The sequence below is a fragment of the Danio rerio genome, chromosome 9 (assembly GCF_049306965.1).
Source record: "Danio rerio strain Tuebingen ecotype United States chromosome 9, GRCz12tu, whole genome shotgun sequence".
In the NCBI taxonomy this organism is placed as follows: domain Eukaryota; kingdom Metazoa; phylum Chordata; class Actinopteri; order Cypriniformes; family Danionidae; genus Danio; species Danio rerio.
The window spans coordinates 20,615,897-20,760,075 of record NC_133184.1 but is presented as its reverse complement, the minus strand read 5'-3'; the positions used below and the strand labels follow the sequence as shown (position 1 = coordinate 20,760,075).

The following is a 144,179-nucleotide window of genomic DNA, read 5'->3' as shown; positions in this document are numbered from 1 at the left end:
ATTATATAATGAATAGCAGGAAATAATAATAATAAATAATAATATTAATAATTTTATAGACAGACAGACAGACAGACAGACAGACAGACAGACAGACAGACAGACAGATAGATAGATAGATAGATAGATAGATAGATAGATAGATAGATAGATAGATAGATAGATAGATTAATTCACTTATGATCAGTTTAATTCAATAATTCATTATTTATTGTTTTAATTGGTTATTTCTTTAAATTAAAAATATGATTATGCTTAATAGGATTATTAAGCATAATCCTATTAAAAACTGACATGGACTAAGGTGGACAGTTTGAAAGTCTTTTATAGATGAATCTCCACTCTGAGAAGCCAGCTCTGCTCCGCCGGGAATTCTTTCCATAGAAATTTTTTTTTATGAAAAACACGGAACAAGAACAAGGTGATGAGAGAGCGAGAGAGACTGGACTATGAGGATGTCCTTTTTCGACCTAGTCTATATGACCTCAAAGTTCACATATTATTTGGTATTATCTTCAGTCATCTCTGCTGCCATCACTCACCATCTGTCTGATTCACACTCCGAGGAAATGACCTTTCCAGAGATCACATCTCAGTCTCCCTGGGGAAATGTTTTGGGAGGAATATCACAAATCAAAAGCATAATCCATTGAGCAATGTGTGGTTTTATATAGTATTTCAGAAACACTCATATCAGATGAATATGATTTTGCAATGTTTATTTTTAAGGGGGGAAAGTGTATTTTGTTTACCAAGACATACCAAGACATCAAACCTACAGTAATATTGTGAACATTTTTAAAAGTGCATTGTATTCCAGACCATGATGATCTTTCAGAAATTAATTATTATCCTGATTTACTGCTGAAGAAACATTTCCTATGATTTTCAATTCTCGAAACAGTTGTGTTTAGGCCTTTATGTATACACACCAATATGACAAATTTGTGTGTGTGCACCTTATACTGTGCATACCTTATACTTGTAGGGACCAAATGTCCCCACAAGTATAACAATACCAGTCAATTTTGATCTCATGGAGACATTTTTTGGTCCTCATAAGGAAAACGGCTTATAAATACAACATAATTAAGTGCTTTGACCTTTTAAAAATGCAGATTGTTTCCTTTGAGGGTTTAGTTTAGGAGTACTGTGTAGAATATGTAGTATGTCCAGTATAAAAATCATTGCATCTATGGAAATTCCTCATAAAGATAACTCTAAAAATGTGTCTGTGTGTGTGTGTGTGTGTGTGTGTGTGTGTGTGTGTGTGTGTGTGTGTGTGTGTGTGTGTGTGTGTGTGTGTGTGTGTGTGTGTGTGTGTGTGTGTGTGTGCTTGTGGATGTAGGCATTAATGTGTAGCATTTTTCACCACTGTAGTTTTTTTCTTCCATAATAAATGCATTTTAGAGCAGCAGCAAATCGCATTTATATGTAAAAAAAAAAAAAAAAAAAAGATTTATGCATACATTTTATAATGTAAATTTGCATTCGGTGTTCCAACTGAACTAAAGTGTTTTATATGAACTGAAATGTAAAAATGTGCTGCTCTGACAACTTAAGTTTAGCAAAGTGACTTTTAAAGGCAATGTGTACAAGAATTATCCTGTAGAAGTGTTTCAGTCTTATGTTATATTAATGTTCTCATAAAACATAATTAGAGCATTCCATTCACATTATATTAAAGTTTTAAGAGCGCTTTTCTAATGTTCTCCATAAGTTATTTAAACGTTATTGTTGGAAAGGTTTTTATAATGTCAAGATATTGTATAAGATTTATTAAAGGTGTAGTTCATGGTCATCATTTACTCAACTTTCACTTGTCACAAACCTGTTTGACCTGTTTCAGTCTTACAAAGTCAAGTTTAATATATTTAATTTAGGTTTGTTAGAAATTCTTTATCAAAAAGGGCTGCAATATGTATTTAAATTCCATGATCCTCTCTCATATCAGTTATATCCAGCAGACATGCAACGTTATGAGACATTAATATTAGGTTAGATTTAGATCGCCAGCATCTAAGGACAATGTTATTTTGACCACCAACCTGATTTCAGCAAGTAGGACATGTTTCTGGATAAACATCTGAGTTAATCCCGGAACAACATTGCAATCAGCCAATAAAAATGAAGGGATACGTTTCCAGTTTATGTTAAGTTTAGGCTTACAGTTACAGTTTTCCCCTCTCATTTTGCGACTAATTTACAGTTATGGTTGAGTTTAGGGGTAGAAAATAGGTATGGATTATATTTTTGAACAAAAAATGATATTCCAGGATCGCATCGTACTTGTAAAAAGGATGACGTGCTAATTTTGACGTCCAATATCGATGTGAATTGATGTTTATATATCCAACGTCGAGCCAACATCTTAAACCAATGTCATATTGACGTCAAATACGTATTCATCAGGTATGCCAACCAAAATTCAACATCTGATAGAAGTCATATTGCTAATGTCCACACAACAATATTTTGTTGTTTTTAGGTTGCGTTGGAAGGTGACCAAAATCCAACGTCTGTCTGACAGCGGACACTAAGGTTGGGCTCTGACATTTTCATTTCAAATGACCTAGGTGTACAACGTCAATCTAATGTCATGTTAATGTCCTGTGCCTACTGGGCAGTTTTAAACCCTTTGGAATTATTAGATATTAGACAAATACTTGAAGTTTTAGATTTACAAAAACAGTCTAGATTTTTACTATTGTTGTTTGTTGTGGTGGTTTTCTGTTGTTCATTTGAGTATTGTTAATAGCGTTACGGATCATTCATTACCATAATTTCTACCATAATAAACATGACCAAGCCAGACAATGTCATTTAAAACTACAAAATGTCAGTTAAATTCCCTCAAATGCATATTTTCTACACCAAAACATATCAGAGCATATCAGATCAAGATCCCATAAATGCAACTCAAAATAAAAATACATAAAAAGTAAACACCCATGAATCATGAAAAATACAGGATGTAAAATTAAAGTAGTTTTTAGCAGATGATGCTCTTGATCAACTTATATTTAAGTTTGTGACAAGTGAATAACGAGAAAATGATGACAGTGAACTATACCTTTAATAAACCTTTTATTATTAACCATTTATTAAACTTTTAATATCTGGACATTCTAAGAACATTTCCACAATAAAATGTTGATAACTTACTGAGAAAATTACAGAAATACTCTTAGAACATTACCATTTTTAACCATATAAAACTTTTGGTCATTCATTCAGTTTTCTTTGATTTAGCCCGTTTATTTATAAGGGTCACCACAATGGAGTGACCCACCAACTAATCCAGCAAATGTTTTACACAGAGGATGCCCTTCCAGCTGCAACCCAGTACTGGGAAACATCCCTAGACAAATACACTACGGCCAATTTAGTTTATTCAATTCACTTATGTCTTTAGGGGAAACCGAAGCACCCAGAGAAAACCCATGCCAACACGGAGAACATGTGTAACCCCGCCGGTCCTACGCCAAACCAACCCGCTCCAAGCTGGGCTTGAACCGGCAACCTTCCGCATGGGAGTCAGGTGCTCTACCAAGGAGGCTAAAGACTATGACCTATGGTGTCTGTCGCTAGAGCATCTTTAGAGATCAGAGGAGGTTTACCTGCACAGCACTTACTAGCTGGCCTCTGTTACACATGCAAACTCCACATGAAAATGGCAACTGACCCAGCTGGGTCTCGAACTAGCAACCACTGAGCCACGTGTCGCCTGAAACTATTGTTTCCCAACAAAAAGCAAGTGAAAATGTAGAGTGGGTGGTGTATTATTATTTTTTTTTTGTTTGTTTTTAACACTTTTAACACATTTTCTACAGCATGAATTGTGTATTGTTGCATTATAGATGCTTAAAACCACGCTTGCTGAACAAATGTATTAATTAATTCTCTTTTTTTATTTCATTGATACCATTTTTTGAAGCGGTGTCAGATGATTTTGGGCAACTCGGGAGCACAGAAGAGACAGCCAAGACAAACAGTAATTTGTGGAAATAAGTCCAAATTATGTAGACGTGGCTAATCAGCTCAATTTGCACAGCTGTTACTTCTGCGCAGATAATTATCAAGGCAGACATATTATTACATTTGACGTTTTGATGGCTAAATTATCATGTACCTATTTTGTCTCGGGTTTTGTCTCACGCGCGGGAGAGCATTGGTGAAAGTTTTGTCAGAAACTCTGTGAATTGAGTCAAATCCATGCTCATTGTTTGTCATGGTAAATCATAGTTCTTAAGCATAATTACTGAACTGTGCGATTCAGCTCCGGCTCAGAGCCAGAAGATGCAAAACTCCAAATCAAATGTGTTTTTGTCATTTATATTCATGCACATATGGCCTCGGTTAACTCAGATCTGCAGAAAAGTGAAGCCTGGGAGTGTTTTAAGCATATCTGAACACTTATCTTCCGGTGAACGTAAAAAAAAGCAATGGGTGTTTTTCCTAAAGGATCAAAAGGATATCATTTCAATGCTAATCTTGTGCGTGCGCTATTAAAAAGGCCGGCCTACATGAGCAGATCATCATCTTGACACTGGTATTAGAGGAGGTTGGGTTAAAAAAGATGCAGCAGGGCTTGCGGAGTTTGATTACCACCCACAGCTTTACTCTGATCTGAATGAAATTGAATTGAAGGCTCTGTGCAGCTCTGACAGCCGGAGGTCACTGCGCATATTAAGAACTATTATCTGTATTTGCATACCTGCTTTCCTTCATTAAATGAGTGTAATTTTATTTTCAAATGCATTCGATGAAAAAGGGAATTGTACAATCTGGTGTTCGATATTACTGCTGTAAGGAGTTGTTTGATGTAAATGTCACAGTGATGAGACAGTGAGCTTCAGGAAAGGCGGCATTGCTACTTTTACCAGTGTGATGTAAAATGATCAGATGCTCTTTATAGCAGATCTGTTTCAATCAGTGAAACAAAAAAACCTATCATCTATCTATCTATCTATCTATCTATCTATCTATCTATCTATCTATCTATCTATCTGTCTATCTGTCTGTCTGTCTGTCTGTCTGTCTGTCTGTCTGTCTGTTTGTCTGTTTGTCTGTCTGTCTGTCTTTCTGTCTGTCTACCTATATGTCTGTATATTACCCCATCAATCCATCCATACATCCTCCCACCCATCCATCCATCCATCCATCCATCCATCCATCCATCCATCCATCCATCCATCCATTTATCCATCTGTCAGCTAATCCATCCATCCATCTGTCTCTGTCTGTCAGCTCATCAATCTATCCATACATCCATACATCCATCTTTGTATGCATCAATCTGCCAATCCATCCATCCATCCATCCGTCCGTCCGTCCGTCCGTCTGTCTGTCTGTGTGTCCGTCCTGCCACAGCCATATCACCCTGCAGCCCAAGATTGGTTACTCACTGAAGCTAAGCAGGGCTGAGCCTGGTCAGTACCTGGATGGGAGACCACATGGGAAAACTAGGTTGCTTGGTAGTGGTGTGAGTCCGAATGTCCCAGTACAGTGAAGGGGAAACCATACTGTCAGTGAGCGCCATCTTTCGGATGAGATGTTCAACTGAGGTCCTGACTCCCTGTGGTTATAAAATCCCATGGCACTTCTCGCAAAGAGTAGCTGAATTCCCTCCATTGGCTCTTAACCATCATGGCACCCCAATAACTGAATTGTCTCTATCACTGTCTCTCCACTCCACTTATAGCTGGTGCGTGGTGAGCACACTGGTGCCATTGTCCTGTGGCTGCCGTCACAACATCCTAGTGGATGCTCTACACTGCTGCCATATATGATTAATGCACTACATAAAACACACACATTACATATATACCTATCAGCCCATCCATTCACCTGTCTTTCTGTTGATCTATAAATTCTATTCAATTCAAATTGGCACAGCTGTAATAAATGCTGTATTGCAAAAGCTCGGAATTTACAGCATATAGAGAAGTGGAAATAAAGGATAGGCAGGACACGTCACTTATACTGGCATCAGCTTATGGTAAGCTGTTCATGTGCATCAATCAGGTTCAAGCATCTATTACAGAGGGGCATTTATATTCTTAACACCAGTTTCTTGGCTACACTCCTCCACCATCCCCAACTTCAGTAACCCATACTGAATAACTGTTTAAGGTATTTAACCCATGTACATAGTAATTAGCCTCAGGTCTCTGGCATTTACAGTACATTAACCCTTAATTATTGTAATTGTTTATGCATGATTTCTTGATCTGTTCTGTTGACTTGCTCTCCCTGTCACGAACTGGACACATAAGGAACAAAGTAACCAAACCACAATGACCACAATGAAAAGCAAAACACAGACAAAACAAAGAGGCTTAAAAAGACGGAAGCAAGCAAGATAAAAACACACAACTGAAACCAAGGGTCCTTTCTTCGTACCTCGCTTAAAAGATCTAAGTTGATTTGGCAGATCATGGATCTTTTAATCTTAATAACTGATCTCTGGCTGATTTGGTTCTTCAAACAATTTCACGAATCAGATTAAAATGTCTGTATAAACTGATCTGAGCTCGCTGCGTGTCTTGTAAAGTACAGATCTATCAATTCTCGAAGTCATGATCAGCAATGCAACGACTGGCTGACAGCACAGCAGAGTAATGACATCATCTGAATAATATTCAATAATCCATGTGAGCAAAATTACATAAAAAGTTAAATATGAGACCAATAACTTTCCACATTTGTTGTGGGCTACAGGCTCTACGCTTTCATGTGTCAAGAGTATTTATTTAGTTTTACAGTTAGAGTGGATTTTCTTTATTATAGTAGCCAGAGTAGTATTTAGTAGCCGGTTTCTTGATCAGTGTAAAGAATAATTGAATGTTTAAATTAAATTTGCATCACAAAAGCATTTTGCTATTGGAGAAGGTGTCTACTACTTTTGTGAAGCATCAAATCACCATCATATTAACTGTTAAAACATATTCATGACGGCATAAATGTATTATTCCTTTAAAAAAGTCACATATTGTGCATGTCTATTATCATACACACATTGTACTAAAGCGATTGTATGCGTTTGTATCTAAAAAAGTTCAATAATATTAATACATTTTCTCTTTGAACCATGAAATGAGCCTCCCATGCAGGTTTGAGCTACCAGAACTGTTGCTATGACAACAAATCTCAGATCAGTTTTGAAGAACGAAACGATCCTGGATTGTGTCAAATCGTCAATAACCAAATCCAGCTAATTGAATATAATGGGCATTGTAGCCTAGGGTAATGACACTCCACCAACACTATCAGCATGCTTAAAGGGTACCCATGGAAAAAAAAATCTACTTTTCAAGCTGTTTGAACAGACATGTGTGCAGGAATAATGTTTATACCGTCATATTGGGTGATATAAACAGACCCAGTTCTTTTTTTTTTTTTCAATTTAACAACATAAAAACAGTGGACCAATTGGAACGGTTTTGAGACCGACCGCAACTTGATGTAGGAGTGCACTTTACCTGCCCACCGATTGATTGACATCTGCGTATTAATATACGTATAACTATTAGTATAAGTATAACTGCGTCTCTGTAGTAACGTGTATTATCATATCAACAAGACAGAATGTGCGCAAAGCAACCGGCAATCCAATCATCATTAAACGTGATCTAGAGTGAGTTTTACGAGTTTATAATGTTTTTAAAACAGTGCATGTTTGTAATAAATGACAGCCATTTTACCATCTTTACTTTGTCAGCACAGCCGCGTGTCAGTACAATTATAAAAGATGACGATTCAATTCCAGTTTGTTGACATTAAATCAGGTTTATTTTGTACAACCCCTTCCACAGCGCCCCGACGAGGTCGCACTGAGGCGCTGTTTTTCCACATGTCAATGTTTATGAATAGATTACACCAAAAAGGACAAGTGTAATCTTGAAAAACTCTACATCAGTTTAAAGCTACATCCCCTAAGCACCCATTGCAGCTAGTTGTTTTTCAGTGGAAAGCTTATAAAGAATGTATTTGGTAAATTTGTGTAAGTTTTGCAGAAAAAGCTTATTAGATATGGCGTACATTTCATGTAATAACAACACACACATGCATTCATTGCTGTACACCACGATTTATTTTAAAAGGTAAGAGTCCACAGAAAAACATCCCATCAAACACATTTAGTCCACCGACACAATAGTGTTGAATTATGGATGGTTATTAATTTGTTTATGTCACCATTTGTGTCTGATATCTGTACAGCAGTGAATATTAACATGTAAGTTTAACAGTGCAAAGCAAGTGCTCACACCATCTGTGTGTGTGTCCACAGTGCGTGTGTGTGTGTGTGTGTGTGAACTTTGTAACGACATTGTGTGTGACTCGTTGTTGCAACTCCACAACAAAAGCATTACTCATACTCATTGGTAAAGTTCTTACTATTTCTCACAAACGTTATGGGGTCTGCTTCCTTCATGTCTGTCTGTTGTCTGAGGCAGCCAAGGGCGGAGATTGAGCTTCAGTACAACACCTACACTACCAGATGATGAAGATAAAACGAGGGTGGACATTTCAGCAAGACGATGTTCCCAAACACAGCCAAGGAACTCTCCGTTGGTTTCAGAAAATAAAATAAAGCTAACGGTATGGCCCAGCCAATCACCTGACCTGAATCCTGTAGAAAATAAGAACTAAAGATCAGAGTTTCTACACGAAACCCACTAAACCATCAAGATTTGAAGACTCTGTTGAAGTCTCAAAAAAGAGCTCACACCTGAGCAATTAATGCGACTCCATTATTTATACAGGAGACATCTTGAAGTAGACATTATTTAAAAAAAAAACCTTTTATGCAAAGCATAAAATACATTTCAGTAGTTCAATATTCTCTCGTTGTTGTTCCCTTGTTACCATTAATTTTTTTTCTTTTTTTTACTGTTTTTGTTTGTTTCAGCTTATTTGTTTGAGTTTTTACCAAAATGTGGGTCAGTTTCATTAACAGCATATTTTAAAAATATATTTACAAAAAAAAATAATAATAATCATAATGTGTTCAATACTTTACTCACTCTATTTAAAAAGAAAGTAAAACACTGATCAGATCCACACATTCATTTGCTGTTTCTCAGAAAGCATTTAATACTGCTGCGTTTTCTTCACCTAGCAGTGCCTGAAATTGTTTATGTAGAGGTCTGTTATTTTTAAGTCATTTTTAGTATTATTTAAGCTGAATAACTTCACCTGCTGTACAACAGTAAGCACACACTCTTTTTCACTCTGGGTAACCAACTTTCTGAATCTGCCAGTCTCGATGGCTAAGCTGTGCTCACTGAGTCAATATTTGGTCTGGATTTCTTTCTGCCAATCAAGAGATACTCTTCAAATTCACTCACTCACATTGTTTCAGCTTGTTCCCTTTTTCATTAGCAGTCACCACAGTGGATAAAATCGACAACAACTTTGGCATGTTTTACCAGTAGATACCCATGAAATAGCCAGAGAAATAATGTACAGTATAGAATATAAAGTTATGGTGCAGTGACAAAAAACGTAATATTGCGTATGACTTCCATGAGCTTGGAGGACTGCATCCATACATCTCTGCAATGACTCAAATAACGTAATAATAAAGTCATCTGGAATAGCAAAGAAAGCATTCTTGTGGGACTCCCAGAGTTCATAAAGATTATTTGGATTCATCTTCAATGCCTCCTCCTTTATATTACCCCAGACATACTTAATAATGTTCATCTCTGGTGACTGGGCTGGCCAATCCTAGAGCACCTTGACTCTTTGCTCTCAGGAACTGATGTGGAGGCTGGCGTATAAAAAGGAGCGCTATCCTGCTGAAGAATTTGCCCTCTCCTGTGGTTTGTAACGTAATGTGAAGCACAAATGTCTTGATACCTCAGGCTGTTGATGTTGCCATCCACTCTGCAAATCTCCTGCATTTCCCCATAATGAATGTAACCCCGAACCATGATTTTTCCTTCACCAAACTATCTGAATTCTACACCAAACTACACCAAACTAACTGATTTCTGTAAGAATCTTGGGTCTATGTTCTGTCAGAGTCTAGCAATAGAGTATATCAAGCCCAAACTAGTCATTACTACTCACAGATTACAGACTTTACATGTGTAGTCATTTATCTCTGTATCTTTGGTGACTATTCTAGTTTTGGGCAATTCTTTTTGTCTGTTTATCTCTTAAGACTTCTTTTAAACAGGCGCAAAACAAAATGTTTGCTCGGTTTATTGATGCATTTAGACTTCTAGCTGTAAAGCAGGATGGAACCTGTTAGTGATGTTGATTTGGGCTGTGCATCGATGGATCTGCTCTTCAATGTTTGGACTTTACGCAGTGACTGAGGGGATGTTTTTTTGGCTCAGGTTCAGTTCTTGGAATCTGAAGTACTGTAAAATGTAGCAATTCTGTGGGACTTGTTGTTGATTGCATCCAGAATTTGAGATGGAAATGCCAATGGATGTTCTCCTTTGTAGACATAAAATGTGTTTGCAAAATTTTGTGTAGGTCTTCAGTTGGACATCTGTACCCATAAGTAGTTTCCATGCAGCACAATGGGCAAAATTACCAAAGATGCTAAAGATTTTAGGCCAGATTGGAATTGCCAATTCAATATTTTACATTTTTCAATGTTATTCAGAACATTTAATGGTATTTTAAAAGTTTCTGAATCTTGATGTAATCATAAACAATGATGATCAACAGATAACATCTGTCTGTCTGTCTGTCTGTCTGTCCGTCCATCTGTCCAACCGTCCATCCATCCATCCGTCTTAGAGACCTGGATATTGACACACCTCTCGGCAACTGGGCTATGGAATTTCTGACTAACAGAACTCAGAATGTTAGATCAGGCCACATCTGCTCCACCACCGTCACAATCACCACTGGTGTACCACAGGGCTGTGTGCTGAGCCCCTTCCTCTACTCCCTTTTTACCATCCACTGTAGGCCTGTGAATAGATCCAACACCATCATCAAATTTGCAAATGACACCACAGTGATTGGTCTAATCAGCAACAATGATGAGACGGCCTACAGGGAGGAGATACAGCATCTGGCCACTTGGTAAACCCCGAGAATAATTTACTCCTTAACACCGAAAAGACCAAGGAGCTCATTGTGGACTTCAGGAAAGAAAGAACAGGCTCACATGATCCCATCCACATCAATGGGATGGCCATTGAGCCGGTCTCATCTTTCAAGTTCCTGGGGACCCACATCTCAAAGGATCTATCCTGGACCACCAACACCTTCAGCCTGGTCAAGAAGGCTCATCAGCGCCTTCAACTTAACTTAACAAGAACCAGCTTTCATCAGCTGTATTGGTGAACTTCTACCACTGCAAAATAGAAAGCACCTTGACCAACTGCATCACAGTCTGTTATGGAAGCTGCTCTGTTGCTGAGCATACGGCACTGTAGCTGGTGGTGAAAACCTGTCCAACGCATCACAAGCAAGCACTCCGTTAACATTCGCTCATGCTCACCTGTAAACTAATACTGCTCAGATCCCATGGTGACATAAAATTTCTTTAGTAGACTAACTCAAAAAAAATTTTGTTACTAAAAAATCTTTAGATAAAAAAAAAACACTGTTTAAAATTAAAGAACGTCGATAAAAAGTTTCTGTTTCAAAGTGATATTCTTTCTTGTGCTTTTTTCTTTTCCTTTTTTTTTCTTTTTTTTATCTATCTATCTATCTATCTATCTATCTATCTATCTATCTATCTATCTATCTATCTATCTATCTATCTATCTATCTATCTATCTATCTATCTATCTATCTATCTATCTATCTATCTATCTATCTCAAGTATAACTTATATTAGTGTCTTCTTTAGTCCCCTCAGGTCTCCCATTGGTCCAGTCGTCCAAGCGCTCTCATATGCACCTGTCCACTTCTGCTTTGGGCAATGCGTCAGCCAGCCTCCACTACCCGATGCCCCCATGTCACTATAGCAACCAGCAGACCACCTACGGCATGATGGCAGGTACGTCAAGTTGCAACTGCGTCAACCATTGCTCTTTTATGCATAAACATAATAAACACACAAGCATGCAGGCTTAATGTTGTGTGTGTGTGAGTGAAATGACAGTGTGGTGTATGTGTGTGTGCGTGTGTTTGTGTGCATCTCCAGCACAGGAAATGCTCTCTGCCAGCATCTCCCAGACCCGCATCCTGCAGACCTGCAGTGTACCTCATGCAAACATGGTTAATGGCGCCAACTCACTGCAAGGTACAGCCTGTGCTTAAATCTAGACTTTGAACCCCATGGCACCACCATTAAAGCGGACAGTTCACCCAAATATTTTAAATTGACTCATTATTTACTTCCCCTCAAGTGGTTGCAAACCATGAGTCTCTTTTTTTTTTCTTTCTTTTGAACACAAAATAAGGTATTTTGGAAAAAGCTGGAAATCTGTAACCATTAACTTCAATAGTAGGAAAAACTAATTCTATAGAAGTCAATGGTTACAGGTTTCCAACATTTTTCAAAATGTCTTCTCTTGTGTTTAACAGAAGAAAGTCATAAATGTTTAAAACAATGAAGGGTGAGTAAAATATGACAGAATTGTAATTTTTGGGTGAACTATCTGTTTAAGTAGTTAAAAATCAATTAAAATAAATCATTTTTTTCCCAGAATATGGTACTCTTATTGGAACTCTTTCATGTTATTTTCCCCATATGTTTTTGCTTCCATCTAGTGTCTGTAGTAGGAAATAACAAGAGTGTGAAACTTCATTCACTCAACGGCCACTTTATTCTTCCATTCGCAGACCTTGGTTTTATAGAATGGTTGTTTTTCGAGTTATTGTTGCCTTTCTATTAAAATGAATGAGTCTAGGCATTGTCCTCTGACCTTTGGCATCAACAAGACATTTTTTTTAACACAGAACATTGGTTTATTGTATTTGTATTGATTTGTTTTCCTCTGTAAACCCTTGAAATGGTTTGATACAAAAATCATAGCAGTTTCTGAAATACTTTACAATCTAAGTTACTTAAAGGGACCCAGTTTAGTTCACTCAAAACTGTAAATTCTGACATCATTTACACACTGTCACAAAGTTGTTTTATTTACTTTCTTTAAAACATTTTGAAGGAAGCTGGAAACTGGTAAGCATTGATTTAGAATTTTCTACTGTGGAAGTCAATGGTTACCGATTTTCAGTTTTCTTCAAAAATCAATTTGTGTTCAACAGAAGAAATTCATTTATTCATTCATTCATTCATTTTCTTTTCGGCTTAGACCCTTTATTAATCTGGGTTTGCCACAGCGGAATGAACCACCAACTTATCCAGCATGTATGCAGCGGATGCCCATTCAGCTGCAACCCATTTCTGTGAAACATCCATAAACACTCATTCACACTCATACACTAGGGATAATTTAGCCTACCCAATTCACCTGTACCGCATGTCTTTGGACTGTGGGGGAAACCAGAGCACCCAGAAAAAAACCCATGCACGCGAACACGGGGAAAACATGCAAACTCCACACAAAAATGGCAACTGACCCAGCCGAGGCTCGAACCAGCGACCTTTTTACTGTGAGGCTACAGCACTACTGTGCCACCGCGTCGCCAAAAAAGAAATTCATGAATGCTTTCATGTGAATATATTTAAATATATTTTCATTTTGGGGTGAACTATACCTTCAAATAGTCGCTCTTTTTTGTTCAGATGCTCGATTTGAACTACTGTATACAGTACAGCAGATCATCTTGACCAGTTCTAGTTGTTTCCATGTGACCAGTTGGTTAGATATTCACATTAAAAAGATGAGTTATATCCAAAAAAAAAGTGGCCTATGAATGTATTTATTTAGTTTTGTGCTATGTATTCCTATCTAGTTAGGTTAATTTATTAAATTTACCTCTTAAAATTCACATTTTATCCTTTATCTTTGCTTTTACTTGCTTATATCTAGTGTAAACATGAAGAAAGAACATGAAGATTCTACATGCAAAACTATAAATATGTGGAATTTTAATGTAACTGAAGGATTCCAGAATTATAGTCACAAAATTCAACTACCTTAAACATAATTGGTGCTAAAGAGAGTACCATGACAGGAGTACAGTACTATTTTGCACTAAAAATATCCAGCCACAAGAGGGAGATGGAGACCAATACACTTTTACTGTCAAACCCCAAATCAAGCCCCCGATATATATATATATATATATATATATATATATATATATATATATATATATATATATATATATATATATATATATATATATATATATATATATATATATATATATATTAATTAAATCATTATAGCAAGGGAGAAATTAATCCAAACAAGACATTTCTGCCATTATCTGACTTTTTCTAAACAAATCTATTGTTCTGTTGAACACGATAGAAGATATTTTAAAGAATGTTGAAAACCTGTAACCATTGAGTTCCATAGTATCCCCCACTAATATAGAAGTCAGTAATTACAGGTTAACCCTTACAGGTTATCCCTACATGGCTAAATTTCTAATATTCTACAAAATATCTGAATAAACAAGGGAAAAAATCGTATATTTGTGTGAACTGTTCCTTTAAATAAAAGCATGTTATTTAAGTGTAAACAGGGTTACCACTTTTAATACAAAAAGTAAAGGATGCATTCTGTAGCGGGGGCCACATCCCTAATCAAAGGCCCAATGTCAGTGGTCAGGACCGGATTAACCAGTTAAGCAATTCACACCCCTCGTCGTTTGATTGACAGAGACAACATAACTAAAGAGCTCAGCAGACAGCAGCATGAGTGGTGTATCTCGTAAGGTGCATGGCAACATCTATTGACCCAATCAATCGTAAACCCAGTTCAATTCCATCATCTGATGAACACATTCTTCTTTTTTCTCCAACTACATATCAGATTTTCCCTATTCATCACGAAGAAGACAAGTAGGAATCATTAATAAGTGTGTGTAATATGGAAGACTCAGATTCATAGAACTGGATTGGAGAGGTGTTATATCCAAATCATATGCATTATAAGTGTGTAGAAGTTATACATTTAAAATACCCTTAAATTTAAATTTTAGTACTGCTTCAGTGAACTTGAACAAGTATATTAAAATCCATTCATTTTCACTAGTTGTATTAGTATTTTTTTTCAAAGTATGCTTTGAATACTTTAAAAATAAGTTAAATCTTTATAGACTGCAAATATATGTACTGTATATAACTTACATAAAAATGAAGGCAATACATTACAGATTCATTTGATTTAACAAGTATTATATTTATCTTATTTTTTAATTCAACTACAGGGGTGCACACCTTAAAATATGTTGTCAGGAAAGTATGTCTTTCATTGAAATCTGTGTAAACAGATGCAGTCAGTCTTTCTCTTTTACAACTCTGCAGCAATGATATAGCTGATTTTATGTTTAATAGTGTGGTACACCTGCGTTAACTCAGCTGCTGTAACCTAGAGGAGAGGAGAAAATACTAATTAACCTAATTTTAAAGTGTGAAATTGATAACAGATTTTGGCTAAAATGTTTGTCATTATTTGCAGTAACACCTATCCAAACATGGAAACAGCAACATGGAAACGCTTACATAAACTAGCCACAAACATTAGCTAGTAAAGTTTTTAAATAGCATATTTCTAATTTAAAAATATGGAAAGTTGCAATTTACTAGTTTATTTTCTTTACATTGGCATTATGTTGTTTAGTACTGTATTAAATGTAATGTTTCATGTAATAAATTGATGCTTATGTTCCTTACTTAACCTCAACAAACAAATCATAATATTGCATTGGAATGTGATCCACTTACATTGTATTTATAGAATTTTTACAAATTTCAATTTGTGACCTCGTGTGTGAAAACCAGGCCAAATCTAATTTTAAAATAAAGACAATAATTTCACTGTGATTTCAGTTGACATGGTTTTACTCAGTTAATATTAAATACATTTATTTTATTAATTTCACAGACTGTTCTTTATTTCATGTAGAAAACAGTAAAAATAAATAAATAAATTACTCTAGCAAGATATTCACAGACTGGGCCACTGTCATTACCATGTCTGCATCGGGAGAGACTTGGGGTAAGAAGAACTGTCTGACTGTGCTTTGATTTTTGTGAGCTCTGTCATTGCGTTAATGCTGCTCTCCAGTGGCATGTTGTGGCAGGACAGACTCGCATGAGTCATGGCGTACTCACACTATGTACAGTTGCCTTAAACCGGGCCAAAGCACGCTTGTCCCCACTCCTGTCTCGTTATGTTGTTTAAGTCGTTTGATATGTCAAATATTTCGCCGAACAGATCAGTCACTGTTGACGCTCATAAAATTTTTTCCGGCTGCAGGAATTAGGAGCTTTGCTGAAGGTGCGCAGCTGTCATGCAGTGAGGGGTTTGAGTCTTTAATAATCTGCGACAGTTGGCGTTCACTGAACAGTAAGAATGATTAATTAATCCATATAAAACAGTCCAATAAAAGTCAAGTCTCGCTTTCAGTTTCAGGCTTAGGTGCATTTTGCACTCACACACAAGCGTACTGCGACAAAGCCCAAGTGAACTGCCCTCAGGCACACCTCTTCTAACCAGGCCTGGGCCGGCTAAGTAAACCGCTCCTGAGCCCGATTCAGAGCACTCTCACTTCTCAAATGATCCGGGAAACAGGCCTAGGCCTAGGTTCAGATGGCATAGTGTGAGTAGGCATACAGAATGCTCTCCGACAAATCGTGCAGTTGATAACAATTTCTAACACTCTGCAGCCAGGCATCTGTTTCCTCCCGCTCTCTGCGGTACTTTTGCAGTCACTTGCTTTGCCTTTTACAAAATTCAGTTTAATATAGTGCTAGTAGGAATGCTTTTTTTTTTTTTTAGAGAGAGAGAGAGAGAGAGAGAGACAGAGAGAGAAAGTGCTTCAACAGGTGCTTTTGGTATCATTTACCGGGGTTCAGGTGCTCTCTAAATAGACAGGTTTTTAGTAGTCGTTTGAAGGATACCAGTAAATCCGCAGTCCAAGTGGAAATGGGAATGAGATCATTCCTACACAGCATGGGACATTGAATTAAATATCTGATTGAATATTATACACTGCCCATCATCTTCAAAACATCAATCTGGCTTGTTTGATTCTGTTGAAGTTTACACAATGCAAATGTTGGTGCATTCAATAGTATTACAATCTCTTTTATTTAAAAAAAAAAAATGATGGTTTGCTTTCGTGTCTCTGAGATGGGATTATTAGGTATTATTCTCTTGATTTGTGTCCCGCAGGAGCTCTGGCTCCACGTCTCTACAAGTTCCCTGAGCACAGTTTGGCTGGAGGATCCTGTGCTTTGAGCCACGGCTTCGCTCCTCTTCCCCAGACCCTGCTAACAGATGAGCCCATTCTAGGAGACATCAAGCAGGAGCTGCGCAGGAAGAGCCGGACCCTCGACGAGACCCCCGACATGGACTCGCCTCAGATCCGAGAGCTGGAGAAGTTCGCTAATGACTTCAAATTAAGGAGGATCAAACTTGGTTTGTCTTTTGATTTCAGTTGCCCATTTTAAAAGTGTAGTTCACCAAATGTATATTTACTCCCCATTGACTCATCTTGTGTTTCGAAAAGTGTGGTTCTTTCATCGTTTGAACACAAAAGCAGACATTTCGAAGAATGTAAATCAGTAGCCATTGACTTTTATTTATAGAATTATTATTATTGAAATCAATGACTACTGGTTTCCAAACTTTCTCAAAATAAGAAAGAATAGTGGCGACGCAGTGGGTAGCACGTTCGCCTCACAGCAAGAAGGTCGCTGGGTTGCTGGTTCGATCCTCGGCTCAGTTGGAGTTTCTGTGTGGAGTTTGCATGTTCTCCCTGTGTTCGCATGGGTTCCCTCCGGGTACTCCGGTTTCCCCCACAGTCCAAAGACATCACTTGGTGTCTTCAGACATCATTTGATGTCCAAAGACATGTGGTACAGGTGAATTGGGTAGGCTAAATTGTCCGTACTGTACTGGATGTTTCCCAGAGATGGGTTGCGGCTGGAAGGGCATCCGCTGCTTAAAAACTTGCTGGATAAGTTGGCGGTTCATTCCGCTGTGGCGACCCCAGATTAATAAAGGGACTAAGCCGACAAGAAAATGAATGAATGAATGAAGAAAGAATAGTGGAGCGAGTGGAGCATGAGTAAATAATTTTACAACCACAAATCTGAAAAAGTTGGAAATGTATGGAAAACGCAAATAAAAAAAGAAAGAAGTGATTTCTAAATTAACTTTGACTTGTATTTCAATGCAGGCAATACAACAAACATTATTTTAAGTATTCCTCGTAATTTATTTATTTTTTAATAAACATGTTTTCCAATTTTAGTTCTTGCAACAAATCTTTTTAAAAGTTGAAACAGTAAAGCCTTTACCACTTTTTAATGTTGCCATTTCTTTTCACAACACTTAAAATACATTTAGGCACTGAAAACACCAAGTGATTAAGTGTTTCAGGTGTAATTTTGTCTCATTCTTCCTGCAAACAAGTCTTAAGGTGAGCAACAGTATAGGGTCTTCGTTGTCACATTTTGCAATTCAAAATGCACCACACATTCTCTATTGAAGACTGCAGGCCATCCAGTCAAGTACCTGTATCACCTCCCTTCACAGCCAGGACTGTGTAATGTGTGCAGAATATGGTTTTGCATTTACTTGTTGAAAGCATATTTGGAAATCACTACTTTTTTATTTGTGTTTTCCATACCGTCCCAACTTTTTTTCTTATTTGGGGTTGTAATTTTCTTGTAAACTATTAGTTTTGTTTATATTGTTAGCAGCAGTTTAATTTAGATTAATTGATTAGTTAGCGTCATGGTGGTCCAGTAGGTAGCACGACCGCCTCACAGTAAGAAGGTCACTGATTCGAGCATTGGCTGAGTCAGTTGGCATTTCTGTGTGGGGTTTGCATGTTCTCCCCGTGTTTGTGTGGGTTTCCTCCGGTTTCCCCCACAAGTCCAAAAACATGTGGTACAGGTGAATTGGGAAAGCTAAATTGTCTGTAGTGTATGTATGTGAATGAGTGTGTATGGGTGTTTCCCTGTGATGGGTTGCAGCTGGAAGAGCATCCGTTGCGTAAACATATGCTGGATAAGCTGGCGGTTCATTCTACTGTGATGACCCCAGATTATAAAGGGACTAAGCAGAAAAGAAATTGAATGAATGAATGATTAGTCATCCAACCTTTACCACACTGCTTTGTTTGTTCATTTACACAACATTATTATTTTTTTTATTTAAACCTTAAGGCCTATATAACTTTCAAAAGCAACCATAAAGTTAAATGAAATTTAGCGCACTAGACAAAGATAAAATTTAGCACGCATTAAAAACATTTATTATGGAAAAATAGGTGTATATTCTTAAATGCAAACTTAAAGATGCTGTATGTAAGTTTTTGACTATTCTAAAGCATAAAAATACCGTAAATATGTTTGCTGATATTTAAGAAACATGCCAAGTGAACATTCTTGTTTATCTGAAAAACAATGAGTCAGATATTCTGCTTTGAAAATGTGTTTCCCGTGCTGGAATACTCTCTTTGTTGTTTTTTTTAACCTGTCTAATGCCAGTTAAACCAATTATATTTCAGCACTCCGAGTTGCCTTGGTGGAAAACCACGCATTTCATTTATTCATTCAGAAAGGCTCTGAAAGCCTTATTGCTTATTATTAATATTGCGAACGTAAACATTAGGTGAGCAGGTTACACTGTAACTGCATATCCTAACACCATGCTTCACAACAAGATACGCATGAAGTGATAAGTAATCTGGCTGTTTGCACCAGACGAAATTTAAATACAGCCATACAGAAGCACAGAATATGCACTCACTCACAAAATGGTAAGGTTTATAATCTATTTAATACATATTAATCCTATTTAACATTATTAAATGTAGTTACTGAACCACCTGTTTAGTTCTAAAGTTTAATTTCAAGATGAGGTAAACTATCTGCTGCTGCTTTCAGTATATGGCAATATGTAAAATGGCATTCATACTCAGCTTGTTGGCATTTAACACTGAATAAAGCACATGAGGTTTACCTGAGGTGATCATTGTCATAGTTTTCTGTTGGTCACCTATGCGAATCAGAAGCCATTTATTTTATATCAATTTAAGGTGTTGGTTTGAACAAAAACTCCGTTTAATATGGAAATAATTCCATCTATTGCGTGCCGTTGCTGTTATGTAGAATATGGTTTAAATCCCTCGCTCCTGTTCTCAATCTGACAACCTGCGCTTCCGTTTGTTTTGATCCAGGAGTGCAATACCTAGTTCAACCACTGGGTGTCAAACTTACATACTGCATCTTTGATGTACACTATATTAGCAAACGTTTTTGGACACCCTTTCTCAATCACTGAAATCTGGTCTTCCAGTCATTTTCCTGCCACAGGTGAATGAAACCTAGGCATGAAGATCCTAGGGATAAAGACAGTTTCGTCAAACATTTGTCAGTTTCAACTTTCAGCAGAGTCAACTTTATTTGGTTTTAGATTAGCTAGAGAACAGTGTATAGAGAGCCTCATAGAGTGGGTCTCCATGCCTGAGCAGTTATAACCAAGCCTTACCTCATTAAGTGTAGGATGCAGTGGTATAAAGTCCCTAGTACACTTCTAAAGAAATCCAAAAACTGAAATTACTTCATTTAAAACTAATCTGGCCATGAATAAAGTTTGTTGTCTGCTCACCAGAACAAACTCCTTGGGGAAGCTTGTTTGACTCCTAAACAACTCTGAGCTACCATTGGTCCCTTACGATTATGCAATTGGATGGCATGTCCTGGAACTCTGCCTTCTTTGACCTGTGATTAATTCATATCACATATCCATGACGTTCAGGCAGGAGAGAAACATCTAACATAACAACAAGTTAGCAGCATGAATACACTGGAGAGTAAAACAGAACGTCATCAGAGGGTAAATTTGGTTGCAACCATTATTCACCTGCCAAACCAATGATTAAAGACCACAGATTATAGTTTACTAGATTATAGGAATCTTTTAGGACTTTCCTAAATATGTCTCAGATGACCAAATTGTGGCCAATATGAGCTAAGCTTTAGAGAATTAAAATGATAATAATCATTTAGCAAAACATTCGGCTTGTGCAAGAAAATGAATATTATTCCTATTAATCCACATTCTTCTTTCTCTGCTAGTAAAACGTCACCTAACTTTAATCTTTGACTGTCAGGTTACACTCAAACCAATGTGGGTGAAGCTCTGGCTGCAGTGCACGGCTCCGAATTCAGCCAAACCACAATCTGCCGCTTCGAGAACCTGCAGCTCAGCTTTAAAAACGCTTGCAAACTCAAATCCATCCTGGCGAAATGGCTGGAGGAGGCAGAGCAGGCCGGCGGTGAGTCAGACTGCAGGAACAAAGTTATTATATGAGCTTTTGTGGTTCCATGAAGAAACAATGATATTTTCATTCAACAAATGCATTGTTTTAGAGTAAAACACTTCTTTAGTGTATCAAGGATTATTAATTATAAATATCATTAACATTAATAGGGTCAATGGCTGCAAAAGACTTGATTTTGATGAAAACCAAATATACATATATATATATATATATATATATATATATATATATATATATATATATATATATATATATATATATATATATATATATATATATTCAAAATTATTATATATAAAATTATTTATATATAACAATAAAATTATTATATATAAATTACCACCATTATACCATTACCTCTGAATTTTTCAATTGAAACATCACATATTGTATGATATGAATAATTATGTATCAAATAATTATTAATAATTCATATTATTCTTTTTACATTTTGTAATGCACTTGTCTTTTATTTTTTGTAGTTTATTGTTTTATTTACTTTTTCTTCATTTTATTAGGATTATCAATGATTATTATTATTATTATTGTTATTTTTGTTATCTTTTAATATTTTTTTCTGACTTGTTTAAATTCTTTTCATGAAAACATATGGCTGAATTCAATATTTTACCTTAATGATTTTCTTTTTATTGTTAATTGATTTTTTGTTTACATTTTGTTATAAAACAATATATTTTTTATTTTTTATATCTTCTACTGCATTTCTATTTATTAACAAAATTGTGTTTTTGTTGTTGTCATTATTTTATCCTTTTTTTAATTTTCTTTTTTTTTTTTGCAGTTTTCATTTATTTGTTTTTATTACGTATAGGAAAGAATTATTCCATTTTTCATGAAAAAATAAAAAGGCAAATGTTGTTATTTTCTTTAAATAATGTTTGAATTTTTAATGTTATATCACACAATTTATATTTACATTTTTATTATTTTATTTTAAGCATTTTGCTTTTTTTTTTTTTTGTCATTTAATATTTGTCTTTTTTTTTTTGTATGTTGCCTTATCTTTTTCCTCTTAACTGTGTAAGCATAAAAAGGGAATCCACAAGAAGTTCTTTATAGTGTATGGTGATTCTTTAGCTTATTGAAAGTCTTCAAATGTTCTTCACACTAAGAAAAAAAAATGACAGAAATGTTCTTTGTAGTGGGACTAAGCTGAAAAGAAAATGAATGAATGAATGTTTTTTGTGAAAATTGTCATTTCATGTTGTCACTGCAAAATCTCTATTTTAATTTAAACCCCTTTTTTGTCATCAAGCGTGTATTAATTTATTCATTTCCCACCACCAAACCATCATCCCAGAGCAGTCGATGCTAAACTAAAAGAGAACACTCAGCTAACAGCAATCTGTGCTTCTCATCAGCTCTTTTTAATGAGAAGATGGGTCTGCACGAGCGCAAGCGGAAGCGCAGAACCACCATCAGGTAAACGGATGGGGGATTAGAAAACAAAAGCCATTAAATCAGCAGCTCAAGCGCTAATGATTCGCTAATGAATTCCTCATTTTCCCGGCTCAGTCTGGGGGCGAAGGAAGCGCTGGAGCGGAGCTTTGTGGAGAAGAGCAAGCCGTCGTCTCAAGAGATCGTGCGAATGGCCGAGGGTCTGCATCTGGAGAAGGAGGTAGTCCGAGTCTGGTTCTGCAACCGCCGGCAGAGGGAGAAGAGGGTCAAAACCAGCCTACATCACAGCTCCTTCATGACCAAAGACTGCAGAGCCTAAGAGAGAAAGAGACAGGATTTATTACACAGACACACCAAAGAGCACATGCACTGTACAAATTGCAGAATTCCACAAATTCATTCATGTTGTCCCAACACAAATCTATTACGTTAATGTAACACATTTAAGTGGATTGAACATAAAACAATTACGCTTCCCAAACAAATCTCCAGAATTGTGTTGTTTTAGCTTATTTTACGAGCAGCAAAAAATCTTGTGCGTGTGTGTGTGGACATCTTTGTATTTATGGGCGTACTCACACTATGCTATCCGAATCGCACCCAGGCCTGTTTCCCGGATCGTTTGAGAAGTGTGAGAGCGCTGAATCGGGCTCAGGCACGGTTCACTTGGCCGCCTCTGGCCTGGTTGCAAGAGGTGTGCCTTAGCATGGTTCACTTGGGCTTTGGTGCGGTACGCTTGTATGTGAGTGCAACGCGCCTAAGCCCGAAACTGAAAGGGAGACGTGACTTTTAAGGGACCGCTTAATATGGATTCTTTAATCATTCTTACTGTTCAGTGAACGCGTACTGTCGTGGTTTATTAAAGACGCAAACCTCTCACTGCACGGCAGCTGCGCACCTTCAGCAAACCTCCTAATTCCTGCATCACAAAGACTTTATGATTGTTTAGGATCATCAAAAGTGGCTGATCTGTTCGGCTAAACATTTGACTGCGTGTCATTGCATATCAAACGACTTAAACGATACAACTAAAGAAATCTCCACTGTGCTGAGCGAGAGCGCTTACTGAAGCGTCGATGACGTAAGCGTGCCCAGACCTGAATGTAATGGAGTGCGGGCCATCAGGGAAGATGAGAGGGGGGACAAGCGTGCTTTGGCCTGGTTTAAGGCCACTGTACATAGTGTGAGTACGGCCTATGTCACCCTTTACGATATCTGAATGTTGTCTGTAGATTTAGCGAATCAGACAGTAGGGTTCTATAAACAATTTTCTTTCTTTTTTGTGTGTTTTGACCTATTTTTTTTTATTACAACTGAGCTCTGAATACTGTCACTGCATTTACTCTATAATGACATTGATGCTGGATGTATGCATTATTTAATTTAAATGGGAAATTAAATTTAATTTTAATTTAAAGTTATTTTAATTTAAAGTATTATGATTTAATAATTATTTCAGTTTATTTCCTTGTGATCATGTTTATGTGTTATTTAAAGTAGATTAGCTATAAATGGACAATCACTGCCTCCCCCCACATTCCACACTTTCATATGGTTATCACCCGCGGTGTGGGTAGACAGGTCTTTCTAGCTGCAGGACCGGATGGCTGTTGCCTGCATCAGACTATCTCTACATCCTCTGTTGCTTTGTTTATGTGTTTATGTCATAGGTCTCAAACTCAATTCCCAGAGGGCCGCAACTCTGCACAGTTTTGCTCCAACCCTATCAAACAAAGCTGATCCAAATGATCAGTGTTCAAAAGAGTCATGAACACCTTGGATCAGCTGTGTTTGATCAGGGTTGGAGCAAAACTGTGCATATCTGTGGCCCTCCAGGAATCCAGTTTGAGACCTATGGTATATGTGCTTGCTGCTGGGGCTTTTTTCCCCCCGTTCTCATACTGCTCTATAAGAACAGTCTGGGATGGGCTTTTTTATGAATTATTTAAGTTTACTATTAGAATATTTAATCATTTATAAATGTTGAAAGTTTTAGATTTTAGAATGTAAATAAAGTAAGATTGTGTTCCAGCAGTCTGTGTTTATGTAGTCCAAGAAGGTCCCCTGCAGAATAGGTAGAAACCACCCAGAGCATCAGGTACCCACTTGTTTTTTTTTTGTTTTGTTTTTTTAAATATAAAAAATTTGTTTTTGTTATATTATGAATAAAGACAAAAAAAGTACATTTTGTGTGTGATTATTGTTTCATTAAAATGAGCAGAAATCCTGGTCCCTTCTTGGCCAGTATAGACCAACAGTCCCCTTATAGTAACATAGACATGTGTGTGTATGAGTACACTCAGCCTTGGAACAGATTGTACTTTAAGTGTGTGTGTGTGTTCAATCTATTTGATTGTGGAACTGTTTCACAGGTCTGGAGTCAGCTCTAAACAGTCTAGTGTATGTCTGACATTTATATGCTTAAGACATTGTTCAGAATTGTACGCACGCACCCACCTGGAAATTTTTCTAGTCTATCTGTGTTTTAACCAATCAATATGTATGACGCAGTTAATGACATTATGTGAGAGTAAACTTGTTATTGATTTGTGATTGTAAGCAGAGCAGTCTAGGAACTACTGATGAAACTGCAAACAATCTTCAGTAAACTTTATTTATTTAAATCTCTGACTCTGACTCTTCTTTTTCTGACAGACTGATCTTTATTTGGGTTAAAACTGTAAATAACCTCTACAGATTGGTGGAGGATGTGTGGCATGTGTTTACTAGTGATTTCTCAATCAACAAAAAGAAAGGTAGGTAGATTTAAATTATTATATAGACTAGGGGTTGTCTGTAAGTAGTGGTTAGTAACGGAATGCTATGTGGGTCTCATTCAGACGTGAATGAAAGGCATCAGTGGATTCACAAAATGTGTGTGGAATCCCATAGAGAGCTGGTTTTTCTAATGGTTAAATGTAGACCGTTTTATTTACCCAGGGAGTTCACATCCACCATTGTAGCTGCTGCTTATATTCCTCCTGATGCTGATGCCAAGCTTGCTATGATTGAACTTCATGCAGCCATCAGCAAACAACAGACTGCTCACCCCGAGGCTGCTTTTATTGTTGCGGGGGATTTTAATCACTCAAACATAAAGACAGTGCTCCCCAAATTCCATCAAAACATTTTCGACCACACAAGGGGAAACAAAACCTTAGACCATGTTTACACAAACATGGCTGAAGCATACACTGTGACCCCCCTCCCCCACTTGGGCCAATCAGATCACCTTTCTTTGTTCCTCACTCCCAAGTACTCACCACTCATCAACCATGTGAAGCCATCAGTGAGGACCATCAAAGTGTGGCCAGCAGGGGTAGACTCCACACTACAGGACAGGTTTCAACACACAGACTGGAATATCTTTGCTTCCCTGGCCACCTGTGGCTCTCACACAGACATTGACAGTTACACTTCCTCTGTTCTGAAATGCATCAACACCACCATAGACAGTGTTACAATCCAGAAACAGATCACTACAAACCCGAATCAGAAGCCATGGATGAACAAGGAGGTGCACCTCCTGCGGAAGGCACGCAACACTGCCTTCAGATCAGGGGATGCACAGGCCTACAGCACTTCCAGGGCTAATCTGAAGAGGGGAATCAAAAAGGTCAAGCACTGTTACAAGCTAAAGCTAGAGGAGCACTTTTCCAACTCTGATCCTCTGTGCATGTGGCAGGGCATCCAGGTCATCACCAACTACAAACCCAGCCAGATCACACCCACAGCCACAAATGTCTCTTTCCTGAATGAGCTAAATGACTTTTATGCCCGCTTTGAAAGAGACAATAAAAAACCTACACCAGGATCACTTCCTCAACCGACCACTCACCTATCACACTCACCTCCTCAGAAATCTACACCGCACTCAAGGTCGGATCAATGTGCGTAAGGCTGCTGGATCAGACGGTATTCCTGGGCGCGTCCTCAAAGCATGTGCAGAACAGCTCGCTGGGGTATTCACAGACATTTTCAACCTGTCGCTTAATCTAGCAGCTGTGCCAGCATGCTTTAAAATCACCTCTATTGTGCCAGTGCCCAAACATTCCAGCCCAACATGCCTGAATGACTACCGCCCTGTAGCACTCACACCCATCATCATGAAGTGCTTCGAGCGGTTGGTCCTGGCACATCTAAAAGACTCTCTGCCATCCACACTGGACCCACATCAATTTGCCTACCATGGCAACAGGACCACAGAAGATGCAGTCTCCATAGCACTGCACTCTGTACTCACACACCTGGACAATAAAAACACTTATGCACGAATGCTGTTTGTGGACTTTAGCTCAGCATTCAACACTGACATACCCTGCAAGCTAATGATCAAACTTAGAGACTTGGATATTGACACGCCTCTCTGCAACTGGGTTATAGACTTTCTGACTAACAGACCTCAGATGTTAGATCAGGCCACATCTGCTCCACCACATTCACAATCAACACTGGTGTACCACAGGGCTGTGTGCTGAGCCTCTTCCTCTACTCCCTTTTTACCATCGACTGTAGGCCTGTGAATTTTTGCAGATGACACCAAAGTGATTGGTCTAATCAGCAACAATGATGATGCGGCCTATAGGGAGGAGATAAAGCATCTGGCCACTTGGTGCACTGACAATAATTTGCTCCTTAACACCAACAAGACCAAGGAGCTCATTGTAGACTTCAGGAAAGGACAAACAGACTCACATGATCCGATCTACATCAATGGGATGGACGTTAAGCCGGTCTCGTCCTTCAAGTTCCTGGGGACCCATATCTCAAAGGACCTTTCCTGGACCACCAACAACTCCAGCCTGGTCAAGAAGGCTGACCATCACCTATTTTTCTTAAGGCAACTTAACAAGAACCAGCTTTCATCAGCTGTCTTGGTGAACTTCTACCACTGCACAATAGAAGCATCCTGACCAACTGCGTCACAGTCTGGTATGGAAGCTGCTCTGTTGCTCAACGTACTGCAGCGGGTGGTGAAAACTGCCCAACGCATCACAGGGACCACACTGCCTACCACTCAGGACATCTAGAAGAAACACTGTCTGCGTCGAGCACACAGTATTCTTAAAGATTCTTCTCACCCTGATCACAGAATGTTTTCACTTCTGCCTTCCGGCAGACGCTTCAGGCTCCCCCGGACAAAAACTAGCAGACTGAGGAACAGCTTTTTCCCCAGAGCTGTCTCCCTTTTGAACTCTACCCCTCACTGACTCTTTTGCTCCCCTAATACACCCCCCACTCTCCTCTAACTTATACTCCTCACAATCACTGCCCTGTTTAACATTTGCACATTTAAAATTTGCAGATCTCTTACACTATATTGCACTGATTCATATATTTGAACTGTACATACCTACTGCACATGGACATTTGTAATTATGTACACACCCACTGTACATATACATCTGTAATTATGTTTATCTATCTTCACACTTCTGACTTTTAATAGCAACCTGTACATATATTCATTTATTGTAAATCTCTTTTCATAGCTTATACAACCTGTATATAATGTTCATAATACACCCATCTGTAAATATCACCATAGTTTTTCTATAACTGCACTTTACAACTTATACCTGTATCCTGCACTTGCTGCTATTGCACTGCTGGTTACACCTAAACTGCATTTCATTGCATTGTACTTGTACATGTGTAATGACAATAAAGTTGAATCTAATCTAATCTTATCTAACAGTAATTGAAAGGTGTTCCTCCTCCACCCAGAGTTAAGTACTCAGCTGATAGGTGTGTAAGAGGCTTTTGAAAACATTCTAGAGGATAAAACTTGGTTTTGTTTTTAGTAGTGACTAAATTAACTCAGAGAGCGTTATAAGTTCCACCACTGCTATCTTCCTTCTTCATAGACAAGGGCATGCCCGGCATTAAGAAAAGTGTAGATCAGTTTATTAAGGAAAGAAATAATTGACCAAAAATAAAATTATAATAGAGCTCCATTAGATGGGGTGGAGCAGTGGCGCAGTAGGTAGTGCTGTTGCCTCACAGCAAGAAGGTCGCTGGTTCGAGCCTCAGCTCATTTGGCGTTTCTGTGTGGAGTTTGCATGTTCTCCTTGCGTTCAAGTGGGTTTCCTCCGGGTGCTCCGGTTTCGCCCACAGTCCAAAAACATGCAGTACAGGTGAATTGGGTAGGCTAAATTGTCCGTAGTGTATGAGTGTGTGTGTGTGTGAATGTGAATGTTTCACAAAGATGGGTTGCGGCTGGAAGGGCATCCGCTGCGTAAAAAACTTGCTGGATAAGTTGGCGGTTCATTCCGCTGTGGCAACCCCAAATTAATAAAGGGACTAAGCCGACAAGAAAATGACTGAATGAATGAGATCCATTAGATAGTAGTGGTCAGATAAGATACCTAGACCTATCAGGGCGATGTGGATTGATCAATGATGCACCAGGAGCAATCTCGAAAAAAATATGACCCTAACTGGATTGGACCGGTCTGGACAGTTTCCACATCTTGGGGATGATTTGCAGATTTATCAAGCAGAAGCCAAGCGCTGTTGGTAAGATTGTCCTCTCAATTTCTTGCTGATTTTTGTGTTAAAATCTGATATAAAATGACAGAGAAATAAAGTAGCATGCTTGGTCTCGATAAGAATATTAAAATAGAAGAGAACAAAATGCAGTAAATCGCTTAGCTAAGCTTAACAGATTTTAAGAAAGATTATTCTTTCTTTGTCATTTGATTGTGATTGAAAAGCTAGAATCTAAATGTTGAATGTTTAGTAGCAAAAAAAAAAAAAAAAACACGCACACACACACATGCATGCACGCACACACAGCACAGTAACATTTTATGGGAATAAAGAATAGCTTATGTTTTCTCTTAGAAGATACAACTCTGTGTGACTGCACTGTTATCTTGGTTTGGCCCTCACAATGACTTAGAAAGAGACACGTCTGAATAAAAAATATGCCATATAAGCTTTATGGTTGGATTTACAGAGGGGATCGAAAGTTTGGGCACCCCAGGTAAAAATTTGTATTCATTTGCATAAAGAAGCCAAGGAAAGATGGAAAAATCGCCAGAAGGCATCAAATTACAGATTAGAAATTCTTTTAATATGTCAAAAAAGTTAGATTTTATTTCCATCATATACACTTTCAAAATAACAGAAAACAAAAAAATGGCGTCTGCAAAAGTTTGGGCACCCTGCAGAGTTAATATCTTGTACTGCCCCCTTTGGCAAGTATCACAGCTTGTAAACGCTTTTTGTAGCCAGCCAAGAGTCTTTCAATTCTTGTTTGAGGTATCTTTGCCCATTTTTTCTTACAAAAGTCTTCCAGTTCTTTGAGATTTCTGGGCTGTCTGTGTGGTGGTTTTCTCTTTTCTTCAATGATCAGCAAAGTCAAATGGTTTTGATTTCAGAAGAGTTCTTTATTGTCGACAACAAAGGAGAACTTTCAGGAGACCCCCAGTAGAATCTCTGTCTGAAAAATTTTGCCTCACTAATGTGCTGGCCTGTTTAAATACACTTTGACAACAATTGTTTTCCTTTGTTCTCCATATATTACACAAGATCCCTCCTAGTTTAACCCCTGACCCCAAATTCCACCTCTGACATCTGTTTCCTGAGACACCTCAGGCTTTTTTACCACTCTCTTTTCATCCTTTTTTTATGACCCTTAGTTGTTTCCTCAGGCCATTTCCCCTTACTCACTCTACATAACACTTTAATTTTTTTAATGGTATGCAAGTCTACAAACAGATTATACACGTACAATTTGAATATATAGATTAACTTCACATTTTAAAGAATATAAAATCCACTTCATCTGTCACGCACTGCTCTTTTAAGGTCTATCCATAGATTTTCAATAATGTTGAGGTCAGGAGATTGTGAAGGCCATGGCAAAACCTTCAGTTTACACCTCTTGATGTAATCCATTGTGGATTTTGAGGTGTGTTTAGGATCATTATCCATTTGTAGGAGCCATCTTCTCTTTAACTTTAGCTTTTTTTACCATCCAAAATTTGCTGAAATTTTATTTAATCCATTTTTCCTTCTACTCGTGAAATGTTCCCTGTGCCACTAGCTGCAATACAACCCCAAAGTACGACTGAACCACCTCCATGCTTAACAGTTGGACAGAGGTTTTTTTCATTTAATTCTGTGCCCTTTCTTCTCCAAACGTACCTTTGCTCATTCCGGCCAAAAAGTTCTATTTTAACCTCATCGGTCCACAGAACTTATTTCCAAAATGTATCAGGCTTGTCTACATGTTCATTTGCAAAGTTCAAACGCTGTTTTTTGTGGTGATGATGTTGAAGAGGTTTTCTTCTGATGACTCTTCCATGAAGACCATATTTGTACAAGTATCTCTTTATAGTGGAATAGTGTACCACAGTTCCAGTGTCTGCCAGATCTTTCTGGAGGGATTGTGCAGTCAAACGTGGGTTTTGACTTGCTTTTCTCACAATCCTACGAGCTGTTCTGTCTGATATTTTTCTTGGTCTTCCAGATCTTGCTTTAACTTCAACTTTTACATTTGCTATCTTCTTATAGCCTTCTCCTGCTTTGTGAGCATCAACTATTTTCAGTTTCAGTTTTCTAGACAACTGCTTAGAAGAACCCATGATGCTGATTGTTGGGGCAAGGTCAGATGAGTTTAATGAGTTTGGGCATTTAAAACCTTTGAGACTGACATCACCTGGTCTTTCCAGACAATGATTGAGAACAATCCATGACACTTTCAGGTCTCAGCTTTTCAAAGGGGGAATTGCATGCTATAAACTCTGCAGGGTGCCCAAACTTTTGCAGACACCGTTTTTTTTGTTTGTTTTCTGTTATTTTGAAAGTGTAAATGATGGAAATACAATCTAACTTTTTTGACAAATTAAAAGAATTTCTAATCTGTAATTTGATGCATTCTGGAGATTTTTCTATCTTTCCTTGGCTTCTTTATGCTCATTAATACAAATTTTTACCTGGGGTGTCCAAACTTTCGATCCCCTCTGTATATATTTTTAATAATAAAAAAGTAACATAAATGGGGGTTTCAAATATTAATTTAATGGATGCAGTTAACCCCTGAAAGATCTAAGAACTATTGTTGACTGTAAAAGCACTAACTTTGAAAATGTATGTGTATGTGCCATCAATCAGTCTCTTCTTGTCTCGTTTCTTTCTTTGAATAAGCGGGACTTGAACGCGAGTAAGATAAGACAGTCCAGTGATGTCATTTTCGAAAATGTTCAATAACAACTTAACTGAACTATACTATACGGTCAAAAAAACTGACTTGCTTCCATCTTCATGACACAACTTTTTCCTTCCTGGAAGTGACATCAGCATATACTCTATATTAAAAATGTATTATTATTTAGTACAATATTTTTAGTTTTTTTAATAAGTTTTGCTTTTCACATTGTTATTAATTTAACATTAAAAAAAAACAACAACTGATGGCTCCTTTTGTATGTCAACTCTGTTTTATGTTTTAGGATGGGCTTGAGTAAAAAGCGATTACAATGAAATTATGTTATTGAAGGTAATGTTGTGTTTAATGTATGTTTACAATTAGTAAACATGCATTTACAGTTCTGGATTGCTCAAAACACTCTCTCTCTCATTTGATGTCAGCTAAGAGCTGCTATCTGCCGGTTCCATAACAATCGATAAGTGTATTCAGTTGGAAATCACAAACACTGAGATGTAGAGTAAAAGAAATGCTAAAATGAATACAGAAATTCTACATTTTAATTTGTATGCACTGATAGAGGTATTAGTAATTAAACATTAAATTTAACAAATAATGAGCTTGCAAAAAGCATTTTTAAAACACTAATATACCCCCTGAGCTATAGAGCTATATGGCTTTCATGGTTCTTGAATGCACTTTCCCAAGTTGCAGAAAATACCGGATCAAGAAGGAAGCCTGTACAGAAGTTTGCAGTGTGAGTGGCAGTTGACCGGTGGGCACGAGGCACGTCGTGATTTTGCCAAGTGCTAGTTGCCCTGAGACCCACATTTTTTATGATGACCCAGGGACAACAACTTCATTAGCCAATCAAATGACATGACGTCATCATTTTGTGCACCCTGCATAGCCCGCAAAAAAAAAAAAAAAAAAAAAAAACACACACACACCTGCATTTTTACCAGTGAACAAGACAAGTGAAAAAGGTAAGACTACAAGTTTTTTTCCCCTATTAATTTAAGTTACAGAATATTAACAAAATTAATGTTTGTTTATGGATTTGCTCTTTTTTTCTAGATTAGCAAACATTTAACTTTTGTTTGCTTCGACAAGTTAGCCTGATTAGCCTCCATACAAGTCTAATGTTAGATTAATGTGCTCTTATGTCCTTTCTGGCTCAAATTAAAACAAGATAACAAATTGATTTTTTTTTAATAGTAGGGAAGGGCGATACCACATTTTTTAAAAATTTAATACGATACTAATACATTTTGTAAAAATTGTTACGATACCGATAACGATATCACTTACTATTTAAAATGTTAATGTACTTTTTCTAAATAATGCTAATTAAAAAAAAATATATATTACATATAAATATACATACACGCACGCACGACTATATTGCACATGCACACTGCACAGATACATACACACTTATATTTACTCTTATTCACCTATTGATAATGAGAAAGAGAGAGCTTATTTATTATTACTTGACAACTTGACAATTACTATTTATTATTATAATACTATCACATGCTGTGTTTACTATGAGAGAAAGAGAGAAAGAGAGAGAGAGAGAGAGAGAGAGAGAGAGAGAGAGAGAGAGAGAGAGGTTTGCCTCCTTTAAAACTCTCCTATAATGTCTTTTGTCAGACAGAGGGAGACTGAGCAGAGGAACACAGGGCAGCTTATTTTTGTTCCGCTTATAAGTTAGGGTGTGTAGTCTGTAAGTGTTTATAAAGGCTGCTTGTATTGTTGCTGTGTATGACTTTCTTATCACAAATATTGCTCGTGCAACAGTTTTGCATGCTGTGTTATCTCTCAGCCATCATGTCATTCCATTATGCAAAAGTGTGTGACTGGCGTGTGTGTAGTACGTAAGTACTGAAAGGCACATGATTGCTCACGTGACGTTCTTTGCAGATTGATTGGTGTAACGTCTTGTATAAAAAGCGTCACATTGCTTAAACATTTAGTTATGCAGAAATTATTAAAATATAGTTGAAATATCGATACTTAAAAAAAAACAAAAACATCGAAACCAAATAAGAAGCTTCTGAGTATCAATATATCAATACTTGAGGTCAGGTCATCAACACTGATTTATTATCATCATTAATATGTTGACCTCAGGTCATCATTAGTGATTTATTAAAGCATTAATATGTTGACCTCAGGTCATCATCGCTGATTTATTAATATCATTAACATGTTGACCTCAGGTAATAATCGCTGAGTTATTAATATCATTATTAGGTTGACCTAAGATCATCATCGCTGATTTATTAATGCATAAATTTGTTGACCTTAGGTCATCATTGCTGATTTATCAATATCATTAATATGTTGACCTCAGGTCATCATCATTGATTTATTAATGCATGAATATGTTGACCTCAGGTCATCATTGCTGATTTATTAATATCATTATTATATTTACCTTTAGGTCATCATCGCTGATTTATTAGAGCATTATGTTGACATCAGGTCATCATCTTTGATTTATTAATATCATTACTATGTTGACCTCAGGTCATCATCGCTGATATATTAAAATTATTAATATGTTGACCTCATCATCATGGCTGATTTATTAACATCAAGTTGACCTCAGCCAGGTCATCATCGCTGTTTTATTATTATTAGTAATATGTTGACCTCAGGTCATCATCACTGATTTATTAATATTAATATTATGTTGACCTCAGGTCATCTTCGCTGATTTATTAATATTATTAATATGTTGTTATCATCGCTGATTCATTAATGCATTAATACGTTTGTTTATTCAGGTATCTTTTTCATTAACATCATTAATATGTTGACCTCAGGTCATTATCGCTAATTTATTAATAATATTAAATGTTAATATGTTGAACTGATTTATTGTCATTACTGATTTGTTTCATTTATTATTTATTTTTTTGATTTTTATAAATGTATTTATTGATAAATGTTATTATGTTGAACTGATAGCATCACTGATTTGTTTCTTGATAATATGTTGACCTCAGGTCATCACTGATTTGACACTTTAATATGTTTACCTGAGGTCATCATATGAATGTTGGCAACATCCATATTACCATTTTTTTAAACAATTATATGTAAAAAAAATAAATAAAGTACAGTAACCATTACACTGATTTCTTGATATTATTGTGGATTTTTATTTTACATTACCTGTGTTGTTGTCCATTTGTTTGTGCCCTTTGCATTTTTGATTTAACATCCTACAGGTGGGCCATGAGAATTAACACGCGTTTATACAGGACAATCTAGCGAGGTTCAATTCTGCTATAGAACGTAAAATAAACTTGCATATGAGCTTCAGTGGAGCTGTTCACTGTTCCTGTCAACAATCTCACAATAATATCCAGCAGCAAACTCAACTGCCATCTGATTGATGTGTTTCAACAGATTTAGGGTGTTTTTTTTCTCTCTATTTTACATTTGTCTGTGTATAAAACAGAAACTCGTCTTTTGCAATCACCCTTTTGACCGGTAGTTCTCTTTGAATCAGTGTGCGTGTATATATATATTATTTGTTAATAAATAAAAGTTTAAATGAGCATTTCACACAAACATTTTATAGAAAATGGCAGACAGGTGGGCCTTCAAAAATTGGCTGGAGAAAAAGTGGACCTCGCAGTAAAAAAGGTTGAGAACCCCTGAGTTAAAGAACATTACAAAAAGAGTCACACAGCATCTTAATGTAAGTTTAGCAAAACAGGCCATTTGTTTGAACGATAAGTAAGATTAATCTTCGACAATCTTGTACAATATATTAGTATTTTCCCATTTGATGCTATGCTTAATTAAGCATTCTACTTACATGGCAGATATTCACTAATGGCAGCAGGTGCACTCACTGCTCTTTGAGCTGTTGAGCTGTCTCATAGACTGACTCATCCACCTGCTTCTCATCAAAGGTGGACAGTCTCTCCACGATTTAGCTTCTGAGTTCGCAGAAAACACAGTCCCCTAAATTCTTTGCAGTGCCAGTGTTACCAGTTTCAGCATCTCTCATCTTAAAATTCTAATTATTTTACACATTGGTCAACAAAAACCTACACTGAAAACCCCCAAAAATTAAGGTATCTCAAATCATTTGAGGAAACCGATTGCAACAAACAATTTAACTTCAAAAACTAATCCTAATGAGTGCTGTGAACTTAATCCATGTGAGTAAACAAAGCAATTTGAGCACAGTAAAACCCGATAAATGAAGAGAACTCAAACCAGCTGAGTACTGTAAAACCCAATAAGTTTAGGCAACTCAAACTATTCGAGTTAAAAAAAACTAATCTTTACTAAAAAACTTAATTCATTTGAGTTGAAGAAGTGAGGTACTGTATTTCACTCATTACTTTCAAAACTAAGTTCAAAACTTTTCAAATGAGTAGAATTAACTTTCAGTAAATTTTAAGTTAACGAAACTCATTTGAGAAAGTTGACTGTTGGGTTTTACAGTGTACAATACATTTACTCTTAAAATGAAATTGTATGCTCTACCATTTTTTTTTGTATTTTAATGTGCCATTAGTGAGCAATGTCTTTGCCTCTTCATTTATTTTTGATCATTCTGTGATTGTGGCACTAAACAAACTTTATAACAATAATCAAAGTTATTACAAAAAAAACAAAGTTCTTATGATCTTAATTATAACAAAGCCACTGGCAACTTCTAGTTGGCCTAAATTTTAAACTTGTTTCAAGTCTTTAAATAAATATTGTTGTATTTACCGTGTTATATAGCTTGTGTCGCAATTTGTCTCCTCTAATAAGTCCTTATTTTGATCATGCATTTTTCCTATATGGTTCATCATATATGCAGACATTGTTGTATCAGGGTTGGTTTCTACGTTATGAGCCAAAGAGCAAACGTGAACAAGATCATTTTGGCTGTCCAAATGAATCAGATCATCTGTTTTCATGCCTGTCTCTATGGGTATAGATATCTGTATCTTGTTAGATACAGGTAAGAGCTCTTCTGTCCATTTGTCTGTTTTTACAAACAATTTGGGTAGCAGAGGTTTATACACATCTTCCTTATCCAAGTCATCTTCTGCTCCAAAAGTCCTCACAGTGACTGAAAATAGGTTGATGTTCCCTGGGGTATTTGTTGAACCCTTCTCATTTCCCTCAGTTTTTAACTGAGTATTTGTCACTTCAAGATGTCCATGTCCCTCTTCGAAAAGCTCTGATAATAATTCCTTTTCACTCTTCAGATCATCATATTGGATCTTTTCCATGGCTGGTTCCTTTGTGTAGCAGACAATTGAACTTTTATTAAATGGCAAAGCTGAAACTATATCCTTCTTTGTACTATTATTTTGACAACTAATGTCGTCAATTTCACAACTCATGTAGACACATTTGACTTCGTCTTCATCATTACTGTCTTCCTCATCCTCAGTGTCTGACTGTGAGGAAAAAACAAAACAAAGCAAAAAACAATTATGTAAAAAAACAAGGATGGAATGGATCCAGTTTCAGTATTTGCAATTATTAAAAAGAGTGGTGGGGCAGCTAACTGTATACTTGGGGATTGCACTAGACAGAATATCCAATTTTGCATAAATGCAATAGGCAAACCGAGAGAAATACCAGATGAGATTATTGCAAGAGATAAACTAAAAGCAGGAGTCGAGTCTATGCTATTGCGGAGAACTGCAAAAATGAAAAATGTTGAATGGATTAACAACATCTACAACCAATATGTACAATATATTGACAATATATGTACAATATGTTGATATGTACAGATGTTAACACTTCAATATGTTCCTACTGCCACCACGCATTTGAGGCAGTAAACGCGCTTGCAGCTTTTGACCGCTGGGAGGCGCTTTAAGCATAAACTTACATATAAATATAAACATGGGCTAAAATATCAACACACAATTTTCAGCTTTGCCTTTTCACAATACTAGATAGACCGGTACTGTATGTGTACCTTGTGCACAGGTACTATGTTTAACTGGGTTAAAATATATAATTTTGTTTGGTTTTGGTTTCCTTAGTACTCTAAAATTGTACTTTGCTGTGGCCTGCTACTAGATTGAGTGTCACTGGCAGTCCTTTAGTTGACATTTTAGCAAGGGTGTAGGTTTACACTTGACACTTTTGGGAACGAGTGAATCAAACAACCGTCATCTCCGAAGAATGAATATTGCATATACATGTATAAACATGTATATTATTTATTGATTTCGTTATTATTTATTTATACATTAATTATGTAGCTGCTATTAACATATATTATTAATTAATGCTCTCTTCATACAATTTATTTAATTAAAACTTATACATATAATATATATATATATATATATATATATATATATATATATATATATATATATATATATATATATATATGTGTGTGTGTGTGTGTAATAAAAAATGATAATTTTTTTATAAGTATTTTTCACATTTGTTTATTATAAATTTTCATTACGTTTATAAAACTGTAATATAAAACTTACAGTTTAAATGCACATTTGTAAATAAACACTTAAAATAGTAAAATAGTGTGATGTGCTATTTGACAAAATGGTTGGAAATATTTTTGGTACTTTAAAATGTGTGGTTATGATAACCGTTTGAAAATACAATCCAGTAAAAAATTGTTCTTAAAATATCAATAAAATGTTATATTTATACCTCATAATTAAATAAAAATCAGGTGAATAACTGGAAAAAGTTTAGTTTTTCAGAAAAAAAATAACCACCCCTTTCAATAAGCTGGCTACAGACTAACAATGTTAAAATAATTTTTATTAACAGATATAAAGAAAGACTTCTGTTTATTTTATTTTAGCCATAGTGCAAATGAAACATGTCTCATGTATCAGTATTAATAAAAGATGGAGCACAGGCAGTAGTTTTTCTGACAAACTGTTTCAACCGAAATTGCACATGCTACTCTGAGAGATCAGGAGAACTGGCAGGGATCATATTCTTTTGCATTTAGCCGTTTATTCTGCAGTTTGTTATCAGGGCATATTATTCAAACTATATCAGTGTGTTATAACAACTGTACGTTAAACTGTACGGGAAAAAACGCGAGCATTAATGCCATTGCCCTGTAGCTGCCGTCGCATCATTCAAGTAGATGCTGCACACTGATGGTGGTGTGGAGAGACACCTCTCATGATTGTGAAGCGCTTTGGGTGTATGGCCATACACGATAAATGCTCTATATAAACACACATTATATTACATTACATAACATGTAGCATTCTGTAATTTTTCAGGCCGCCTTTTCAGTAAAACAATAAAAATAAATAAACTTTTTTTACTTTTGTGCTTCACGCAATATGCACTAGGTGGCACAAGGAACAACCACTTTTTCATTAATTAGAGTGGTTGCACCAGTGGAACTGTACTCACCAATTTTTTTTAGGCATTTTGTTGACCCCTTTTTATACATATAAGAGTGATTGGTGATCTAAATGACTTCCTAATTTGTTGTTAACCACAAAACTGGTAAGGAACAACTGAAGAGAAATTCTGTTGTCATGTTGTATTGTTAACTATTATATAGATTTTATTTTTAAATACAGCCGTTAAACAAACCTTGAGGACACTGCCTTCATATTCCCTTTTTTCAGGATTTTTCAGTTGACTGTTGTTTTCGGTAGTATCATAGGACAAATGAATTAACTGAACCTCAGTTAATGACAGACTCTCAGACAACGTCTGTTCAGGAATCAGATAGGTGGCTGGAACAATGTTACTCTAAATGATGAAGAAAAACAAGACAAAACAAAACAGAGGGTTAGACAAATATCATATGACAGGATGAGACAAACTAATGACTCTTGCTCCATCTCAGTTGTCAAACACTTAAGAGACACTTGAGTAGATCTGAGTTTATTTTCGTATATGTATACTTTAGCCACTGATAATATAAATAATTGAAAAGCACAAATACCAGGGCTTCCAAGACCCCAAAAACTGCTAAAGGTATTTTAACAGGGACTGCTTTTGTTCGCAATGTCATTGTGACAGTTTACACATTTCCACTGTTGTGCCTACATAGAGTCGGTCAGTGCATGCCTGGTCTGGTCGAACTTCCACAGTAACTTCTTAGGGCGTACTCACACAATACAGTTGCCTTGAACCAGGCCAAAGCACGCTTGTCCCCCCTCCCGTCTCCCCCCCGACGGCCCACACTCACATTACATTCGGGCCTGGGCACGATAACGTCATCGATGATGCGCTGGTCAGAAGCACTCTTGCTCAGCACAGTGGAGATTTCTTTAGTTATGTTGTTTGACATGCTGTGACACGCAGTCAAATATTTCGCCGAAGAGATCAGATGCTTTTGATGCTCATCATAAAGTCTTTGTGCTGCAGGAATTAGGAGGTTTGGGGAAGGTGCGCAGCTTTCGTGCCAAGAGATGGGTTTGCATCTTTAATAACCTACGACAGTTTGCGTTCACTAAACAGTAAGAATGATTAATAAATCCATATGAAACATTCCCTTTAAATTCATGTCTCGCTTTCAGCTTCGGGTTTAGGCCCATTTTGCACTCACACACAAGCGTACCGTGCCAAAGCCCAAGTGAACCAGGCACACCTCTTCCAACCGAGCCAGAGCCGGCCAAGTGAACCGTGCCCGAGGCCGATTCAGCGTACTCACACTCCTCAAACGATCCGGGAAACTGGCCTGGACACGGAATGGATAGCATAGTGTGAGTAGGCCCTTAGACCGCATTCAGTTGTTAGTGCTTTTTTGCCATGCAATGTGGGCCAAATCAGGCTAGCTGGGGCTTTGGAGGGGGTGAAAGGCAAAGGCTGAGTTTGCCTGGATCAGGTGAAAAGAATCTGAGATGCCCATTTCACTAGTTTTGCAATCTCAGTGGAATGTAGAGTACACACAAAAAAAGAAAAACTGAAAGAGTGTTGTATAAAATAACCTATTAATTTTATTTAAGGGATTTTATAAGTGAAACACAATTGAGCATTTTAAATTTCCTTAAATGTTGCAATAAAACCCTTAACTTCCACAGTCACCAACTGGAGTGCCCATAAGACATACTAGAGGGCACTCCACACATCACCTCTACCACTAGACTACAATTATCAACAACCTTTGCACCTCACACCTAATAAAACTTTCCTGGAATAATTAACTGATCATCACTGCATCTGTTCACAATCATCTGCTCTTTGGGGCTGTTTCCATTTGAAACCACACACCAACTATAGGAGAAGGGGAGAGACAGTGATAGAGCCAATTCAGTGGATGGGGATGATTGGGAGGTCATGAGTGCCGATTGAGGGACTATGGCCAGGACACCGGGGCTTGAACCAGCAACCTTTTTGCTGGAAGGCAACAGCACTACCTACTGCGCCACCACGTCATGGGCGCTATTATTTATTACTGCTATTATTATTATTACAACAGGAAGATATCCAAAACCCTAAACATGTCACATTTAACGGGACAGAATGAATACCTACTATTTGATTACATTAAAATACAATAAATACATTCTAAATCTGCTAAAACAAAAAGGCAGCTAATCACTAATGAGATGAGTAAACCTTTCCTCTTCCAGAGCATGTTTGATGCTCATCAGTGTATAAACACCACTGAAAAGTTATATTATTTTTTAAATCATTACGTTAAATGTTGTTTAATTGTATTAATTAATCATGAAAATTAAAATGTATGACAAAATTAAATATGTTTTCTGCAATTAAATGTAGACAGGGTCTTACCAGTGATTTGAGAGGAGGGTTCTTGGGCTTGCATAGAAATCCTGTGTAAACCAGAATCCATGCCAACATCATCACACATGAACCTGACAACGTCGCTCCTAGTAACCAGCTCATAAAATATAACACTGGAGAGAGAGAGAAATACACATAATAATCCTAAAAATTATACCTTACAATTAGACATTTTAACAGAAGTCTGCAATGAAAACAAATCATTATAATATCTTCAATATATGTCAATTTTCATGTGTTGCTCAACACCCTTAAGTACACTAACTCAGTGATAAGTTATCAAACAGGACAACGTGTGACTGGAATATTTACGGTATAGAAGACGCAACAGGTGACTCTATAATATTAATTGTGTTTTTAATACTTCTCAACACTTTGCTGTGTTGTAGAGTTAATGGAAATCAGCATCATCAAATTAATAGACAATGTCCAGGCAGAAAGACACATTTCCATTTGTTTACAGGTGTGTATTAAGTCCTTTGTGTGATCATTTTTAGATTTCCACTATTACAATAAATAGCAAAAGCTATTTGAGAGGTAAAATAAACTTCCCCGTCAGATATAACATTTCCAATCCCATTAGTCAACAGGGCCATAGTGTGGCTAGTTTGATGGAGATAAAAAATCAAAGGGGATATTTAGCAATTGTTTGCTAGACATAACAATTTATTGTGTCTGATCTGTATCCATTTGTTACATCAAGAGTATCCACTGATCTGACAATTATATTTATTCTCATTTTATGCCACTTTTGTAAAAGTCTGTAAATTCTAAGATAACTTCTATCAACTACCTGGCCCAGATATTCTCAACTATTAATGCCAACAGATGCCATTATTGTCTTAATCGAAGAACACACAGAGATCGGTTGAAATCTCAATTTTAGCCCAGGGTTTTATGACCCTTTAAGGTGGTATATTTGTGGAAATTTAGAACAAAATGTTAGTGTTGAAGTTACAATTGAGTTGATTATGTGCTAAGAAAGAGGAAAATGTTTTATTGTTAGTAAGTTAGAAAATAAAACTGTTGCAAGTAGTACAAGCATTTTGAAAACTTTACAAACAACAGAATTTTCGAAGATTTGCCACCAAGTAATAATACAAAAAAATGTGGGAAAGTTTAATCAGCTTGAAACTGTCTTTTAAAAAGTCTTTCTGAATTTGTGGATTTTTCTTCATTCATTCATTTATTTTCTTGTCGGCTTAGTCCCTTTATGCATCCGGGGTCGCCACAGCGGAATGAACCGCCAACTTATTCAGCAAGTTTTTACGCAGCGGATGCCCTTCCAGCCGCAACCCATCTCTGGGAAAGTGGATTTTTGTTGTTCCGTTAAAATAAATAAATAAATAAAAATGTATTTATATACATGGGTTGAACAGTGAAACTGATATGCCTGGTTTTAGACCAAAATAATTCATTAGTATGGTGTAGGGCATCCTTTTGCAGCTAATACAGCATCAATTCATTATTCTTCTTGCAGAATAGTGGCCAAGTCACTATGTGATGCTAGTGGAGGAAAATGCTTTTGAAAACACCCCAAAGTGATTCAATAATATTTAGATCTGGGCCAGTAATCCAGTGGGGTTTTGGACCATGGATTGGATTGAATCTTGGAAATGGGTTTTCACAACAAAACAATATCAAAGCAGTATTGTATTAGGACAAACTAAAAAAATGTAAAACGTTTGTTGATATGCATATGCTCTGGCACAGCCTTCGCGCGATCGCAGAGTAAGATGAAGCTGCAGGCTTGCACGCTCAGGCACGCACGCTCAGGCACACACGCTCAGGCACGTACGCTCAGGCACGTACGCTCAGGCACTCACTTCCACACCTATCGTTTTCTCAGACAGTGCCACCTGCTGTTGGGTTGGGTGAAGCTGCAGGTACGAAGACCCAACTGCACACTCAGACCAGCACTTTCTATCAAGTAGCAACATCAGATACGCGATTAAGGTTATTGATTAATAAAGTGATAACTGAAAATTACCAGGTTTTATGGCATAAATCAGTGTGGCATAAAATATTACACTAACAAACAATTATTTCAGTGTTTGATTTGATCAAAATTAGTGCCAAAAGTTAGAATTATTTTATGTATTTATTTTATATAATATTTACAGCTTGCTCTTATTTTCAATGTTATTGTACCATTCTGGGACACTCTTCTAGCAATGTTTTCTGGCAAAATAAAAAACTTTAAAGTAAAAATGTTAAAATAAAATGTTTAATTCATAACACAGTTATTATTTGAAAGATATTTTAGTTCTATGTAGGTCTACAGTACGTATTACAGCAGTATCTATCTGAAAATGCTACCAAAGACAATAACAGTAACAAATGAACAGTTTATGAATTATTAATAAGATACTGCCTTCTATGCAGGTGCGAAATCTTGGTGTCCTCTTTGATGTTCAGCTTAGCCTCAAACCTCATTTTAAACAGTTAACAAAAACTGCATTTTATCACTTACGCAACATTGCCCGCATCCGTCCTTTTCTCTCAACACCAGATGCTGAATAGCTTGTCCATGCTTTTATTACGTCTCGTCTAGATTTTTGTAACTCTTTATTTAGGGGTCTGCCAGCCAATTCACTTAAGATCTTACAATATGTTCAAAACTCAGCCGCACGTGTGTTAACTCGCACATCATCTCGCTCTCACATAACTCCTGTTCTTCAGCAGTTACACTGGTTGCCTGTAAAGTCACGCATCGATTTTAAAACCTTGATTTTAACTTACAAAGCTGTTCATGGATCTGCACCTGATTATATATGTGACCTGATATCAACCGCCTCATCCTCTCGCAATCTACGTTCTGCTTCAGGGCTCACCTTGTATCAGCCCCGTTGCAAACTTAGCAGCATGTATTCAATCATAGCGTAATATTTTATTTTAGAAAAATAGTTTAAGTTAAAATTTAGAAGCAGCAGAATTTTTAAATCCATCTTTTAAGTTTAAACAGCAGATCTTTTAAACAGCAGGTGGCACTGTGAGGGCCTGGAAGAGCAGGTCTGATCCGTCTAAGTGAGCAGGTCTAAGCTTGCGGTTGGGTCTCCGGGCCTGCAGCTTTATAATGTTGTGGTCGCATAACCCTTACCGTGGGTGACGCTGACGCACACCTTTCAAAAAATACAACTGTGCGTAGCGTAAGCGCTGTTATTAGTCGGCTTGGTAGCTGTGACCAGTGTGGGCAGGAGCCTGATGGAGCGAGTGTTTGCAAGTGTTGAGTTCTGTAAAGGAGCTGCAGATGCAGATTTTTGTTTTGTGTTTACCTTATGATTAAAGTTGCTGTACATCCGCCGGTTCCAGTGTCTGAATGACCGAGTTTTAGCTACTGGTACATTAAGGTAGCGTTTAGAAAAAAGTAAAACACCAGCGAAGAAAGTCGATATAGAGGAACATAACTTACTGCCAGCTAGCATTCCAGAAGTGTTATTGCAGAGCAACACAAACAGCACACAAAAGTTTAAATATTGCGCTTGCTTGTGCCGTGAGTCACACCGATCACTCCACACAGAAATATTTAGCCACTGACTGAAGAAAGAATGCTGTTTTTGCTAGATCTTGGAGCTGCTTTTGACACAGTAGTTCATAGGATGTTGATTTCTCGCTTAAAGCATTGTGTTGGTGTTAAGGCTCCTGCCCTCGTATGGTCTTCATTCGGGTTGGGTCGATAGACGATGCCATCATCCATCACAGATGGTTGATAGACATATCAATGCTGATTAGGCATCGCGATCCTCTGCCCCGCCCTTACCACAGCAGCAACCTACTTGCGAAAAATACACACGGCCCTATTTACACTAATACTCCTTAGTTTTAAAATGCCATTTTAGAACAAAAATGATCCACACTGGCATTCACCTAGCATTTCTAAAAAAGCCCTCCATCCACACTATACTGCTGAAAACGCACATCACGTGACCACACACACACACACACACACACACACACACACACACACACACACACACACACACACACACACACACACACACACACACACACACTCTGTCATGTGCTGCAGTGTCTGAGATCCAGAAGTCAGTGGGTGCTTTTTAGCACAAAACCTCAGAGAGCAGTGCACATCAGACAGTTTATCAAGGATGTACCGCTGGATCACGCCTCATTTTAGTTGTTAAATGTGATATTTAATTCATCTTGTCTCTATCTAATGACTCTTCAGTCTTTTGTATCTATCATGTAACATGTCACAGCGTCAGTACACTGCTTCAATCTTTCACTTTCACGCTAATTTTAGCAAAAACCTCAAATACTGTTGGCTGGTTCCTGTTGGTTGTGCACCCTTTTTATCAACCAATTTTTATTTTTATTATTACTATTATGAACTCTCAAAATGTATTTTGTTATGGTGAATTAGAGACATAGAGAGTCGATTTGCATTTAGTGCCCATGACACGAGAGCACTAGTCCATGTCACAAGAGCATTTGACCATGTCCATGGGTAGTTCGCAAATTAGATTAATTTTATTTTGTTATTTATTTCACTATTTGCAACTTAAACAGAAATTTCCAAAGATCTTACACTCAAAACTAATTATAGCCTACCTATACATGTATATAACATTCTGTTCCTAGTTTCTTCAGTGTTGGGCAGGAATTGCCATGATTCAAAGGCATGTGTATATGCTTATTTATTACTATACGCATTTCATTTTCAGCAAATCAATTCAAGTAAAGGCAAACAATGTGACTATTATTTAAAAACCTGACAGATTACAAATAGTATTACAACTCCAAATCAGAAAAAAAAATTTGTGACAGTAAGGAATATGCAAATAAAAAAAGAAAGTAGTTATTTCCAAATTTACTTTGACTTGTACTTCATTGCAGACAATATCAACACAAGATATTTCATGTTTTCTCTGGTCAACTTCATTTCATTTGTAAATATACATCCTTTCCTGTCATTCAGACCTGAACACATTCCAAAAAAAGTTGCGATAGGAGCAATTTTGGGCTTGTAATCAGGTAAATTGGTTAAATAATGATGTGATTTGAAACAAGTGATGTTAACAGGTGATTGGGAGTTTACACAAAAAAAATGCTCTCTACAAATAACATATTATTGCTTTGTATATATATCCTGTTCATGGTTTATATATCCCCAAAAATGCAGTTTATTAAACAAAGCATGGGTCAGTGCTGGTTAAAGGAGTCACATTATTTAATATATAAATTTAAAACACACAAAAGGTTGCAGTTTATACAAAAAAAGTTAAATTTTTCAAATATTTATGTAGCAATAGAATATTAACAGAGCATATTATGTTGTTATTTAAAAAAGTATTTTCTTACCTCTTTGTGCCTCCTCTTTGCTTGTGTATTCACATTGCCAAGAAGAAGGTTGAGTGTTCTGGTTGGAATTGATTTGTGGAAGTACTTTAACACAGTACTGAACACCAGGCTGAAGATTCTCCAGGACATACTGTTTACTTGGTTCTTGAGATCTTAAGATCTCTCTGACCTAAATTTTAAAAAGACAGCAATTACACTTTACAAGTACAACTTGTAGAAACTTCAGAACTAACATGATTGAACTTTGCTAAATTATCAAACAAACCCTGGTTATTGCAATTCGCTTGCAATTTCTTATAATGTAACTACTTTAAGCAAGAGCCATTTTTAAGGGATTTCAACCAACTTAAAGCCACTCTAACAAAACCAGTAAAACAGTATACAGGGCTCGAAATTAACCCTTTTTGCTTGGTAGCACCGGTGCTCCTAACTTTAAAAATTTAGGCGCATCAGCCAAAATTTAGTCGCACCCATCAATTATAAGCACCATTACTACAAGTTTTATACAAACATATTTATTGCACTTGAAATCAACACTAATCAAACTAACAGGCAAATATATATATATATATATATATATATATATATATATATATATATATATACATATATACATATATATATACATACACATATATATATATATATATATATATATATATATATATATATATACACATACACACACACACACACACACACATACATGTATGTATATATATATATATATATATATATATATATATATATATATATATATATATATATATATATATATATATATATATATATATATATATATATATATTAGGGATGCACCGATATGAATTTTTTGGCCGATACCGATAATTCTTTAGACTTGGAGGCCGATAACCGATATGTATAGGCCGATAATTATAAATATTTTAAATTGTTAGATTTTTATACAGCAAACTTCATAAAAGATTAAAATGCTCTTATGAACTGAATAGTCTATACTCAAAGCAAAAAAGCTATGATTTCGAAATTGCAAGGTGATTATAGACCTATATTCACCATTTCACATAAATCTGTATGCAAAAAATTATTTCCTTTTCTTTATAGCAAATGAACAAGCAAATTGATTGTTGCATAAAAATAATAGTTTAAATAACAAAATGATATTTAATTAACAAGCAAGTTAAATATATTTAAATAGGATAAAAATTAAAGAGCTAAGGACTGAAACCAGCTCAAATGGTCATGAATAAAACGTGTTACAGTGATGTACACATGTACAAATATGTCATGTCCGAAAAAGTCTTTTTAGAGGTGTTTTGACAGTTTAGAGCCACTGTACAAGCAAATAGCTAAATACAGATAATACGTTTTAGTACGTTTAGAAAATGCGGCACAGATTTATCCTATTTGGCATTTTGACTTTTCACATGTAGGTGCTGCTTGTCAATCAGACAGCGCTTCTGCACTAGTTCTTGCCGTTTATCGCGGGAAAATGATCAATTAAAAGTTTATGATAAACCGCTGAGAGTTTTACTCAACTGTAGAGACAGAGTTGCCATCAAAGTCAGATTTTGATACAAAACGTGCATTGAGCTGACTGTATGACAAACACAGAGCACAATATAAAGACAGAATGAGCGGCTAGTTAAGAGCCCCTTTGACTGGATTCACCTCTCCCCCGTGCTACAGTGTGTGTGTGTGTGTGTGCGGTGACAGCTCTCACGCAAGCTTGTTATAGTCAATATAAATATTCCGATCAAACTGAATACTATCTTACATCAACAACACATGACAAGCAACGCGTTTATAATAACAAATAATAAGATTACAAACAATCGTTATGTTTACACTTGTTGTAAAATGTGCGGGTCCTTCAACGGGACAGGGCTGCAGTTTGGGGTGTGAGTTAAGTGGAGGGAGAGGGAGAGAGAAAAGAGGAGCGTTTTTTTTTAGCAATGAGACCATTTTCTGTGATTTTCCCTCTTTGGTGACTTACTTGTTGTACCACACTGAAAGTAATAAATATTTTGAACCAAGTTACATGTGTCCTCTTTCATTCACCAGCTGCAACTAAAAGAGTTAACCCCGAAACTAACATTATTCAGCCCTGCAGTAATAAGTGAATCTCCCCTGCTATCTCTAACACAGAGACAGAGCAGGAAAGGTTTCCACATTTAATATTTTTCCTGAGGCGATTTAAAGCAAAATACACAATGATACTCGATCAAAAATATCTACAATGACAAGGAACAAGGTTACTTACTGAGTTATTAATGCACAGCAAGCCACGCGAAGAAAGGACAGACTTTGAGGGAATAATCAGTGTGAGGAGAGATCCATTATAGTGCACTGGACAAGTCTGAACAAGTACCGCCCACGCGTGCGCAAGGCAGGCAGGTCTGTACAATTACGTAATTTTTCGGCTTAAATATATCAGCCTAATTATGACATTGGATCGATAACGATAATCATAAAAATAGCATTTATCGGCCGATAACAATATGGGCGCCGATTTATCATGCATACCTAAAATATATATATATATATATATATATATATATATATATATATATATATATATATATATATATATATATATGCATGCATGCGTGAGGAAAATAAGTCTCAATAAAACCCCGTTATCACAAGAAAATACATTTTTATAACATAACTGAGTGACTAAAGGATACACGCAGTTAAAAAAAAAAAACCTTTAAAATTGTTTCAGAATGTTAACAATGGATGAAGTTCAGTCAGAAGCCGTTCAGATAATAAACGAAGTATGCAAAGTGGAAGATAAAACCTCAATAAAAAGCCCTTCACAAAGCTCTAATAAACAAAATAATTATAAGGGAAGCAAAAAATAAGGGTTTTGAGTCACAAACTGAGAATTTAAAATTCAAAATTAAGATTAAATTGGGAGTTTAAAAAAATATATAAATACAAAAGTCTAACGCCCACACCTTGAATGTGTCTTGCTTTTGAGTTTTAATGAGGGTTTCAAAGCTTGCTACTTTTAAATAAATAAATACATTCAGTTCAGGGAAGTGCTCATCAAATTCTGTTTTAAATTTTGTATTCTATCATAGGTATATTTGCATTTTTCAAAGAAAAAACATTTTTAATTACTTTAATATTTGTTGTTACTATGGCAACTCTCTCCTACTTCCGGTCTCAATAGCCATATTGCACAATAGTTCTATCCCACTGCAATGAATGAATGAATTTCTTACAGTGAAGAAGCTTAAAGCGCAGTTTGTTTAAAATTTTTATTCTATTGTATTTATTTCCCTTTTCTTATTTACAGGGAGGAAAATAACTAAATATACAGTTGAAGATACTAGCATTCAGCTTAAAGTGCAATTCAAAGGCTTAATAAAGGTAATTAGGCAAGTCATTGTACAACAATAGTTTCTTCTGCAGACAATAAAAAAGTATATATTGCTTAAGGGGGCTAATAATATTGATCCTAAAATAGGTTTCAAAATATTTAAAACTTCTTTTATTCTAGCCAAAATAAAAAATATATATATATATTTTCTCCAGCAAAATAATATTATAGGAAATACTGCGAAAAATTCCTTGCTCTGTTAAACATCATTTGGGAAATTACCAAAAGGGCGAATAATTTTGACTTCAACTGATTATCGTTTTGAATAATTGTGATTACAATTATGACCAAAATAATCGTGATTATGATTTTTCCCATAATCTTACAGCCCTAGTTTGCAGTTGCCACAGTTATCAATATACAAACATTTGTATAATGAACTGTTCACTCAAAAATGAAAATTTAATCATCATTTATCACCTTTAACTTGTTCCAAAAACTGATTTTATATAGGCACAAAAAGGAGCTATTTTGATGACTGTTTGGTAAAAAAAAATTTTAACATTCTTCAAAGTATCTTATTTTGTGTTACACAGACAAAATAATAAAAAAATAAAACAAGTTTGGAATGGTGAGAAAATCTTTTTTGCAAACTTTTTTATTTTTGGGTTAACTATTTCTTCAAGAACAGTGTTGTTTATTACTTAACCAGTAAGAAATTAAGCTTTTAAGTTTTGAAATGCTAATGACTAAGTCCTGCAACTGTACATTTGTATGGGATAGTACTTTTCATTCATTTTGTATAAAAAAAAATATATATAGAAAAACATGTTTATACTTTTGTAAAAAATACTGTTTTCCTTTTCTTTTGTTTTTTTGGTTATTTTTCTGTTCTAGGTTGAAATACTATAAGGTAATATAAGGCACATAATAATCATAAATTGCATCTCACAGACAAGAGAAGGTTTTATTAAAAGAGGTAAAGAGTCTTCAATTAAATCATAGGTACTAAAGTATGAACTTTCTACAAGATCCTTACCTCATTGTTTCCATGTTTCTTCCAACTTATACTGTAGGACACAGAATTATAAAACCGACGCAGTTTATCGTCTTTCCTTGATTCATTGGGTAGAGAGATGCTGATATTCAAACAGTCTCCACAGCCAGACAAAAATATAACTGGTGGACCTATGATAGCTAAACAAAGCATCATCAAATACATTTTTTAAATACTTATAAACTCTAAATCAAGAGACCCATTAACATACAAAATGCATGAACACACAAACTGTACTTTACTGAACTGATCTTCAAATACTTACTGTCTTCATACGGTATGAATTTTTTTTCAATTACTGATGAATTCATATTGTCAAGCGATGCCCAAATAAGGAAAGTGCAGGGTATGTAGATGTCTTGACATGCTTCAGAGACATCCATAGTTGTATTTCTGATGTTCAAATGCTCTGTTTGCTTTCCCTTTTCAAATCTATGAAAGAACATATTGGATTCTTTAAGAAAAATGGCAAAGTAGGAAAAGTTTAAGATCTTATGTGTTTCACATTTTGTAAAATCTAAATTAAAAAAAGATCCAAACAAGCCACAGACACAGGGGAATATTAATAAGCATTGCCTAGGATGCAAAATATTCATTAATTATATGTGTTTTGTGTGTGTAAAAGCAAACAAAAGGTCCAGAGTTCATTTCAAGTGTGCTATTTGCATTTGGAATGTGTTGCTGTCAACTCTCAAGATGAGATCCGAAGAGCTGTCACATATAGTCAAGCAAGCCATCATTAGTCTGAAAAAACAAATCAAAACAAACCCACCAGAGAGATGGCAAAACCATTAGGTGTGGCCAAAACAACTGTTTGGAACATTCTTCAAAAGAAAGAGCACACCAGTGAGCTCAGAAACACCAGAAGACCACGGAAAACAACTGTGGTGGATAACAAATAATGTTTGATGATGAAAACACCCTTCACAACAGTTGAAGGACAGATCAAGAAAACTCTTCTGGAGGTAGGTGTATGTGTGTCAGAGTCAACAATCAAGAGAATACTACACCACAGTCAATACAGAGGGTTCACCTCAAGATGTTAACCATTGGTGAGCCTCAAAAACAGGAAGGCCAGAGTAGAGTTCTAAAAAAGCCTTCACAGTGCTGGAAAAACATCCTATGGACAGATGAGACTAAGATCAACTTGTACAAGACTGATCAGAAGAAAAGGAACTGCTCATGATCCTAAGCAGTGAAGCATGGTGGTAGTAGTGACATGGCGTGAGCATGTACAGTATGGTCTTGGTTCTCTTGTATTTTTTGATGGTGCTGACAAAAGCAGCAGGATCAATTCTGAAGTGTTTCAATGTTTTTAGCTCATATTCAGCCAAATGCTTCAGAACTCATTAGACCATGCTTCACAGAGCAGATGAATACAGAGAATGACCCAAAGCATACTGCAAAAGCAACTAAAGAGTTTTTGAAGGGAAAGAAGAGGAATGTTACGCAACGGCCAAGTCAATTACCTGACCTGAATCTGATTGAGCATGTATTTTACTTGCTAGAAACAAAACTTGAGGGAAAATGCCCCAAGAACAAGCAGGAACTGAAGACAGTTGCTGTAGAGGTCTGGCAGAGCACCACCAGGGATAAAACCCAGCATCTGGTGATGTCTATGCGTTCCAGGCTTAGGCTGTAATTGACTGCAAAGGATTTTCAACCAAGTTTAAAAAAAAATAAAAGTTTGATTTATTATTATTATTCTGCACTTTTGAACCCTTAAAAAGTGGAAGGCACATATGCAAACGGTTGTAATTCCAACAGCGTTCACCTGATTTGGATGTAAATACCCTCAAATTAAAGCTGATAGCCTGCAGTTAAAGCACATTTTGTTTCTTTCATTTCAAATCGATTGCGCTGGTGTATAAGATTTTTGAATTGCGTCGATGTGCAAATATTTATACATCTGTATATATATCAGGGGTGCAAAAATACAAACTTCTCACACTTTCAGGTTCAATTCAATGTTTAAATAACAAATAACAGCTGATTAATTTAATTTAAAACCTGTCAGGCTTCTGAATAATTTTGCTGTCGGTGTTTAGTTAAAATCAACAAAATATACTCTAGATTTCGCATACGGACCCTGAGCATGCATCAACATTTGTACTGTGCTTCCAGGATAGATGTCATTCAAGCGCACAAGTCAAGACTAAAGCCAATGTGAAGATGCTGGACTTTTAGCATTGTGTACAGGTGTAGTAACGAGCAAACAAAGACAACAAAGCATGAAGGCAGAGCATTTAATAGGTAAGATTTCGCTTTTTACGTTTTTATATGTTACGAACTTTTTATGCTCAACAGGTAATAAAGTCACTTACTGCACTGAACATAAGGCAAAGTCACATCAACCTGCACTAAATACCAGGCTTATGCTAGTTTTATGCTAGTTTGGTTAAATAAAATAAGCAAACAATGTAAATTAAATATGATAACAAGATGCTACAGTACCAGAAACTTGTGTTATTGTCGGCTGAGTGAACGAGTTGTTCATTACAGGGATTTATTCACAAATGTGAATGAAAACAGAAGAGGGGGTGTGTTTCAGGACATGGATTAGATCAAATTTACAGGGAGGGATATATTTATGCACACAAATACATGCTCTTTGTCAGCAAGGGCTGTGCGGTCACTGATCCATCGATTTGGAAAAGTAATGTAAAAATATAATTTTCGTAATAAAAAAAAACATTTGCATAGTCACCAGTGGAAAAACTCCCGATCACAGATATACAGTTGAAGTCAGAATTATTAGCCACCCTGAATTATTAGCCCCCCCTGTTTATTTTTTGCCCAATTTCTGTTTAATGGAGAGAAGATTTTTTTTCAACACGTTTCTGAAGATAATAGTTTTAATAACTCATTTCTAATAACTGATTTATTTTATCTTTGCCATGATGACAGTAAACAATATTTTACTAAATGTTAAGACACTTCTATACAGCTTTAAATGACATTTAAATGCTTAACTATGTTAATTAGGTTAACTAGGCAGGTAAGGGTAATTAGACAAATATTATTATTAGATATTTGGACTAGTCAGAAGACAAAAAAAATCTAAGTAAGGAATACACTTTTTTTTTTTGCAGTGTGCACACTGTTGGTATTTGAGGAAACATAAAAAACTGCTTTAGAATCATACCTTTGTAAATTGAAAACGCTCTGTGGAGGAGAATTTACCCCATAATTCCAGTGTAAAATGTGTCTGAAGTTGTGAGACCATATTGTAAAGTTGACAGGAGCAGGGATTGCATAGATCACTAGGAGAAAATCATAAACACAAGTGTCACTTAAACATATTACATACTTGTTATGTTTCTTTTAAATTTTAATATGTTATTTAATTTTGGTTGCACACCCCAAATCCACCTAACCCGCCAAGATCATACCTGTAAAGTAAAGATGAATGAGAAAAAGACGGCCAGTGTATGATGATGATGTCTTCATTTTGATAACCAATCATATTTCACAAACAAAAGCAGAGTCACACTAAAATAAAAATACAAAACAAAGCAGATAATTAGGATCACTATTTGAAGACAACTGTCATGAGGACAGGAAGACAGTGTGATAGAAAAGAAGAGATAAATAAATGTATCAATACGTGTTAATCAGCTACATGTATATTTGATCTCATTCCAGTCAAATTAATGAAAAATGTGTTAGGAGTGTCTAACACCATCACCAAAAAACCTCGCCTTTACTAGGTTTAAACTGATGCGGCTTATAACAAAGAACAGTATTGCGCCAGTGGTCATCGGGAGAATCCTGCGCTGCCCTCCCTCATATATTGGGTCGGCTGACTCACCTGCTTTTTTTCCCACAAACACAGAGAGATGAAAGTCAGCGCATAATGAGACTTAGCATTTAAAATGACACAAACGGAAACCAAAACTTTTAAAAGTGAGACTTTTCTTCCTTTCTTTTGTCCAATCTTTCTTGAGATGTATATTATTTTTCTGCTTTATCACTGATGACTGCTTTGCAGCTTTCAGCCTTAAATTGAATGGTTTATTATAATCTTTTGTTTGTTTTTTTATTTATTTAATTGACATGCATACAAAAAATAATAGTACAACATAAATATTTCTTACTGCAATGCTTCATTTGTGTTTGATGCAAACCATAAATTTAATTTTCATAAAGTAACAGCAGGACTTCATATATCAGATAACTCACACTCAAACACATTCAGGGCAGCATGATCATGAGAAATGTAATTCATTGTTAGTATTATTGGCATCATCGTCAGCATCAATATTTTATAATTATAGGATATTCATTTTGGAATTATTGCACAAATATTAAGTCATCACAGCATTAGTTAGATAGTTGTTTCTGGTTTATGTTAGTCCTAATTGATGTTGTTTTCAAATACAATAAACCCCTTAATATACAGTTTGCAGTGGTGCTCATTTATTTTTGGTGAGTGCTCCTAAATTTTTTCTGGTGCTCCAAATTTTTTTTGGATGCTCCTAAATATTTAAAGTTGAGAGCACCGGTGCTACCAAGTAAAAAAGTTAATTTCGAGCCCCGCCTGAAACTATAAATTTTTTTATAAAAAGTAACTTTGGTCCCACTTTATATTAAGTGGCCTTAACTAATATGTACTTTCACAGAAATTAATAGTTTGTTACAATGTACTTATTGTGTAAATACATGCGTTTACTGTGTACTTATGCTTGATTAAATACATGTATGTAATTACATCTGTAATTAACTTTTGTAATTACATTTGTAAATACACTGTTGACCATCCCTTACACTTTAACCCAACCTTAAACCTACCCATGCCACCAAACATGTCCATAACCCAACCTCTATCCCAACTCAAAAGCACCACAAGTGTTCTCAAATACATTATAAACACAGTAAGTACATTGCATTTATTTTTTTATGTAAGTACATAGTAGTTAAGGACACTTAATATAAAGTGGGATCCATGAATAATAATAAAAAAAAAACATGAATTACAAAATACAAAAAAAAAAAAATGGATATTACAAATATTTTTTTACAATGCAGTTTCTTGAAATGCAAAAAGGAAAAATATGCAATATGCATGAAATTAAACAATTTATTAATTGCAATACCGGATATTGTATTTAAACTTCAGTGTATGAATTAAAAAAGGATTAAACATCACTAAAGTTACAACCAGTGTTAAGAGTACAAGTAACGCAAGTTGCAGATGTCACCATTTCAAAATGTTCCCTCTGCCGACATTGTTAACGCCGCCGCAGAGGTACCTATGTGCGCCAGCAGCTTTTGGCCAACAAAAAAAGAAAACTATAGTTATGAAACAATAACTTGCTTTATCAATAAAAATTATTATTATATGCTAGGTTACAAATATTTGACCAAATGCCACTACATGCAAAACACTCTCATGCACTAAAAATAGGTTCCCTTTTGCATAGCTATTAGTGGCAGTTATGAATTAAATAAATGGGCTTATCCGCAAGCAAGGTGAGCTGGATATTATTTATTGTCTGTTCACTTTTTATTTTTTTACATAATCAAAACTATTTGTTAATGAACGCTACATCATACTGCATAACAGACGGCAACTGGCAAGTGCAGTACAGATAAGCCACATTCTACTAGCCTCAGAGTATTCGCCTACCATGTAGAAATCACCGGTTTGATCCCCGCTTGAAACAAGTGGGTTTAGGCTGGTTGAAATATATAGCCAAAAATAATCCTCTAGTAAATACTGAAACAAATACTGCAGTAAACATTTAAATAAATACTGTAGTATAACTTTTTTACCACAGTAAACTGTAACATACCTTATATGTAAAAAGAAAAACAACGGTAATTGAGTAATGTGTTAATATTATTGTTGTATTAATACAGGATTGCACTCGTCGGTTGTAAAACAGCATTTCCCACACTTTAACAAGGTCCTCATCGAGCTCCGATTTGGAAAGCTTTGAGTAAAAAACTTTTTTTCCCAATACAATTGGCTTAAAAGCTTCATTGGTTTAGAAATCTTAATTTTACCATTTTTATTATTAAGGAAAAACTGTAAGATTTAAGATACCTCAGAAACAGATGACTGTATATGGACTAGGCATGGGACGATAACCAGTTTTAAGGTATACGGTGGTTTTGAAAATTCAAGGTTTTAAAACCATTAAAATTTTCTGGTATACCATTCCTAAAGTATTTGTAAGTTTTGTTTTGTTACCTGTTTTTTTATGACTATGTTATTGAGGCGAGTATTGAACAGTGCTGTAGCTTGCTTTATTTCCGAAGAAAAAAAAAGATATCCAAAGGTGCCATTTCAAGTTGAAAAAAAATTGTTTTTGAAACTAAAGAAGACAGCAGAAGTCATTCAATGTTTGCTGACATTTAATGTTTCAAAATTAGTTTTTTTTTTTACCCAGACTTTTAAAAAGAAGATATTTTAGAGCAGTACTTACAATATCGTGATATTGTAAAACTGTGATATTTTTATCCAAGGTTACCATACTGTCAGAATCTTGTACCGGCCCATGCCCAATATGGACAATACAAACAGGCAGTATAAAGACAGACAATTTCCTCCACACCCACACACTGAAAGTGCAAGAAAATTTGTTTCTCTCCTTTCCATCATTTACATTTGATCCTCCTCCCACACATCTTTCCCTTCAACCACTTTGCTCTGCACTCAGTTCAAACAGAAAGATCATATCAAAATATGAATGTTCATTACCAATGCAATCGACTTTATCTATAATGTTTAATATAATTTGAAATGCTTCAGTGTTACTGGTCCAATGGTCATAACCACAATAACAGATTTCTAACTTCAGATCTCTTGTGTCACACAAATGTGCTTCAATCTGGGGGGCTTCTAAGCAAAGTACCTTTTGTTCCCTATCCATGAAAACCAAAAATGTCACTTCCGTTATACTCGCTATTATTTTCGTGTCCAATATGGTCACAATCACAGGATTGTGAGAGTAAATGAAATTGATGTTTTGCCAAAGAATAAAAAAATACTGGTCATGAACTTTATGACAATAGCTCAAACGGTGCTTTGTTCCTTCAAATCTTCTACGTGTCTGTCTCAACTACCTTTTCTGTACATTTATTCCTGGCTTTACTACTGTTTGCCATGGATGCAGTCATTAGGACATTTAGGCCCGGTTTCACAGACAGGGCTTAAACTAGCCAGGATTAGACCATAGTTCAATTAGGACTTTTAAGTAATTTTTATAAATATGCTTAGAAAAAAAACATTACTTTTAAGCATGTTGAGACAAAACAAAGCCACTGATATATTTAAAAATCAATCAGTGCAATTTTATTTCGGTTGAAACAGCTTAGACTTACATTTTAGTCTTGGGCTAGTCTTAAGCCTTGTCTGTGAAAACAGGGGGATAGTCTATTACTGGTGATCAGAAAACCCCAAAACACAGTATTTAAAGAAAAGACACTCTGGTGAACTCCTGAACCATAAATCAAGTAAAAACCTCAAAACTGGTTAAATATACCTTATTCACAATCTACTCCAAACAGCAGCAAAGCTTTAACTGCATTTAGACTGAAGCCTATCACTCTTTTACATCGGGATTTGTTAATCATTTAAAACGTATGTGTGTGTGTGTGTGTTTGTGTATATATACAGTTAAAGTCAGAATTATTAGCCCTCCTGAATTATTAGTGGCACTGTTTATTTTTTCCCCCAATTTCTGTTTAATGGAGGGAAGATTGTTTCAGCACATTTCTAAACATAACAGTTTTAATAACTCAATTCTAATAACTGATTTATTTTGTCTTTGCCATGATGACAGTAAATAATATTTTACTCCATATTTTTCGAGACACTTCTATACAGCTTAAAGTGACATTTTTAAAGCTTAACTAGGTTAATTAGGTTAACTAGGCAGGTTAGGATAATTAGGCAAGTAATTCTATAACAATGGTTTGTTCTGTAGATTATGGAAAGAAAAAAAAATTGCTTAAAGTGGCTAATAATTTTGTCCCAAAAATTATTTAAAAAAAAAAACTGCTTTTATTCTAGCTGAAATAAAACAAATAAGACTATCTCCAGAAGAAAAAAATATTATCAGACATACTGTGAAAATTTCCTTGCTCTGTTAAAAATCATTTAGAAAAAAAAAATCAAAGGGGGCTTAATAATTCTGACTTTAACTGTATATATAGATATATACAGGGGTTAGACAATGAAACTGAAACATTAGCCAATTTACTGTTGGAGGTTTCATGGCTAAATTTGACCAGCCTGGTGGCCAATACTAATTGAACAGTAAAACAGCAAATCAGAATTAAATGATTTCTGAAGGATTATGAGACTCAGTCACAGTGCTGCCCAAACTCCATCCTGGAGGGCTTCCTCCAACTTGCTTCAATTCACACCTTTCAGGAGAATAGTATGACTAGTAAGAGTATGATTAATTGGGGTCGGAGCTACTATACCAGCCATGATAGACCAAGTTTGGGTACACCTGCTCAAAACACTGGAATAATGATGGTGAAAATTCAGCTTTGTGTCACAGGAATTAAACTATTTCAAACATTACTCAATAAAAAATAAAATTAATTCATTCATTTTCTTTTCGGCTTAGTCCCTGTATTAATCCAGTGTCGACACAGCAGAATGAACCGCCAACTTTTTCAGCATATGTTTTAACGCAGTGGATGCCCTTCAAGCTGAAACGCATTACTAGTAAACATCCATGCACACTTATTCACACATATACACTACGAACAATTTAGCTTTCCAAATTCACCTATAGCACATGTTTTTGGACTGTGGGGAAAACCGGAGCACACGGAGGAAACCCACGCAAATACGAGGAGTACATGCAAACTCCACACAGAAACCCCAACTGACCCAGTCGAGGCAATTGTGCTACCCACTGTGCCACCCTGAATAAAACTCATAGTCATTTTAAATAGCAATATTACGGTATTTTTTTACTTACTGTAGGACAAAATAAACGCAACCTTGGTGAGCAGGCTAAACTTGTTTTAAAAGCTAAAATTGTATCGATCACCAAATTTTGTAAATACAAACATTATTAATATTAATTTTATTGATAAAATAACTATAAAAATATATTTTAAAAGTTCTTCTAAAATCAGATATAAAATGTGTTACTCTCCTCCAGGTTGAATAGCCCATATAAAATGCTAATTTACTAGAGTGAAAATATATCATCACTTTTAACTAAAATATAATACCCAAATCATTTGTAATAAATACCTCTGTTTATTTATCATTTAATCAGTGTTCTGACTATAATATTCCTGAGCTCAACAGAAAAGTAGCCTATTGATGGAATTTTTTTTTGCAAAATTACTTAACATTAAATGAAGGGCATTAACTTATGTCAGAGTAAAACATTTAAAATATTTTATAATTAATAATGGTCAAAAAATACCACATGCCTTTCTATAATTTGGCACACACCTGTATATGAATTTGTCGTCATTTCAATGATAACGTTAGACATAAACTACCTTTAGCAATGATGAAGTCGTGGTGATTTCACAGCATGTCCAGGTCCTAATCAATACACCACCAGGGATTGTCCAGATCTTATAAATGGCAATAGATAAACAGTGTTAAGCAGCTTATAACACTAAATCCATCTGTATCTTCATTAAACAACGGATAACCGTGAGGAACAATGTTAACAACAAATCTTAAACTAATATGTATCAAGGTCTAGTTGTTTACACTTCTTTAAACGCGTTAAATGCTTTTTAAAAAATACCTGTAAATCCTTTTATTTTATCGACGATAAAGTATTTACGAGTCATGCCTAATAGTCTACGTAAACAGAAATATCTAATCGAGCATTCAGTCGTGAGCGGACTTCCCGACTCTGCTTTCTCAACGTCACTACACCCGGTTCACTGATAGGCAGAGCACGTCACGTGATTTTATCTTAAACGCAACAAATTAACGAGAAGGGAGACCGAAAGTGCCCATAGATATATACACTAGATATCGCATAGGGACCCTGAGCATGCGTCAATAATGCCGCCATATTTGTACAGTGATCCCAGGACTGCGGTCACGCCATCTGCGGTTCAGAAAGAGACGGTCACGCTATCTGTGCTTTAAATTGAGGTGCGCATCTACTCGGTGTTTCGCGGTAAATTAAAGACGCGTGTGTTTAATGCGCTGGAGTTTTAGAATCATGTTTTACTTTATTTCGTGTGAATGAATTCAAATGATAATCAAAAATCGTCACTTTTATTCATATTTGGGTAAATAATTATCATGACTTTGATGTAGGCTATGCTATTATTTCTTTGTTTTGCTGTAATTGTGTTTTATTTGCGAGTTTTAAACATAATTAACAGTATTAAAGTCATTACCCAGCTGTCATGACTATTAACACTCCTTTTCATATTTACAATCTACCATTTAGGTAGATTCTAAGATTCTAAAACTCCAGCGCATTAAACACACGCGTCTTTAATTTACCGCGAAACACCGAGTAGACGCGCACCTAAATTTAAAGCACAGATAGCGTGACCGTCTCTTTCTGAACCGCAGATGGCGTGACCGCAGTATCCCACGACAAGTGTCATTCAACTGCACTAGTAAAGACGGTGTTATTACGTAAAGATGCTGGACTTTAGCGCTGTCTACGGGTAAAGTAATGAGCAAACAAAGAAAACAAAGCACAAAGCTAGAACATTTCATAGATAATGTTTAGTTTTTTACGTTTTTGTATGTTATGAACTTTTGTGCTAAACGGGTAACGTTATTGAGTCACTTTACTGCATTTAGCGTACCATAAGGCAAAGCAGCAGCAACTCGCACTAAACACTCGGTAGGCTATAGTTTTGTTGAATAAAGTCAGCAAACCATGCATAAGAAATATGACAATGAGATGCTTCGGTGCCAGAAACATAGTCCCTCCAGCTTGTCCTGGGTCTTCCCCAAGACCTCCTCCTGGTGGCACATGCCTGGAACACCTCTCTAGGTAGGCGTCCAGGAGCCATCCGAAACAGATGCCCGAGCCACCTCAGCTGATTTCTCTAGATGTGGAGGAGCAACAGCTCCTCCCAGGTGTCAGAGCTCCTCACCCTATCCATAAGAGTGCGCCCTGCCACCCTTCGAAGAAAACTCATTTTGGACTCATTTCGGCCACTTGTATCCAAGATGTTGTCCTTTTGGTCATGACCCACAGCTCATGACCTAGGTAAGAGTAGGAACGAAAATGCCTTTCGGCTCAGCTCCTTCTTTTCCACAACGGACAAGTATATCAACTGTAATACTGCTGCCGCTGCACCGATCTGCCTGTCAATCTCATGTTCCATCCTTCCCTCACTCGTGAACAAAATCCTGAGATACTTAAACTCCTCCACTTGGGGTAAGGACTTTTTTCCAACCTGAAGATGGCAAACCACCTTTCTCCGGTGGAGTACCATGGGCTCGGACTTGGAGATGCTGATTCTCATCCCAGCCACATCACACTCAGCAGCAAACCGCCCCAGTGCATGCTGAATGTCAATGTTCGATGAAGCCAACAGAATGACATTGTCTGCAAATAACAGAGATGAAATCCTGGGTTCCCCAAACTGGCCCCCTCCAGATCAAAGCTGTCCCTTGATATTCTGTCCATAAAATTGATAAACAGAAATAGTGACAAAGGGCAGCCCTGCCGGAGTCCAACGTGCAATGGAAACAAGTCTGACTTATTGCTGCCAATGCGAACCAAACTCCTACTCTGTTCATACAGGGACAGGACAGCCCTTATCAGAGCGTCTCTGACCCCATTCTCCCCGAGCACCCCTTAAATATATCTAGTCATTCTCTAGCAGGCCCATAGCCAGGAGGGTCACTGACAATGTCCAGAGTTTGGCCGCTATTTAAACTCATTTGTCTCTTTTTTGACAGTATGCCATCATAAATTGTGAAAATTCTTAGAAGAAGGCTTTAAATGTTTAATTATTTAAACTTACAAATTCTGAATGAGGAAATGAGCCAGCCAGTGTGTTTTTCTTTTAACTGCAGGCTACCATTTTACATTTTTTTTTGTTGTTTTTGATGTTTTAACAGATTCCTATTTTTTAAAATGATATATGACAATAAATTCGGATTTTAAAAATATGTATTTTTTCATACTTTTTAATATTTTTTATGTTAAATTTTAATCTCAAAACATTATTTATAAAATTATAATAACCTACAGTATAAATGCACATTTATTAAATACCACTAAATCTAAATAACACTTTGAGGTAAAATAGTTTGATAAACACTTTGACAACATTTTAAGAAATATTATTGTTTCTATTTTGTTTCTTCAAGCTAATGCAGCAAAGATTAGTTCTTAAAATGTTACTAAAATGTAATATTTGAACCCCATAAATGAATAGAATTTTTAGGAGAATAACTGCAAAAACTCAATTTTTTGAGAAAAAAGAACCACCCCTTTCAATTGGCCTGCATCAGGTCTGTCCTTGAACCTTTAAAAGATGAATTAATTTAGGCAAAGCGCAGACCAGTCTATTCCACACTCCGAAGCAGAAGGTGGCGATGGTAAACACGCTGAACGCCAACCGCCACAAAACCTGGAAAAGAACACAGTCATGTGACGTCTGATCATAAACACCAAATGAAACCGAAAGCTGTGGAAGTCTTTTACGTTGGCAAGCGTGTTTATATACATAATTTCAACGGAAAGTATGGACTGATATTTATAAAGAACTAGGCTATATGGAAAAGTGGAACCTATGGAAAATAAATCACTGGATGTCTCAATGAGGGCAGATAAAACACGACTTCTGGAGTCACCTAAATGCGATTCCGACATTGCACAATGTCTGTGATTACAAGTATACTTGCATTCACTGTTCTGTTTACCCTAGGTGAGGATTCATAGTATAGCTTTTGTATTTTATGCTCTTTTTAAAACGATGTGACTGTTAAGTATGAAACGTTCATTGATTTGTAAATAAGTTATAGCTTACTGACTGACTGTGACAGACGTATGTATACAAATGTAACGTTAGTCAAATATATATATATATATACATATATATATATATATATATATATATATATATATATATATATATATATATATATATGAAATTCCATGCAAATGTCAACCTTGCCATGAAATAAATAAATCAAATAATATAATTACGTTTTCACCAAAATACGGTTTGGTGTAAACAAGTATTTTACAGTAATTTTGAAATACTCAAAAAATATCTCAGTCAATGTTTTCAAACTATTATATTTGGTTTACCAAAGTCACACAAGTGGCAATTTCACATCGGTCACATTCATAACAGAGAGATGCCACATCCATAACGACACATTTTCCTCATAAATGCAAAAATATGAAATAAAATAAAATCAATTATAGTTGTTCTATAGAGAGCCGATTCTTATCCTTTTGATTAACATTATTTCTTTTGGATTGTGCAGTTTAATTCACAGAATTTCAACAAAGCATGTTGTATACTGCAAATTTGCATACTTTTTTGTCACATCCATAACGCATGTTTATTTCCTTTATTTAAAATACAAAACATGCTTACAAATTTATATTTTTCTGATTCCTTTAACTCTGGGGTCAGTTGTTCTGGAAAATATAATCAGATGTTTCAATATAATGTTTATATATATATATATATATATATATATATATATATATATATATATATATATATATATATATATATATAATGTGTCAACATAACGTTTCACGGTAATAATTTAAAGAATTATTTGTTTTGCAACAAACCTGTATAATCAATCAAGACCCATCATGATTTTTTCAAATTTTTGGGAAGATGGAAGTCGTGAGACTCGTCACCAGTCATTTTTAGAGTAGTTTTTATTTTCCTTGTAATTAGAAATATGTACCGTAATTTGTTCCTGTTCTAAATGTTTTGAAGAATAGATATTATACAGAAAGATGATCATTCTTTTTTATTTACTTATGTTTTAATCAGGTTTGTTGACAGCACTGCTTCATTTGAATTTTAACTAGTTTAATTAGTTCAGAGATTCCTGTAAAAAAAAAAAAAAAAAAAAAATGTAAGTGACTGGTCCAGAAAAATTCACTCTAGCTTGGTGTTGTCTTTTCTTTTCCAAAATTTTACTTTTTTTTTAGTTTTATTAAAACTGTGTCCTAAACTTGGACATGAAATAACATTAACTTGCGCTGAAATAGTTTATTAAGTTTTTAGAATCATCTTAATCAAATTATATTTTAAATTAATATATACAAGTTACTGGAAAAATAATATTACCTCGTATTTTGTTATTTTATTTGCATATATAATTGTTTCTTTTTATCTATTAAGTGCTATGCATGGAAATACCTGCCCCGGAACATCTAAACCTGTCGTCCCAATATTTTGTCCACTTGTTGTCTTGGAAAATGGGGCCAGGCTCTCCTGATGGTGTCCACTACTCCGTCAAAATAAAAACAAAAAGGTATGTACAGAATTTCATGCATGGGAAATTAAAACATAAAATCTAGTACTATGCGAAACCAATTTTAATTAGATACTGTTATGAATTTTGGTACATGTATTAAGTATTTCTAAATTACAGCGTTATATGGCAAATATCTGCGATGAAACTTGCACGCAGGCTGATTCGTCTTATCAAGTATACTTCCAAGCACATTACTTACTGGGTCACACAGATGATTGGTTTCTAGCACATCAGAAATCAGTGAACTTCTGGGCGTGGGTTTCTGTCGGGGTGCTCGCGGCGGCGCTTCAAGTCGGCGGCTGGGCACCGCGGACAGCTGCCGAGTTGGAATGCTGTTGTGTGTGCCCTGATGGAAACCTGTGTTTAGAGTTCTAAAATGCGAGGCGCGACAGTTCGGGACACTTCATGTTTCTGCCGCGCCACAAAGAGTGTCTGGTGTGCCGTGTCGCTCTGTTAATTTAGTGTGCGTGGTTATTAGTCTCGGTGTACAATTTCCGCACTTGAAACTAGCACACAGTTGGCTGTAAAACTATACAAAGACACAAATGATTTTGTACTCTCTGCTTGGTCTGTGTCCGAGTCGTACATGTACAGCTGAATACTGATCTTACTCCTGCTCCTTCTCTCAGTCTGCCTGTCTGTTGCAAACACAGAGCGGGTGAGCTCTTGGCTCCGCCACCTTGTAACGTTGGGCAGGAAGTCGAAACTAATTTTCATGTGAAGCAACACACCCCTAAAACAGCAAGTTGTGTACACGCCCCCAACATGACACTTTTTAACACCTTATAATAAAAAAATCTGAACTGTTTTAACTGAACCTAAACTGGCACACTCAGAAGTACCTTAATACTAATATTAAATCATAAAAAAGGGGTAAACTATGTGCCTTGTAACAGGTATGAACAGCACGCACATGCTTTCTCTTTCTGCCTGTCTACATGTCACTGCTGATTCAATGGAGGGACTAGAAAATCTAACCTATCAAAACTGAGGAAAATTCTGACAAATATTGTGCTGCAAATAGCAAAACTAGTTTAAACTTTGGTCTACCTTGGCAAATGGCCATGGAATAAGTGGGATAATTATAAGCTTGCCATGCTTTAAAGGATTTTAGTCCGTTGTGGTCCACAATGTTGATTATTCCTTACATATATATTGTACATGTAAAAGGTAAGTAAATAATGACAGAATTAAACATTTTTGGCTGAACTACAGTATCCTTCTGAGTTTGTCGGTTTTGCGAATATAAATATTATTTGGATAATTATTTAATTAACTAATTGCCTAATTAAAGTAAAAGTATTGACCTTATTCTAAAATGCGGAAGTGCGCCTGTTTTTGCGATTGTTTTAGAAGTTCCGAATCAGTTGTCTATGGGAGAAATGACCAGGAATAATAAACGGCAGAAAACAATTAAACTACTTGCTCTACAAACAAGTGTTTGCATGACTATACAGAAAAAATAGAATAATATAATAAGAAAATATCAGTTTGCAACATTAAGCAGCAGAACAAGCTATTTTTTAACATTTAAAAATGAATGGAAGTAAATGAGACCGGAAGTCTCGAGCCAAAAAAATTCAAATGGCTGTGCCCACCCATACGCAAAGAATAAGGTGAATACTTTTGCTCAATATGGGTGTTATAATGTGTATGAGGTAAGCTAACTTTGGCATGAATATTTATTATTTTCTAAGCACCCCAACATATTTGGGACTATTCATGCTTTGTAAATCTTGCAAATTTTCTGTGTTTAGTAAATCTGGCCTTTACTGTTTACCTGAATAACTGTGATCCTAACATACTGCTAAACACAAAAGAATAAATGTGTAAAATAACGGAAAGATTCATTGTAATCACTGACTGTTAGTACAAGAATAAAAACAAAAGTTTTACGTTTTTTTTTTTCTTCAGTAGGAAACTCATACAGATTTGGTACAAATTTAGGGTGACAAAATAACACATTTTTCTTTTCTTTTTTTTAACTATTCATAAAAATTTGTCAGACACTGATGTATGTTTATTCAAATATTTTCTTTTTTGACAGTGGGAGTATGGTGGTGGTGGAGGCCTGTGAAAATGTGACATCCCCTCTACTGTGTAATCTTACAGAAGCCTTTTCTGATGTGGAGGAAATCTATTACATTATTGTTTCTGCCGCTCTAGGCAGCCATATGTCACCGAATGCGTCCTATACCCCATTCAAACCCATTGATAACAGTAAGACACTCTACTGTGATTTTGTTTATAGGTCTTCATGAACAAAAAAAAAACATGCTCGATGTTAATTAGGGGTGCCAAATTAATAATACATATGATGATTAGAAATATAGATGAGGGGGATTTGGTATCTGTTTATTTGATACATAATATATTTGACTAGAAGGGCAAAAACAAAAACCCTCCTGACCAACAGGCTCAGGCTGATGAGCTTAAAGTTTATAAACTGCAGCAGAGCGTAAAGCCATCTTCTAAAAAAAATAGTTTGAGTGTGCTTTCACACTTTTGCCCCGTTACCATCTGGTATTTTTTCGATGTTTTATTTGACAGTATTTTGTATTAGACCTATTGTTTTGTTAATTTCTTCACTGACACCTTAAACAAAAGATAAAAAAATCATCTGCTTCATGAACAATAATATAAAGCCTAAAATGCATAATTCTAGCTGTTTTAGGCTCATTAGATAATAAAAACTGTTATTAAATGTCTTATTCTTATTTTAATATAGCTAATTAAATGTTACAAAAATGATGGGCAACAGATTGACAGATTAATAGATAGAAATTTATAACCCTTGACAACTGAAATGAGACTATGAGAGTTAGATTTATGTTTGGTGGCCATGTCTGTTAGTGTCACGTTTCAAAATTAAAGTGCACCTTTTTGCTTATCATGTCTTATTATTGCTCAAAAATTAATGATTGAGGATAGTTTTCTCGCACATGACTTGTTAGAACTACTGTGGTCCATTTAGAAACTTTACAATGTGAAAATTAACCACACCAAGAATAAAAAACAAGATTGTAACAATTTTAATCCTTATTTCGGAACAAATAAATCCATCTACACCTTGAGAAGTTGCAAATTAAATTTCAATTTGTCATACACATTACAGTATGCAGTGAAATGCTTAAACAACCGCCCATGAACTTAAAAATAAACTAAAGTATAATCAATACCAATCTAAATTATGGAATATAAGTAAAAACAGTCAATCCCTTATCCAAAATCCTAGTAGATTACCCTAGAAAATCTGGGCCCAGGTATATCAACAGCTGGTCAAATATATTTGGTGACATACTTTTTTTTTTTTTAACTATTATTATGCTTTTACACTTTTTGTATCCGCGAGAGATACTGTAACCAACGATTAACCATTGGAAAATTTAAACTGCCATAACAACTCACCAGTGGCGGAAAAGTGTTGTCTCTCAATTCACAAGATATCTCGTTATTCATTCATTCATTCATTCATTCATTCATTCATTCATTCATTCATTCATTTTCTTTTTTGCTTATTCCCTTTAGATATCTCATTAATAAAGGAAAAATATGTCATTGAGGTGGTGAGCAGATGTCACAATGTGTAATATTTTTTTTTTTAATATTTAATATTTTAACAAGTGGCACAATCCTTCATATAGCAATATTCCAATATAATAATGATAATAATAATAATAATAATAATAATAATAATAATCCTTATTATTAGTGTTATTATTAATAATATAATATTATTAATATAAAATAATATAATATAAAAAAATATTAATTAGTAATATTAAAATAGTCTAGCTCCGACTGAACAGCATTAGTCTTATTTTAATAGCTCAAACTTCTGTTGTTAGCTCTAAAATTACATTCTGGAATTAGGTATCTTTGTAGAATGTTCCTTACAACTTGTCTTTCCCCCCTCCTAAAGCTATTTTAGAGCCACCGCTGGTGACAATCACAGTCTGTAATCAATCACTGTGTGTAAGTCTCAGAGCACCTGCTGAGAGGCTCTCTGAAATTTACAAGTCATTCAAGTTGAAGTATAGACTGAGGGTCAGCAGTGAAGATGGAACAGAGGTGAGAAAACAAACTTTTCCCTTTTCTATATTAGGCACAAATTTGTTTCTCTAGTGTGACTAAATGGAAAGAATATTACTTATTAAGTAGTCTTACACATAATGTTACATGATTACTACTCACAGTTTATAGTAATTCCTAGAACATGAAAGCCAACTTCAAAGTCATGACATTGGGTACTGTAGGACTTTCCAGAATGTGTCACTATTGTTTGCATATGTATATTATTAAAGATAGGTGGTGTTATGTTTCAGAGTATTTGAAGGAAATATATAAGTATGTATATTTACCATGATAGTTTAAATGCAGGCACATTTATGTTGTATTTCACATGATAGTTCTGATAGATTTTGGACATGTGTATTACAGTTTTAGCCGATAGGTTGTGTCTGTGTATAAATTCAAGACGCAAGAGTCATTTATTTATTTTCTCTCAGTTAGTTATTGTTTGGGGCTGGTATGCTTATCGGTTTATAACCTAGAGTAGTCTCCAGAGATCTCTTAGAAATGTGATACTGACTGCCAACTGAGTGTAGACAACCATGTTTTTCAAATATGCGGTAGTTTTTAGCAAAAACTAAATTGATAATTAAAAACAAGTTAATTATATACATTTTAATAGAGCTCTTATTATGCTCTTGTTTATTTAATGCTGCCATCCTAATTATTTGATATATGCTAATTCTTGAGAAGTGGGACAATTGGTGCAATTTTTTATTTTTTTTTTTTACTGGGATAAATAAACTACATTTTTGTATCTTGCCTGTACAATGCTATTGAGCTACTGTGTGCTTTGGTACAACATCCAAAAAACATGCCATGACATTTACTGTTTAAAACATTATACTTAATAACAGTTATAGTTATTATAGTTTCTTAAATACTTGAAATAACTACTTTCAACTTGTCAGCTCAAATAAAATCACTGCAGGATTCCCTGTATCAGTAAATCAGGACTAAAAACTAATAAATACATCTTATTGTCGTTTAGTATTGTCAGGAAAATCATTTTTAATAAAGCATTAAAATTTTTAATGATGTGTTTGAATAAGTAATCTAAGATAAGTCAGACAATGGAGCATTTTATAATAAATTAATTTGCACATGATGCACATGATCACCTAAAAGGGAAACAAGTTCGAATTACAGATGATGGCAAAGCATAAGGATAGTAAGTTTATGTTATATTACCATGTAGCGATTATGACATGTGCCAGGTCATGATTATAAAGGTTGTCTTATGAACAACCCTTTCAAGTTGTTGTCATTTATATATTTCGAATTTGGAATAACCCTTGGCTCCTGCAGCTCTTTAAATGTTATGGCAGATGTTGAAAAACCTGAAATTCTAGTATTAAGGATGATTTATACTTCTGCGTCAAACCCACGCGTATACTACGGCACGGCCTAGGCATTGACGCATAGCCCTCGCCATCGGCTACACTGACGCGCACCTTTTAAAAAATATAATTACAAGATGCAACGATGCGTAGCACAAGCTCTGTGATTGGTCGGCTTGATAGCGCTGACGAGTGCGGGCGGGACAGGGAGCAGAGCAACTGTTTACAAGTGAGTCCCGTGAAGGAGCTCCAGATGGAAAGTTTTGTTTTGTGTTTACCTCATGGTTAAAGTTGTTGCGCGTCCGCCGGTTCCTGCCTCAAAATGAGCGAGTTTGAGCCACTTGTACATTAAGGAAGCGTTCAGAAAAAACAAAACACTAGCAAAGAAACTCAACACAGAGGAACAGTAACACCTCACTGCCAACTAGCGTTTCGGAAGTGTTATTGCAGAACAACAGAAACATCGCGCAGAAGTATAAATGCACAGCTACGTGTGTTGCATGTGCCGTGGGTCACGATGATCACTTGACGCAGAAGTATAAACCAGGCTTTGTTTTACTTATTACAATAATAATGATGGTTGCGGTGGGAAAGCCCTCCACACGGAAGTAAGTGGTCAGCCGGCAGGTGCAAAAGGGAACAGCGTCACACCGCCCCGTAGCGTTCGCCTAAAAAATTAAATGCTGCCATACATACCTCCGGCTACATAAGTCAGAGGTATGTATAACACCACACACACACTCACCTCTTTTTCTCAGCTCTCTGAGTCTGAGGTGTCCAAACTCGTGCTATCTAGCCATGCAACCACCTGTCCACTCGATCCCATTCCCTCTCATCTCTTGCAAGCCATCTCTCCTGCAGTCATACCAACACTGACTCACTTAATTAACACATCTCTTGACTCTGGTTTATTCTCCACTTCATTTAAGCAGGCTAGGGTAACCCCACTGCTAAAGAAACCCAACCTGGACCATACACTACTTGAAAACTACAGACCAGTATCAAAGATCATCATCTTCAGCTTAACCTCGCAAAAATGGAAATGCTTGAAGTTTCTGCCAACCGACTCTACACCATAACTTTTCAATCCAGATGGATGGGGCAACCATTACTGCATCCAAAATGGTGAAAAGCCTTGGAGTAACCAACTAAACTTCTCCGACCACATTTCTAGAACTGCTCGATTGTGCAGATTCGCACTCTATAACATCAGAAAGATCCGACCCTTCCTATCTGAACATGCAGCTCAACTCCTTGTTCAAGCTCTTGTTCTCTTCAACCTGGATTACTGCAACTCTCTACTAGCTGGGCTTCCAGCTAGCTCTATCAAGCCTCTTCAGCTGCTCCAGAACACAGCAGCACGAGTGGTCTTCAATGAACCAAAACGAGCACATGTCACTCCACTGCTAGTCCGTTTGCACTGGCTGCCAGTTGCTTCTCGCATCATATTCAAAGCTCTGATGTTTGCCTACAAAGTGACTTCTGGCCTTGCTCCTTCTTATCTGCTCTCACTTCTGCAGATCTATGTGCCCTCCAGAAACTTGCGTTCTGTGAATGAACGTCGCTTCGTGGTTCCATCCCAAAGAGGGAAGAAATCACTTTCGCGAACGCTCACGCTCAATCTGCCCAGTTGGTGGAATGAACTCCCTAACTGCATCAGAACAGCAGAGTCACTCGCTATTTTCAAGAAACAACTAACAACGTAACTATTTAGGCTCCATTTCACTTCCTAATCTGCAATTGCCTCTCTGGATATCACACTAACTTAGTGTGACACTAACTTAAAACATTTTTAAAGAGCCCATATTATACATGAAATAGGGTCATATCTTGGTTGTAAGGGTCTCCAACAACAGTCTAATATGCATGCAAGGTCAAAAAACACTTTCATGGTCTTATAATCTGCATTTATTTTTACCTAATTATCCCAGCGACTCCTGTATGAATCGTCCAGTGATTCATTTTTTCCCAAACCCCTCCTTAGCGCGAAGCTAATCTGCGCTGATTGGACCGATGACAGTCTGTCGCGATTGGTCGACTGCCTTCAGTCAGAGAGTGAAATGGCCAATAGCTAATCAGCAATTTAAAAAGTAATCACAGTTCATACACGCTAGATAGTGTAGGCGTGGATTTTAGCTGCCACACACACACAAACACCTCCGGACGAGAACGCTCCCGCTTCCGCCCGCACCCGCCAGGTTTTAGCCTTAGAACCCGCCCCGTATTCTGCCCGCCGCGCCCGATCCCGCTAAAGAGCGGGGAGAACAAAACCGAAAATCTGTATAAACACACACACAGCACCAAGCATAAAGCTCTCGCTCGCTCGCTCTCTCTCTCTCTCTCTCTCTCTCTCTCTCTCTCTCTCTCTCTCTCTCTCTCTCTCTCTCTCTCTCTCTCTCTCTCTCTCTCTCTCTCTCTCTCTCTCTCTCTCTCTCTCTCTCTCTCTCTCTCTCTCATACGCGCGCGTGCGCACTAACACACAAGCACCAAGCAGACACATCTTTCTCTTTCTCAGGCAGCCCGCTCCCGTCCCAAATCAAACCCGTTAACGACCGCTCCGGCGATTTATTCGGAAATTTATTCCCGCGCCGCAGAAATCTGGCGCGGGGACAGCCGCGGGTATGCACACCTCTAACGTTACCACGGAGCTCCATAAACAAAGCAGCACGCGTCGCGTTTTTAACGTGACTTTGCACGCGATAAGAGAATATAGCCAGTTAACCTGATACAGTACACTCGGTTACAAGTAACAAATCACAACTAAATACATTTGCAAGCTAGAGTCAACGAGGCAACAACTTTAACCGCACGTACTTACACTTGAGAAATGGAAGAAACCCATCCTGATGTCCATCAGTAAGTTACTGATCCTTCCTTTAACAAACGCAGATGAAGTATTCTTTGTAGCATGTAGCTTCCAGAAGTTTCCAGTAGTTTCCAACTGCTTGGCTATAATGCTGAGGTTTCATCTTTGGGTAGAGACTCAATATATCCATCTGCAATGTGACTTCAATCGACCGGCATGTTTGTGTGCGTGTGTTTGTGGGTGTGTGTGTGTGTGTGTGTCTGGGTTACTGCGTCAGAGGGCGGGGCCTCAGGTTTGAAATCTCCCGGGTTTGCGCGTGCACGTGAAAAACTTAGTTTCGTTCGTACGTCATGGCGAAACACCTAATGAGTCGGTATCAAGGCGACTCGTTTGAAGCACTATGAATCGACTCTTTTATAGATGAATCAACAGTTTTAAACACTGTATTCTTACAGATTTAAGCCTTAGCTGGATACTTCACTTCACTTAGAGCTGTGTTACACACTACATGGAGGGGAATTTTCAAAAACCCATAATATGGGCTCTTTAAACAATATATTCAACAATATTTAACACATTTTTTCTCAGAAAACACATTTCTAAAGACGCTGTTGACTTGAAATTTCCACCAGATGTCAGTAATATTTCATTGTAATCCATAAATACAAACAAAGAAAACAAAACTAGATTGAGATTTTAGTGAGATTTCGTGCTTTCTATTCCTTGTGTCATTAGTTTTTTCCAAGTAATTAGAAAGCAAGCTCAAATAATTAGGCCCTGTGCCCCTTTTGGCTTGGGCCCTAATAAACTGTGCAGTTCTAAAAGGGTCCTTACTTCACCATTGCTCATGACCCAATAATAATAATAATAATAATAATAATAATAATAATAATAGTAATAATAATAATAATAATAATAAATGGAGCAATTTCAAGATGGTCCTTGCACCACTCTGCTCAGGGCATACTAAAGTAATTGCAATACAGTAATTGCAAAAGGAATTTAATATGATTATAATAATAATAATTCTGAGAAAACAATAGGACCCTGCAGCTTTTGGACTTGGGCAGTAATACTTCTCATAGAGCCCTTTTCTCCAATAGGCTTGGCCCCTAATAATCAATATATAAAAGTATAAAAATCTATATAATTATTAAAGGGCCCTAGGAATGATAAATCGTAGTGAAACAGTAGAGCCCCCATCCCCTGTAGTAATGTGTTAAATGTGTATTTTTATATAAATATGTTTTTGTTGTTACTCACTTATAGTTTACTGTGGATAAGGAAGGGTTGGGGAATGAACCCCTTAGCAACCTGGCCCCTGGCCAAAGGTACTGTGTGACTGTCAGTATCATTGATCGAAGCCCACCCAACAGACCACCAGTATGTGCCTCAACCCCTAAAACAGCAAATGTTTCAGGTATTGTTTTTTTTTTCTCTCTCTTTCAATAATGTAACAGCTTTGAACAGCAATATATAATGCTAAAGATGCAATATATTTTAAAGTTAAAGTATTAATGATAATAAATACATAATCAACTAATACTGTTCTTGACAAATTGGAAAATGGTTTGTTAATATATTGCAAGAGATTGGTAATCAGACCAGGGTACACATCAAGATTTGTAAAACTATTGGCACAACTAATTTGAATAAGTCCCTTGTGAACTGAAATAAAGGCAGATTGATTAAACTACACAGTTTATCCTTAGTGCCTTGTAAAAATAAATAATGTGTTTTTGATTAATGATTAATGACATAAACGTTTTAGTAAATTTACAGAAAATATGCTAACATCCATTGTTGTTTATCTGTTTTAGATGCAGTTATCTCTGTCATTCTTTGTCTCCTGATGGTGATATTCGTGATGTGCACTCCGAGACTTGTTGTTCACTTCTTTTGTCTAAAAGCAGATCTTCCAGCAGTTCTGGTAAGAGTAACATTTTGTTTAAACCTTCAAACTCAAAACAAAACTGATGAAAGTAATTTTTATTTATTGAAATGATACAAATATTTGACATAATGATATGAAAGAGTTGAATGAGGGTACATAAAGGATATCAATTTGGCTAGAGATAAGTAAGGTTTAGCTACATAATTTGTGGTAAAACTGTTGGCCAAAAACATGCTTGTAAATTGATTCAAAGTCCCATACAGTGCATCCAGAAAGTATTCTTAGCACCTTACTTTTTCCACATTTTTTATGTTACAGCCTTATTCCAAAATGGATTAAATTCATTAATTTTCTCAAAATTCGACACACAATCCCCCATAATGACAATGTAGATTTTTTATAAAATTGTTGCAAAAAATAAATAAATAAATAAAAAGTCACATGTGCATAAGTATTCATAGCCTTTGCTCAATACTTTGTTAATGCACACAAAAAAATTACATCCTCAAGTCTTTTTGAATATGATACCACAAGCTCGGCCCACCTGTCTTTGGGATTTTTTGCCAATTCCTCTTTGCAGTACCTCTCAAGCTCTATCAGGTTGGATGGGAAGCAATGGTGTACAGCCATTTTAAGATCTCTCTAGAGATGTTCAATAGGATTTAGGTCTGGGCTCTGGCTGGGCCACTCAAGAACATTCTTTGAGTTGTTGTGAAGCCACTCCATTGATATTTTGGCGATATGCTTTAGGTCATTGTCTTGCTGGAAGATGAACCATCGACCCAATCTGAGGTCAAGAGCACTCTGAAGCAGGTTTTCATTCAGGATGTCTCTGTACATTGCCACAGTCACAGGTCTTCCAGTTCCTGTTGCTGAAAAACATCCCCACAGCATGATGCTGCCACCACCATGCTTCACTGTTGTAGGGATGGTATTAGCCTTGTGATGAGCGGTGCCAGGATTTCTCCAAATGTAACGCCTGGCATTTACTCCAAAGAGTTAAAAAAATTTTTGTCTCATCAGACCAGCAAAATTAGTTTCTTATGGTCTGAGGCCCCGTTTACACTTGTGCGTTTTAGTTTTAAAATGGCGTTTTAGAATGAAAACAATCCGCGTCCACACTTGCGTTTTACCCAGCGTTTCTGTACAGCTCTCCATCCACACCAAAACGCTGAAAACGCACATCACGTGACCACACACACACTCTCAGGCAAGCGCTGCAGCCCATCTACCCAGATGAGAGCTCTGTGAGTCGGACTGCTCATCAAGCATCTCCCGCTGGATCTAATCTCACTATATTTATTAAACGGGATATTTCATTCATCATTCATCTTGTTGTCTTTATCTAACGACATATTCCCTGACTTTGGTCATTGGAATCTATTACTTGTTTGCAGGTAACGTGTTTTGGCTGAGCGCAAAGATAAGTTAATGATTAATGTATTCACGTAGCCTACATTCTGCATATTGACTGATCGCTTGCCTTTATTTCCTATAATGTATAAACTTATTGTATGTTATACTTTATAATGGCCATTATCAATTATTAAAACTGATATTCAGCAAAAGAGAGGGTATGTTTCATATTTTCACTGAAATTGAAAGGAGGCTGTTGTTATAGGCTCCGTTTTGTTATAAATATCCACACAGTGAAGATGACGCTCATATATACAGCACAACGCCTCAACATTTCTGCTGTCTGTTAAGTTGCTAATATTAAAATGAAAATAGGCAGTTCCTTAAATCATGTTTACATTTTATTGTTGAGAAAGTGAAACAACGTAGCCAGGGTGATGTGAATGAAGTTATAAAGTACACTGTTCCCTTTGAAGATTTACCCGTGTCCTCGGTATAGTCTGTTTTTCATATCAAACTGAGAAGAAGAGACTGCAGCCTTGATCAAACTTGCGAAGTCTGAACTTACAAGGAGAGGATGCAGGACTGAACTGTGTTTGTTAGGCTACTTAATATTGAGGAAAAGCCCTAATCAGAGAGGCGAATGTCAGCAGCCCCGCCTCCGTTTTCAGATGTCTCAGTTTTTGCTCATCCACACTGAGACGGAGCAGCAGCATTTCAGAATGAAAACGGCCTCTCCAGCATTTTCAAAACGCTCAGTTTTTGGCGCTCGAGAACTCCGGCATAGTGTGGACGGTTGGCGCAACCGTAGCAAAACTTACGCGTTTTCAAACTAAAACGCATTAGTGTAAACGGGGCCTGAGAGTCCTTCAGATGCCTTTTGGCAAATTCCAGACGAGGAGTGGCTTCCGTCTGGCCACTCTGCTATACAGGCCTGGTTGATGGATTGCTGCACAGATGGTTGTCCTTCTGTAAGGTTCTCCTCTCTCTACAGAAGAATGCTTGAGGTCAGACAGAGTGACCATCGGGTTGTTGATCACTTGCCTGACTAAGGCCCTTCTCCCCCGATCACTCAGCTTAGATGGCCGGCCAGCTCTAGGAAGAGTCCTGGTGGTTCCAAACATCTTCCACTTACGGATGATGGAGGCCACTGTGCTCATTAGAACTTTCAGAGCAGCAGACATTTTTCTGTAACCTTCCACAGCCTTGTGCCTCGAGACAATCCTGTCTTGGAGGTCTACAGACAATTTCTATTGTCTTCATGCTTGGTTTGTACTTTGACATGCACTGCCAACCCTGGGACCTTATATAGACAGGTTTATGCATTTTCAAATAATTTACAATCAACTGAATTTACCACAGTTAAACTCCAATTAAGCTGCTGAAACTTCTCAAAAATGATCAGTGGAAACAGAATTACCTGAGCTCAATTTAGAGCTTTACGGCAAAGGCTGTGAATACTGATGTACATGTGATTTTTCAGGTTTTTTATTTTTAATAAATTTGCAACAATTTCAAAAAATCTTTTTTCACATTGTCATTATAGGGTATAATCCTTTTGGAATAAGGCTGTAACATTAAAAAAATGTGGAAAAAGTGAAGGACTATGAATACTTTCCAGATGCACTGTATATTACTGTACATTGCATTCATGCTTTTAAACAAATAAATAACTTGCTGATAGGGCTGCCCCCAAATAGTCGACTAAACTTAAGTCGATATGAAGAGGGCTTGGTCGAATACATTTTCATTAGTCGGTTAGTTGCAAAAAAAAAAAAAATCACGTGAAATTACGCAATCAAGGGCTGCGCAGTCAGTGTATGACATCAGCAACAACAGTTTAACGCGATCTCGCGCCTCACGGTATACCAAAGCGCACTTGTGGGAGAGGTGTCTGACTGACGCTAATAATTATGTCAGGAAAATAGTCCAAAGTGTGGGATCATTTTGAAAAGTCGAAGGACGACCCTAAAAAGGCTGTTTGCAAACTCTGCAGGAAAATATTTGCCTATCAGAAGAAATCGACACGAGATGGCAAATGACGGAAAATATTGCGAACAGCATTTATATACAAGCTGCTGTCTTAGACCCACGTTTTAAGAGCTTGTCATTCTTTGACCAACACGAACGAGAAGATGCGTACTCCACAGTGTCGGATCTGGCAGAAAGTTTATCTACAGAAGCTGCGCCAGAAAGTGAGCATGGCAGCATTAGCCCTGCAGAGGAGGGTGAGCCCGAACCGAAAAAGGAAAAGCAGGCCGAGATATCCATGCTGATGGCCATTGATGAGGAGGAGCATGCAGAAGAGAAGGATGAACTAAAAATGTACTTGGCAGATAAAACAAAGGTTGATTCGGGACCATTGGCATGGTGGCTAAAAAATGAACATCGATAGCCAAAGCTCGCTAAAGCAGCTAAACGCCTCCACTGTATCCCTTCCACATCCACTCCATCAGAGCGCATCTTTTCAAAGGCCGGCTTTATTGTGAACAAGTCGAGAAGCTCCCTTCTTCCCAGCAATGTGGACAAGCTGGTGTTCCTCTCACATAATATGAAAAAAATAAAATCGAATTGAAAGCTTAGGTAAGAATGGTTAATTTCCTTTTTGTAGTTTTTCTGTTTGCTATCCGTTAGGCTATATATATAAAAAACGGGTATTTTATTTTTATAAAGGATAGGCTATACAAATAAATAAATACATATTATTTGTATTTTTTCGTTTTTATATAATGCAGAAGTTGTTTTTTATTCTGTTAGAAAAATTAGTCTTATGTTTTTAATTTGTTGTTTCAGGTCAAGACTCATCCGTCGTCTTAATGGCAGTTTGTGGCTTTGCTCTGATATTTTTGATTTGTGTTAGTGTTCTTTAAATTATTTGTTCCACAATGTGTCTTAAATATAGTTGTTCTAAACAATTTAATCATAATTAGGCTGTTAATTTGTTTGCCGCCTTCTTTTTTTATTCTAAGTTTTGGCGTTGTGCGATGTGCATTTATTAAGTTGTTCGTTTTTGTTAATTTTCCTTTTGAACAATATAAAAATTATATAAATTTATATATAATAAATAATAAATAAATATATAATTTTCCACTGTATTTTTATACCAAACAGCGTTTTTGCTACAGTATTTATTAGTTTTTTTTTTTGCCTAGTTTTGTACTAGGCCTAAGTTGCTAATAAGTTTATTTGATTTATTTTAAAGAACAAATTTTAGTTTATTAGTTTATTAAAAACTGTTTTTTTTTTGTTTGTTTTGTATTTGTTTGACATGTAACTGTTACAGTTTGTATTTTTGATAATAAATTATTAAAATGCACAGGCAGTCTGATTGCTGTTTTTATGTCATAATTAGCCTAACGTTATAACATTACGGCCACTGATTTTTGTGTGTAAGCACTGTATACTTTAAACGCTTTACTATTCCGTTTTAAGCGCTTAATTTTCGTTTTGAATGCGCTAATATCATGCTTTAGCATTTTCTGTCACGTGGAGGTGTTAAGCTTCAACTTGGACTATATTCCTAGTATATACGCAAGTTATTATATTAATATCATAAATTAACGATTATTTGATTAATCGCTAAAATGCAGAAGTGTTAGTCGACTAGAAATATCTTTAGTCGGGGGCAGCCCTACTTGCTGATGGATTACATGATTGCACAGTATTGCAAAAACGTAACCTCAGAAGTTTATTATTTCAAGTTTTCTTTCTTTCGTGCGCTGTAAAAAAACAACTTGCATCCACATCCTCTGCTCTGCTGTTGTTTCTTATGACTAAAATTATGTAAATTGCCACAGTTATGATTTAACAAACTTTCCTAATTTTTGTTTCAGGGCTCGTATAAGGGTATAAACAATGTTATTTTTATCCCTACTGGTGAACCCATCAGTGCCCTCTATGAGGAGAAAGGCAGACTGGAAAAAGAGATTGAGGGAGAGGCAGAGGAGGAACTGAAATATGAAAAACTTGTGGACCTGTATCAGGATTTTCAGGGTTCCTCTCTCGCTATTTTTCCAGTGTCATCTAGTTCTTGTTTGCTTATGAATCAAAGTCCAGATAAACAGCTGTGCCCCACCTCTTCCATGAATGCTCAGAATAATGGTTTGATTATGTACGAAGGCAGTCATGTCCATACTGAGCCAGCTGAACCAACAGCCTCTCCTAGGTGTGAACACCTTGCTCAAGGAACAACTCAACTTCCGAACTTATGTTCTGTTGTCCCCCTTGCTTTGGAAAAGCAGGACAGTGAAAACAGTACAGATGTAAACCTGTTTTCTGTGAGGCTAGGAGGATTTTTAGCAGAGAAACACAAAGTTGATCCTGATAAAACCTGCAGGACTAAAGATGAGCTGGGATCATATCCTCAGAGCCCAGTAGAAACTGCTGTAATGGGACCTACCTGGATTTCTGATGTACAGTCCCAAAACTCTGAAGATGAGGATGAATATTCAGATTATTTAAGTCAAAATTAATTTGTTGGAGGAAATATATATTTTACTAATGTTACTTAGTCACATGAGAATATAAAAGCAGCTTTATATGCATTTTTTATACTGTATTTGACTTTTTTTTTATATGCATTAAATTCTAATGGTGGTCTAACATAATTATTCATAATAACTGTATTGCTCATATTTGTCTGAACAAGTATGAGATAGTGTTCCAAGTATCACTAGCAAGTCAGAACAAGAGTATTTTAAAAATGGCTGCTTACATTCATTTCATTTTTTATTAACATTTTCTGTATATGCTTAAATGGTTTATTCTTTTTGTTCCTTACAAGGAAAATGTATGTGTTGGCTAGACATTTGAACCTTTTATCTTGAAATGTGTCTGTGCAACAAACATTCTTTTGTTACTGAAGATATACAGTTGAAGTCAGAATTATTCGCCCCCTTTGCTTTTTTTTTCTTTTTCAAATATTTCCCAAATGATGTTTAATAGAGCAAGGAAATTTTTACAGTATGTCTGACAATATTTTTTCTTCTGGAGAAAGTCTTATTTAGTTTATTTTTGCATGAATAAAAGCAGTTTTTAACTTTTTAAAAATAATTTTAAGGTCAAAATTATTAGCCCCTTTAAGCTATTTTTTTGATAGTCTAGAAAACAAACCATTGCTATACAATAACTCGCCTAATTACCCTGACCTGCTTAGTTAACCTAATTAACCTAGCTAAGCCTTTAAATGTCACTTTAAGCTGTATAGAAGTGTCTTGAAAAATATCTAGTAAAATATTATTTACTGTCATCATGGCAAAGATAAAATAAATCAGTTATTAGAAATACATTATTAAAACTATTATGATTAGAAATGTGTTAAAAATACTCTCTGTTAAACAGAAATTGGGGAAAAAATAAACAGGGTGCTAATAATTCAGGGGGGCTAATAATTCTGACTTCAACTGTATAACAAATTCACCATTAAATCAGAATAAATGTATACTTTTTGAATATTGTTGTCTTCATTACAAATAATCAAAACGTGATATTTGTTATTTTCATGTTGCATGTTTTGGTTAAATTTTTTCTCTGTCCTTTTTCTTATTTTCTCAATGAGGAGTTTTGGAATTGGATCTTTAACACTTTGATGCACTACATGGGTCTAAAGCAGGGGTCACTAGTCTCGGTACTAGAGGGTCGGGGTCCCTGCAGGGTTTAGCTCCTACTTGCCTCAACAAACCTGCCTGGATATTTCAAGCATACCTAGTAAGACCTTGATTAGCTTGTTTAGGTGTGTTTGATAAGGGTTGGAGCTAAAATCTGCAGGACACCCGACCTCCAGGAACAAGTTTGGTGACCCCTGGTCTAAAGTGACCCGTCAAAGTTTATTTTTTCTATTTTATAGCTTGTGCATCAAATCAAAATCAAATCAGGCCTTTATTTGTCACATACACTTTCGTATAGTAAAATAGATCCCCCCCCACCCCGACCATACACAAACATCACATTTTTCAGGGGAAGACCGGTCACAGTAGGTAGCATTTAGAAAAAGGAAGTAAGATACATTTCAGGAGAGAGAGGCAAAAAACTCCTTCTCGCCTTGCTCTTGAATTAGGGCAGGGTGAGAACAGGGAGAAAAAAAAGCCCCAGCAGTCAAGCACATTAACAGACAAGACATGACATCGCAACTGGGAATGTGGATATAGTCCGATGAGGGCGGGCAGCCATCTGGTCCTGCAGCCAGGGGGCGCTGGTCACAGACCCACTTTCCCCCTCCAGTGGGTGAAAGCACACAAAGGTGTGGGATGAGGGGCTAGGTGGTGATTGTCTATCTGTATCTGTGTATGTGTGTGTGTGTGTGTGTGTAAGCCTGTAGAGTCCAACAAGTTAAAATATTTAGGGTTTAACTATTAAGGGGTCAAACTATTTCCTTTACCTTTTCTCTTTTCTGTCTGTCCCTCTCTCATTTATATTTATGTGAACAAGCTTGATGACATTTCTCCATATATTATCCTGAAGGAAATGGAGCAGTGGAGCGTTGGAATAAAGTGCTGAAAGATGCTATTCTGACTGCACAAAGAGGAGTGCCATGGACTTCCTTTGTAGTGGAATTCTTGCAAATGTACAGAGCTACACCTCATGCCACTACAGGAATGTCTCCTTTTAAGCTCCTGTTTGGAAGAATAATGAGAACAAAGTTGTCAATTCTCACACCATGCAACAAAACCCCCGCTACAAGGAAAATGAGAACCACAGTAAAGAAGAAACAACTGAAAATGAAAGCGTACGTGGATACAAAGCGGAAAGAAGAAATTCCAAAGCTATGAGAAGGGGACTGTGTATGTGTGAGAAAGCCGGTTTGTGTCATGAAAGGAACCTCAAAATTCAGTGGACCTATGCAGATTATCAGAAGACAAGGAAAGCATAGCTATGAACTAAATGATGGACGGACCTGGACTTGTCTCACCTGGTACCATTACATACAGGACTCAGGTCTGCAGAACAACCAAGTTCTGCCTCAACAACAGAAAATGTTGTAAGTCCATTAAAGCAGCGTTTCAGAAGAAAGCCGATGTGGCTGAAGGACTATGTGATGTAAATTTGACTAAAATAGCAGGATTGAATCAAGATAGGTGTAAGGTTAAGGCCCAATCCTAATTCTACCCCTTAGTCTTTACCCCTACACCTAATTTTGTGCGTTCACAAGGGGTAGGACGTCCCAATTCTCTTTAGCTTGACGGCGTAGAGCTAAGGAGTAGGGGTGAATAGCCCTTCGAACTAAGATTTTTCAGGACCACACTCGAAATCAAGGTGTAAGAAAATTTCCCAGAGTACACCTGCTACAGTGGCAGTATTGCTGAACCCGGAAGTAAGGAGATCCACAAATTAGTATTTTTTGTCATTATTACGAATTTTTACGACAAACAAACACGTTTTAATATATTCCTAACCGTGTTCGTGTTTTATTGACATGCTTTAAAACTCCTGTATAGCAGTCCCACAGCATTCTGTCACTCAATGACACTTGAATGCCCTGTCAGAAAAGTCTAGTGGCTGGAAATAAGCTTTTTACAGTGACTGCCTGCTTAGTGTTGTTTTCATGTGTTTACACATGGCCACGGTGTAAATACACAGTACTGTTACGATTTTATTGCCACATTAGATCGTTATGATAACATGATAAATGCCTTCAGTGATTTCCTGAAGATAAATACCAAAAACTAGCACAGCTGGAATAACTAGAGCATGATCTCAAATGAAGCTGGAGACCGTGATGACATATGTTGACGTGTGCAGGTGCTGTAGTGCTGTCCCAATTCTTATGGGTAAATTCTTAAGCCCTTCCTCTCAACCCTCGGTTGTAAGGGCCAAGGGGTAGGGGTACACAAACAGAATTTTAATTGGGCCTAAGCTAGACTGTTCTAATATCTTTATGGTATTCATTGGATTAACAAGACATTGTTTGGTAAAAGCATAAAGTATTAATATCTCAGGACTAATTAACTAAAAGTTTTGGTTTTCTGTCTATTTACTGTATAACTCTACGAAAGTACAGGTGTTATTCTTAATTAACCCTTTGATGCACTCCATGGGTCTAAAGCAGGGGTCACCAATCTCTGTCCTGGAGGGCCGGTGTCCCTGCAGGATTTAGCTCCAACTTGCCTTAACAGACCTGCCTGGATGTTTCAAGTATACCTAGTAAGACCTTGATTAGCTTGTTCAGGTGTGTTTGATTAGTGTTGAAGCAAAATTCTGCAGGACACCGGCCCTCCAGGAACAAGTTTGGTGACCCCTGGTCTAAAGTGACCTGTCTAAGTTTATTTTTTCTATATCTATTTTACAGTTTGCGCATACAAGGGTTAAGGGGAGATGTTCCACAAGGGGGAGCTGTTGTGTTGCCAACTTAGCAATTTTGTTGCTAGATTTAGCAACTTTTCAAACTATCCTAGCAACTTTTTTTTTTTTTTTCAAAAAGCACCAAGCAACAAATTTAGCAATTTGTAACATTCATTTGGCTACTTTTAGCAAATTTTAAAAAGTGACTTAAAAGAGCAGTGGCTGCAGGCTACAATCAGTAGAGTAAATTGCTAGCTCAGATTGTTTTTCATACCTGTTACAGTTTTTCTCAGTCGCTTTGGTGCATTTCTCACAACACTATTTACATTTGCACAAACAGTAATGCATTTCTCAAAACAATTAGTCATTTGTGCACATTATAGTAGCAGTTTCTCATTCCTTCCTACAAATTGCAAATGCTTTTGGACATTCATTAATTGCTTTCGTACAACTCTCTGCAGTTTTAAAACATTACCATTTGCTTATGTCATGTCAGTCAAAATTAAAACTAAACCTGTGAATGCTAAATAGTTATTGCATATAAAACTAATAGTCCTCATTTCATTACTGGAGTCATTACATACAAAAATGTTGAACTAATTGTCAAAATTTGTCAAGCACATTTTATAAAAAAAAAATTACATCTTTTTTTTCCCCCCTAAAAATGTCTTCTAAATTGAACAATTTCTTGAATGATTTACAGACCTGTGTATGTTGTAGATTCATTTCTAATATGTACTCCAAAATTGTTTACAGTTGTGCACAGCTCTACCCAAAGAAAGTTTATGTTTGTTGTAAATAAGAATGTATTTATTATTTTGCACCATTCTGTGAATAAATTAGAATTGTAAAGTGCAAATGCAGTAAACATGTGAAACATATATATTCAGTGTCTTGTACTCAGATACCTCACTAAATGCAGTGATGTCTAACTATTTTATTTTTTAAAATGGCTGTGCAAATAGTAAATAGTGGTGTCTTGAGCATTTTCGGGGACATGTCCCCAAAATCTGACTTTTTTTCATTGGAAAACATGTACAGAGTAAACTCATAATAAAAACGTGCCAAAGACATTTGACTATCTTGTTCATAAACAATGGGGTCAGGACTCTTCATCTTGAAAACACTGACACTTTCATTAACATGAACACTTGCTTTTGAGGAATGAGCTCTCCATTTTGACACACTTTAGCAGGTTATCAACTAGGTTTTGCAGTCTGTACTAATTATTTAGAGAAATGCATTAAATGTTGTGCAAATGTAAATAGTGTTGTGAGAAATGCATCAAAGCCACTGAAAAAAACTGTAACTTACTGATATTTGTTAACATGTGTAATTGTTGGTAATTTAGGAAGCAATACATTCCAATAGGGCTATACTTGTTGTCACTTTCACTAATGTGTTATTTTCACAATTTTAAAAAAGTAAGTACACAAGCTGTGATTGTTTAAAAGTATGTAACAGTTCATTATCAGTCTTAAGTGTTTGTATTACTTTTACAAATAGCCAAGTATATTTTTCATACAAATCTAAATGGACATATTTCAAATAATGTTTTTGCTTAGATGGCCAGTCAATTTGAGAAAACATTCATTATTTTTATACTAGATAAAGATAGTTTTGAGTTGAGATTAAGCAATGATGTCATCACGCAAAGTAATATGTTAATAAGAACCTATTTATTGTGCATCTGGATGTAATGTTTTAACATAATATAATACACAACACCTCGGAGAGTAGAGACTAGATGGGCTTTTTTATAATTTTTTTTTTATTTATTATTGCATAACCTTAAGGAACAAACATACAACACAATACAAAATATAAAACACACACACACAAAAAAAAAACTAATACAACAATGGTAATAAGCAACAAAAATAAAAGTAAATAAAATAAATTAGAGTTAAACGAAGGATAGTGTACAGCGTTTCTACATTCAATGATTTAAAGAATTGACTGGTGAATCAAAAAAATTGTCATAATAATTGATGCATATCTCAGATTTTTTGCTTCTCAACAATTTTACAGTAGAAATAAAAAAGTCAAACTCGATATAAAAATCTGTTAATGTGGGAGATGATTTAGCAAATTTCTGTTTGTGTATGTAAAACTTTGCCAATAATAATAACTCTATATTATAGTTTATATTAATTGGAAAAGAGCCTGGTTAACTCCCTTCGAATACACTATTAATAATAAAATTAAGGAAATCCATTTTAAAGTATTAGATACAATTTACCCAGTAAAATCGTTTTTATCAAAGACATGATGGGCTTTTTTATTTTTAATTTATTAACTTCAAGAAACTTTATAATACAGTTTAGAATACAGTAAAAGAAAACAGTTCTTTCACACAATAATCACATTAGATACACAAGAAAAAGCAAAACCAAAATACAATACATTAAAAAATAAATAAATAAAAAAATTAAAATATAAAAGAAATAATGCAGTAAAAAAGATAAATAATCAAGCAGCATGAAAGATCTCATCATATTTGCTCAAGAACGAAGCACATTTCTTATTTTCTGGCAACATTTAGCTACTTTTCGGGCCGGCTTTAGCTACTTTTCATTGGAAATTGGCAACACTGGTTAAGACTAAGAAAGCTGTGTGTGTGCATTTTCTGATTCATCCTGAGGACTTAACAACAACAACCAGCATTGACAAAATGTCTGTTAAATTGCTGCACCATTTTAGGTGTTTTTGGCGAACTATCTCAGCTAAATCTGTACTAAAACAATGGGCTAAGACGATTCCTTACTCATTTTTTTTTTTTTTTAAGAGGGGCATGTTGGTTTTGAACAGTTCTAAACAGAGGCGTAAAATATGAACAAGTAATGTAGGATAATTAATCTAAATTTGCATAATGTAAAGTAAACATAAAAGAAACTTATTTTTGCAGCTTGGTCAAACTACTTATTTAAAATGAGCTAAAACAACAAGTCTTGAGATTTTGGGGGAAACATTGAATTGTTTTATATTCATTCCAGTTAAATGCTAATAGTTAATCAGTTTGTGTTGGGACAACATGATTGACCCTGCGCTAAGCTAGACCAGAAAACCGCCACACACTAATCGTAACTTAGCAACCGTGGCTACGCACAGAAGGTCTTTTAAGCTTTCAAGCATGAGAAACAAGCCAAAGTGTTGTGCATATGTGCAACTCTGATACACTGTATCCTAAATGTTTGGACAGGGTGGTGGATTTTTTTTTTTCCTTTCCAAAACCTAAAGCTCAAGTGGAGAAACACCAGCGTGGACCAAGCTGTGTGAGAAGCGCTAAATGAGCGGTGTTTAGTTGGTTTTGTTTTCGATATTCCTGACACATTAAGGGATAAACGGCAATAACTCACACCTCTTACCGTAAAAAGATCTAAACTGTGTTCCCTACAAAAATACAAAGCAGGTTATGTTTCACCGCTGTCTTATTCTTTTTTTTTTTTTTTACTCGATATTATGAGCACTGCTTCATTTAAGTCCTCGCAATAGCTGTAAGAGCGAGCACAATCCGGTCATTTTTCCATCTGTTTCAAGCTTCGAATATTTGAAATTACATATTAACAGAACAAAACCGAGATGTAATCACAACCTGAGTAATTGCGATCACCCGCAGCTGTTTTTCAGTAATTTATAACCCTCATGTCCTTGTCAGAGCTACAATTCACTGATGTTTTTGTCCGTGTTGTAGAGATTTAGGATTTAGTCATTGGTGACAACAAAATACCGGGTTAGTGTCTGGTTTTATATTTGGTGTCAGATTAATATTTGCTGGAAGGGAAAATCTATTTGTTCACTTCTATTTATACTGACTTATATCTCAATTGATTTATTCTTTCCACTTAACTGCAAATTAGAATAGAAATGGTATAAAAAGCACACAAACATACTGATAGTGGTGCTGTTCATTGTTATGGGTCAATGATGCTAATATTCAGCACAAATTTATTAATTTCCCCTTTCTGGTTGTTCTTTCTATGAATGAATGATGTAGAAGCACTGTCCATGCGCATTTCCTTGTCGGTTAGAAACGTTATATTTCATTGCACAACAATTAGTCAATCAGGCTTTTAGGCTAAAAAAGAGGTTTAATTTGTTATTATTAGATTATTTTTCAATGTCACCTCTCCTGCTGTGCATGAACTAAGCTGTTGAATGGTCAGCGTATAAGGGAGCTCGGCTAATTCAATTTTAATGAAATTATTTTTTAATTGGTTGGGTATTGTATCATGAATATACCCCTGTAATACATATGAAACCCCGCCAATCCTACACCACCCAACCCGCTCCGAGCTGGTATTAAAACGACGACCTTCCACATGGAAGGAGGCTTAAGACCATGGCCTATAGTATCTGTCGCTAGAGCACCTTCAGAGGTCAGATGAGTAAGGTTTAACCACACAGTACTTACTAGCTGGCCTCCGTTACACTCACCCCCTAAACCTCACTCCCATCCGGGTCACGGGAGCAATGAAACCCCGCCCATCCTACACCAACCAACCCGCTCTAAGCTGGTATTAAACCGGCGACCTTCCGCATGGGAGTCGGTTGCTCTTCCAAGGAGAGGCCCCCGTTGCACATACTGCAGTCCTTTTTTGTCTGGCTTTCATCGAAATCTCACCTGTTGGCCAAAAATGACTAATTATATCTCTGGAAATGTGTGACACCGGGGCATACACATTGTAATAGATGTGCCAGGCATGAAAGCTTGACAGGCGTAACAACAGTAACTAAGGAGGGCGGGGCTTAGCAAAGGGTCAATTGTGTTCAACCCAGCAAAGGGGCGCCACAAGGGGGGAAAAGTTAGGGCAATTCTAAAGGCCCATACATTTAGGGGGCCCCAGAGACATTATCAGGGGCCTGCGGAACCCCTGACCCTGCATCTTTTACAGTGAATAATCTAAAACTGCCATTAACACCTTAATAATACTAGAGTCTTATACACAATAAGGCATACCATGTGATAATTTCAAAGTAAACATAGCCAGAACGTTGAAGGATGTGGTTCACTAAAGGGCAGTTCTGCCGACCCCAACAAAGCAAGCCAAACAGAGAACAAACGAACATCATTCGAGAGCAGATCTCCAATGGCCAAAGGAATGAATGAAGAGTCTGAGCTGCAGTCCAGGATCCACAATCATCAAAGCCTGCTGGGTTTTACTGAGGGATTATTTACAGTATCATATTGCTCCTGACAGTGTTATAATGAGACACACGAGCGCTCTCAGCAGGTGATACGGCTTATGATCTATAATCATCATCTCCTTCCACCGACTGTCACAAATGCTTCCCATGTGATCTAATAATGCAATAAAATACAGTATGCTCTGTGATAATGTTGCCAGGATTTGACATCTTCAGTATACATCACAGATAAATATGATCACTGAGGAAACAATAAAAGAAATGTGTTGTACAGTGTGTATTCCAGCGGATTCAGCAGTTGACAGATTTTCCAAGTCCTGCTGTAACGCTTGCAGCAGTTCATCCACACCTCATTAAATGAGATGAAAATTAATGGACTGCACCATGCTTCGTTTAAGAAAGGTCACCGCAAACTCATTAAGACCTTATTTAAAAATCATGTTTCATTATGATGGTGAATAATGACGTCTAATTTAATGAAATATGAAACACTCTAAGAGGCCATTAGAACAATGGTAGAGGTTTAAATACAGCTTAAAGGTCTTATTTTTTGTTATCCCTTTTAAGGGATAGTTGTGGTGGCTGAGAAGTGCAAAGCAAATCAATCTTAAAATGAAAATAACTCACCTTAAATTCATCCAGGATTATTTTTCTTCAGTAGAATATAAAAGGGCACCCATTTTACCCCTTTTTAAAGATTTAATACAAGTCTTTTGTGTCTCCAGAATTTGTCTGTAAAGTTTCAGCTCAAGATAGCCATCAGATTATTTATTATACCTTTATATATCTGTGAAATTTGAGCTGTTAGGACATTGTAGCCGTTTTTGTTGCCTGTGCCTTTTATGCAAATGAGCTGGTTCTCTCTGTCTACCATTCCTACGTTTCTCAGAGCCGTAGAGATCTGTCAGTATGACTCATGCATGTAGCCTTCACGTAGATAAACAACACAGTGACAGACAAGAATGAAGCGGATCTCCCTTAATGTAAGAACTTTCCCAAATGTTATTTCATATATTTGTTGCGGAGTACATGAAAGCCTTTCTGCAATGATGAGTCACACACACAATGTCGTTATTAAGCATGCATGCGCGCGCACACAGACCTTTAGTTTTGCATTGTTTTTGAGTGGGAAATGTGACAGGATACACATTTATATATACTGCTTTATGGATTTCCGTTATGTTAATGTACAAAAAAAAAATCAGGTGCAGATGATCACAAAGAGCCGAACAGATCTTTAAATCCAAACTGCTTTGCACACGTCCTGTTTTGTGAATATGATTGTACGTTTTACAGAGGCCAGATAGAAAGTGCTGTGCAGGTAAACCTCACTCCTCTGACCTCTAAAGGTGCTCTAGCGACATACGCCAGAGGCTATGGTTTTTAGTCTCCTTGGTAGAGCAACCGACTCCCATGCGGAAGGTCGCGGTTTGATACCAGCTCGGAATGGGTTGGGTGGCGTAGGACCGGCAGGGTTACATACGCATAGCTACGGAGACATGTTAATACAATCAATCAATTCTTCTCTATTGATGTTAGTTTGACGGCATCAGCCAAATATGATTGGATCACCTGTTCAATTCAGAAATGCATGTTTAACACCAGATATTCACAAGTATGAAGTAGTTTTATTAATTAGAAAATCAAATCAAACTGTACATTTATTTACACACTATTGGTTAGCATGAAAACTATTTTGGAATATATCTGCAGACTGGCCTTGACTATTGATAACTAATGATGACTCTTATGTTGTGTTCACACAAGACGTGGTATGCGGGAATAAATCCTGTGAACATTTTGAGTTGATTCACTTCATTCGCACTACAAATTTGCTTTATTTGCATGGCAAATTAACTTCACAATAGACACAGATTTACATCATGGGCAGGGCTTCTGTCTGCCCAATGACTCTAGCTTCATTGCTAAATGGCTATCATGGATTTTATTGAGAGAATAGCTGTGCTTTATGTGCTTTAGTAAGATGATAAATAGCATAGATTCGTTTGACGCCATGTCTGAATCCACTAGATCCTTTCAGAGGTGCACGCAGCTCTATGCGTTCATCAGCTTCTCCAGAAACTCTACCTGGATGATGGAGGCTTTCAGCAGTGCTTTAGTCTGAGCCGAGCCCAGTTTGATGGGCTGTTGTCTGATGTCAACAAGAAGGTGTCATATTCATGTCCATTCTAGAACAAGCTCCTGATTGAGTAATGTGGTGGGAATCTCTGCTAAAGATCAGATTTTGCTGATCAAACACACAACACACTTAATCACATCATTAGCATCGCAAGATGTCTATTTGTGTCTTTGGATTGACTTAACATGTAAATCATACGTGCTTGATGCTTTATCCACATTTAGTGTAAACGCACCATGAAACGGCAGTCTCTAAACTCATATAGTTTATTCCAAATCAACTACACGAGTTACTAACATGGTTAGCTCGTTCTACACAAGATATTATGTCAGTAACTCAGTTTTCTTAAACAGTATTGTCAATACTTCAACCAGGGGTCTCATTTATAAAACTTTGCATAGAACCCGTAATAAAACTGAATGTAAGCCAAAATAAATTTTCATTTGTTTATTAATAATCATGGCTCCGGGGCGAAAGTGGCGCAGTAGTGTTGTCGCCTCACAGCAGAAGTTTGCATGTTCTCCCTGCGTTTGCTTGGGTTTCCTCCAGGTGCGTGGGTTTCCCCCACAGTCCAAAAACATGTGGTACAGGTGAACTTGGGAGGCTAAAATTGTCCGTAGTGTATGTGTGTGTGAATGAGTGTGTGTGGATGTTTCCCAGAGATGGGTTGCGGCTGGAAGGGCATCCGCTGTGTAAAAACGTGCTGGATAAGTTGGCGGTTCATTTCGCTGTAGCGACCCCGAATTAATAAAGGGACTAAGCCGACAAGAAAATTAATGAATGAATGAATAATCATGGCGATGCAGTGGCGCAGTAGGTAGTGCTGTTGCCTCACAGCAAGAAGGTTGCTGGTTTGAACCTCGGCTAGGTTGGCGTTTCTGTGTGGAGTTTGCATGTTCTCCCTGCATTCGCGTTTCCGACCCGATTTTGTACATACGCCACGTTTATAAATGAGACCACAGAATACTACAAAGAACTAGCAAATAGCACTCACCAATTGCTTTTAAACAGCACGTTTGGATCAGTAGCTATATTTGGGCAGGGCTTTCACCTAAATTGACCCAGTTTTTCTAGAAACTGTATAGAATATAGATTGTTTTTTTTTTTATTCAAGGTAATAGTAAAATCATGTTGGGGTCTATCTTGCATACAGTACACTACCTGACAAAAGTCTTGTCATCGATCCCAGTTGTTAGAGCAACAAATATTAACATGACTTCTAGTTGATCATTTAGAAAAGTAGCAGAAGGTAGATTTCTCTGATGTATCATCTGTTGAACTGCATCCCAATCATCACAAATACTGCAGAAGACCTACTGGAACCCACCTGGACCAAAGATTCTCATAGAAATTAGTCAAATTTGTTTGGAATAATCATGGTTTGGGGTTACATTCAGTATGGGGGGGATTGTGAGAGATCTACAGAGTGGATGGCAACATCAACAGCCTGAGGTATAAAGACATTTGTGCTGCCCGTTACATTACAAACCACAGCAGAGAGCAAATTCTTAAGCAGGATAGCACTCCTCATACTTCAGCCTCTACATCAAAGTTCCTGAAAGCAAAGAAGGTCAAGGTGCTCCAGGATTGGCCAGCCCAGTTAACAGACATAAACATTATTGAGCATGTCTGGGGTAAGATGGAGTCCTGCAAGAACACTTTCTTTGCCATTCCAGATGACTTAATTAATGTTATTTGAGTCATTGCAGAGCTGTATGGATGCAGTCGTCCAAGCTCATGGGAGTCAAAATTCATTTTTTCCACTGCACCATGACTTTATATTCTATGCTGTACATTATCCCTGTTATGTGACAAGACTTTTGTTTAAGCAAAGTCAGACATTAATGTCCTAATTAAATAATTAAAACGCAAGGCATTATCATATTTTATTTGGGTAAAATAAGCATAATCTAGAGGCCTTTGCCTTTCATATAAGCCACTTCTGATCCCAAGTTTTGGATAGGCAACAAGACTTTTGTCAGGTAATGTATTTAAACCATATGAAGTTAAAACTTTATATTAAACATTGTAAACGCTGGCATGATTCAAATGACCACTGTAAAACTACTGTTTGTCTAATTTAGTTCGTACCATACACCTCAGCAAACATAAGGGTCTGTTTGCATTGTTTCACAGTTGATCAAACTTCTTTACAGTATCATTATAGTATCAGCAAAAGATTCTCATGCAGAAAATGATTGTAAGTATGAGAGCAAGTAATACTGAATTGATACCAAACCTCACTGCAATCGTAACTCATTGACTTATTTCTTCAAGTCATACACAACCTAAAAAGACAGAAATACATACCATGGACATTTTAAGACTGTAACATAACACAGTACCTTAGATGATTAGCCCTATCACAATAGAAATTTCAAAGTTTTCCAAAAGGTGCATATTTGTATAGCACAGCCACAGTATTAGCACCGGTTAAGATAAAAGTGAAGCATGTTGTTTGTGCACACTAGCGGCATCAAACTAATTTGCTAACAGATCCTGTATGATTTTCTATTGTGCATTCTAAAAGGTTTGCATCCATACATATACCATTTCCAGATGGTGTTAAAGTGGTGTAATACATATATCACACCTATGTGTGACACTGTAAACAAACTCAGAGCTGCAGGATACACTAAAATCACAGAAAAATGTAGTAAGCATGTGCAGACAAAGCAAGGCTGCATTCAAGTCCAATTTGTTAAGCCCTTCATGCGCTAACTTCACTCCATCTTGCTGAGTTGGATGTATGTCATTGATTACCTTACCTTACAGTGTCCACTCATAGCACTGTGTTTGAATCGGGTCTAAATGGAATGCCATAAACCCTTGACACTTGGGAACTACTGTTGTGACTTCACAATTGGAGTGGACATACTGTATGAAGCCGACTCGATTCCTAGAGTCAAAACTGAGAAATCGAGGTTATCTCCATGTAAGCATCCCTCATTTACTTGCAGAAGTGGAACACACTTTAAAATGGCGGCAGAGATACTTTTAAGGGAACCAATGACGGTAAGTGTGCTATTATGGTGGAGTGTAACGCAGCGCAATTTCTTCTTAAGCTTGCCGAGTATAGACAAACAGGACACCATGGTGGATTTTAAAATATCTGACACGTGTAACGGTTAAGTTGATAAAGTATTACAAAAGTATATTGAAGGCAAGCCTGAAATCATAAGCCTAAAATGCACTAAAGGAGGGAGACTAAACGGCTAAAGGAGGGAGACTAAAATCTCCATTTAATTGCTAGGACATGCTTCATGTGACCAGGTTAGCGTTGCAGATTTTCCAACTATGGGTAATATACTGTAGGCATTTTCATGTCCCCATAGTAAGAAAATTTCTGGTATCGTTAGGTATTGCTGTATTAGCGCTAATAAACTTAGCAGTGCCTGCAGCACAATCACAGCTCTGTAGTCCACTATTCTAATTGTTACTAGCTGTTATGCTGCATTCAGGTCCTTGTGGGAATTTCCTACTTACGAGTTCGTAATAATCACGTCGGGTGTGCTAGAGTCACTTTCGTCGGCACAAGATGGTATCGTACCTACTTTTGATAAATGACTCTAAAATACAGCAGGTTTTGTTAACTTTGCTTAATACTCGGCTGTCTGGAATACTCATTTCTGATTGGTCAGTCGTGATATTCCAATGTATGCTATTCTGATATAGCAACCGCTAAATAACACAGGCTCATCCGGAAACGTTCAAATACTTACATCCACATTTATATGTACTGTATCGTTTAATAAACTATTATGTCTAAGTCCAATGTTTTGGGTCTAATTTTTATGTTTTGTGGCAAGTAGTCATGTAATTAGCAGGATAAAGTACATCCAAAATGGTTGTTTTCACAAAATAAAGCCCTTCAGTCTTGTACAACAAACCTATCTGTCTTTTTTTCTGCGATAACAATATTGTGGATGTACTTTATACCTAAATTATGGAAAACAAAGAGCAAATTTGCATCGTTGTTTTTTTGTCACTGACAACACACAAGAGTTAACTTGCAACCAAAGAAAATTTTGAGTTTCCCTACTCGTTATAACCACATTACGGTAGCGTTCTTTATACGTTTTATATAAAGTTACTGTAACACACCATCACATGCAGTTTTCTTCCTTCTCCTGGTCATGTTGTACTGTGACGACATTGTTTCCAAAAAGTGGAAACTATCGACATGGCTATGCAAGGGGTGGCATTTTGAGATTCTGTAACGCAGTCTTCAACCTGTTTTAAAATGTGTTCCAGGACACCAGCAACACAAATAGGCTATTAAACAATTGCTCTGTGGATGGGGGTCTGAGTCAATATCAGCATACAGTACTTGTATAGCTGCGAAGTACTGGTGGGGATCACTAATCACTGTAACTTGATCTAAATATTTTTTTTAAGTCCCAATGATTAATTTTAATTTTCCTAATTTAAACAGACAAAATATTTTACATTTCTCCCTATAAAATGAAGTTATTAAAATCTTACAGATGTTTTTGGTAATTAATAATAATAACTATTAGCGCAGTAAGTTAAAGAATAATGCAACTATATAAGTCAGCAAAACATGCACTGTTCTAGGGGTTTTTGGACATTTTTTTAAACAAATCTTGCATTTGCCTTTGACATTAGCATTAATTTTCATCAACATCCTAACTCAAGCAACTGCCAAAAACATACTAATTTAAGAAATGTTCACCTTGTTTGTCAGGTTCTAATGATAAAAGTAGTCTGATGATAAAATTAACTGTCTGTTTGGTTTCTACAACTTTTGTTGAGGAGCAAAAAATCTTCCATGAACCACAGAGTAAACAAAAACGAACACAAAAAGCGAAAAAGAAAAAAAACATCATTAAAATAGAACGATAATTATGGATATGGACTGAAACAAAAAAAAATTATTGTGATACTTTTTTAAATCACAAAGCGCTTATTGAGTTTGAGCTCCATGCTAACAGCAACTCCACTGTAAAAAGTGATAAGTTGATTTTACTTAAAAAAAGGAGTAAACATATTGCCTTAAAATAATTAAGTCAATAAACTGTGCATAATTCTAAAAATACTTTACTTAATTTCAAAACTTTTTAAGTAAAGTCAATTTGTTGCTTTTAAGGCAATGTATTTACACACTTTTCTAAAGTAACAAATCACTTTTCACAGTGTCCAATGTCTATTGTTATTGTAATGTTATGTGCTTTGTATTGTAATACAGTCTCACTTACTGCCAGTCAATCTGAAATGGTCAACCCCAGCTTACACAGACTCCAATTACATTCGGAGCCACCAGAGGCACAAAAACGACACACTTCACCTTCAAACTCAAAACATGCAGCAGATTTGGAGAACTTGTCAGTTTGTGCTCATGTCTGACCAACAAATACATTTCAGTGGCCCATTTCGATACTCTAATAAGAGTATGTTTGTTGACATATTTTCCCTCATTTAGTACTTGGACATGTCCTGATCCCACTATGAACTCCTCAGTCTCTTGGCTGTGATTTAGTCCATTCCCAGAGCCTTCAGCTGTCTCTCGATCTCAGCGTCTGAGATGGTGGCTGTTTTAGACTTTGCAGGGGAAGCACCAGGGAGAATCTTTCCTGTTGATGGAGCTCTTACCATCTGCCGAAATAACAACAATTGCAGCCTTTTATTAGATCAGTAAAACTTGAGATTTCACAGTTCACCTGCTGCCGAAACTCCAGCCTCGGTTTAATTGTTTTGAGGAATAGACGTGGCACTATTCAAATATGATAATTGTTGATACCAAATGTTCTATAAAACTCAGCCCACGCATTTTGTTTTGGGAAAAGTAAGATGAGGAATCTGTGGGATATGGTAATATGAGTATTACATATTGGCCCAAGGGAGAACACATCTGCTGCAATCACATCCGATGATTGTGAATCTCATGAATGTAAAGAAAGGCCTACAGTAATCACAGGCACAGCCAGAGTCCAGCCATCTGCTGAGCAGAGCCGCCGGAGCGAGAAAACACAGAGAGAAAACATTTCACCTTTCCGGAGATCTCTATGCCGATCTCATCCAGCACCTGGTTCACGATGTCCTGGCATTCTTCCTCATCTGCCGATTCATCAAAAATCTCATCCAGCGTACTGTTGACTGAGGACACAAAGTTGTACAGTTTGGTTAGATTCAACCAAATAAATCAATCACTAGATCTGTGATTCTCCGGTAGATTTAATTTAGATGTGACTTAAAGAGGCAAAACGTGTAATTCAGAAATCCTTGTTATTAGCGACACCAGTATGTCACAAGTATGTCTCATGTCTTTGGACTGTGGGATGAAACCGAAGTACCTAGGGGAAACCTATGCAAACATGGGGAGAACATGTAAACTCCACACAGAAATGCCGACTGGCCCAGTTAAGACTTGAACCAAAACAAAGATAGGGAGTAAAGTTATGTTATGTTAAATTTGGAATAATCTGATTGGCTATCTAATGATTAATGATAGGGACCAGCCTCGATCAATCATATCACATGCTACTCTCGAAATTAGTGTGTAAAACTTAACTTCAGCAATATACAGATGATCATTTCTTGTCATCGTTTGCTCACTAAAAGATTTGAAACTACTTGAGTATGAGTAAATGATGAAGTATGTCTTTTATTTAGGCCAGATCAACACTAATATGTTTTCCTTTAAAATGAATCTGTTTCTCTCTATTTTAGCCTCCCGTCCACCCTGAGGTGCCGTTTTCATTTTCATTTTTCAGATTTCACTCAAGGTGGTGTTTTCGAGTCAGTGTGGACTGTGAAATTTTCAAAAACGAAACCTTTTTAGTCATATGAAAAAAAAAAATATCCAAAAATGTGGACAGCATTTTTAAAGGTTAATGACAGTTACATGATACAAATTGCTTTTCTTCAACAGACACAGAATGTTTACTCCGAGCTGTTGTGTAGCATGTCTGTCTATATTCTCATACACATAAATGTTGTGTTATTCAACAACTCCATCTCACTGTCAGCCCGTTTAAAAACCTGATATATTTTCTTGACATATTTCTGCAGCATTTTGGTCAGAAAGGAAATAAAATGGACACAATTTACAGGGCAACAAGGTGGCACAGTGGGTAGCGCTCTTGACTCACAACAAGAAGGTCGCTGGTTCGAGCTTTGGTTGGGTCACTTCTGTGTGGAGTTTGCATGTTCTCCCCGTGTTTGCTTGGGTTTCCTCCGGGTGCTCCAGTTTCACATTCCAAAAGACATGCGCTATGGGTGAATTGGGTAAGCTGAATTGTCCATAGTGTATGTGTGTGAATGGAAGTGTGTGGGTGTTTCCCAGTGATGGGTTGCAGCTGGAAGGGCATAAACATAAAACATTGGTTGGATAAGTTGGCGGTTCATTCCACTGTGGCGACCCCAGATTAATAAAGGGACTAAGCTGAAAATAAAATGAATAAATGATGACACGTTTTACACGCCTTGCTCAGTGTGGATTGCTAACCTAGTGTGGACAAAAAGACATCAAAGTCGAAACTTTACAATCAAAGCGACATTTTCCTAGAAACCATTCTGTCTATTAAAGGTGCACGGAGGAGTATATGAGTATTGGACAGAGTGCCAAATCACACACGCAGCCAATCAGCAATAAAAGGCATGTCTAGTACTTATAGCAAGGTTCTCAAAAAGGAGCGAGGTCTTGTTGGATTATTGCTGTGTCTGTTTTGGTCCTTTCAAATATGGCAAAATTCTCTTAGTGCCCATTTTAATACTTTTTAAAGTTTTTTTTCCTCTAAAATCTATTAGTAAAAAGCAAAAACTCTTTAAAAAAACATTTAAAAGCTCTTTAACTCCAAATTTGGAATGTTTGGCTACAGCATGGACAAGAACGTCTGCTGTAAGGTTCAGCTACTAAAAAACTTCCACAGTGCCAAAACTGTTAATTGCACAATGATGAATTTCAAGTCTCATGTTGTCTGTAGCCAAAATTTGGCAGCACAGAACACACTGTGTGCACAAACCATGTCTGGTTGCTGTAGTTCAGCCAGCTTTAATGTGTTTTGTTTCATATTATTTTACTTTATGCAATTTTATTCTTGGTTTTTGAGGATATAAAATTATTTCTAAAATAATTAATCTGGCTGCTACTCCAAATTGTTCCAAATTTGATTGCGTATATAGGATTTGTTGTACAGCCAAGGACAAATGTGAAGAAGTCATTTTATCCAGATTTATCTGTATCCTATTTCATCTACCTTTTGAGAGGCGGCTGCTCTAGAAAAACTTACGCATGTCCTCCGTCATTCCCATTTTCATGTTCTCCTTTTGAAAGTCCTGCATCGTCTGGAGCGTCTTTTTGGGGTCCATCCTTTTATTGACAGTCTGCATGGTCTAAGAGACAGAAAGAGTTCAAGCATCCATCACATTCCTGAAGAATAAATAGAGCATCCTTACGGTGCACAAAACGGTCATAAAAATAACACAAGCCCTGACAAAAATCCGCCACGGATGAATACATTTCGAATGCAGCTCAACATAAATTTCGACATCGCTCCATTTGGTGAGCAGGGGGAGTACAGTAAGTAGATGACACAGGACATAAAACTAGGTCGCACTGAGAGAGTGTGTTTTACTGTCCCTCCGGGTCTCCACACACACTCACAGGAAGAGTCCTATCTGATTACACAGAATTATTTACACACTGCCTCATTATCCTCCATCTCATATCTATTACACCAGACACCTCCATATGACTGACTACAAATCCCATGATACAATAACAATCAGGTGAGGAAATATTAATGGCTTCCTTCCTCATGCAATATGAATTAGATACAGACAGGAGAAATCTTTTGTGGGAGCACAAGAATGCAGAAAAAACAAAAGCCCATCAATGTGCAGTCAGAGACTGAATTTAATTGCCGTTTTTTGTGAAGCCACTTCATGCCTGGTAAAGATAAGACACACTTTGTGAAGTGTGTGCATTTGAAGTGCACACTGTCTAATTAGAAGTATTTCTGAAATTTCGAAATTCAAAACTTTTTTTCTCAATATAATGGTATTAAATAATTCAATAATTCTTGGAACTTTCTTCTTAAATTTCACAACTTTAACTTATTATTTTTTAGTTTAACTCAAAGTGAAAATAAAATGTCTAAAAAAAAACTCACTGGCAATAATTAAAAGCAAAAAAAAAACATTATTTATAAATTTATTAATAAATTTATTTATTTATAAAAATAAAGGCTTAACTAGGTTAATTAGGTTAACTAGGCTGGTTAGGGTAATTAGGCAGGTTATTTTATAACGATGGTTTGTTCTTTAGACTATTGAAAAAAATATATAGCTTAAAGGGGCTAATAATTTTGTCCTTAAAAAGGGTTTTAAAAAATTAAATACTGGCAAGGCAAGGCAAACTTTATTTATAGAGCCCAAACACAGAAGGCTCGATCCCCTTTTATATTGCAGCGAGACCGAGGGACAGACAAAAGAAACTGTTTATGGCATCTTAACGGTCTACAAGCTGTATAAGGCCTAATAAGTTCACTGACATAGGCCAGGGCTGAATTGTGCAATGCTTTATCAGTGAAAAGAAGGATTTTAAAATCAACTCTGAATTTTATAGGTAGCCAGTGCAATGAGGCGAGGACAGGGGGATATGAACTCTTTTCTCAGTTCCTGTTATTAATCTGGCGGCAGCATTTTGGACCAACTGTAGCCGAGACAGTGTTGACTGAGGTAGACCAATGTACAAAGAGTTGCAGTAGCCTAAACGAGAGGAGATTAAAGCATGTGTTACGATTTCTAAATCTTTTTTTTTTTAGAAAGAAACGGTTTAACTTTTGACACCAATCCAAGCTGGAAAAAAAACTGCTCTTCACAACTACATTTACATTTTTGTCAAACAGCAAAAGTGGATTAAATATAACTTCGAGATTCTTGGCAAGATTGTGCAGATTGTCATTTAGGAATCCTAACTGAGTTTTAATTGAATCGTTGGTAGCAACAGGACTTAATAATAACACTTCTGTTTTATTTTTATTTAGTTGCAGAGAGTTATTATTGTCAGTTAGGCATAAGAAAATGTGTTCTAATTATAAATCGTTTCCTAGTTTGATAGGAAATATATAGTTGGAGATCATCAGCATAGCAGTGGTAGTTTATGTTATGTTTGCAGAGTATTGAGCTTAAAGGAAGCATGTAAAGGGAAAATAAAAGAGGGCCAAGAATAGATCCTTGTGGAACACCACAATGAATTGGTTTAGGTGGTGAAAGAAAAGGATCCAATATTTACAGAAATCGATCTCCCCTTTAGATATGAGGAGAACCACTGTAAGGCAAGGCCCTGAACCCCAACAACACACTCAAGTCCTATCAATAAAATGTTGTATCAAAAGCAGCGCTTAGGTCTAAAAGTATCAAAATCGCAGATGACCCAGCATCAATGGAGTGTAAAATGTCACTTGTGACTTTTCAGTAGTGCAGACTCAGTGCTGTGTTTTGCTCTAAAACCAAATTGAAACAGGTTTAAAATATTAAAAATGTCCTGATATAAGGTCAATTGTGAAGGTTAAATTTTTTTCTAAAACTTTTGAGATAAATGAGAGCTATGATAGATATGAGCCTGTAGTGGTCAGGCACAGCAGGATCAAGATGAGGCCTCTTTAATACAGGCTGTACAACAGTTTAAAGACATCTGGAAAAACCCCGTTTATTAAAGACCTGTTTATCACGGATAAGAGGGAAGGGCAGATTGTATCTAAAACCTCTCTAAATAGACGGCAAGGCAGTACATCTGAAAGACCTAGGGGGAATTTCATCTAAGAAATTATATTAAGTAGCTGAGAAGAAGATACAGGCTGAAAATTTGTGAAACTGCTGGATGGAGGGACTAAGTTAGAGGTATCCATGTCGGTGAGAAATAGGTGTGATTTATTATCTTGTATTTTCTGAGCAAAAAAAGTCAGAAAACTTTATGCCTGTCTCCAGATTGACAACAGGAACAGAGCACACAGTTGGGTTAAGAACTGAATTAATAGTTTTAAAAAGGACTTTTGGCTTACTTGCACTATTAGCAATCAAATTAAAAAAAAAAAAAAATAGATTTAGCCTCACTGACCGAGTCTTTATATGTATTTAAGCAGTCTTTTAAAATCTGGTAAGAAACCTGAAGCACATCCTTTTTCCATCTTTATATCATGCTCTGTGTTTGTCATAAAGTCATCTGTGCTCAATGCTCAGGTGTTGTATCAAACTCTGACCTTCTGACAAATCTGACTCTTCGTCACACAGTGCCTTGAGTTAGTTTCAAACTCACAGCTGTTCATCGTAAACCTTTCATCGATTCATCAATTTTCGATCAAATAACGAACATGGAAGCGTTGTCTAATTGACAAGCAGTACTTACATGTGTTAAAAAAAAAAATTTAAATGCCAAATAGGACTCTATTTTTCTAAAGTAATACTATCTGTACTTAGCTTTTTGCTTGTACTGTGGCTCTGAACTGTCACAACACCTCTCACTCAAAATGCCATTTCGGACATTACATATTTGTACATTACTGTAACAACTTTTTCTCCAAGAACATTTGAGCTGGTTTCAGTCCTTAGTTCTTTCATTTTCATTTGACTTAAAATATATTTAATAAACTTTTTTGTAAATTAAGTCCCATTTTTTAATTTAATCTATTATTTACAGTCAAGTTTATGTTAATTTGCTATGCAAAAGAAAAAGAAATGATTTATTTCTGGCATGCTATAAAATCATGAATATAGGTCTATATGATCAATTTTGAAATTATAGCTTTTTTGCTTTGAGCAGGCTATTCGGTTTATAAGTTCAGTAAGTTATTCAGTCATAGGGACTGAATGAAATTGCCATTACAGTGGGAAAAATGGATACAATTCTTTAGTTTCTACATTTTTTATTCTGGTATAAAAGAATTCTGGTAATGAGCACAGTGTGAATAAACACACAGAGAACATAAGATCTTCCTAAATGCAGATTAGAAACTATAAAACTGGGTCACAATAAGAGCGGTGCGGAAAGGAGCTCCTCAACGACATGATAATTAAACCCTCTTTAAGGATTCTTTTGAAGCTCTTTGCAACATAAGGGATTTTGTTTTTCTCAGCACTTCCTGGGATAAAATCAGGCTACATGTGAATAATACAGAGCCATCTGTGGTGGAGAACTGGCAATGTTTTAAGGTTCCAGTATAGCCTTATATACAGAATTTAAAGGTGTTTCTTTTTAATGGGCTTTCGCCTGGCTCTACAGTTATTTGATTTCCATCTGAATGATGCGACATATTTTTCGACTAGAATTTTCTGAACAGAATTCCACTAAACACAATATAAACAGTGAAAAAAAATGCATAATCATGTAGAGACAGAAATTACATTTAAATGAGACAAATAACATAAGGCTATTTTGTTTTTTGTAATAAAAGGACGAAGTATATTTCTATTTTGAAAGCAAGACATAAATTAAATTTTGAGTTTTGATTTGTTTTGTATTGGTGCTATATAGAATATAAAGTTAAATAAATTGACTTTCAATTGGGCAAGGGTGCCATTTTGTGAGGGCAAGGGGAAATCACTGCGTTTAGCATAGTTAATGGAGACATAACCCTTGAAACAGCTGAATGGTGTAAAATGTTAAGCAGCCAAGTATGGCATCCTCATATAACGCCATTCAAGCACAAAGTTAGAGCCTACTCACACTATGCCATCCGTACCGTGCCCAGGCCCGTTTCCTGGATCGTTTGAGAAGTGTGAGTGCGCTTAATCGCGCTCAAGCACGGTTCACTTGGCCGGCCCTGTCCCGGTTGGAAGAGGTGTGCCTGAGCACGGATCACTTGGGCTTTGGCGCGGTACGCTTGTGTGTGAGTGCAAAACGCGCCAAAGCCCGAAACCGAAAGCGAGACGTGACTTTTAAGGGACTGTTTGCTATGGATTTATTAATCATTCTTACTGTTCAGCAAACTGCCGTAGTTTATTAAAGACGCAAACTCCTCACAGCACGCCAGCTGCGCGCCTTCAGCAGACCTCCTCATTCCTGCAGCACGAAAGCTTTATGATTGTTTTTGAGCGCCAAAAGTGGCGGATCTGTTCGGCGAAATATCTGACTGCGTGTCCCTGCATCACTAAGGACTGTTTGGCGAAATATTTGACGGCATATCAAACGACTGAAACGATATAACTAGAGAAATCTCCACTGTGCTACTGAGAGCGTATGGCAAGCCGTTTTAGCATTTAAACCTTGTTCTGACTATCCATAAATATATTTAGAGATATAATTATATTTTGACTAGTCATAATTATAATTCGACTAGTCAGAATGACAATTAGAGATATCTGCAATTACAATTGTACTAGTACGAAATCAGATTGGAGATATCTGCAAATATATTATGACTAGTCATATTCCTCCCTTGACTTCCATTGAAAAATATTTGCAGATATCTCTAAATGAGTTTTGACTAGTCAAAAATCCAATTCAAGATATCTACAACTGTAATTCGACTATTAGTAAATTAATTAGAGATATCTTCAAATATATTTGTAAATATCTCTAAATATGACAAATTAAAGACATCTCCAAATGTATTATGACTAGTAAAAACTCAGTTAGAGATATCTCTAATTACAATTGTGACGAGTCAAAACTCATTTAGAGATATCTGCAAATATTTTTCAATGGAAGTCAATGGAGGAATATGACTAGTCATAATATTTTTGCAGATATCTCCAATCTGATTTCCTACTAGTACAATTGCAATTGCAGATATCTCTAATTGTTATTCTGACTAGTTGAATTATAATTATGACTAGTCAAAATGTAATTAGAGATATCTCTAAATATATTTATGGAGTCAGACCAAAGATTTAAATGCTAAAAAGGCTTGCCATAGAGAGCGCTTCTGAACAGCGCAGCAGCGATGACGTAAGCGTGCCGAGGCCCGATATGGTGTGAGTGCGGGCCGTCGGGGGAGACGGGAGGGGGGACAAGCGTGCTTTGGCCCGGTTCGAGGCAACTGTACCTAGTGTGAGTACGGCCTTAAACCTAATACTAAAATAAACCTAAAAATGTTTACACTAAGCCAAATATCAAATTCCCTTTCTATGTTTCTATGACAAGAATCCTTGATAAGGAAAATATATTATATTAAATTTCCATGATTTTCAATGTTTAGACCTTTTAATCAACCAAAACTTTTTTAATATTCCAGAAATTGCAAGATCCATACTAATCTGCTGCTTCTGAACACAGTTTTAAAAGCACTGCTGCACACTACACAAGAGGAGATGTATAGATGGAGTTAGAATTGAAATATAATACATTTCATATACAATTATAAATGTATCAATGTTTTCTTTAAAAAATAAAGCAGACAAATAGTACATACATAAAAGTAAAAGATTATCTTCACTTATCTTAGATGTTGTTTTCACATGATGTATCTAAAAATGCACTGCAGATTGGCAACACAAATGACACTAGTGATGGCTGCTTTTAAAGCACATCTTTTGTTTCGAATCCGTGGTTTCAAACCATGAATTAAATTAGCAAAATTACATGATTTCAGTAATCAGGGATTCAATATGTTTTTAAAAAATTGCACGTGGTTCACTACATGGGTGCAATCTGTGTAATAGTATATATCTGTAAGATATATAATCTTAAGCCTGTGCACCAAATGGAGTTTAATGACAAAACTATGTATATATAAAGAGTATAAACTGTCTATTATAAGAAATAAATCAGTAAGATGCTAGTTTTAGATATCACTACAGTTCGTTTAAAGTACAAACCAGCATTTTCTCCAAAAAAAAAACAATGGGCCTGATTTATAAAATTGGCATAGAAACCTTCCTGAATGTTCACCAGAATAAATGTATTTATTAATGATTATGGCTCATATGATGATTTAAACAGGTTCAAGTCAAAATTGAAGTTAAATATGTTTACTTACAGTTTATTTACATTCTTTCGTCAAGTAATTTTTTTTTATAGACCACAACTTTTCATGTGGGAAGTGGCATACGCACATTTCCGCCCCTATTTTGTGCGTACGCCTCGTTAATAAATGAGACCCAATGTGTTGCCTCTGTAGCGCAGTGAATCTTGGAAAAGTTTGGGCCACAAAGGATGCGTTGGTTGCATTCTGTAGACCTCCAGAAACAGATGCAGAAATGCAGATTAATTCAGCAGTTTGAGCTTCTTACCTTCGCTGTGGTGGACATGGCTCCTGCCATCTTCATCTGAGAGTTCATGACTTTGGTCTGCGTGGACATGGATGTGACTTTAGAGCTCACAGCGTAGGTTCGGTTCTTTTGTTTTCGAAGCTGTACGAGCTGTTTGGCTAATATTTTGCAGGCTTCACGGTTTCCAGTCTTGGCCATTTTTTTGATTTCCATTTCCTGTTAACAATAAAAAACAAAACTAAGTCTAGAACAAACCAATACATAACCCAGAGGGACAGAGAAATCAAGCAGTGTCATTTTATACTGATGTGTAACTACTGTATAGTTGTCACAATACTGGAATTTGGTATCAATTAATTATGAAATTTTAAAAATGTACATTCCCCGCTAACATTTGAGCACTGTTGAGCGCGTTCTTAAACAGCGCTGATTTGCCATTGTGTTCAGGTGCTCAACAGAAATGACTGTAATTGGCCGTGAAGGTCATCAGTTCATCAAACTCACCACTGTTCATTGTGTGTAACCACAGATACAGAGACACTGGAGCATTTTAAAGCCATGATTCATCAGTGGATCGCTCCTTTTTCAGCTTATAGACAAACCAGCTGATCGATGTGATGGCAAAAAATGGCAAATCAGCAGTGAGTGTTCAAGAACGTGCTGAACAGCGCTCAAATGTTAGTGGGAAATGGAAATTTTTTTTTTTAGTATCGATTGGTACCAAATTCCACTATCTTGATAACCACAAACTACTGTAGTTTTTAATTACAGTTTAGTTTTTTTTTTTTTTTTTTTTATATTTCTTGTGATTTCTTGTAAAGTTAAAGTGTTAGTAATAAATTAATTTGTTTTTGTAAATTATTGATTTAATAATTCATTCATTCATTTTCTTGTCGGCGTAGTCCCTTTATTAATCCAGGGTCGCCACAGCGGAGTGAACCGCCAACTTATCCCCCAAGTTTTTACGCAGCGGATGCCCTTCCAGCCGCAACCCATCTCTGGGAAACATCCAAACACACTTTCTCACACACACTCATACACTATGGACAATTTAGCCTACCCAATTCACCTGTACCGGATGTCATTGGAATGTGGGGGAAACTGGAGCACCCAAAGGAAACCCATGCGAACGCAGGGAGAACATGCAAACTCCACACAGAAACGGCAACTGAGCCAAGGCTCGAACCAGCGACCTTCTTGCTGTGAGGCGACAGCACTACCTACTGCGCCACTGCTTCGCCCTGATTTAATAATTGTTAAGATAAATTAAATGACATTTTTTTTTTCTTGGCAACAGTCTTAGTTAAAATATGTGTAATAAAATGTTTTTAGATTTTTTAAGTAAAACATGCTTTTTATTTTAAGTTACAAAATTGGTTTATATTTAGGGTGTTATTTCACAAATAATTAAAAAGTTCATCTTTATATTCATTACGTTAATAATATTAGGAATTGGTTTTCATGATTAATAATTAGAAACCTTTAGCAACATATTGGCATATAACACAATGATTTATGTAGCATCAAAAGAATAAATTAAATCAAATGAAAGTTTAAGAATTAAATATATTAAAACAGAAAACAGTTTTAACAGCTATTTCCACAATTTTATTACTAGTTTTACTTTTCTGATTTTGTAAATCATTGGTGCCACTATTTGTCCAAAAAATATTCACTATACCTTTAAGAGTCTATTCATTTGTAAAGCAAATCCCAGGAACATTATGTTTTTTACAAATTTACCTCAGCAGATCTCGTTTTCTCCAGTGAGCTCTTAATGTTAGTCTCTTAGGCAAACTCATGCTGATCAGCTAAACAGACACATTAGAAATATTAAACTCTAATTACACACACATTAAACCAGGTGCTGTGCTCACCTCATATGATGCCTGCTAAGCAAAACGCAAACAAACACATTACCACCACTGACACACGCACGCACGCACGCACGCACGCACGCACGCACGCACGCACGCACGCACGCACGCACACACGCACGCACGCACACACGCACACACACACACACACAAAATAAAGCTGTCCTACTTTAACACACATCTACTGGAAAATGAGAGACAATTTGACTGGAATAGGTCATTTTTATTGTTATATCATGATAAATAATGATGTGCCATCATTATAAATATTCATGTATAGCAGAGTGAGATGGAGCTGTAACATCAGGCCTATTAGAGATGTTTTATTGTCACGTCAGCCACTAGGCAGCACTGTGAGAACAAGAATAAAAGTGACAGACTGATGTGGTAAACAAAATCCACACATTCAGATGACAGATAATTCTAAAGCACGACCCACTTCAGTAGACTAATAATTATCCAGCAACTGACAGATAGGATTTCATCTGGATCTGGGTTTTTAAAGTAAAAAAGAACTGATTTAATGATATTATGCTGAACTGTAGAAAGTACTGAACTGATAACTACTGAACATGAGTATAGAACTCTAGTGAATACTGAACTTTTAATATATCAACACGAGTACAGAACTGTATGAAGGCTGAACTGTAGTATTGAACAGAAGTACTAAACTGTAAGGCAGGGGTGCTCAATCCTGGTCCTGGAGATCTACCTTCCTGCAGATTTCAGTTGCAACCCTTATCAAACACACCTGCCTGTAATTATCTAGTGCTGTTCAAGCCCTGATTAATTTGTTCAGGTGTGTTTGATCAGGGTTGGAGCTGAACTCTGTAGGAAGGTAGATCTTTAGGAACAGGGTTGAGCACCCCTGCTGTAAGGAGTACTGAACACGAATGCCGAACTGTAGTTAGTACTTAACATGAATGTTGAACTGTATTGATTAATGAATGCGAGTACAGAACTGTAGTAAGATCTGAATCCTAGTAAGTTCTGAACATGAATGCTGGATTGTAGTATGTACTGAACATGAGTGCTTAATTGAAGTACTAAACTTGAGTACAGAACTATAGCAAGTACAACATATTAGTGCTGTATTGAAGTACTGAACATGAGTGCTGAACTGTAGTAATTACTGAACATGAGTGCTAAATTGTAGCAATTACTAAACACGAGTGCTGACCTGTAGTAAGTACTGATCATGAGTGCTAAATTAGACTAAGTACTGAAAATGAGTGCTGAACTGTAGTAAATACCTCAACATGAGTGCTGAATTATAGTAAGTACTGAACATAAGTTCTAAACATTAGTACCTAATTAAAGTTCTGAACATGAGTGCTGAACTGTAGTAAGTCCTGAACATGAGTCCTGAATTGAATGACTGAACTATGGTAAGTACTAAACATATGCTGAATTGAAGTTTTGAACATGAGTGCTGTACTGTACTAAGTACTGAACATGAGTGCTGAATTGAAGTACTGAACATGAGTACTGAACATGAGTACTTAACTGTAGTAGGTACTAAAGGAGTGCTGAATTGACGCAAGTACTGAACTATGTTGATTAATGAATGTGAGTACAGAATTGTAGTAAGGACTGAACCCTAGTAAGTTCTGAAAATGAGTGCTGAACTATAGAACAGTAGTAAGAAAAGTAGTAAGAAATGAGAGTATTGAACTTTAGTGAATACTGAATGTGATTATTGAACTGTATTGCATACTGAACTTTTCCCATTGTTGTGTTGTGGCTGAAAGAGCATCCGCTGCGTAAGGACTGAACTATACTAAGATCTTAACATGAATGCTGAACTGTAGTAAGTACTAAACATGAGTGCTGAACTGTAGTAACTTACAATAACAACCTACCTGAAAATAACAACTAATAAGGTAATGTTAAGTTTGACCTTTTTTAAATAAAGACTCGTTAGTTATTTTAAGCCACTTTAAGTAAGTAGAATTGACTTGTATGTTTAATCTGGTCCAACTTACAACTTTCTTTCCCCAGTATACCCAAAATGTATGCGTGTATACATTTTGGGTATACACCCAGCCGCAACCCATCTCTGGGAAACATCCACACACGCATTCACACACACACTCAAACACTACAGACAATTTAGCCTACCCAATTCACCTGTAGCTCATGTCTTTGGACTGTGGGGGAAACCGGAGAACCCAGAGAATACCCACGCAAATGCAGGGAGAACATGCAAACTCCACACAGAAATGCCAACTGAGCCGAGGCTCGAACCAACGACCTTCTTGCTGTGAGGCGACAGCACTACCTACTGCGCCACTGCTTTGCCCATTTTTATATTTTTATTATATATATATATATATATATATATATATATATATATATATATATATATATATATATATATATATATATATATATATATATATATATATTTTAAAAATAATTTACTATCTAAAACTGTCTTTAAATTTCTGGGTTTAAATGAGAGACCCTCATCTTTTTAATGTGTTCTCCGACTTCTAGCCCCTGTTGTACAGTAAGTGGGATATTAAAGCAGCAGCAGCAGCAGAACGTGACCGCCCTGCAGCTATCTTTCAATATGGGTCATTTGAAAAAAAAGAGAGGGATTGACAACAAAGCAAAACCATGTTTAATTACAATAAAGATGAATAAAAAAGAACCCCTCTCGGGAGGCAATTATGCACATTTCTATGTTTACATAGAAACAATTAGCTTAAATGGAGAGAGTTAGCGAGCATGCTGTATTCTTCCGAGCTTTAAAAGTAGCTAACAAGAACACTCAAATCATCCTCTTGGGTATTAAGAGATGGAAACTTTTATCTTAAAGCGATGAAGGCCACAGAGTCTACCGGTTTCTAATGCAACTAATAGTAAGATGAAAACTTAAATTCTTTGATGTAATAGAATGAAATGAAAGCTGGACTACCTCACAATGACACATGATGCTGGAAGGGAAGAGGTGGACGTGGGGAGTTGAACTCAAAAGATATGAAAGTGCTTTGTTCCACTTACCATTTGCCTCTCCTGTCTCTCCAGGGCAGCTCTGTCTCTGGTGATTTGTCTCTGGGTGCCTCTCAGCTCCTTGGACTGCTCTTTAATGATATCTGTGACAGGACGGGGCAGGAAAAAAAAATGCAATAAAAACCGTCTGCAAAATCCTCATACAGTTCACTGATCTGAAACAGATTTTTTTTGTGTGTGTCTTCTTCTTTCCCTTGTCTTATTCTTCCACAAAAAGATGTTAAAGTGATTTAGTATATCCCTGACAACACAAAACGTCTGGCAGGACATTTATTAACACACATTATACACAAAGTTCAAAATAAGAGTTTAAAAAAAAATTGATGCATTCAAAAGACATTTCTATTTTCAAATAAATAACAATCATTATATTCATTTATTATCTGACCTGCGAAATTGCATCACTTGACTGCGTGAGACCAACCGAGGATCAAAACATGACTTCTCTGGACAGAAATTTAAAACACAGAGCAATCGCTTGCTTTTTTAATGTCTAATAATCTTGTTTGATCCCACCCCTTTTCGTAGCGCCGTATGGCAGAATTTCTCACACACAAACTCTACTGTGACCGCAGCTTTACTAGGTATACTAGAAACTTCCTGGCAGGTGTGTTGAAGCAAGTTGGAACTGGTCCTCCAGGACCGAGTTTGGACACCCCCGAATTAAACAATAAAAATACATTTAAATAATTTTTTAATCCATTCATCCATCCATCCATTCATCCATCCATCGATCTAAAGAGCTATTTTAAATTTAAATAAAATGTTTTTATTATTGCATAGAGGGATAGAAACACTGTATATATTTAAAAATATATTTATTAAATAAGTTACCCATGTTTCAGCTTAGCATTTTAGGTTGTATTAGATGACAGACAGACAGACACAGAGAGACAGACAGACAGACAGACACACAGACAGACAGACAGACAGACAGACAGAGATTACAAGAAGAATCTAAGAAAAAGATTACAAAAATTTAAACATTGCTTGTGCTGCATTATACAGACAGGTACACACACACACACACACACACACACACACACACACACAAACACTTGAAATAAAGGAATGCAACATTTTCCTTTATATAGATATTTGGAATTATTTGACTGATTTAATGAGATCTTAGAATATTTCTGAAAATGGAACAGGATTTTATGAGCCGAAGTGAAACAGGAAAGTGAGCCTTATGTTCATCTTCATATTTCCATCTCTAAGATGCCAGAGTGTGCTGTACATCGCCTTTAGGGAAAACACACACTCTTACACAGCAGCAATCAGCTCACCGTGTGCCCTCATGAATGCCAATCATGAAAACATCCCATGAGATGAAATGGTCAATATTAGAAGCCCCACAATATGTTTAAGGAGAAAAAGAGTTAATAGTGAAAAATAAAAAATAAATAAAATAAAATAAGATTTTAAATTAATTAAATAAATAAACTAAGTCGGTTTGTGGGGTAATTGTTGATTTTAACTTTATTTTTTAAAGAGTACGATATTTTATATCAGAAGCGAAAACAAGGTAAAAGTAAAAAATTTTTATTAAAAATGTATTAAATGAAATAAGTTTTTTTTAAATTGAGATTTAAAATCTGTAGAATCGTTTAAGTCAAAAGAAATAAAAATCAACAAATTATGTGGGAAAAAAATATGAAAAAAGTTTAAGAAAAACACTCAAAAAGTTATTACAAAGCATTAAACAAAATGAAATAGCAAAATAAAAAAGCATAAAACAAAAAGAAAAATGCATTTAAAATAAGATACCAAGTTAATGTAGTTAAATAATATTATGAATATGTATAATATATAGTAGTTAAATAACATTTTTTAAAAGATGTGACGTTTTATATTATAAGGGAAAAGACAAGGTAAAAGTGAACAAATAAAAAACAATATTTGAAAAAAAGTTTTTAAAGATAAATATAAATTTAAAGTCAAATCTGCAAATTATTTGATATATATATATATATATATATATATATATATATATATATATATATATATATATATATAAATATATAAATCTTTTAAAGATGGAGAAAAAGTTATTAGAAAGCATTAAATGAAATGAAATACAACAAAAATAAGAATATTAGACTATACATATATATATATATATATATATATATATATATACATATATATATATATATATATATATATATATATATATGTATAATAAAAAATCTTATATTAATAGAATATTATAATAAAAAAATCTAAAGTGTAAATTTAAAAAGAACACATATCTAACAAATAGAACAAAAACTTTTTAAAAACTGTATAAAATAAAAAAGTCTAAGGAAACTCATAAAGTTTATGAAAAAAATTGTTCATGCTTATCCATATAAGTTTGTTAAGTGCGCATGCCTAAACCTAGAGAGTTTGTGTACACGTACAAGTGTACGTAAAAGATGACGTATTGTAAACGTATTATTGAGGGAGGGTGATCGTCCACAAAACTCAGCGAGCTCCATCAGCTCTGCCATCTGAGAGGATATACTGGCACCATGACTCTCGGCTCACCTTGGCACCAAGGTCAGGAGGACAAAGACTGGAAAATGATGAAAATTATTCAACTTGACCACGGCAAAAATTTCACAACGTAAGTCAAAACTATGATTAATTCAAATGATATATTCTGAGTTAAAATGCTTCTCTCTTGCTTGACTGATAATCACAAATCATTTATAAATCATTAACGGCAACTGTAAAAAATGCTGGGTTACACACAATTGATTTGTGTTGGGACAGCATGAATGACTTAAGTTGACTTAATAAGCTTTTACAAATTGAAGTAGATCGAACATAAAACTATTAGGTGGTCCCAAAAATGACCAAGAACTGTATCGTTTTAGCTTATTTTAAATAAGTGATTTGAATAAACTGCAAACATATTTGTGTGTGTGTGTGTGTGTGTGTGTGTGTGTGTGTGTGTGTGTGTGTGTGTGTGTGTATATAGAAATCGTCTCTTCAGGATTCAGGAAACAACAAAAAAATTATAATAATTATAATATTTTAAGCAAATGTTGATGGTGAAAATGCAAAATCAAATCACTAGAGAAAGAAAGAAAGAAAGAAAGAAAGAAAGAAAGAAAGAAAGAAAGAAAGAAAGAAAGGTTAAAATCTATGTATAAGTAATAGGCATGAATGACGAATGAGGGTTTCTACTGATCATTTGTTGAACTGGATGAATAATTAGTTAAGTCATGAAGGGCAGCTAAACTATCCAACTAAGCAAGCATTAAACATGTATAACACAGAACAATAACAAACATAAAAAGCTGCAAACCTATGGAAAAAAACAAAACATATATTAAACAAATAAATAAAGTACAAAGCAGCAAAATATATGTGACCAATATGATCTAACCTTAAGTAATCCTAATGTGAGGCAGATTAGCTTTGTCAATTTTAACAAAAAAATAAAGTAGTTTATCACTTTTTATCACATTACACGCTAGTTTGATGTACACTATGATACATAACATAGTTCCCTGACAGACAGATATAAATCAAACTCTCGCTTAAATGTAAATTAAACACTTATTATAAGTAACATTAATGCACTGTTAAATTACTGTAAACAGCGAATGTCTAGATAAACACTTAACGTAATAAATACTTCACATCTACTACACTACGTAAACAAAACTGTTGTAAACGCTGATAATGTTGCAGAAGATGCAGCAGGCAAACAGGTGCAGCATCTAAAACCATCAAAAACTATATTTAAACAATTAACAAAGTGTCTTACCGTCGACAGTCTTCTTTTTAAACAGAGACGCCATGACGACTTAAAGTAGACTTGGTTATTCAACTTATTTAAAACAAAAACTAGTTTCTCCGCTTAATTGTCTGAGCCTGACAGACTATCGATCCACTCAAAGGTCCCGATTTCGTTGTTTGTCAGCAGCACAACTGACTTTCCAGCACATGATCCCATGCTGGGCGTGACGTCACCGGCAACGAGATTGAGTGTGTGTCACAGTTCTTCTGACGTCCTTTAGAGGGCAGTGCTCTACTCCTCAGTTTACTCGCCTGCACAAAGCTGATTATCTGTAACTTTTCAGCAATGTCCTGAGGTGTAATATGCTATAATTCATTGGAAATTATGATTTTCCCCAATTCTTCCATAATTGTTATACATGCAGTTTTTATGAACTCATATAATTGAGTTTTACTCTGAAACAATTCATCACACCAACCTCACGATTTAAAATGTACAAGGAGTGAGAAAATATTATTAAAATGCAGAAAAATTTGAATGAAATTATGCACATTGTATGTCCTAACTGTGATGCTATTAAATGAATGAATGAATAAATAAATAAATAAATAAATAAATAAAATGTTTTTTTATACTTTTACTTTAACATTTATCAAAACAATGCTGTATATTTTGTTGTAAATATATAGTAAAAACAAACTTTTACTATACTTTCCTTGGCAGAAAACTAACAGACTACATTTCATAAGTAACCTGGACTATCAGTGCTTTTTAATTGAATAAGCACATTATACATGCACTTTTGTTCAAATTCAGATACTGCATCATTACATTACATTGTGCAATCTGTAAGCCTAACTAAGAAGAAAAATAACATTCCAGTGCTTAATAAAACATCATTTCTATATAATATTAAATATTTCTATTGTAAAGATTTGGGGTAATGACAACACTTTCTTTAGCAAATCATTTTCAGTTAAAAACACAGTTTCAAATAAGATAACATCTGTTTCATATGAAAACTATTAGTCAATAATAAAAAAAACCAAAGGAATAGGCGTCCCGGTGGCCCAGTGAGTAGCACGTTTACCTCACAGCAAGAGGGTCGCTGGTTCGAGCCTTGGCTGGGTCAGTTGGCATTTCTGTGTGGAGTTTGCATGTTCTCCCCGTGTTCATGTGTGTTTCCTTCAGGTTCCTTCGGTTTCCCCCACAAGTCCAAAGACATGTGGTATAGGTGAATTGGGTATACTAAAATTGACCGTAGTGTGTGTGAGTGTGTCGGGGTGTTTCCGAGTGATGGGTTATGGCTGGAAGGGCATCAGCATGTGTATGTTACAATATGTTAGATGCCACATCAATACCAACTTAAATTTATAATCAAAACATAAACAAAATGTTTGACTTCTTTTCAAATTTGCACACAATGAGGTAAGACCTCAGCAAAGAATGTTCCTTTAATGTTCCAATATGGTTCCTATGTTTGGTTCCCATTTTGTTATTTTTTGGTAACCAAATAAGAACATTCCAGGAATGTTCCCCAAACATGCACAAAAAAAAAGAAAGAAAAAAACTCTCTGAAAACATTCTGGAAACGTTCTGAGAACCAAAAATGAACATTCTAAGAAGCAAAATGGTTTTACCAATATATATGGGTTGTTGACATGATGTTGCATTTTCTCTGTCACACATGACAAATCTGAATATAATATTATTGTCATCATTAAAAATGAAGTAAACAGTAAAACATTTCATTGTCTTCCATTGACCTCCTGTTATAACAACTACTGTGTTAGCCTGTAACTTTTAAACATATTTGCCAAATCTCAAAACCATTTTATGGTGTGACAGTTTCAAGCATAGTTCAATAAATAACTACACATATAAATTGAAAAGAAAATGGTAAAATCATTCATAAATACCTCATGCCAATTATTTATGATTTATCATTTTATCATGTAAATCATTTAGTCATCTTATTATCCATAATTTATTTTTAAAATAAACAGCACTGTATTAAGAAGATAAGTAAAGATAAATTACTCTCATGCTATATTTTTATTATTGCTGTTTTTCAAAAATGTAAATTAAAAACACAAGATGAATAAAGTTAGTGACCCCTTATATTTTCTCAAACATCAGAGTTGAAACTGTATATGTAAATATATATTTGAAATATATATATATGGTAATATTTTTTCTCCTGGAAAAAGTCTTATTTGTTTTATTTCGGCTAGAATTAAAGTTTTTTTTTTTTTTTTAATTTTAAGGTAAAAATTATTAGCCACTTTAAGCTATTTTTTCCCAATAGTCTACAGAACAAACCATTGTTATAAAATAACTTGCCTAATTACCTTAACCTTTCTAGTTAACCTAATTAACCTTTTTAAGCCTTTAAATGTCAATCTAAGCTGAATAATACTAGTATCTTAAAAATACCTAGTAAAATATTATGTACTGTCATCATGGCAAAGATAAAATAAATCAGTTATTATGAGTTATTAAAACTATTATGTTTAGAAATGTGTTTCAAAAAAATCTTTTCTCCTTTACACAGAATGGCGAAAAAAATATACAGGAGGGCTAATATTCAGGGGGCTAAGAATTCTGACTTCAACTGTATATAGATAACTACATGTAGCCTATATCCTTCATGCACCACAAATTCTATACAAAAACAAAAACTAAAACTGTTATCATCCCACATTCTTGTCCATCTTTTCGGTTGATGTTACAGCAGGTTATAGCATTGTCTATGGCAAATTTAATATTCTTATCAATTTTACGCTCCATCCATCTGAAGAATCTGTGGCTCAGTTCCTCGTGGGTGTAATTCTTGTCGTATGGTAAAGTGGAGCAGACAGGAGATTACTGCCCCACAGCAAAGAAACCCGAGCCAGCGAGGCAGCGGGAGCTGTGCGGCGGGTGACTTTGGACGGATAGCGGATGTGTGGCCCCGAGCACATTACACCCTCTCTCTAAGGAGGACACGGCGCATCCCGGGGCATTATACTCGTTAAGGTTATTAGAGAGATGTTTTCCTACAATCAGCAAGGTTGGCAACAGGGACTGGCACTAAATGTGCTAATAATGGTAATAAGCCCACTGGTGATCCATCTTGCCCCCAAGCACACCAATCCTAGCCTGCAATAATGAGACAAAACAACAATTTCTATTTGCTGCAGAGGGTGTCTTTAAAATATATTAAAATCTCCTTTTCATATTAGAGAGAGCCTTTCTGTGTGCGCTTGGAGAAGTCCCACAGAGAATCCTCTGAAACATTTATCTGTCTTCTCTGTTCGTAGAATCGCCCCAGGCCGGCAGACGTTTAATGGTAATGCGCTAACTATGTTTCCAGACAGTAATATAAAGTAAGTTATCTCATCTGTGAAATTAGATAGGTTTAGTGTTCCTGTTGATGTTTAGAGGAGGTGTACTGATCCACAAGTTCACAGTAACATGCTAAGTAATAATTTATTTGAAGGCACAGTGCTAATTTAGATTACAAAATAGATACAAATACAATTTATTATTATTTTTTTTTAACGAAATAGTGGATGTTTGGCAGAAATTTAAAGTGGTAGTTCACCCAAAACTTAAAATTCTGGTTTCATTTACTGTACCTTTATGATTGTTGAACACAAAAGCAGATATTTTGAAAAATGTTGGAAGCCTGTAATCATTGTCCATTGTTTTTCTTACTATGAAAGTCAAAGGTGACAGGTTTTCAGCTTTCTTTAAAAAAACAGAAGAATGAAACTCATAAAGGTTTTGAAACACTTGAGTGCAAGTATAGTAAGTAAATTCTCATTTTGGGGTGAACTATCTCATTAAGCCATTAAGGTGTCTCAATAATTATTCACAGTAATTATTCTTAACATATCTGACATGATGAAAACTGAAGCATCGGTCTGGACTGCAAAATCAGATTCCAACTATGAAGTACTTGTAATTAGATTACATCTTTATGTTCATAATCAGATTACAGTTTAATTTGATGATTACATGAGTGAATTTTATAAAATATATTAGTAATTCATATTAATGATTGTTGATATATTTGAAAATTTTCAAACTGGCGTGAACATCAATAGACCATCATACAATTACTTACTACAACAATGGCATGTTTTTTAGAATCATTATTAGTAACATATTAAAAAGCATTTACATTTTAATGAGATTGTAGTATATACCAATATCAATATGTAATAAATTGTGAATTATTAAAATAGTCACTATATATTTATACCACAATATACTGTATTATAAATATAATAAATGTAAATATATCTTTATGCCACAATATACTGTATTATAGTGCATGTTTGAGACGTGTTTTATCAAGACAAACATATGTATGTATGCAAACAAGCAGATCTGGGTCTCATCACTGTAATTTAGTATCCACATCTTCATGGTGATAAATGCGTTCTGCCTGATTGCTCTAGTAGTAGCAGGGAGCTAATATACTGACTCCAGTCCATCTGCCCCTGGGAAGAAAACAGCAACAGACTGTCCCATGTCATACTGCCCTACAAAGGTAAAATGCAGCATCTACTCGCAGACACTGAAACAAATGCCTTTGTGTATATATATATATATATATATATATATATATATATATATATATATATATATATATATATATATATATATATATATATATATATATATATATATGAATCACAATAATTGGAATAAATGAATTGCTGTAGGTTTTCGTTCTTGCCAATGGAGACCTAAAATGACAACCTAACGGATGAATCTGGAAAAAAAAAATGTGTATGAGAATGATCAGAAACTAAACAAATTGCCTTTCTCTTTTCAGAAGAGTTGTTTCAATCTAAAAGTTGTCTGTGGGTATCAAGTCATCTGCTTGATTAGCAATTTTGACAGTATTGGTTTCCTGAAACAGGATCAAATTGAACCAGTAGACTTTGTTACAAGATTTTTAGGTGCTGATTTTAGAAAACAGATTTTAGGCTCACACACATTTTGGTTTTTGTAGTTTATGAGGACTCGTAAATGTGATTTATACTGTAAAAAATGTATAACATATCGCCTTACCCTACCCCTAATCCCAACCCTCACTACAAACCTGTGGTAAATTTTGAATGTCAAAAGACCTTGTTAAGCATGATTCTTAAAGGTGCCATATTCTGTATTAAATAGTAAGTTCAATTACTATCTGATATCTACTACATAGTAGGTATGTGGCTTGGGTAAGTTAAACATTCTCAACAATTGGTTTCAAATGCTTATATAAAAGTCCTAAAAATACCTCTAGAAGAGGGGTGACCAACACTGTTCCTTTAGATCGTCCTGCAGATTTCAGTTGCAACCCTGATCAAACACGCTTGCCTGTAATTATCAAGTGCTGTTCAGGTCCTAATTAATTGGTTCAGGTGTGTTTGATCAGAGTTGGAGCTGAACTTTTCAGGAAGGTCGGTCTCCAGGAACAGGGTTGAGTACCACTGCTGTAGAATAAGAAGGTAGTTTTTGACCATATTTGGAATGCTCCTGAATATTATTGAGCTTGCAGCTCTCATTGCTCTCTCTCTCTACGGCTACTCTACAGATATATATATATATATATATATATATATATATATATATATATATTTTTTTTTTTTTTTTTTTTTTTTTTTTTTTTTAAACAAACAGAGTTTTGGATCAGTTGGCATCTCCTATTTTCAAAATAAGAGCCCCACATACATAGTCAGTTTAATAAAAACTTTGACACACTTAAAAATAAGGGAGGAAATTCCCCCTTGTACGACATTTCATTCTGTATTTTGGCTGATGATCTTCTGATAATGCGTCTGCTTGTCAGGCCTGGATGATGTAGAATGTGACATAGTACATGCAAATATTGAGGGTGTGCTCCTTTAGTCACCCAACAGTCTGTTTTGTGTTCCGATTGACCTATTTTTCACTGGGATTTTACACTAATGTAATTTATATGATAACAGGTAAGGAATGTTGTCTGAGGCTTACTGTATAGCCATTTCAATCTCGTACTGTTCAACTATGACTAGGTATACCTAGATTTTCTTTATAGAGTACTTTTAAACGTTTAGAATTTCGAGGACACAGGACATGTCCTCATAAACTACCTCAGCATTGTAGGTCCATATCATTATACAAATTTGTTCTTGTAAACAGCCAAAACCAGCACACACACACACACACACACACACACACACACACACACACACACACACACACACACACACACACACACACACACACACACACACACACACACATACACACATACAAATGTACAGTGACATATTTCCATTGAGCACACACTTCACAGTTAATGTCCACATTATTAATCAGTCCAATGCATAGATAGCAGCACTCAATGACACCTTTAGTCTTTGAGATGATCAAGTGAGGGGCAGTGCACTTACAAAACGGGGTCCCAGTAGCAGGTCTTCTTCAGCACTGTGGTAACTACAGCCCCAGGGTTAAAGCAAGGCCAGAATTATTCAACTGAGGCAAATGACTGGTATCTGCATGGGGAATTAGAATCATTAAAGGCAGAAGGGCATTGAGAGGACGAGTCCTTCATACAGGGAGACGTAGTCCTTCAGAACTAGAAAACATCTAGACAGACTTTGTGTGCCAGCTATACTAATGGTCTAACGGAGGGCTCAGTGCAAGCCATATAATTATAGCCATTCCGACAGTAATGCATAGGAATTAACTGTATTCTCTGTTAATTACTTACTTAATCGATATGCTTAAGAAACAAAAACACTGCATTTGCAATTTGCAGAAAACACATACTTTTTTTTTGCTGAACATGAGTCATGATACTAATGGTACATTAATGGGTACTAAATATAGAAAGGTTTTTTTGTTTTCACAGGGATCCAGGACAATGATTAAAACTGCTGTATTATGCATGCCAGGCCAGTAGGTGGTGCAATATCTGCCATCACATCCATTTTCCCCGCCAACACCCCATTTAGTTTCACCCAGGAGACTCACGTAATTTGTATGACCCAATAAAGTTACCAAAATCACTTTTTGTTGATGTTTGTCAAGTTGCCAGATTTTGTATGAAGCTCATCCCCTCACACAATTGATGATATTCAAATCTCAAATCATAAAGCATTTTTTTACCTCATTCTGGCAACAAACGTTACAGTTGCACTGTTGATTTCTGAACAGATGGTAGATTTGGGGATTTGAATAGCTGCAGTAGCATCGTCAGTGGTAGACAACTCCACCCCCCTGTCTCCAAATATGTCAAAGACAAATGATGGCAGGTATGGGTGGCAGTGTAGAAGAAAGCCTGCAGGCACAGGACGTCAACATGGCGTCATATTGATGTTGTACCCCAACGAACCCCAACGTTGTGGGGATGTTTGATTTTGTTTGGTAATGAAAATTGGGTTGACGTCAGAACCCGTCAGGCTAACGTCGAAGTCCAATGTTCAACCTAAAATCAACCAAATGTCAATGTCTAATCATGTTACACCTTGACGTTGTGTGGACGTCACCACTATGACATCTATCAGATGTTGGATATCTGTCACTTTCTTACACAACCCAAAATCAACCAAATATCAATGTCATTTGACGTCGTTATTGGACATCAAAATAACGTTGTCCTTGGACGCTGGCTAGACGTTAAATTTTGGTCATCTGACGTCAAGATCTAAATCTAATCTAATATAAACATTTTATAGGGTTGTGTGCCTGCTAGGAATGTGCTACAGTAAAATAAATAAATAAATAAATAAATAATTTCTCATTCTGCCAATATAGTTTGTTTTTGTTGGAAGTACTCACTTATGACTGTACAATATTATTGTATATACTGTATTTTTAAGTTGCATTGTTAAAATGATTGTATATTTTACAGTACAGATATGCAATATTGTGAATACATATACAGTGATGTGGGGCTGTGAATGTAAATACAGTATTTAAGCTGTAATTGATTTACAGTAAGTTACTGTTGATTCCACAGGAAAGCATTAACAGTGTATAGACTGAATTTGCAATGTGCAAAACCATGTTATAGTGTACAGAGGTGGTGCATGTGATGCCATTACCATGTAATTTGATAATATTTGATTTTCAAAAACATGCAGTTTAAATCGTGTTTTAAAACGTTTGTGTTTTTGTAGCCCCAATTCATTATTGTTTTTTTACTGTAAATGGCGATGAAAGCCAAAGTTCTTAAAAAGTTATGAATCACTTTTTATAACTTGAATCCCACATTTGATTAAAAGTGTCTGCTAAATGAATAAATATAAATGTAAATGTTCAGTTTTTAGATGAACAATCATTATATATGTCTCAATAAAATGCTAAATAATATCTCAACTTCAACTAGAATGCTAAATATAATATAACATAACAATTTAAAAGTGTTAATTACAATTTGCAGTAGGCCTAAATTCATAATTAACCAGCTTGTTCATGTTTCTCCAGACACAAAAAGAGGATCTTTTTATTAAAGCCATTCGCAATTATCAACTGAGCAGAAGTACATCTGATATATTCAGTGGCATTCAAAGCGCTAAGATAAATGTGATTGTCTCAACCTATGAAGTCTTTGAAATTTGAACATGACATTAATTGCATTTTTTTTAGTAAATTTGCCAAAAGGCCAATATTTAAACATAAAAAACAAGCCATCCAATTATTTAGTGCTCATGGGCCAAGCCCAATCAATGTTGAAGATGGTCCTGATAGAGTGGTGCATTTATTTAAATGAACAATAATGAAGGTGACCAATTAACATGAAAAGCCCACATCTGAACCTGCTCCCTGGTGGTCACACCAGTCAGAATGAGACGCCTTTTAAGAGTCGCATATGCAATTAACGTTCAAATTTGTAATGCAGGACAAGTGTGACCGTGTGATTTCTGAACCGGCTGGATTGTTTCTGAACAATTAAAAATGCGAAGAGGATCTTTGTGTCCTAGGACATGCTTGTTGATGTCCTCATTAAGACCTCGGTGACATCCTTCGCCATTTGTCCTGGGGAAGGAATTTAAATTTCACCAAGAAATGATGTTCTTTGATTTCGCCCGTGACACAAATTGAACCCCATTAAACCTTCTTCCTCGCTGATGTCATATAGAGATAACTGCTAACACCGCCTCAAGGCGTGAAGGGATAGTTATGCACACGATTACCTCGTTCTGGGAAAGATATTACTGTGTTCTCTGTGTCTTGTGAACCTTATAAATGATATAGCTCTGGAGGATACAAAATTGACATGAACCTCTAATTCAACACAATTTGAGGCTCATTATGTGGAAAAAAGTCATAGAAATAGTGCTAAGCTGGATAGAAACTGGGAATTGTATAAATAAAGTGTCATTTCAAAATAGATGCTACACAATAATGTCTCATTCAACCTTTATTTAAACAGTTGTGTCAACTCGTAAATGTTCATGACAACACTGTAGTAAAAGTGTATTTTCTTTGAATATACAGACAATTTACACTTAAACTTTAGACCTTTGGGATAGTTCACCCAAAAATTAAAATGTACTTTTACAGTTTCACCCTTGATGAGTTCATTCAGAATTTCATATGGTCATGGAAAATCGGAAAAAGTCATGGAATTTTGACAGCATTTTCCAGGCTTGTGTTGGGAAAACAGAAAAACCCACAAGGATTTGGAAAAGTCATGGAAATTACATCTACAGTTAATCAATATTCAATTTAAAAACACTTTTCATATATACTGTATAAATAACTTCTCAGTGTACAGCATACAGTATATGCCATGTTGAAAATTAATGAAGATTAATGAATGAATTAATAAAACAAACAAATGAACAAACTGAACAAAAGGCATTCCTATACACACACACACACACACACACACACACACACACACACACACACACACACACACACACACACACACACACACACACACACACACACACACACTCACTATATAGACCCCAAAAATATAATTTATCCATATTTATTATTTTTGAGCCACAATATTATTTTTACCATGTCTTCTATTGATGTAACTTTTTGCAAAATACATGCAAGAAATCATTGAGATTTTTTTTCCTTGTGAGTCAACCTGCCATAAAAAGGAAGTGCTAAATAAGCTAGATTTTGAAAAGCTGATTTCAAAATGTGTTTCTTTATTATTTTTGTGGTTTTCGATTGGATAAAACACATTTTTTTATTTTTTAAAAATATGTCTTTATAAAATGTGTACAATCTCATGAACCTAAAGTCGTGTTTCATAACTGGTTGTCACACAAACTAAGCTGGCAGCTAGCTCTCTGCAACTCTCACATGGTCACCCACTGAAGTTAAGCAGGGCTGCGCCCGGTCAGTACCTGGATGGGAGACCACATGGGAAAGTTAGGTTGCTGCCGGAATTGGTGTTACTGAGGCCAGCAGGGGGTGCCCAACCTGGGCTCTGTGTGAGTCCTAATGCCCCAGTATAGTGACGGGGACTGCTCAGTGAGCGTCGTCTTTCGGATGAGACGTTAAACCAAGGTCCCGACTCTCTGTGGTCGTTAAAAATCCCAGGATGTTCTTCAAAAAAAGAGGGGGTTTAACCCTGGTTTCCTGGCCAAATCTGCACACTGGCCTCTGTCCATCATGGCCTCCTAATCCTCCACATTTCGTAATTAGCTTCATCACTCCACCAATCAGCTGGTGTGTGGTTTGTGGTCTGGCGCAAAATAGCTGCCGTCGCGTCATCCTGGTGGATGCTGCACACTGGTGGTGGATAAAGAGATTCCCCCTATTGTGCTTTAAGTGCCCAGAAAAGTGCTATATAAATGTAAGGAATTATTATTATTATTATTAAGCAAATTATGTTAAAAGAGATTTATCCTTTTTTTTTTTTTTTTTTTTTTTTTTAAGAACGTAACGCAAACTTGAAATTGTTGTGGTAAAGTCAGCTTATCTACTGAGGTTGGATGTCAGCAGTTCAGCCAGAATAGCATAACAGTAAAACATCTATTTAGCTCATGCTTGCATAGGGAAATATAGCAAAATTGCTGTTGTATATCAGCGTGCATACAGTATAATGTGTAGTAATCAGCAATACGAAGGTTCTGCAGAAAAGTGACAACATTAAATGCAAACCAAAATGGCTTATTTCCGAGCCCTGTTAAGTAACGTTAACACATTTAGTATTTATCTAGTACTACTAACAGAGGACATTGTTACTCAGTGAGGACATAAATGTATGACATACATACCTGTTGTTGTTTCTTAAAAAATTGAAATTACTGTCTCTTAAAGGTGTGTGCGTGATGTCATTGAGGATCGGGGAGGGAGAGGGACAGTTTGAAACTGTAACAATCTCTTCCAAGAAATTTGATGAGATAGATAGGCTACCAACTTTAGGCTACCAAGTCACTTTATTCCAATGGCAAGTTAAAAAAAATTCTTAAGTTATCAACAAAGAGTGTGTCTTGATGTGGTCAATGTTTTGCCATCAAAGAGGATGTTAACTATAAAAGTTAACTATAAAACTATCAAAATAACTAAAAACTAGCATGCATGATTAGAGCATCTACATTACCTGCCAATATTCAGTAACAGTTGTAGCGCTACCTGCTGACAGAAGTAAATTTGGCACATATCATTGACTTTTTGTTGTGTACTTTTAGTATTTACCAGCTTAAATGCATATTGGAAGATGTTCTGTCATTTTAAAGCGACCGTGCGATGGTGAGCTCTTTCAATGCTGCTTGCAGCTTTAATTAAACATTATACTTATCTTTCTAATAACAGTCCTTGTTATAAACAGGGTTTAACTGATGACAGCTAAATTAATAATAAAAAAATCAAAACATCTTCCAGTAGGATTTGTCTCTGTTTAATGCTATGGCCTTGTGAATTGGTGTGATAGGATATCCTCCCACTAATACAGTTGTTGTTGTTTTTTCATCCTCTGACAGATGCCTGATGACACAAGCAAGTTCTCCCCCATGGGCTGCTTCACTAAGTATTAAAGCAAAGCAGAAAAGCAAAGAATAAACATTTAAGATCTCCTTTTCTTCGAGACTCTTGGGATTTATCACTTCCCAAGGGCTGCGCTTCTGCACAGCCATCTGGAGGAGATGAGATGACATTCCTGAAGAACCTGCGCTCAAAATGGACAACTGCTTTTTACATCCTGACACAACAATTTACATACTTTATTTCAAGGAGCAATGAGTCCCAAACTGACTTTGTAATAAATTAAAGTTTCTTGACTCCTTGAAATACACATTGTGTTGCTTTTGATGGTGTTTTAAATTGTGTTTGTGGTAAATAAAGACGTACAGGATGTCTCTTGTTCAACATTTTGTTCTGGCCGTTTATTTATTGTTTTGTCTTTTTGGTGGATAGAGGCTTTATTTTGCTCAGGGAAAGTTCACTCATTGTAATCACCATTTACTCACCTTCAAGTGGTTATAAACCTGTATGGATTGTGACATTCTGCTGAACACAAAGGAAGATATTTTGAAGGAAGCTGAAAACCTGTAACTATTATCATTCATAGACATCCATATTAGAAATAATAATTAATATGAAAGTCTAAGCTCACCTGTTTTTGAGATAAGCTCCACATCTGACCCACAAAGCCGAGAACCACCATCATCCATATCCTCGGCTCATTTACAAAAGGCCACATCCAATAGAGCTTTGATTTTCTTTTTCTCTTTGCTCTATTTATGTTTTTAGTTCCTCATATCCTTTTATCACTGTACATTAGACGTGATATGGTTTTGGATTTTGCTTTGAAAGCTTACATTAAACCTTCTGTTTCTTCAAGGCAGGTGTGTATCCGCATTTCATAGAAGAAGCCAAGTACAAAGATTAACTTTATAGTACAAAGGTTATTTTTTGCTTCTATTTCAATATATACAACAGTTCAGTTCAGATAGCCGTGAGATATTAAAGTAATATCAGCGAGATCAAGAAGGCTAAACAACTCTCTACACAGTTTAACAAATATTGCAGCTGTTGGACAACATAATGGACTTTTGAAGCTTTTTTAGTTAAGAATGTAGTTGTTTAGATTGCAACTGTGCAGTTTATTGATAGTGCCTAATTGAAAATACGTTTTCATAAATTCAGGACTTTCAGCACATTGAAGACCATCACTTCAAAATCATATTGCCCATCGTGAGCACATGACAGCTACTTATTCAAAAGTATAGTGGGTGTCTTTATTTTAGTCTACTGTAAAATGTTATTTGTTTAGGCTATATCCAAAAGCAATATTTTGGTCACAGTCATCTGTTATTTACTCTAGAGCAAATAGATATGTCTGCAATGTTAAGTTTAGCTTAATGCTGACTGACAATTTAGTTGTTGTCCTTTAGACTAATTAACTTGTGTTTATATTGTTGTTTGTTAAATGTTGTTCATATAAATTGTAGTAATATTAAATGTATTTTCGTAGTACAAATTTTGTAGTTATTTAGCACGACTTTTAATGGCGACACAGTGGCGCAATACTGTCACCTCACAGCAAGAAGGTCGCTGGTTCGAGCCTCAGTTGGGTTAGTTGGCATTTCTGTGTGGAGTTTGCATGTTTTCCCCGTGGGTTTCCTCCAGGTGCTCCGTTTTTCCCCACAAGTCCAAAGACATGCGGTACAGGTTGGGTAAGCTAAAATTGTCCCCATTGATGGGTTGCAGCTGGAAGGGCATTCGCTGCGTAAAACCTATGCTGGATAAGTTGGCGGTTCATTCCGCGGTGGTGACCCCAGATTATAAAAGTGACTAAGCCGAAAGTAAAATGAATGAATGAATAAATGAATGAATGAATGAATGAATGAATGGATGAATGAATGAATGAATGAATAGCTCGACTTTAGCAAATAATTTGATGTTAAATTGTTGCACCACAAGATGGCGACAGAGACTGCATTATAAGCCAGGGGATAAAAATGTTTTTCTGTGAAGTGAAACTTGAACAAATCATTACAGAACTAGTAAGTGACTTTTAAGTTGATCTCTTTTCAATGTTTTAGTGCTGTTTTTATACCAGTCTGGTAGTGTTTCTGGTACTAGTGCTTGCAATTTCTTTATCATTCCTTTGCGGCATCCAGGAGTCTCTATGCATAAGCGGGAGACTCCCAGAACTTCCCAGAGACTTGGATCGTCTGCTTGCTTTGCTTTGGCTTTTTCAGGGTTAATAATTGTAATCTCCCAATTGCAACAGAGAAATACTGGGAAATCTCTGTAGACTGATGGCATTTGCCTGTTCAGTCTTACAATCCCAAAATGTCAGCAAAATCACCTGCTTTGTCATTACTTTAGATATTACACTAGAAATTCACAAAATTATTCGAGTTGCGAGATCTGCTGTGTGCAAGATTTAGGCCCAATAAGTAATAATTCTGTTTTGTCTGAGTTTAAGAGAAGAAAATTGTTGGTCATCCAGTCTTTGATGTCTTTGATACACTCAGTTAGTTTAGAAAGTTTAGACGTCTCGTCAGGTTTAGTTGAAATATATAATTGAGTATCATCTGCATAGCAGTGAAAGCTGATCCCATGTCTTCTAATAATGTCTCCCAGAGGTAGCATGTAAATTGTAAACAGTAAAGGGCCTAAAACTGATCCTTGAGGCACCCCATACTTTACTGGGCTGACTTGTGAAGGCTGTCCATTAATATTCACAAACTGGTAGCGGTCAGTTAAGTATGACTTAAACCATTGTAGAGCCTGTCCCTGGACACCTGTAGACTTTAAGCGATTTATGAGGATATTGTGGTCAATGGTATCAAATGCCGCACTAAGATTGAGTAAAACTAATAGCAAGACGCACCCTCGGTCAGCAGCTAAGAGTAAATCATTGGTTATTTTCACTAAGGCGGTTTCTGTACTGTGGTGAGCCCTGAAACCTGACTGAAACACTTCAAAAATATTGTTCGTCTGCAGAAAAGAGCATAATTGAGTGGAAACAACTTTTTCTAGTATTTTAGACATAAATGGAAGATTTGAAATAGGCCTATAGTTAGCTAAGTTGTTGGTGTCTAGTTGCGGTTTCTTAATAATAGGCTTAATAACAGCTAGCTTGTAAGAGTTTGGAACATGGCCTATAGATAAAGAAGAGTTGATAATGTTAAGAAGAGGTTCTCCTATAGCAGGTAGCAGCTCTTTCAGTAATTTTGTTGGAATTGAGTCCAGCATACACGTAGCTGGTTTAGAGCTATTTATAATTTTTACTAACTCTTCATGTTCTATGATTTTGAAGCACTGTAGGTTATTATTATGATTCAATGAAATATTTACAGGATTTGGAGTATAAGCCGGTGCAGAAAGTTTGGCATCTCCTATTTTCTGTCTAAAGCCTTCTATCTTATTACTGAAAAAACTCATGAAGTCATCACTACTAATTTGCGGTGGAGTAGTTTGTTCCAAGGATGACCGATTATTTGCTAATTTAGAGATGGTGTTAAATAAAAATCTAGGATTGTTATGATTATTTTCTATCAGTTTGCGCAGGTGCTCGGTCCTGGCAGATTTTAGAGCCCTCCTATAGCTGGACATACTACATACATGGTCTTTGTACGCAATTCTAAAGACCTCTAAATTAGTTTTTTTCCATTTACGTTCCAAGGCGCGGGTTGCTGTTTTGAGCGCACGAGTATGACTATTATACCATGGTATAGTTTTAATCTCTCTAGCCTTTTTTAATTTGATGGGTGCCACAGTATTTAGAGTGCTAGTAAAGATGGCATCCATACTGCTGGTTACTACATCAAGATCATTTGAGTTTGCGGGTGCATTACGAAATAGAGAAAGATCAGGTAAGTTATTTATAAATTCATCTTTAGTTGACGGAACAATAGTTCTACTAGGGCGGAGTATTGGAGCGGGTTTGCAGATTTCAGGTAAACACAGCTTATATAGTAAGAGGTAGTGATCTGTAATATCATCACTTTGTGGTATAATGTCTACGTCAATAACCTCGATTCCATAAGACAGAATTAGATCTAATGTATGCTTTAAGCGATGGGTTGGACCCACAACGTTTTGCTTTATCCCAAGTGAGTGTATTAAATCCATAAACGCGAGCCCTAATGTATCATTAGCGTCATCTATGTGGATGTTAAAGTCACCTACAATTAGCATTTTATCAGTTTTGACTAGTAAGTCAGAAATAAAATCAGAAAATTCTTTTAGAAATAAAAGGGGGTCCTGGGGGTCTATATATGGTGATTAAAGCGAGAGATAACATATATATATATATTTTTTTTTTTTTTCAGAGAAAATCTTATTTGTTTTTTATTTGTTTTATTTCAGCTACAATAAAACAGTTTTTAATTTTTTAAACACCATTTTAGGGACAAAATTATGAGCCCCTCTAGAAGCTATTTCTTTTTTTTTTTTTTTTGATAGTCTACAGAACAAACCATCAATATACAATAACTTGCCTAATTACCCTAACCTGCCTAGTTAACCTAATTAACCTAGTTAAGTCTTTGAATGTCACTTTAAGCTGTATAGAAGTGTCTTGAAAAATATTGAGTCAAATATTATTTACTGTCATCATGGCAAAGATAAAATAAATCAGTTATTAGAGATGAGCTATTAAAACTATTAAGGTTAGAAATGTGTTGAAAAAGATCTTTCTTTTAAATAGAAATGGGGGGAAAATAAACAAGCGATCTAATAATTCAGGTGGGCTAATAACTCTGACTTCAACTTTTTATAAATAGCCTACCAATCTACAAACTTTACAGTTTACTGAATGCAGTCTGTACATTAAAATTATTACATTCATTGGAAGTCCCCATAAAGATAGTACATTTGTACAATTGTGTGTGGACTGTGTGAGTGTGTTAAGAGTTCATTTGCAAAATCAAATAACCTCTCTTTTTAGAATTGTTTCCTTTTTTTCTATTGAAATCATCAATGCTTAAGGTAAAAACAAGATTTCCGAACACTAAAAACCTCCAGTTTTAGTCATTTCCATAAATCATGTTTTCCTTTTTTGCAATTGTTGTCTTCAATGTACAACATGCAAACATGATATCTGAAAATGAATGAAAAATGAGTTAGTCTGTTTTAGCAAATGAACTATATCCTTTATATTTATATATTCATAGACCTCTCATGTTGAATTTAAAAGGAATCAGTGAACCTGCTCAACATTGCAAGACTATGCCTTTCAACAGGATGATGTTGGCTTGTCCCAGCAGCCACTATGCAAAAAATAGCATGTTTGAACCAGAAAGCTGCAAGACAATTTAAGAACAAATGCAATTATTCCTGCACCTTAATTTAAGTGGCACAAACAAGCACAGCAATTTTATACATATGAATATGTGTCATATACAGTATTTAAAAAACATATATATTAGGTTTTCATGTGTGGGTTTTATATATTATATTATATTATATTATATTATATTATATTATATTATATTATATTATATTATATTATATTATTTTATATTATATTATATTATATTATATTATATTATATTATATTATATTATATTATATTATATTATATTATATTATATTATATTATATTATATTATAGTCTAGAGTCTAGACAAACTGTGAAATAGTCAGATGGATTTCAGATGGATTGTTATTTATCATATCTTCATTATCTACCAGACTGTGAGTCATTTAATTTCCATCCTCAATAGTCTGTACATTTACACAGCCCTAACAGACTTGCTGTTGCACTCTAATTTGCATTTAATTGAGGGTTAATGCCACTTGTTCCTCTGAACAAAAGTCCTGTCTGCAGGCAAATGCTCAGATGCAAAGGTCATTGCTGGAGTGATTGCCTTTAGATGGCACTATATATCAACCTGTTTCTTTTGTGCCACACATTTGACAATTGGTACTGGAAGAGCAGAAGGTAAAAACGCTGTCAATGAGCAGTAACTGTTCAAAGAGTACACATTTATACCTCAGGTTCACATAGGGTAAATATTTGCACTTTTAGGATATAATATAATTCATTCATTTTCCTTTGGCTTAGTCTCTAATTTAACAGGGGTCGCCACAGTGGAATGAACTGCCAACTATTCAACAGCAGATGCCCTTCCAGCCACAACCTAGTACTGGGAAACATTTATACACAATCACATTCACACACACACTCATACACTAAGGCCAATTTTGTTTACCCAATTCACCTATAGCACATGTCTTTGAACTGTGGGGGAAACTGGAGGAATTTTTAAAAGATTGTGCTCAAGGCTCAGCCCTAGGACCCTTTCAAATTAGTTTGTACTTGAATACTATTCTAGACCCATAAAATTGCAATAATGACTAAATCATGCACCAATTCTCTTCCTCGTCATCACGGTGGGCATTTACCACAGGCTATACAATGTGAAATCTTCAAAGTCAGCAGTGCAAGTTTTGTATTAATAAATGTGCACCCTGACCTGATGTGGAGGGCAGAAAAATGAGTTTTTATCTTTTTTTTCTGCTGCATAAGACGATTCTTGCAGCTTTGTATACAGTTGAACCACTGAAGTCACATAGATTATTTTGACAATGGTTTTGTTCCTTTGGACTTTGAACATCTCATGGCCCTTACTAGAGGATGAGGGCACTCAGTTAAAATATCATCATTTATCTTCTGAAGATCAACGAAGATCTCAGTGAATTGAAACAACAAGAGAGAGAGTAAATCATCAGAATTTAAAATATTTTGGATAAACAAGTTTTTTAAAATTACATGTTAGTAGTAAAAACTTACACATTTTTGCAGATTTGTTAGCTAGAGTAAGGCCATTGAAGTAACGTGTCTTTCCCCTTGGAAATAACGTTAGCCTAAACTGCTTAGCTGACTGGCCATTAGATAAAATGTCCTACATTAGCTTAAGTTACATTTGAAATTATGGTTGAAATTGTGATGAGATCAGGTGTATGACTTTTTTTAATTAATTATATAATGTTGGGGAGTTTTAAAAATCTTCAGGGTTTTTTTCAAAGGGAAAACACTTAAAAAACACTTACCATCTACAAGTAGTCCTTTCCCCCAACCAAAATTAACAATATCATGTATATTATATTTTAAAGTCTGCTGATGCCCTTGATATGCAAATGGAAGAGCCACTGAACTATATTTATTCCCACTAAAGTACAACTCAACGATTCGCTAAAACTCTGAGGATTTAAAAAAGGGACAATCCAAAAGCAATGATCACACTTCATTATAAAGCACCTTGATTTCCTTTTGTTCTAAAGTAAAATGACTGTTTCCACCACATGGGAGATTTGATAAATTGTGTGCCAGTGCAAATTTACAATATAGCCTTTTGTCTTGTGAAGTAGCGAGCCACAGGGTTTGCTTTTGAAGCTTCCTCTGTGTGCAGTGCAAGAGAGAGATCTAATTCTCTACTATTGCTCCTCTGTGTTTCCTGCTCAAACGCTTATTAAAAAAATGATCATAAACATGATGGAAATTATCACCAGTGTGTGTGTGTGTGTGTGTGTGTGTGTGTGTGTGTGTGTGTGTGTGCCCTAGATAAAGTTACTATCACCTCTGAATTATTCACATCTCCATCTGCATTCAAGATGAACAAACCATTTGCAGTCACAAGTTGGTCTAAATTCCATTTGAACTCATTTGAAACAATTAGAATTTTTTCATTAGACATTGTGTTAATCTATAACATTTTTATTTTATTTTATATTGTATAGCTAGTTTTTTTTCTTATATTTGTTTTAATTTTCTAAATATACAGTTGAAGTCAGAATTATTTGCCTCTCTAAATTATTAACCTCCCTGTTTATTTTTTCCCCAGTTTCTGTTTAATGGAGAGATTTTTTTAACACATTTCTAAACATAATAGTTTTAATAACTCATTTCTAATAACTGATTTCTTTTATCTTTGTCATAATGTCAGTAAAAAATATTTGATTAGATATTTTCCAAAACACTTCTATGCAGATTAAAGTGAAATGTCAGGACTTAGCTACAGTAAGTTAATTAGGTTAACTAGGCAGGTTTGTTGGCAGGTTGTATAATGATGGTTTGTTCTGTAGACTGTCGAAAAAAAAATATAGCTTAAAGGGGTTAATAATATTGACCTTAAATTGTTTTTTTTAATTATTATTATTGATAACTGCTTTTATTCTAGCAAAATAAAAAAAATTAGACTTTCTCCAGAAGTAAAAAATGTTGTCAGACATACTGTGAAAATTTCCTTGCTCTGTTAAACATAATTTGGGAAAAAAATTTAAAAAAGTTAAACAAATCCAAAGGGGGGCTAATAATTCTGACTTCAACTGTATCTGAGATTTTGATGTTTTAATTAAATTTTATCTCTCATAAATTTTATTTTATTGCAGAATGCATAACCTATTTATGTTTTTTTATTTTTTTTTATTTCACGAGTGGTTGTATAAACATTTCACAGCATATTGTACCGTATATGTGACTAATAAAATTTTAATTTGTCTACATGAGTGGATGAGATCAAACAACAACTGGGGAAAAGGCTATGCAGAGCAAATTAATAATATAATGCACCATCTTGTCTGTTCTAAACTGTTCCCCAGTGCATTAAATTGGCTTTGTTACAATGGATAAATACCCTGACGCTTCCCTTCTGCTCTGATGGCTGAGTAGTGTTTATGCAAAACCATTTTCAGGTCACACAGGCTAAAAGTGATACAGACTAATAGTGACATTTATAAATGGTAAAAAAAAGTGTTATTACAGTGCATATTGTCTCAAAGTAGATCTTGCTTTTAGCATTGATAGGTCTATCAGAACTTTACATTGAACTACATGTTCTCAAGATACTTATATTAAGAAACATTATATATTTTTTACACTCTCTCTTAAAAATGAAAGTCCTTGGTTTTTTAAATGTTATTTAACGTCCATCAATGCTCTCCATTATACAAAAGATTTTTAGATTAGATCAATCAAAAAATAATCAATTTCAATGAACAGTTCCAAAAAGAACCATTTATTTCTTGGTGAGAAAAACATTTTAGCAATAAAAAGATCGTTCTTTTTTTATTGTAAATAACATTTTGTAGGATGCAAAGTTTCTCTTTTCATATTCTTCATGGACATTGATGGCAAACATTTGTAATTTTTTAAAAATTGTTCTTCTGACCAGAAACAAGGGTTTTACAATACTTTTAAAAGTAAAGGAATGAAGAAACAAGAGAGTTTTGTATATATTACCATACTCTGTACAAAATGCTGCATGTGCTCCACTTTCTTCATGTTGTCCCAACAAAGTTTGTTTCAATGTTTCAATTGATTTTAAATAAGAAGTATGAACAGCTTCCCAGTGCTGGGTTGCAGCTTAAGGGGGAATTCACTGCGTAAAACATATGCTGGATAAGTTGCTGGTTCATCATGCTGAGGGGACCCCTGATTAATAAAGGGAATAAACCAAAGAAAAATAAATGACTGAATAAGTATGAACAGCAGTATGAACAATCAGCAATTATTTATAAGAACCATTGAGAGCTGCCCAAGGAACCTTAAAATAATTATTCAAACATTAATTTTCTTTTCAGTTTAGTCCCTTTATTAATCTGGGGTCACCACAGCGAAATGAACCGCCAACTTATCCAGCATATTTTTTGAGAGGGGTCTGGATGCAGACCTGGTGCAGTGCAATCTGAGCTAAAATAATGTAAATAGTTTTTTCCACTGTCCAAAAAAAAAAAAAAAAAAAAAAAAGAAGCTGCCATTATGGAACTATCAGTGCTAGTATAGACTGTAAAATGCAGGGTTTTGCACTTTTCATTCATGTTGTCACAACACAAATCGATTCAGTTGTTTTAACATATTTAAGTGGATTGAACATAAAACAATTAAGTTGCCCCCAAAAGATCTTAAGATTTGTGTTTAGCTCATTTTAAGTAAGTATAAACAAGGCAGCAATCTTTTTTTATGTGTCAAACCTTTTTTTTATTGTAATTACAAAAATATTTTAGACTATTTTCTACTTTTTTTGAGAAACTGAAAAAGTATTAGGAATAAGACTCTTTCTTTGTTATGACCAGTTCCATGTTGTTGTTGTTTTCAATATTTCGTTACTCTCAGAAGTAAAGGTACGCGAGCGGTCTCTGGGGTGGAATCCAAATGTACAAATTTGTACCTTAAAGGTCCATATTAAATACAACAAGTGTAAATATTAATATCTAAAAAGTACAAAAGTGTTTCTCTTAATTTTTAGGTACTAATGTATACTTTTAAGATACCAATATGGATCATTTAAGTACAAATGTGCACCTTATAAAAAGATACAACCCCAGTGACAGCTCACGTACCTGTATTTTGAGAATAAAGCTTTTTTTTTTTTTTTTTTTTTTACAGCTTCTTCTTTAACTCTTTTAAAAAAGACTTAAGCTTAAGACACAATTTTATTCAAAATATGCAGAAATAACAAAATTATCCATTCAGAATGTAATTGTCTTTTGTATTACTTCATTGATTACTATATTTAAATATAATAGTAGTATATAGTTACCACGACTTACTGTAAATAATGTATATATTTCTTTATAGATTACAATAAAATTAGTAAATTAACAATAAAATGGTCAACCTGTTACTTTTTTAGGTGTGGCTAGCGGATATCATAGTTTCATTTTATAATAGTTTATTAATGTAGTAGAGTAATTTATAAAATAATATTAATATTATTTGCTTCAGATATTACAAACACCCCTTTTGAAGTTAAAACGTATGTTCCTTATCCTGGTAGAAATGTGTGTAATGTCTAATGTAAAAGTCAGAATCATCTTTGACCACAAGAGCACCATCAGGCAGTGGATTCTGGTTTTGGCCTACAGCAGGTGGCAGCACATGCCTAATGCAAAACTAAAACCTATTAATTATGAGGACAGGACTTAAAAACAAATACGTGATAACATATATAAAATTATTCATTTTGTAAATTATTACATACTGTAGAGTGCAGCAGTCACCATTCACAGCTATTAAAGGCTACAACACAGAAATATAGCTAAAGAAAAACTTTAACAGGCTAATGCAATTTAAAGGGGCAGTTCATCCAAAAACCCAACTATCATCATCATTTACTCATCATTACTCAACATTTACTCACAACTAAGAGGTTCCAGACCATTATGAACACAAAAGAAGTATTTTAAAGAATGTTGGAATTGAAATTGCTTTGTGTGCAGCAGATGGAGATGAAAGAAGAGGAAAGAAGAAAGAAGCGAGTAGCCAAAATTATGTGATCATTTTCTTTCTTTTTTCCATTTTTTTGATGTTGTTTATTGAACTGTTATTTAAGTATGCAAACGCAACCATAATGTTCCTGGCATCCTCAACTAACTGTCAAAATCTTAGTTCTGAGCTCATCATTAATCTATTTGTGTACATCTTTTATTAGTCTATTATTGGTAGAGTACTAGTTCATGAATATGTGTTTCAACTAATTCAGCAGATCCCCGATTCCACCAATCAGATAGCAGCGCTCCAAACTTTCCCCCAATCAGCGAAACTCCTGTAACTTTCGCTCGCACTCCGCGCCCGTGGCTCTGTTTTGATGCGCTGCCTGTCTGTAGGTGGTGAAGCCTCGTTTGGTGACACTTTTGTTTTTATGTTAATATTTTCTTTTACAAACCGCGGCGCTTTTGTCTACGCGCAGGTTTATATAGCCAGGGGAAGGAATGATGACGGCGTTTATCAGCGGTTGAGGAAGCTGTATCTGAAGAGCCACTTGAGATCGCCTATAAGCCTCTGCCATGAGTTGTTTGGATGTTATGTATCATCATCAGAGTTATGGAGCTCATCACTATCTGCCCTCGACATCAGCGGCGGCGGCGGCGTACAAAGCGGCGTATTTACACCATCACCACCAGCAGCAGCAGCAGCAGGTAGGGGAGTAAAGTTGGTTTTATATTGGACTTCCTCCTTAATGATATAATTTCAGTAAATAGTGAAATTTTAATCACTATTTAAAGTAGCCTACAACCTTTTTCGCAGTAAATAAAATAATGCTATGTTGTTTTAAAGTCATTTACATGTCGAAATATTCAGAGTAGCGTTTTTAAAAAGTAATATTTGTTTTTTCCAGTTCTTTTTGGTAATAACTATTAATACAAATAACTATAAGTTAGCTAAAATGATTTAATTTCGTCAATAGATGTATTTTTTGTTTGTTTGTTTAATGTTTTAACTTCAGAAAAGGTCAAAAGTGAATATTTGGCTGAATAACCTTGTTTTTCAAGCGGTCTCTTAAAGCGATGGTTCACCCAAAATGAATATTCTGTCATTATTTACTGTTTTTATCCAAATCAGTTTAAGTTTTCTTTCATCACTGAACACATAAGAAGATTTAAAGAAAGCATTTACATTCATTGTACGAAAAACAAATACTGTGGAAGTCAATGGTTACCGGTTTTCTGCTTTCTTAAAAATGTCTTCTTTTTGTTCATTAAATAAAGGAAACTCATAAAGTTTTGTAACAAGTGATGACTTTTTTGTGAACTACCTCTTTAACTTTTTTCCAAAGTGAAATATATAAAATAGTTTTGTGCATAATATATATATATATATATATATATATATATATATATATATATATATATATATATATATATATATATATATATATATATATATATATATATACATATTTAATGTATATTTAGAATAGTTTTTAATGTATACATAAATGTAAATACATCATTTTACATTATTTTTAGATCTACATGTTGCAAACTAATTTTAATAACAGCATGATAATAGTTTTACTCTTTTATTATGGACAGCAGCAGTCAAACAGCTCTTTTTAAAACATTTTAAAGCAATTTTACTGATTTTTACTTACTTTCAGTGTTATTATGGTTATAAAAAACCTGGAAAAGTCATGGAATTTTGACATGGCATTTTCCTGGCCTGAAAACATTTTGGAAAAACAAAAAAAAACCAAAATCTGTGTACTTGAGTATAGGTTGGTTGTCTTGACTTCTATTTTGTCCTTGGTCAATCTCTGAAAATATTAGTGCGGTGTCAGTATTATCTAAATAAATTGTACATAAATATAAATATAAATTGAAACTAAAGAGATTGCTACGTGATTTTTATATGCTGTGATATGCTGTGATAAATTTGAACATGCATTGTTTTTGTTTTTTTACCAGCATATGTAGACATTGCATGAAACATTAGGTCATGAAAACTTTCTTGAAAGTTTTGGAAATGTCATGGAATTTTAGTTGTAAAAATGTGCATGAACCCTGTACTATGCAATCTTCACACACTTACTTTAGTAAATTTGATGACTTTGTTACTTTAAAATGTGTAAAACAATTACAATGCTCTGACGAGTAGACTGCTTTATTCTCTTAAAGCTATTATGTTATCAAACTCTGCTTGCTGATATTCGATACAGAATTCTTCAGATTCCTAGCTGTGAATTACAACTGGCTGTGTTTATACAGTCTCATACAGAAATCTTCATGGGCGTAAATCCACGTAAATACCGCTGACTTGCCAAGTGTGGGCATTGGGCCATCAGTTCAGAGACAATCCTCAACAGTCTATTTTGGTCCGGCACCAGGTGGTTAATGTGTGCGTAGCAGCCTTTAACCCCTGACCTTCACAATTAAGGTTCTCTGTGTCTTTCAGCAGAAGAAGTTCAGCGTCTTCAGCAGGATGCAGGATTCAGAGGAGTTTCCCTCGCACTGCGGCCAGAATAAGCAGCCCGGAGCTCTGAAGTCCCGCTCTGAGCCTGAGCTTCTGCCAGAGGAGGAGCAGAGCAGTGGGGAAGAGGATCGCTGTAAGGATACACTACAGCCCGCCGACGCCGAGTACTTGAGTGCCAGGTGTGTGGTCTTCACCTATTTTCGTGGAGACATCGGGGATGTGGTGGACGAGCATTTCTCACGCGCTTTGAGCCAGAACAGTGCCTTTAGCAATGACACCAAGGCCAGCAGACTTAACCCTGGAGGACCATGGAAAGGTAGGAGACAACATTTATAACACAAATTGTAATTATAGTGATAATAAATAGATTTGGTTAGCTTAAAAAGTTATTTTGAGAGCTATTTTGTTTATTGTTGACATTATTTATGTCAAAAATCATGTTTATTGGGGTGTGGGTCAAATTTTCTTGCTTGGGTTCAGTTTATTTCAACCAAAATCACAATATTAAGTGGGGGGCTGAACCTACACACCTACATTATCATGCCATCGATTCAGTTCAATTCGATATCTCGGTGCATTGACGATGCTTTCCATCCACAATTTGATATTTTACTTAGCTACACAATAACTATTGTGTTAAACTGCATAACTTAAAAAATATAATTATATTTATATATTATTTGTAACACAATTTTGCCCTTTAATACAATCAGTCAGGCATATGTACTGTACTTTTAATTTTACCCTGCTCAAAAAAAACTTTCTATTTGAATGTATCAAACAAAACTAAAATACATGCACAGAACAACATGATCATTTATAGTAGGTAAGCAAATGTAAATATTATCTCAATTGTCTTTTAACCATTGTTAAGCGAGTTCTTAAGTGCCTATGATTGGCCACATGCTCAACAGAAAAGGCTGTGATTGGCTCTTTTCCTAGCTGGGTTCTGATGCACTTCCCTGGCAGTGAAAGACTGTCCAGCACACTCTCAAGTAGTGAATTGTGCACAGTTATCTGCTTTTTAAGAAGCTGGAGTGTTTTAATTTAACGGTCTCCTCCCTCACCATAGTAAGCTACCGCCATATAACTTATGTGATAAATGACATCAGTACATAATAGCCGGTTATGATTATTACTGAACCAATGCTGAATTGAAACAATTCATTTTGTCACCCCTACTATTATCACTCGGGTTGCAGCTGGAAGGGCATCTGCTGCATAAAAAAGTATGCTGGATTAGTTGGTGGTTCATTCATGCTGTGGCAACCACTGATTATTAAAGCAAATAACCTGAAAAAAAATTGAATGAATGCATATATTAACACTTTATTAACAGTTCACTAAATTTTTATCAGCTTTTAAAGTTTTAAAGCTGTATTTTGCTATTTTAACTACAACAACTTCAATGTATGTTAATGTAGTTTGGAAACTAACAAAATGGCATTTTTTAAATTAAAATAATTGTGATTTTGGATTTTGTGACATACAATAAATAAAGTTGAATTTTTGCCCCAAGTTCTGTTTAACAGAGAGATTTTTTAGAACACATTTCTAAACATAATACACAAATTTCTAATAACTGATTTATTTTATCTTTGCCATGATGACAGTAAATAATATTTGACTAGATATTTTTCAAGACACTTCTATACAGCTTAAAGTGACATTTAAAGGCTTAACTAGGTTAATTTGGTTAACTGGGCAGGTTAGGGTAATTAGGCAAGTTATTGTAGAACGATAGTTTTTTCTGTAGACTATTAAAAAAATATATAGCTTAAAGAGGCTAATAATTTTGAGCTTAAAATGGGTTTTAAAAAATTTAAAACTGCTTTTATTCTAGCCGAAACAAAACAAATAAGTATTTCTTCAGAAGAAAAATATATTATCAGAAATACTGTGAAAATTGCCT

At 35.8% G+C, this 144,179-nt stretch overlaps 5 protein-coding genes and 2 long non-coding RNA genes across 18 annotated transcripts in view; 4 read left to right on the top strand and 3 right to left on the bottom strand.

Annotated features, from left to right (window-relative positions):
- Positions 1–23,198, top strand: part of pou1f1 (POU class 1 homeobox 1) — a 29,266-nt gene extending 6,068 nt beyond the window's left edge. The window contains 6 exon segments of the mRNA NM_212851.1: positions 11,831–11,980; positions 12,128–12,226; positions 17,244–17,489; positions 21,199–21,363; positions 22,752–22,812; positions 22,906–23,198. Coding sequence (NP_998016.1) covers positions 11,831–11,980; positions 12,128–12,226; positions 17,244–17,489; positions 21,199–21,363; positions 22,752–22,812; positions 22,906–23,107 — 923 coding nt within the window. The 3' untranslated portion in view covers positions 23,108–23,198.
- Positions 23,199–25,012: 1,814 nt separating this feature from the next.
- Positions 25,013–28,471, bottom strand: LOC141376104 (uncharacterized). Its single transcript, XR_012385270.1, has 2 exons — positions 27,681–28,471; positions 25,013–27,590 (listed from the first exon to the last, which is right to left on the bottom strand). It is a non-coding gene; the product is annotated as an uncharacterized lncRNA (long non-coding RNA).
- Positions 28,472–35,525: 7,054 nt separating this feature from the next.
- crfb1 (cytokine receptor family member b1) lies at positions 35,526–61,274 on the bottom strand. 5 transcript variants are annotated; one of them, NM_001079681.1, is made up of 10 exons: positions 61,131–61,274; positions 60,874–60,951; positions 54,783–54,882; positions 54,536–54,653; positions 51,656–51,822; positions 51,373–51,530; positions 47,024–47,192; positions 41,690–41,814; positions 39,536–39,697; positions 36,509–37,377 (listed from the first exon to the last, which is right to left on the bottom strand). In NM_001079681.1, the coding sequence occupies exons 3-10, from the start codon at positions 54,838–54,840 to the stop codon at positions 36,694–36,696; spliced, it is 1,641 nt and encodes a 546-aa protein (NP_001073149.1). In that variant the 5' UTR covers positions 54,841–54,882; positions 60,874–60,951; positions 61,131–61,274; the 3' UTR covers positions 36,509–36,693. The 5 variants fall into 5 exon arrangements, with proteins under 5 accessions (XP_073768285.1, XP_021334425.1, XP_073768286.1 ...); XM_073912184.1 differs by lacking the exon at positions 54,783–54,882 and having other exon boundaries at positions 35,526–37,377; positions 61,131–61,243; XM_021478750.3 differs by lacking the exons at positions 51,373–51,530; positions 51,656–51,822 and having other exon boundaries at positions 35,526–37,377; positions 61,131–61,243.
- A 2,686-nt stretch (positions 61,275–63,960) lies between these two features.
- crfb2 (cytokine receptor family member b2) lies at positions 63,961–87,417 on the top strand. Of its 6 annotated transcripts, XR_012385027.1 has the most exons (8): positions 63,961–64,245; positions 65,698–65,830; positions 67,881–68,053; positions 69,756–69,904; positions 75,320–75,470; positions 75,871–75,980; positions 83,760–85,333; positions 85,516–87,417. XR_012385027.1 is itself a non-coding variant. In XM_073912258.1 (7 exons), the coding sequence occupies exons 1-7, from the start codon at positions 64,176–64,178 to the stop codon at positions 83,793–83,795; spliced, it is 822 nt and encodes a 273-aa protein (XP_073768359.1). In that variant the 5' UTR covers positions 63,961–64,175; the 3' UTR covers positions 83,796–87,417. The 6 variants fall into 6 exon arrangements, 5 of the variants coding, with proteins under 5 accessions (XP_073768359.1, XP_073768358.1, XP_005168017.1 ...); XM_073912258.1 differs by having other exon boundaries at positions 83,760–87,417; XM_073912257.1 differs by having other exon boundaries at positions 83,727–87,417.
- Positions 87,418–98,349: 10,932 nt separating this feature from the next.
- chmp2ba (charged multivesicular body protein 2Ba) lies at positions 98,350–116,731 on the bottom strand. The gene is made up of 6 exons (NM_001123297.1): positions 116,698–116,731; positions 112,926–113,017; positions 108,061–108,255; positions 101,118–101,220; positions 98,876–98,982; positions 98,350–98,481 (listed from the first exon to the last, which is right to left on the bottom strand). The coding sequence occupies exons 1-6, from the start codon at positions 116,729–116,731 to the stop codon at positions 98,362–98,364; spliced, it is 651 nt and encodes a 216-aa protein (NP_001116769.1). The 3' UTR covers positions 98,350–98,361.
- On the top strand, positions 115,360–128,980 carry LOC108191306 (uncharacterized). The gene is made up of 2 exons (XR_002459487.3): positions 115,360–115,545; positions 128,598–128,980. It is a non-coding gene; the product is annotated as an uncharacterized lncRNA (long non-coding RNA).
- An 11,314-nt stretch (positions 128,981–140,294) lies between these two features.
- The window catches only part of vgll3 (vestigial-like family member 3), an 11,772-nt gene continuing 7,887 nt past the window's right edge, over positions 140,295–144,179 (top strand). Inside the window, exons 1-2 of one of the 3 annotated variants that reach the window (XM_073912590.1) lie at positions 140,295–140,493; positions 142,256–142,583. In XM_073912590.1, coding sequence (XP_073768691.1) covers positions 140,362–140,493; positions 142,256–142,583 — 460 coding nt within the window. In that variant the 5' untranslated portion in view covers positions 140,295–140,361. Of the gene's footprint in view, positions 140,494–142,249; positions 142,584–144,179 lie in introns of all 3 variants that reach the window. The other 2 variants (XM_073912589.1, XM_021478882.2) reach the window with 2 other exon arrangements.

Excerpts from the sequence above, each read along its gene's own strand:
- crfb1 (NM_001079681.1), bottom strand. The coding sequence starts at position 54,840 with ATGAAGACATCATCATCATACACTGGCCGTCTTTTTCTCATTCATCTT. Across the intron at positions 54,654-54,782 it reads CATTCATCTTTACTTTACAG|TGATCTATGCAATCCCTGCT; the intron begins GTATGATCTTGG and ends ATTTTCTCCTAG. Across the intron at positions 41,815-47,023 it reads CAAAGAGGAGGCACAAAGAG|TGTTATATTTTATGAGCTGG; the intron begins GTAAGAAAATAC and ends CTCTCTCTCCAG.
- crfb2 (XM_005167960.6), top strand. The coding sequence starts at position 64,176 with ATGCGATTCCGACATTGCACAATGTCTGTGATTACAAGTATACTTGCA. Across the intron at positions 65,831-67,880 it reads GTCAAAATAAAAACAAAAAG|TGGGAGTATGGTGGTGGTGG; the intron begins GTATGTACAGAA and ends CTTTTTTGACAG. Across the intron at positions 68,054-69,755 it reads ATTCAAACCCATTGATAACA|CTATTTTAGAGCCACCGCTG; the intron begins GTAAGACACTCT and ends CCCCTCCTAAAG.
- chmp2ba (NM_001123297.1), bottom strand. The coding sequence starts at position 116,731 with ATGGCGTCTCTGTTTAAAAAGAAGACTGTCGACG. Across the intron at positions 113,018-116,697 it reads TAAAAAGAAGACTGTCGACG|ATATCATTAAAGAGCAGTCC; the intron begins GTAAGACACTTT and ends GTCCTGTCACAG. Across the intron at positions 101,221-108,060 it reads CCATGTCCACCACAGCGAAG|ACCATGCAGACTGTCAATAA; the intron begins GTAAGAAGCTCA and ends TCTGTCTCTTAG.